Here is a 116,075-nt window from a genome sequence, read left to right as displayed (position 1 = left end):
CTTTTTCAGCTATTACTACATCGTTCTCAAAAGTTAATCCCCAAGAGAAAGGACCCTGGCTTTAAATTTCAGCAGAGGCTGGGGGACCCTCACGTGTGCTTCCCATCTCATCCTTAGTTTTTAACTTAGCAGTTTTGCTACTGGATCAACTTTCCATGATTGAGCTGGCTGGAAGATACTGCATTCAACACACTCCTAGCTCTCCTTAAGTGTTTGCTTAACATAAAATCACTTAATAACAGTCTTGACTGTCCTGGACAGTTCCTTTAAGTGGGTTAGTTTAGTAGTTTCTAGTAATATAGTACCTTTTAAAACTCCCAGACACTAGGAGTACCCACCGTGGCACAGCAGAAATGAATCCGACTAGGAACCATGAGGTTTTGGGTTCGATCCCTGGCCTCACTCAGTGGGTTAAGCGTTGCCATGAGCTGTGATGTAGACACAGACGCGGCTCGGATCTGGCGTTGCTGTGGCTGTGGTGTAGGCCGGCACCTGCTATTCGCCCCTAGCCTAGGAACTTCCGTATGCTGCGGGCACGGCCCTCAAAAAAAAAGGAAAAAAGACAACAACAACAAAAACTCCCGAACACTAAAGGGTAAGAGCATCAAAGCAAACCTTTAGCCTACTCTCCAAAAAGCAGCCAGAACCAGTAACTGTCTTTATTTCAGGGTCCTATCAGCTGCTTGGTCATGGGGCTGGGGCCGCCCCCTGCTGCTCCCGCTATCTGCTTCCCTGCAGCGTCCTTCTCACCCTCGAGAGAGCTGCTAGATAAGTCTTGAACTGGTCATTTTGCTTAGATGCACAGGATGTACATAAAAGCAGAAATAAATAAGAGGAAGTAGTAAAACCACGCAGAAAAGAAAAATCCATCAAAAAACTTGTAGCTATTAGCAGATCCTTGGCGTTTTATAGCCACATATCCTGAAAAATCTATTATCTACAGGCAGGTAGTCCACCACGTACCTGTGCTTGGGAGAAACCACTAAGATGTATTCTCAAGAGAAAGCACACCTGGGCAGGAGATCGTGAAGACAGTGAGATGATGTTGGGGAGAAAGGAGGGGCAGCTCGGGGACTGATGAGAAGCAGTTGGGGGAGGAGGAGAACAAGTCCGGGATGACCCTCTGCTACTTAGTCTGGGCACTGGGTAGGAAGTGGCGCCATGACCTAGATCAGAAATGCAGCAGAAGCAGAAATGGTGATGGGATGAAGGCTCAGCTTAGGCTGCCAACGGAGAAGTCCTGTGTGCAGCTAGGGATACTATGGACAGAAGATCGGGTTGGAGATTGAGATTTGAGAGTGTTTAATACCCAGAGACAGATAATGAGAACTTTGAATAACTATTAGGCACTTTCCATGTGCAGCTACTCTGCTAAGCACTTCATACAATTCATTTATTCATCAAAAAGCCCTAGGACTGGAAACTCTTATTATCCTTATTTTATAGATGTATTAACTGACCCCAAAGTACCTTTACTGAGGTTAACGTGCCCCGAATTAAAACACTAAGTGGCAAAGCCAAAGGTCAGATGGAAGTTTGACACCAAGGTCTGCATTCACAACAGCTGTCGTTTCCTTTTACCTCGACTGGATAGGGTGAGAGGCAGGGGACACCAACATCTCTGCTGAGTGGACTCTTAGACTAGCATCCAAGTTTAAGTCCAAAAAAGCCACACCATAATATAACTGAAGAAAACACTGTTCCCTTTCAGGAAGAGAGAAAAAAACAAAACCAGTAATTTTCCATACTTTTAGAGATGACAACATATGTCTCAATTTGCTCAATCCCGAAAACCGACACTAAAAATCCATCAGGTATATGACAGAGGTTAAAAAAAAATGACAGTTTTTATTGCTTTCTTATAAATAACCTCTCCTTCAGGATAGACAGCTGTCATGATTCATAAGAGGCCTATTTGTTCGCAGTTAACCTAGTAAGTAAATAAGGATTTGTCTTCAACCGGGGTCTCTCCAACACACACACCCCGACGCCAGAGGCCGTCGGAGAGGTTAGCACTGCCGTGAAGAGCGGGCAGCAGGTACTTACCCACCGGCTGTGGTGCTAGGCCTTGGTCTGGAGATTTCGAAAGTACACATTGTAGTTTTTTTCTTGATTACTGAATTTTTTCCTAGGGTCCACTGTCCCTAAAGGATGGAAATCAATTACTGGAAATGTGGGAGGATGGAGCGAGAACAGAGGATTGGAGAGAGGCGGCGCCATGTGGCAGAAGCAACCCCATACTTGACAAGAGTCAGGGGACATGGGTCTAGCTGTCCCTCCCTTGCCCACCCCTACCACTCACAAAGTGACTGGGATAATTGCCTATTCTCTAAAAATGGGGCCGATAACAGAAAATCCATCATAGGTATGGTGGGAGGATTAAGCGATATATTTCAGGCATTTAGTATATATAGTCTTTGATATACAATAAGTCCCCAGTAAGTAAAAGTTATTATTAGAAGAAAATTAAGGAGTCCCCCGTCGTGGCTCAGTGGTTGATGAATCCGACTAGAAACCATGAGGGTGCGGGTTCAATCCTTGGCCTTACTCAGTGAGTTAAGGATCCAATTAGACCCCTGGCCTGGGAACTTCCATATGCCATGGGTGCAGGACTAGAAAAGACAAAAAAGAAAAAAAGAAAAAAAAATTAAAAGAATCTCTACAGACTAATATCACTTAGAGTTGATCTTAGAAACTGAGTTGTTCTAAAAATTGTGAAGAATAACATAATCTGTTTTTAAAACTTATCTAGCTTTATCTAGAGAGACTCAATGGATTGGCTACCTGAGGCCACCAATTTTTTGCCATCCTGTACCAGTCGTCTTTAGCTTAGTGCTTTCAGGAAGTGGAAGCTTTCTCTGTGGATACAGGATACAGTCACTTCTATTTAGCAAAACCAACAAAATAAACAAGTGGTTCAGGTGAGCCTATCATCTATGGCAAGCCAGAGTGCTCGGAAAACCTCCTGATGACCTGCCAAAACCCACTGGTGGTAAAGCCTTTTTAGAAAAGGAAGGTCCAGTCCTGGTAGAGTGTATATAAAGAGCTCTTCCTCCTGAGGATGGAGGCCTAAATGGATACAATTTTCTGGAGAGCAATTGGGCAATGCACGTCAAAGATCTTAAAAGACATGCTTAGGAATTCCCACTGTGGCTCAGCAGTAATGAACCCAGCTAGTATCCATGAGGACGAGGGTTCAATCCCTGGCCCCTCTCAGTGGGTCGGGGATCAGGTGTTGCCATGAGCTGTGGTGCAGGTTGCAGAAGTGGCTCAGATCTGGTGTTACTGTGGCTGTGGTGTAGGCCAGCAGCTGCAGCTCCAGTTCAATCCCTAGCCTGGGAACTTCCATATGCTGCAGGTGTAGCCCTAAAAAGAAAAAGAAAAAAAAAAATGCTTACACCCTGACCCAGCAATTTGTCTTAAAAAAAGAACAAAAGCTTGGGTCCCCAAATTTAGCAATATATTCCTTGATAATTTATAATAAAAAACCCTGAAAATCAGAACCTAAAGGAATAACAATAGGACTATGAAAAAGAATTCATGATACATGCATATAAAGGTAGCTGTACAGCTGTTACAGAAGTAGTGCATAAATATGAAAAATTCAACATAATTTAAAACATTACAAGCCATTCTGTTAGTTAAAATTCTCTAGTAACATGAAAAACAAGTCAAGGGAAACAGGAGTTCCCTGATGGCCTTAGCAGTGAGGGATCTGGCATTATCACTCCTGCGGCGTGGGTTCAATTCCTGGCTTGTGAACGTCTGCATGCCACAGGTAAGGCCAAAAAAAAGTGATAGGAAACCAACTAAAGATAGCTCAGAGAGAAAACGGTAGAATATTAACTGGATAATGGAATGAAATATGGGTGCAGAGTCAGGCCTCATACAGGAAATAGAAAGCTATTAAGATCTTTTCTATTTTCTTCATCCTGCTTTTTTTTTGCACGTCTGCTTCATTCTTCATTTTCATTACAGATCAGCTTTCTTGGAACTCTTCCTCTTGGCAGAATATGGCTCTCTATATGTTCTGTTTCTGGTGCACTACAGTTCTAAACAAATCTACATTCAGAGTAAAAATTAGATGAGCCAAGCATGAGTTTGCAATGGCTGGATGACATCCAGGACCCATGTGGTCTTCAAGGCCCAAAGAAATGAGGCTTCTGAGAGCTTCACAGACATCCCTAAAAGATCTACTACAAGGATGTAAAGGGAAATCTTATTTCTTAATATTAGAAAAAACGTCTTCCTAGAAAAATAACAGAAAAACACAAACCAAATTTTAATGGTAATTATTTATGGGTATAAAATTATGAGCAGTTGTAGCTCCTTTGGCTATAAATTTTTTTGTAATTCATATGACATGTAATTTTGATTTTATACATTAATTTTGAAAGCTAAACTATCAGCCCATTATGATGTCATGCTAAGTAAGGGAAAACCAGGATACAAGCAATCCGCACTGTGTTTATCTCTTAACTATAAAATACATATACATAGAAAAAGGTGGGAAAAAAATAAAACATTAGCGGCAGTATTCCTAGATAGTAAAATTACATAATTTTTTTGTCATTTTCTGTACTTTTCAATAGTTTTACAACAGATGTATATTGTGTTCATACTAGAAAAAAATTAGTTGGAGGGCATGGTTTTTGTGTAGGAGACTAGAGTATTGCAGGAACCACTGTGACCATCAGATTAAAACAGTGATTTGGGGCATTTTTTTTTCTCAGCCCCAAACGCCCAAAGAATACTACAAATTACCAACAGTAACAACTATTTACAACCATGATTCATCTCAAGAATCACTGGTCCAGGAGTTCCGGTCGTGGCTCAGTGGCTAACGAATCCGACTAGGAACCATGAGGTAGCAGGTTCAATCTGGCTGTTGCTGTGGCCGTGGTGTAGGCCAGTGGCTACAGCTCCAATTGGACCCCTAGTCTGGGAACTTCCATATGCCATGGGTGCGGCCCTAGAAAAGACCAAAAAAAAAAAAAAAAAAAAAAAAAAGGAATCATTAGTTCACAAAATTTAGGATTATGGCTAAATGCTAAAAACTAAGAGTTAAAAGAAAAAAAAATTCATGCTATGAGTCTACCAATTCAACTATTTAAATGCAGGGAAAGGAATATTCAGAGTAATCTTATGCCAGAACATGAAACACTACCAAGCAGAAGAGGATTAACTACTTTCTATTCCCGTGAGAGAAAAGATAAAATGAGTTTTAGTGGCAGGAGGACTTTACACCATCAGCCATGCCAAGCCCAGAACATTGTGAGATGAAAAATAAATTAAGATTTGGATAAACTTAAAATTTAACATTCACTGAATTGCTACATGGTGGCTCCCATGTCCCAAGCCACTTTAAAACATGAACAATGCTCATGAAAATTCTCCAAGTTGAAAGCTTCGTCTCATCAAAACCACCAAGTTAAACTGTAAGTATGAAACCCACAGGAAGGTAAGAACACTCAGGGAGTGCCTTATCCTATATTCCCGGAACCTTCAAATTAAAGATAGCCAGCTATCTAGGATAGATTGGTGGCAATGCCTGGCTTAGAAATTCTCTGCAGATGCCTTTCTATCTTTCTAGAGACTGTGATAAAGCATTAAAATAAGGGTTAAAGATCCCCAGCCTTACCAAAAAAAAAAAAAGTATGCTGTTTTGTAAAATGGGCCCTCAAGGTCTAGCAGAAAGAGTTCATTTTCCAGAACATTTAACCACTGAGATAGAGTGTTTTCAGTAAACAAGGATCAAAAACAACTCCAATGTTTTTAAAGATATTATTCTACTCTAAGTAAACTTATACTGTGGGATTTGAAAATCTCTCAAAGTAAGGTATTTTTTATTTTTAACCATCCTCAATTATTTTTTACATTCACCACTTTTATTTCACCTCTAAAGTTCTTAATCATATGGAATCAACAAATTCTTCTAAACATTTACCTTAAAGAAAAAATGGAAGACGATACAGTGGAATGGTGACAGCCTCAGCAATTCTAACAAGGGAAAACTGCACAAAAATGTAACAGATTCTGTTTATAAAAAGTCTAAACATTGATTTTACCAATAAAGATATAAAATTAGATGCTATATGTCTATGTTTTCAGAAAAAAGATAAAGCAATAACTGTAAAAGCATTATGCTACCACCAATGATATACAGAAAACCTGAGAAACCTAATGTAACACCAACTCTCTCTAAAATGCAAATCATACATTATTATCTCGACACGACTGACAGAAGGACATAGAGCCAATGAAAACCCAAACTCACTTTTTTTTTAGGTAATACCTAGAAAACAGAAAATGCTGTTTCTATTTTAATTTAACATGTATTTCTCAAGATTTACCATGAACATTATTTCAGACTGTATTTTTACAGCCTCTTTAGATAACGAAGTGCGAATTCCAACAACACAGAAGTAGGTTCTTTCATCAGTACATAAAACAACAGTAGGTAGTGAGGTGAGGAAACAGAACACAAGTCCAAATCAGTACCATACCAGTACAGAGGCATCCTTGTTAAACCCACGAGGAAAAATCCGGGCCACAAAACAGGTTTCCATTTTGAATCTCAGGAACTTCTAGACAGTCCTTGTATTTTGACCTTAATGTGGTCAAAACACTGAATATGAGTGAACCTCATCATGTTCCACTGCCTACAAAGGTCTATGCCACAGAAAAACTGTCATCTTATGCTGCTGAGAGTTTTCAACTGTTTTTTGTATTATTTATTTTGCTTAGTAGCACAGGAGAGAATCACACACAGATCAGTTTTAAAATATCAGAATGTGGTATTTCTATATACATTAAGTCCTCAGCATCAATTCTGCCTCTGAAGTGCTAACACAGTATATAAAATTATACAAACGAACATCCAGTAAACAGCATTTTATTTTATGACACTCTGTGTGAATACAATAAATATACAAAACTTCCAAACCACTGAAAACATGCAACATCAGAGGGACAGATGAAGGGCATTTATATAGAACCATGACAGCTGCCAGAATGGCAGCGCAGTATTACTCATCGACAAAATATACAAACAGCCCTCGATAAATAATCCAAGTCTCAAATTATAAATCACTGAGCAATGATTTTCCAGTGTTCAAACTCTAGTTTGAAATAAAATAGCCAAAACTTAATAATACAAACGGAAACATGATGTGGATCCTTACAGAGGGAGGACCATTCCATGGCTGTGATGCTGGGCAATGCTAATGCCAAACACAAAACACCAACAAACGCCAATGGTTGCTGAGTGCAAATGTGACTATTTACTAATAATTATTAAGCGCGTAGAGAATATCAGAATTAAAAAACCCTCTACCTTATTCAACCATTAATTAAGCAGTGCCACCATTTTAATGCACATTTATGGTTCAAAAAAAATTTTCTCTTATAAGCTTGTATTAACCCAAAGAACTGGCATCGAAAACATTTTCCCCATTTGAACAAAAAAAGGTACTGTTAGTTGTATTATTCTTTGCTATTTAAACAATAGAGGATTTCTACAGAATCAAGAGAAGCATTCATAATTCTTGAAGGAAAGTAGCTCAGTATTTTCCAGAAGAGTCTATGATAAAGCTTTCATTTGTAGTTTAAAGAACAACAAAATGAACTTGGGAAAGAAACTGATGCCAGACATAGGTGCCCTCTGTTGTATTTTGTGGTTTATGTTTTGAATGTTTTTAAATTCCACACTCAAAGCACACTGATGAGACAGATTTTTAGTAAGATTATAGACTCTGAAAAACTTGAACTGGCCTATTTGGTTGCGAAAGTAGGTAGAGATTATCACTGACCAGAAATATTCATAAAAAGAGATTTAAGCTCATACTCTGAATCCTATTTTCATCAGAATAAAAGCACTATCTTCCAAGTGTATTACTTCAATAAAGTCCCAAATAAATCAAATGTAAACACCATCCAGACAGATCCGTGTTATCTAATATCCCGTAAACCTTCTTTCATAAATAGTGAAAACTCACCATCCCACCTCCAGCATGAAACTCATTTTAACTCCAGATTTTGGGGAGGGGGGGAGAATAAAAGTAATTTAACCATTTACGTCCAGCTGATTTTTCAGTCTCAAATAACATAACCCAACGGACTACACTTACTTATAATCAGGTTGAATAAATCACTGCTTATTATTCTGCCATCTTAGGTTAAGCTCATGACTTCCAAGATACAGCAGGGTGATGACTACAAATGCCTTTGAGTCATTTTAATCAGTATTAAAAACGATTCAAAAGTTTCAACCCAAGTATACTTAAGAGTGAATTCCTGTGCTGCATAGTAACCATTTTAATGTGATTATATTCATACTGAATGCAGTCAGCTGCATTTGTATGTTCTTGCTTGGTGCAAGTTATAAAGGTTTTGTTTTTTCTATTGCTGAAAATTCTTAATGTAGTCAGTCTGTCTCAAAAATTCAAAGACTGAGGTTCATTAGGGATCCAAGTATATGAGAAGTGCCAGCGTCTTTTTATTTTTAATGCCAACAAGACATGAGAAGCGGAAAGAAAAACTTCTTAAATACTGTTATGTTCTTGTTGCACGTGGAGTTCGGCTAGACTTTAACACCTCTGGTTAAAAGTTGCACACACATAATACCCCCCCAAAGAGAGCTGCCACACACAATCTCAGTTCAATTAAAAAGAGTAGCCACAAGAATATACCAAGGTTTCCATACAGTAATATTTTACTATGATCTGAATACTGAAAGTTAAAAACAAAAAGGTATTATCACCACTACATCCTAGTCCATCAATTATCTACTTTTTCTTTTGGATAATGCACTGTATATTATATCCTCATATTGCACTCCAATAAATTTTTATTTAAAAGAAACAATTACAGAAAATCATTTTTATGATTCTACAAACTCCCCAATCCTACAACCAGAAGCAGTGCATAACCCAAAATACTAATTTTTTTAGGAAACATGGTGCCCATGCAAGATCAGAGATTGATATCAAAATATCAATTACTCTAGAAAAAGAAAATAAAAAGATAAAATTTACATTATCTACTATGAAATGCACATAGGCTCTTCACTGGTGACTGAAACTGCTAAAAAGCAAGCCAATTTAAAAGTCCCTAAGTTTCTGATGTCCTATTTCTTTCAATACAAATAAAGAAAAGGAATGAAGCATTGCTTTACTGCTCCAGTGTGTAATCCTTATGTCTAAGACTCTTGAAAGAATGATTGCAGCAAGTACTAAGTGCATTTTTAATCCTAAATGCCATGTCGATTTCAGTGTGTCACCACCGAAAAAATTTGCTGAACATTCATCCCCCAAAAAATATGGAGAATATTTATTTAGCATGTAATTTTTTTTTCCTGCAAGGGGCACTGAAAGATTAAGAAACTGTCAGGTAAATAATAAGACAACGAAGTTTTTCTGGTTTTAGCCCATGCACAAGTGATTAGGAAATATACGTGCTGTGTGTACTGTGTGTTTTGAACAAAAAAATATTTATAGAATACAGTAACTGGAGAAAAAAGTACAGTCAAAAGGTAACAGTGTATTATTTGAAGACTCTCTAAATCTGGTTACCCTTGAAAGCATTCTGAGCCGCACTAGTTGCTGCAGTTGAAGCTGCGTTTGCAGCTGCCGTCTGGACAGTTTTGTTGGACATCACGCCTGTTGCAAACTCTTGCTGGGCCTTCTCAAAACTAGCACCTGTTGTGCGATACAGTCCATGGACCTACAGGCACAAAAAAGTGGGAGAAGGTAAGTGGTCATCTATACATTCATTATCAACAGCTCCTCAGTTCATCTCAATGTGACTCAGAGGTAAAAGGACTAGATTCCAGACCTGCTGCTCAGATCAAGAACATCAGCCACCACACGGGCACACAATATTGTAGTGAATATTTCCTTAAAACAGATTTTTCCCTTTTATCTCCAATGCAGGAGAGAGAGTTATGCCCATGCCAAAGCAAAAATAATATATAAAACAACTTCTTAGCCAGAGAAAGCTTCTGTTTTCTACTGTACCAAATTAAGATATTACAACCTTACAAAAGAATGGTTTAAACATAACAAGAGACATTCTGACTTTTATAGATTAATTTACAGAGTTCCCATCATGGCGCAGCAGGAACGCATCCTGACTAGGAACCTTGAGGTTGTGAGTTCGATCCCTGGCCTCGCTCAGTGGGTTAAGGATCCGGCATTGACGTGAGCTGTAGTGTAGGTCATAGACGTGGCTCAGATCTGGCGTTGCTGTGGCTGTGGTGTAGCCCGGCAGCTGTAGCTCCTATTGGACTCCTAGCCTGGGAATCTCCATATGCCACTGGTTTGTCCCTAAAAAGTAAAAAAAAAAAAATATATATATATATATATATATATATATGTATGTATATATGTATATACATATATATACATACACACACACACTACCCTAGACAAGTCAGAGAGAAAAAGACCTTACCTATTTCTATATTGGCTCATAGAACATACCACTGACCCTATTATATCATTTTATCATTTAATGCACCAAGCAATCTATACGTCCTTAAAAATACTTCTGCTATTCACTCAGTATACTATTTAGCTTTTCGTGTATAGTCAAGTTCTAAAGGATTCATGAAGCAACAAACACTTCTGAGAACTCTCTGTTCATACTGATTCATCACTTCAATCTCAGATTTTTGCGAGGAGGGTTTAAAAATACTCTTGATATTAGCATATGTTTTAAGATGTATCAACCAGGAAGCACATCAATATATAACATCATCCTCTCAATTTAATAAAAATATGAGAAAGGAAATAATAGAAAGGCAAATCAGAACAAATATTTACTTACTATATGCCTACAAACTTGGGGGGAGGGCAGAAGAGACAGAAAAGTGAACTTGTAATTACAGTGCATTGTGATTAGGTCTGAATTAGAAGCCCGACTGGAATGGCATCAAAACAAGTTTGCACGATGGGGCAGTGTGCCCATGTTAGCCCTTTTCTCAAACCCAGATGGGTAGGAACTGCTAGGTGTGGAGTTAGTGTGGAAGGAGGAAAAGCAGGAGTCAGATACTTTCAAGTTTAGATCCTGGGAAGTTGTTTCCAGACAGTAGAGAACAGAGAAGAGAGGTTGGCTTAGTGGTGGGCAGAGTAGACGCTAGGTTTTAACCATTCATACCCTGCACGAATGTTTACTGAATATCTACTCGAACCCGCCACAGCAGGCAGTGCACATTTGGTTCAGAACCTGAAAGGAATGAGCTAGAGACACGGACTTGAAAACCACTGGCACATAAGCGGGCGCTGCAGCTCTAAATGAACCTGTCCATGGGCGAACACATAAAGCAGAGAGAGAAGAAAGTCAAGCACTGAAGCCTGTCAAGAAACCACTATTTATGAGGAACCCACAAGAAGCAATGATTAAGAGAGGAAAGACAGAAACCAGGGACCGTTTCACAGATGCCAAGGGAAAAAAGCAGTTGAGGAATAAAGAGGTGCCCCAGGAAAATAAGGAGTAAAAGCCCCAGGTTCTGAGAGGGTGTCCAAAGCCAAGGCCATCTTACTGTGGATCCAAGTATTAAAGGGTCAGGGACAAAAAAGCAAGCACTGACCAGTATACACACTAGTGAAGCTAATAATTCTTTCTTTTAGTACTACAGTATACAACTATTTTTAATCCCTTTCCAAACCAAGTTTTTTAATTAAAAAAAATTAAAAATACAGATAATTACTCCTGTGTTCAAGACATTTATCTCTCAATGAGGACATATGATTAGATTTTAGAAAATGAACTGTATTACAGAAATCTAATCAGCCTTCTTTACTTACTAGATCTAGTCATAGTGCAAAGTAATTGCAGGTTAATTTGTCCATCTCTCCCCGTTTCCCCCCAAATGTGTGGGCATGGATAATTAACAAACTTTGTTCTAATTTGCTTTATTCCCTTTTTCAAATTTGTATTAAATTGCGTGGCTGCTGCTACGTATTTTAAGTGTCGTAGTTTAATTACTTAAAATATAATTCATAGCTCTACAGAGCAGAGGGAAAATAAAGGTAGAAATAGCACACATTTCTCAAGAGTCTCTATACAGACCCAGAGAGCCACCTAGAGGGAAAAGACTACATATGTATTCAGTGTACAGAGCTCAAATACTGCATTAAATCCATACTAATCCATGTGAAAGGGGTGATTCTTCATATCAGCCCAGCAAGATGATGAGCTACTTACAAGGATCAGCATCTCAGAAAGCTCACCATTTCCCTATTATGTTTCAGAGTGTTATCTCTTGACATCTACCGGAAACATACACCTTAAGAAATCAGGGAGAGGCGTTCCCATCCTGGCACAGCAGAAATAATCTGACTAGGAACCATGAAGTTGCGGGTTCAATCCCTGGCCTTGCTCAGTGGGTTAAGGACCCAGCGTTGCCATGAGCTGTGGTGTAGGTCGCAGAAACAGCTTGGATCCCATGTTGCTGTGGCTGTGCTGTAGGCTGGCAGCTGTAGCTCTGATTCGACCCCTAGCCTGGGAACCTCCATATGCTGCAAGTGAGGCCCTAAGAAGCAAAAAAAAAAAAAAAAAAAAAAAAAAAGATCAGGGAGAAAGTTTTAAAACATTGTAATTAAAAACCAAAAACTAAAATAACAATTATTTGATATCTCTTCTACTTATGAGAACTGCCCAAACCCATATGTTTCATCCCAGGAGTATCACAGAAAGGATACTAGATTTGGCGTCTACTTGGATTCCACTACTTTCTACCTGGCTGGACACACTCAAAACCTCAAGTTTAATTCCCATAAAACAAGAATACTTCTTGTCTTACTTGTCTGAGTTTTCCTGAGGATCAAATGAGAATTATGTAAATGTGTTAGACTAATAAAAATTAAAACTAGTTTCAAAATATCTGCAAAAGTGTCACACAACTCCAGCAAAGAATACTGCTTCCTTAAAGTATCTTCAAAAATATCTTAGTGTAGGAGTTCCCATCATGGTGCAGTGGAAATGAATCTGACTAGGAACCATGAGGTTGCAGGTTTGATCCCTGGCCTTGCTCAGTGGGTTAAGGATATGGCATTGCCGTATGTTGTCGTGTAGGTCACAGAGGTGGCTCAGATCTGATGTTGCTGTGGCTGTGGCATAGGCCGGGAGCTATAGCTCTGATTCGACCCCTAGCCTGGGAACCTCCATATGCTGTGGGTGTGGCCCTAAAAAAAAAAACAAACTTAGTGTACAATGTGGTTGAATGACACACAAAATATTATATATTATGGAAATGAAAACCCATGAAACAAAATCATCCAAACATATATTTCCACTAATGCTTCCAGCACCGTATCAAGAAATCATGCTTCTGGATGGCAGAGAAGGAAGACCCTGAGCTCACCTCCTCCCATGGGCACAGCAAACTTAGAACTACTTACAGAGCAACTATTGATGAGAAATACCTGAAGACTAGTGGAAAAGATAGGCTACAGCTAAAGATATAAAGAAGGAACTGCAAGAAGATGGGGAGGAAGAGCAGACATGTGGTACAGTCAAGGCCCAAATCCCTGGGTAGGCAACCCACAAACAGGAGGACAACTACTATCGCAGAGGTTCTCCGCAAGGAGTGAGGTGACCAAGCCCCACAATGGGCTCCTGCACTGGGATGATGAGCCCCCAGTACACTGGGCTTTGAAAGCCAGTGAGGCTTGCTTTCAGGAGAACCAGATGAATGTAGGAAACAGAGACCACACTCTCAAATGGCACACAAAAAATGTTACTAGCTCTGAGACCCAGGGCAGAATTTAAAAGGAGGCAACTGAAACTGGGGACACAGATGCTGGTGGCAGCTAATTTGGCGATTATCTTGCCACAATGAGGACACTGGTGATACGAAGAGTCATTCTGAAATCATCCCTCTTGCTTATCAGATTTGGAGCCTGGCCCCACTCATCAACTTATCACAACAGAACTGGGACACCTCAAGCCAAGCTCCTAACAGGGAGACACAGCCTGATGCACCAGGAGGCCAGGAGCTTTAGAATCCCCTGGGACTCCAACCAACCCAGTACCCAGCCCCACATACCACTGGCCAACACCAACCCCCCAAATCTCCAAAGCCATGCAGCCAGAGACTCTAGAACCTGGCTCCACCCACAAATGAGAGAGCATGAGCCCCAGGACCCCCCTATGTTCCCACCCTGCCCACAAATACGCTGATTCCAGCTTCAGGACACGTTGTTCTGCAGCAGAGACCCCAGTATCTGCCTTTATTCACAAGTGGGCCAGCATCAGCCCCAGGACTCAGCATCAACCACCACTGGGTAATCACCAGCCCTAGAACGCCCCTGGGCCCAAACTCTCACCCAAAAGAAGGCCAACACCAGCTTCAGAGCTGTATGGACCTGGCAGCCCATGTCAGAAACTGGACTGCCTACCAGTAGGCCAAAAGGAGATGTGGGACACCCAGTATACAAACCAGCCACCGAGAGACCCAGCTCCATCAAGCAGTGGACCAAAACTAGCCCTGGGACCCCCTGGGGCTCTGTAAGCAGTCAGCTTGTGGCCAGCAGCCTCCACAAAAGACAGGGCATAGCAACCAACCAGACTGGGGGACAATCATGCCTCCCAGACTGCCCAGAGAATCAGCACACCACAACAAAAGGACCCATGCAACCCATATAGGAGGCAATCCCAGATCATACAGCTCTGGTAATCAGAGGAAGCCCTGCTGGGACACACAGGAAGTTTCCTACATAAGGCCACTTCTCCAAGAGTAGGAGATATGACAAACCTACCAGATATAGGGAAATGAAAACAATGAATTAGCTAAAATGAGGTGACACAGGGATGTGTTCCAAACAAAGGAACAAAATTAAAACCCCCAAAGAACTAAGCCAAGTGGAAATAGGTAGCCTACCCAATAAAGAAGGTAATGGGAGTTCCCATTGTGGTTCAGCAGGTTAAGAACCTGACTAGTATCTTATGAGGATGCGGGTTTGATCACTGTCCTTGCTCAGTGGGTTAAGTATCTGGCATTGCTGGAGGTTGCAGTGTAAGTCGCAGATGCGGCTCAGATTTGGCATTGCTGTGGCTGTGGTATAGGCCAGAGGCTGAAACTCCAATTTAACCCCTAGCTTGGGAACTTTCATATGCCACAGGTGCATCTCTAAAAAGAAAAAGAAAAATTAAGATAATGATCATAAAGATGCTTAAAGAACTCAGGAGAAGATTGGTTGAACAGAGTTAGAAAATGAACAAAGAGCTGGAAAATATAAAGAAGAGTCAAACAAACCTGGAGAATACAATCAAATAAAAATACAACAGAAGGAATCAATAAATCAGATGATACAGAGGAGCAAATCAGATAATAGGAAGAGAAAGCAATGGAATCACTCAAACCAAATAGGAAAAAAAGAAAGAATAAAAAAAAAATGAGGACAGTTTAAGAGAACTTGAAAACATCATCAAGCATACCAACATTCACATTAGTTCGAGGTCCCAGAAGGAGAAGAGTGAAAGGGACTGAGAACATATTTGAAGACATAATAGCTTAATACTTCCCTAACTTGGGAAAGGAAACAGACATCCAGGGAAAGAAAATAGACATCCAGGTCAAAGAAGCACAGAGAGCCCCCAAAAGAATAAACCCAAAAAGGGCCATACCAATTACACTGTAATTAAAATAGCAAAAATTAAAGATAAAGAGAATATGAAAAGCATCAAGGGAAAAGAAATAAGTTATATACAAAGAAAGTCCTATAAAGCTATCTGCTGACTTTTCAGGAGAAACTCTTCAGGCCAGAAGGGAGTGGCATGATATACTTAAAGTGATGAAAGAGAAAAACCTACTACCAAGAAGACTCTACGCACCAAGGATATTCTTCAGATTTGAGGGAAAGATGAAAAGTTTTACTAAAACTAAAAATCTTTAGTTTTTGCTTGTCTGTAAGACCAAACCAGATTTACAAGAAATAGTAAAGGGACTTCTCTAAGCAGAAAAGATCACAACTAGAAATATAAAAATTATGAAAGGAAAAATCTCATTGGCAAAAGGCAAAGATACAGTAAAGGTAGTAAATTCACCACTTTTAAGCTAGTAGAAAGGTTAAAAGACAGTAAGTAGTAAAATTATCAGTATCTTATTAGCTACTAATAAGTAGCTAAAGGGTACACAAAACAAGATGTAAAATATTATGACAAAAACAGTAAATGTGGTAGGAGGTGGGGGAATAAAAATGCGGGGTTGTTAAAATGTGTTCCAACTTAAGAGATCAGCAACTTAAAATAATCACATAGATATATAGATTGCTATATACAAACCTCATGATAACAACAAACCAAAAACCTATAACTGATACACACACAAAAGAAAGGAATCCAAACATAACACTAAGGATAGTTACCATCACAAGGGAAGAAAGCAAAAGAGAAAGAAACAAAAAAGAATAACAAGAACAATCCCCAAAACAATTAACAAAAGGGCAATAAGTACATACTGAACAGTAACTTCTTTCAATGTAAAAGGACTAAATGATCCAATCAAAAGACAAGAATGTCTGAATGAATAAAAAAACAACCAAGAGATATGCCACCTACAGGTGACTAACTTCAGATCTAAAGACACACAGACTAAAAGTAAGAAGATGGAGGGAATTTCCCTCATGGCTCAGTGGTAATGAACTTGACTAGTGTTCATGCTCAGAGGGTAAAGGATCCAGCATTCCCATGAGCTGTGGTATAGGTTGCAGACACAGCTCCAGATCCTGTGTTAAAATGGCTGTTGCATAGGCAGGCAACTGCAGCTCCAATTCAACACCTAGCCTGGGAACTTCCATATGACGTGGGTGGGGTCCTAAGACAAAAAAAAAAAAAGTGAGAAAATGGAAAAAGGTATTCTGCGCAAACAGAAACAAAAAGAAAGTTGGAGTAACAATACTTAGAATAGATGTTAAAAAAAACAGTAACAAGAGACAAAGAGGTACATTACATAATGATTAAGGGATCAATCCAAGAAAATAATCTAACACATGTAAATATACATGCACCTAACACAGGAGCACCTAAATATATAAAGCACATATTAACATACATAAAGGGAGAAATCGACAGCAACCCAACAAGAGTTGTGAACTTTAACACCACTTACATAATGGACAGGTCATCCAGACAGAAAATATATAAGGTAACACTGGCCTTAAATGACAGAATAGACCAAATGAAATTAAGAGATGTGTAGAGAGCCTTATATCCAAAAGCAGCAGAATCACACTCCTTTCAAGTGTACTAGGAACATTCTCCAGGACACTTCACGTGCTAGGCCAAAAAACAAGTCAGAGAAAACTTAAGAAAACTGAACTCATATCAAGCGTTTTTGGGGCCATAATCCTGTGAGACTAGAAATCAACTACAAGAAAAAAACCCTGCAAAAAACACAAACACATGAAGACTAAATAATATGGTACTAAACGAACAATAGGTCATTAAAGAAATCAAAGAGGAAATTAAATATTTTAAGAAAAAGGGAAAAAAAAAAACGTTAAATGATCCAAATCTATGGGAAGCAGAAAAAGAAGTTTCTGAGAGGGAAGTTTATAGTGATACAAATAAACCCCCGGAAATGAAAAATCTCAAATAAACAACCTAACCTCATACTTCAAGGAACTAAAAAAAGAACAAACAAAACCCAAAGTTAATAGAAACCATAAAGAACTAAGTAGATATAAATGAAATAGAAACTTAAAAAAATAGCAACATTCAATGAAGTAAAGAGCTAGTTCTTTGAAAAGATAAACAAAATTGATAAGCCTTTTAGCCAGACTAACCAAGAAAAAAAGAGAGGGTCCAAAGCAATAAAACTGGAAATGAAAAAAGACAACTGATAGCACAGAAATATCATGGATCATAATAGATTAAATGCCAATAAAATGGACAACAGAAAAAAAATCAAAAAAATTCCTAGACATGAACAATCATGGAAGACCAAACCAGGAAGAAATAGACACTCGGAACAGATTAATTACCAAGAATGAAATTAAGTCAGTAATTGTTAAAAAATCTCAAAACAAACAAAAGTCTAGGACTGGATGGCTGCACAAGGGAATTCTACCAACATTTAAAGAAGAGTTAACACCAATCCTTTTCAGCTCTTCCAAAAAACTGTGGAGGAAAAAAAATTTCTGAACTCATTCTATGAGGCCAGAATTACTCTGATACCAAAACAAGATAGAGATATCACCAAAAAAAGAATATCACAGGCAGTATCATTGATAAACATAGATGCAAAAATCCTCAACAAAATGTGAGCAAACCAAATCCAATAATACATTACAAGAATCATACACCGGATTTATCCCAGAGATGCAAGTTTGGTTCAATATCTGCAAATCAACCAACATGACCACATTAAGAAACTGAAAGATAAAAATCATGATCATCTCAATAGATACAGAAAAAGCTTTTTATAAAATCAACATCCATTTATAAGAACATTCTCCAGAAAGTGGATACAAAGGAACATACCTCAACATAACAAAGACCACATATGACAAGCCTGCAAGTTCACATCATACTCAACACTGAAAAGTTGAAAGCATTTCCTGAAAGATCAGGAACAAGACAAAGACACCCACTCTCACCACTTTTACTCAACATAGTTTTGGAAGCAACACACAGAACAATCAAACAAAAAAATAAAAGAAATAAAAGGAATCCAAATTATAAAGAAGTAAAACTGTCACTGTTTGCAGATGACATGATACTATATGCAGTAAATCCTAAATCACCAAAAAAACTACTAGAATTCATCAATGAATTTAGTAAAGTTCCAGGATATAATATTAATATACAAAAATCTATTGTACTTCTTGCACTAACAAGGAACTATCAGAAAGAGAAATCAAGGAAACAATCCTATTTATAATCACATTAAAAAGAATAAAATACCTAGAAATAAACCTGCCTAAGGAAGTAAAATACTTGTTCTTGGAAAATTTTAAGACACTGATCAGAGAAAGGGAAAACAGCACAAGCGGATAGAAAGATATACTGTGTTCATGGATTGAAATAATTAATATTGTTGAGATTACCATATTACCCAAGGCAACCTACATGTTCACCGCAGCCCTATCAAAAGACCAATGCCATTTTCCACAGAACTAGAACAATTAATTAAAAAATTTGCATGGAAACACAAAAGGCCCCAAAGAGCCAAAACAGCTTTGGGAGAGAACATAAATGGAGGAATCATGTTCCCTGAGTTCAGACTACACTACAAATCTACTGTTATCACAACAGTATGGTACTGATGCCAAAACAGACACAGAAATCAAAGGAATAGAATACAGAGTCCAGAAATAAACCCGTGTACTTATGGTCAATCTATGATAAAAAAAAATGGCAAGACTATACAATGGATAAAAATATAGTCTCTGCAATAAGTAGTGCTGGGAAAACTGGACTGCTACCTGTAAAGAACGAAATCAGAACATTCTCTAACACCTACACAAAAAAACCCAAAATAAATTAAAGACATAAATTAAAGACATAAATATTAGACTAGAAATCATAAAACTCCTAGAAGAAAACAGCATAAGCAGTAAACTCTTTTTTTCTTTTCTTCTTTTTTTTTTTTTTTTGGCCAAGCCCATAGCATATGGAAGTTCTTAGATCAAGGACTGAACACATACCACAGCAGTGACCACACCAAACCCTTAACCCCTTAACCACACCAAACCCTTAAGCACAAGGGAGCTCCAGGCAGTACACTCTTTGACATCAATCGTAGCAATATTTTTTGAATATGCCTCCTCCAGCAAGGGAAACAAAAGCGAAAATAAAGAAATGGGATTACATCAAACTAAAAACCTTTGTACAGTGAAGGGAAACCATAAACAAAATAAAAGGGCACCATACTGTATGGGAGAAGATTATTTACAAATGAAATAGCTGACAAGGAGTTAATATGCAAACTATACAAATAACTCATACAACTCAAATAACAACAAAAAAACCAAACAACCTGATTAAAAAATGGGCAGGAGATGGGCTTAAGATGGCGGAATAGAAGGACTGGAGCTCAACTTCTCTCCTGAAAACAACAAAATTTACAACTAAATGCTGAGCAATCTTCAACCAAATGGACTGGAAACTTTCAAAAAGATATCCTACTCCAGAAGACAAAGAGGAGGCCACATCAAGAGGTAGGAGGGGCGATTAAGTGATATAAGCAACCCCATACCTCCCAGGTGGGAGGCCACATAGACTGGAAAGTAACTGTATCACAGAGACTCACCTACAGGAGTAAGAGTCCTGAGCCCCACATCAAACCCCCACACATGGGGATCTGGCACTGGGAGAAAGAGCCCCCAGAGCATCTGATTGAAGGCCAGTGGAGCTTGTGTGCAGGAGTTCCACGGGACTGGGGGAAGCAGAGACCCCATTCTTGGAAGGTGCACACAGACTCTCACATGCGCTGGGTCCCAGGGCAAAGCAGAGTCTCCGTGGGCATCTGGGTCATACCTGGCTGCAGTTCTTGGGGGACTTCCTAGGAAAAAGGGGGTGAATGTGGCACGCTATGGGAGAAGGACATTGGAAGCAAAGCTCAGGACTATTCAGCAGCATGCCTTTCTCTGGAGGTGGACATTTTGGGAAAAATCTGGCCCCACCCATCAGGTGGACATTTTGGGAAAATCTGGCCCCACCCATCAGTGCTGAGAAGCCCCAGGGCAAACAACAATCCAGGTGGGATCACAGCCTCACCCCTCAGTAAGCAGGCTGCCTAAAGACCCCCCAGGCACACAGCTGCCTCTAATCACACCCAGAGACAAAGACCTACCCACCAGAGGGATAGGAATCAGCTCCACCTACCAGTGGGCATGCATCAGCCCCTCCCATCAGGAAGCCTACTGCAAGCCCCCAGACCAATTTCATCCACAAGGGGGGCAGACACCAGAAGTAAGAGAAGCTACAACTCTATTATCTGTAAAAAGGTCACCACACCAAAAACCTATAAAAATTAAAAGACAGAGAACCATAACTCAGATGAGGGAGAAAGAAAAAACCCCAGAAAAACAACTAAGTGATCAGGAGATTCTCAGCCTCCAGGAAAAAGACTTTCAACTGTTGATGCTGAAGATAATGCAAGACATCAGAAATAAACTGGAGGCAAAGATGGATAATTTACAGGAAACACTGAGCAAAGAGATACAAGATATAAAACTTAAACAAGAAGAGATGCAAAATACAATAACTGAAATAAAAAATTCATTAGAAGCAGCCAACAGCAGAATACAGGAGGCATACGAACGAATAAGGGAGGTGGAGGATAGATTAGTGGAAATTATGGATGCAGAACAGAAAAGAGAAAAAAGATTGAAAACAAATGAAGAGAGTCTCAGAGAACTCTGGAACCACGTTAAATGCACCAACATCCGTATTATAGGGGTGCCAGAAGGAAAAGAGAGAGAGAAGGGGACAGAAAAAATATTCCAAGAGATAATAGCCGAAAACTTCCTTAACATGGGAAAGGAACCACTCACTCAAAACCAGAAAGCACAATGAGTACCATATAAAATAAATCCAAGGAGGAATACCCTAAGACACATATTAATCAAACTGTCCAAAATTAAAAACAAAGAGAAAATATTGAAAGCAGCTAGGGAAAAGAAACAAATAACACACAAGGGAACCCCAATAAGGTTATCAGCAGATTTTTCAGCAGAAACTCTGCAGGCCAGAAGGGAGTGGCATGAGATACTTAACATGATGAAAGGAAAAAAACCTCCAACCAAGATTACTTTACCCAGCAAGGCTCTCATTCAGATTTGAAGGAGAAATCAAAAGCTTCATAGATAAGCAAAAGCGAAGAGAATTCAGCAACACTAAACCAGCTTTACAACAAATACTAAAGGAACTTCCCTAGGCAGAAAAGGCCGCAACCAGAAACAAAAATACCACAAATGACAAGGCTCACCAATACAGTAAAGATACAAAATCATACACACACAATTATGCCATCACAATTAGAAATCATGAGAAGAGGAGGGTACAGATGCAGGACACTGGAGATGCATTTGCAATTAAGAGACCAACAACTTAAAACAATCATTCATATATATATATATATTCTTATATCAAAGCTTCAGAGTAACTGCAAACCAAAAATCTACAATTGATACACAAACAAATAAGAAAAATAAACTCAAATACAACACTAAAGATAGTCATGAAAACACAAGAGGATAGAACAAGAGAAGAAGGGAAGAAAAAAGAGCAACAAAAACAAATCCAAAGCAATTAATAAAATGAGAATAAGAACATACATATCAATAACTACCTTAAATGTTAAGGGACTAAACGCCCCAACCAAAAGACACAGACTGGCTGAATGGATACAAAAACAAGACCCATATATATGCTGTCTTCAAGAGACCCACTTCACTTCTAGGGACACAAACAAATTGAAAGTGAGAGGATGGAAGAAAATATGCCATGCAAATGGGAATCGAAAGAAAGCTGGAGTAGCCATACTCCTATCAGATAAAATAGACTTTAAAATGAAGAATATTTTAAAGAACAAGGAAGGTCACTACATAATGATCAAAGGATAAATCCAAGAAGAAGATATAACAATTTTAAATATCTATGCACCCAATATAGATTCACCACAATATATAAGGCAACTGCTAACAACCTTAAAAGGACAAATCAGCAATAACAATATCATAGTGGGGGACTTTATCACCCCACTTATAGCAATGGACAGATCATCCAGACAGAAAATCAGTAAGGAAACACAGGCCCTGAATGAAGCATTAGACCAGATAGACCTAAAAGATATTTATAGGACATTCCATCCAAAAGCAACAGAATACACATTCTTCTCAAGTGCACATGGTACATTCTCTAAGATTGATCACATCCTGGGCTACAAATCAAACCTCGGTAAATTTAAGAAAACTGAAATCATATCAAGCATCTTTTCCGACCACAATGCTATACAACTGGAAATCAACAACAAGGTAAAAACTGCAAAAAACGCAAACACATGGAGACTAAACAACATGCTACTAAACAACAAATGGATTCCTGAAGAAATTAAAGAGGAAATTTAAAAATATCTAGAAGCAAATGACACTTCAAAATCTATGGGATGCAGCAAAAGCCATTCTAAGAGGAAAGTTTAGAGCAATACAAGCCCACCTCAGGAAACAAGAAAAAGCTCAAACAAACAAGCTAACTTTACATCTAAAGCAGCTCGAGAGAGAAAGACAGACAAGACCTAAAGTTAACAGAAGGACAGAAATCATAAAGATCAGAGCAGAAATCAATGAAATAGAAAAGAAGAAAACCATAGAAAAGGTCAATGAAATGAAAAGCTGGTTCTTTGAAAAGATCAACAAAATTGATAAACCCTTAGCCAGATTTACCAGGAAAAAAATAGAGAAGACTCAAATCAATAAAATTAGAAATGAAAAAGGAGAAGTAACAACGGACATCACGGAAATACAAAGGATCATAAGAGACTACAACATGCAACTATATGCCAATAAAATGGAAAACCTAGAAGAAATGGACAAATTGTTAGAAAAGTACAATCTTCCAAGACTAAACCAAGATGAAATAGAAAAGGTGAATGGACCAATCACAAGTACTGAAATTGTGATTTAAAAACTTCCAACAAACAAAAGTCTAGGACCAGATGCCTTCATGTGAGAATTCTATCAAACATTTAGAGAAGAGCTAATACCTCTCCTGAAACTATTCCAAAAAACTGCAGAGGAAGGGACAGTCCCAAACTCATTCTATGAGGCCCCCATCACCCTGATACCAAAACCAGGCAAAGGTACCACAAAAAAAGAAAACTACAGGCCAATTTCACTGATGAACATAGATGCAAAAATCCTCAGCAAAATACTAGCAAACCACATCCAACAATACATTAAAAGGATTGTACATCGTGATCAAGTGGGATTTATCCCAGGGATGCAAGGATTCTTCAATATCCATAAATCAATCAGTGTGATTCACCATATTAACAAACTGAAGAAGAAAAACCATATGATTCTCTCAACAGATGCAGAAAAAGCCTTTGACAAAATCCAACACCCATTTCTGATAAAAACCCTTCAGAAAGTGGGCATAGAGGGAACCTACCTCAACATAATAAAGGCCATATATGACAAAGCCACAGCTAACATCATTCTCAACGGTGAAAAGTTGAAAGAATTCCTGCTGAGAAGAGGTACAAGACAAGGATGTCTGCTCTCGCCATTACTCTTCAACATAGTTTTGGAAGTCCTAGCCATAGCAATCAGAGAAGTAAAAGAGATAAAAGGAATCCAAATTGGAAAGGAAAAGGTAAAACTATCACTATTTGCAGATGACATGATACTGCACCTAGAGAATCCTAAAGACCTTACCAGAAAACTGATAGAGCTCATCCATGAATTTGGCAATGTCACAGGATACAAAATTAATCCACAGAAATCGATGGCATTTCTATATACTACCAATGAAAGATCAGAAAGAGAAATTAAGAAAGCAATCCCGTTTACCATCACATCCACAAGAATCAAATACCTAGGAGTAAACCTACCTAAAGAAACAAAAGATCTGTACTCTGAAAACTATAAGACACTGATGAAAGAAATCAAAGATGACACGGATGGAAAGACATACCATGCTCTTGGATTGGAAGAGTCAATATTATCGAAATGACTATACTACCCAAGGCAATCTACAGATTCAATGCAATTCCTATTAAATTACCCAAGGACATTTTTCATAGAACTTGAACAAAATATTTTAAGGAGTTCCCGTCATGGCACAGTGGTTAACGAACCCAACTAGGAACCATGAGGTTGCGGGTTCGGTCCCTGCTCTTGCTCAGTGGGTTAACAATTTGGCGTTGCCGTGAGCTGTGGTGTAGGTTGCAGACGCGGCTCAGATCCCGCGTTGCTGTGGCTCTGGCGTAGGCTGGCGGCTACAGCTCCGATTCAACCCCTAGCTTGGGAACCTCCATATGCCGTGGGAGCGGCCCAAAGAAATAGCAAAAAGACAAAAAAACAAAATTTAAAGTTTGTTTGGAAGTGCAAAAGACCCAGAATAGCCAAAGACATCCTGAGAAAGAAAAATGGAGCTGGAGGAATCAGGTTCCCGGACTTCAGACTATACAACAAAGCTACAGTCATCAAAACCATATGGTACTGGCACAAAGACAGAAATATAGATCAGTGGAACAGGATAGGAAGCCCAGAATTAAACCCACGCACCTACAGCCAACTCATCTATGACCAAGGAGGCAAAAATATACAATGGAAAAAAGACAGCCCCTTCACTAAGTGGTGCTGGGAAAACTGGACAGCCACATGTCAAAGAATGAAATTAGAACACTCCCTAACACCATACACAAAAATAAACTCAAAATGGATTAAAGACCTAATTATAAGACCAGGTACTATAACACTCTTAAAGGAAAACATAGGCCAAACACTGACATAAACCACAGCAACGTCTTCTCAGATCCACCTCTTAGAGTAATGACAATAAAAACAAAAATAAACACATGGGACCTAATCAAACTTAAAAGTTTCTGCACAACAAAGGAAAACCTAAACAAAACAAAAAGACAACCCACAGAATGGGAGAAAATCTTTGCAAATGAATCAACTGACAAGGGATTAATCTCTAAAATTTATAAACACCTTCTGCAGCTCCATACCAAAAAAACAAACAACCCCATCAAAAAATGGGCAGAAGACCTAAACAGACAATTCTCTAAAGAAGACATGCAGATGGCCAAAAAACACATGAACAGATGTTCAACATCACTCATTATTAGAGAAATGCAAATCAAAACCACTATGAGATACCACCTTATACCAGCCAGAATGGCCATCAACAAAAAATCTACAAACAATAAATGCTAGACAGGGTGTGGAGAAAAAGGAACCCTATCACAATGTTGGTGGAATTGTAAATTGGTGCAACCACTGTGGAAAACAGTATGGAGATTCCTCAGAAAAATAAACATAGAACTACCATTTGATCCAGCAATCCCACTCCTGGGCATCTATCCAGAGAAAACCATGACACGCAAAGACACATATACTCCAATGTTCATTGTAGCACAATTTTCAATAGCCAAGATATAGAAACGACCTAAATGTCCATCAACAGAGGAGTAGATCAAGAAGATGTGGTACATACACACGATGGAATATTACTCAGCCACTAAAAGGAACGAAATACTGGCATTTTTAGCAACACAGATGGACCTAGAAATTACCATGCTAAGTGAAGTCAGTCAGACAATGAGACACCAACATCAAATGCTTTCACTGACATGTGGAATCTGAAAAAAGGACACAATGAACTTCTTTGCAGAACAGATACTGACTCACAGACTTTGAAAAACTTATGGTTTCCAAAGGAGACAGTTTGGGGGGTGGGGGATGTGCTGGGTGTGTGGGGTGGAAAACCTATAAAATTGGATTGTGATGATCACTGTACAACTATAAATGTAATAAATTCATCTAGTAATAAAGAAAAAAGAAAAAAAATGGGCAGAGGACCTGAATAAGCATTTTTCAAAGAAAACATATAGATGGCCAACAGGCACATGAACAGATGCTCAGCATCACTCATCATCAGGGAAATGTAATTCAAAACCACAATGATGTATCACATCACACCTGTCAAAATGGCTATTACCAAAAAAGACAACAAATTACAAGTGCTAGCAAGGATATGGAGAAAAGAGAAAGTAAATTGGAACAGCCACTATTGAAGACAGAATGAAGGTTCCTCAAGAAATTAAGAAAACTGCCAAAAGAGCCAGCAATCCCACTCCCAGGTATTTATCTGAAGAAAATGAAAACACTAATTTGAAATGATACAAATTCACTGAAACCTTACTTACAATAGCCAAAATATGGAAGCAATCTAAGTGCACATCAATAGATGAACACATGCGCATGTGCACACACACACACAGACTACTACTTAGAAATAAAAAAAGAATGAAATCTTGCCATTCATGAAAACATGGATGGACCTAGAGGGTATTACACTAATTGAAATAAGACAGAGAAAGACAAATACTGTTGGATGTCACTTACACATGGCATCTAAAGGATAAAACAAATGAATAAATATAACTAAACAGGAACACAATCACAGATACAGAGAACAAACAGGTGGTTACTAGACAGGAGGGGGTATGGAAGGAGACTAATAGCTGAACAGATTAGAACCTTCTAGCTTCGAAATAAATGAGCCACAGATATGACATGTACAATGTGGGAATATAGTCAATAATTACATAATATCTTTGTATGTAACAGACGGTAATTAGACTTATTGTGGTGGTCCTTTTGAAATGTACAGAATAACAAATTACTATATTGTATAACAAAATTGAGTGTTAAACTTTAAAAAGAAACAAATTCATAGAAAAAGAGATCAGATTTGTGGTTAGGAGAGGCAGAGGGTGGAGGAAGGGGGCAGTTGGATGAAGGTAGTCAAAAAGCACAAACTTCCGGGTACAAGACAAATAAGTACTAGGGGTGTAACATACTACATGATAAATTAACAGTATGGTTTCTTATGTATGAAAGCTGTGTTGAGAGTAAATCCTGAAAGTTCTCATCACAAGGAGAAATATTTTGTTCTATTTCTTTCATTTCATATTTATATGAGATGATGGAGAGTCACTAAACTTAATGCAATCATTTCATGATGTATGTAAATCAAATCATTGTGCCAGACACCTTAATCTTACATCGTGCTATATGTCAATCATATCTCCATAAAACTGGAAGAAAAAAATCATGCTTTTAAGGTCCCTATCACACCAAAATGATTTCAAGTTTTCTAAAAACTGGGAAAATACTAACAGATGAGTTTTTGAAAAAATTTTGACTCTTGTTTTGAGGTTTTTTTTTTAAAAAAAATCTGGACCTCTAAACCTAACTTTTTCAAATATTTCCCAAACCATCTATGAAAGCTCCTGACCATAGAACTAGGTCAGATACCCTTTCTGTAGCCACTTAAATTACGACTCTATATTCACGCTATTGAAATTCATTCACACTCTTTTAAATATTGTTTTCCTCCTTCTGCCTGAACTTCTCCTTTCTGTCAGTACCTATAAGACATTTAGGGATTTATATGATTCTTCTTTTTCAGGGTTTATTTATATGTCTTATATCCCATATGTTTTTTAGTTCCTTGAGTGGAAATACTAATTTCCACTTATTGCTATGCCCCCAGAGTATACAGGAACTTGTGGTAGAAGCCACTGAACAATTATTTGTTCCCATATCAGCTAGATATTAAAACAAATGGCCCCAAATTATCCTCATTCTTTAAAAAAAAGTTTCCAAATTATCCTCGTTCTTTAAAAAAAAGTAAGTTCAATACTTCTTTAGCAGACTATACCTGTGTTATGAAGTAAAATGCTTAAGTTTGCAATCACCTCAGAGGTTGTTTTAAAAATGAATATTCTACTTCATACCTTCTAGCATAGCTATAATCAGAAAATGGAAAAGAAGTGTTGGTGAGGATATGGAAAAATCGGAACCCTTGCATATTGCTGGCAGGAACATAAAACAGTGTAGTCACTGCAGAAAATAGTTTCGTAGTTCCTCAAAAAGCTAAACATAGAATCACCATATGAACACCAAGCAATCCACTTCCAGGTATATACCCAGAAGAACTTAAAGCAGAGACTCAAAGTGATACTTGTGCACCAATATTCATAGTAGCACGGTTAACAAAAGAAAAAAAAGGTGGAAATTGACCCAAATGGCAAAAAAAAAAAATTATTCTGAAATGTAAAATATCACTATTGATAAGTATTTAATTAATGTGGACACAAAGTCTATGAACCATTTTTTAATTTCAGAGAAAAAAAAACAACCAAAAATAGGCCCCAAAGGAAATACAAATTATGAATTACCTATTTCTTCCTTACTAAGTTATTCTAGCTCTTATACCAATTAAAAGAAGGGGGAAATTTTGGCTGCCCCTGATCATCAACTATGCCTTATTAATTTGTTATATGACCCACTTATTATACCTCCCTCTTAGCCCAAAACTATTAATTTTTTTCTAATAGTTTACTATAAAAAGATGAGCCTGTAAAAAAAAAAAAATGCTATTTGGAAATAATCTAAAAGAAAATTTAAAAAAAAATCTATCTGCAAAAGGTAAGGACTAAACTATCCCCTTAACTAGGAAGAGGTACAAGAGACAGATATTCTTGCATTTCAAATACTTTAAATTTGGATTATAAGATGACACTATGGGGGAAACACAGACACCACAGTGCTCATACTGGGCACTTGAGACACCAATGGTTACTTAACTCCAAATCATAAAGACTTCAGAATGCCAAAAAAATTCTCAAAGTTCTATTTGCTGTAATTGAAATAACCACAGAGCACAGTTTTGCTGGTGCTGGAGACACAGCACAGACTAATAAAAAGCAACTACCCTAGAGCCAAAATAGCCAATAACTTTTAGAGGGCATTCACTGTTTATGAAAAGCCTGACCCCTAGTGGTTATAAACTAAGGCTACATACCCCCAGAGGACTTTTTTTTTTTTTTTTTTTTTTTTTTTTTAATGAACAGTAGTAAGGGATATAGTCAATAATAATAAAATATCTTTGAATGGTAACTACACTTATTGCGATGGTCATTTTGAAACGAATAGAAATATCAGGTCATTGGTGCTGTATACCAGGAACTAACATAGTTATACTTCAAAAACAAACTCAGAGGAAAAGAGATCAGATGTAGCTATGACAGGCGGGGCTATGGGGAGGGGTAAATGGATAAAAGTAGTCATAAGATATATAAGCACTAGAGACAGAATGTACAGCACTATAAATGTAATTAGCAGTGAAACTGGAAGGGAAGAAAAAACCAGCCAGTTTTGAGCAACTGTGGAAAAGAAAAGAGAAAGAAAAATCTGCTGTTTTCATTAGATTTCGATTTCTATCAAAAGAATAAGAGAAATCTCTCTCAATATAAATACAAAAACTGACTCAATTATATTTTGGCTTATATTATCTCCATTTATTGTACTTCATAAAATCAACTCATCTAAACTCCTTACTTCACAGATAAAGAATATGAGATTTGAACCAGGTCTCAAAAGAGGACTTGTAGGTCTTTAACTAGCAAGAGAAGACAAAACAACCAGAGGTTCAGAGGCATAGCGTGAACAAAAACTGAGACAAGGAATGTACATGATGTATTAAAAAAAACAAGGGAGTGCCCATTGTGGCTCAGTGGCCAACGAACCCGACCAGTATCCACGAGGATGCGGGTTCAATCCCTGGCCTTGCTCAGTGGGTTAAAAATCTGGAGTTGCCATGAGCTGTGGTGTAGGTCACAGATGTGGCTCAGATCCCCATTGCTGTGGCTGTGGTGTGGGCCTGCAGCTACAGCTCTGATTTGACCCCTAGCCTGAGAACCTCCATATGCCACAGATGCGGCCCTAAAAAGACAAAAGACAAAAAATAAATTAATAAATTAATTTAGAAACTTTAAAAATGAGTAGTATATTTTGACTAGAATAGAAAGTCTAGATCCAGGAGTTATAAAAGCCTGACTACCACAGCCGCCACAATTCCATTCCCCAACTCCAAATCAACTTCAAAAATCTTCACAGTGCTGGGTTTGTTTGTTTAATTTTATGGCTGCACCCAGGGCATTTGGAAGTTCTCAGGTCAGGGATCAAATTAAAGGCAAAGCTGCAACCTACACCACAGCTGGGGCAATGCCCGTGGCCCAGGGATTGAACCTGTGCCTCTGCAGCAACCCAAGCCAATGCAGTCAGATTCTTTTTTTTTTTAAGGGCCATACCCACAGCATATGGAGATTGCTAGGCTAGGGGTCAAATTGGAGCTGTGGCTGCTAGCCTAAGCCACAGCCACAGCAATGCAGGATCCAAGCTGAGTCTGCAACCTCCACCACAGGTTATAGCAAGGCCAGATCTGTAACCCCCTGAGCGAGGCCAGGGATCGAACCTGCCTCCTCATGGATGCTGGTCAGATTCGTTAACTGTTGAGCCATGATGGGAACTCCTGTAGTCAGATTCTTAATACACTGTACCACAGCAGGAACTCCTATTTGGGATTTTTTAGATTAATAGAGTAATTATACATAAAGTGGTCTGAAGGAAGTGGGAGTGGCAGGTATGTGACACAAAAAAATTTCTGGATTAACTGGGGTTGAGAATGGAAAAGAAGAGAAAGATGGAAGAAAGACACTAAGAAAATAACTAGGAAAGTGACCAAAAAAGTAATGGAAGCACTGACAATGTGTTGATATAAAGGCTAATGGAATCACAGGAGAAAGTACTTAGAATCACTTATTTGTAATAGGTACTAAATTTTCTTTTTTAAAAAACAGGTTTGTTGAGATAAACTTTGTATACTATATAACTCACCCTTTCAAAGAGTACAATTCAAAGATCTTTGGCATTTTCATAGTGTTGTGAAAATGTGTGTGTGTGTGTGTGTGTGTGTGTATATATACATATAAACTTAGGACATTTTTCTCTCTCCCCAAAAAGAAATTCCATAACCATTTGTAGTCACCCTTCACCCCACGCCCAGCTATAGGCAATAACTAATCTACTTTCTGTCTCTATAGATTTGCTTATTTTGGACCTTTCACATAAAGAGAAGCATACAGTATGTGCTATTAACAAATGTTTCTCGAGTATGAATCAGAACTGGAAGAAGTGCTAGTTCTGAGAAGAGATGGCATTTATGATGCTTTACTGTGAGATGATAGCACCAGTCAAATGGAGATGTAAACAGTCACCTGAAGATGCTTAACTAAACGTGTGTGTAAGCATTATGTCCTTCAACTCCAAGATTCTGGGCTGCACAAGCGGGGAGGAATCTAAAACAATGAGGAAGGTTGAAATTCCCAAGGCAAAAAATACTGTATAGCACAAAGAGCAGAGAGCTGACTGCTTTTAAGGAGACCTTACTGAGCCGAACAAAAAGATGAAGGAGAAAGACGAGCCTCAGAGGCAGGAGAATCAGAACACAGTTATAAAGGCTGAGAAGAGGGGCCGCTGATGGCAGAGAAAGCTGCAGAGTTCGAGGAGGAGGAAAATGAAAAAAAAGGCGATAGGATTTGGGAATGTTAGAAAGATGAGTTTCCATAGATATGTCTGTGTAGTTCAAAAAAGAAGCAAAAGCTTTTAAGAGGGAAAACAAAGAGGAAAATATGGACAGAAAGAATACAGCCTAGGTAGGTTTCACAGAATTTTGAGAAGGATTAGAAGCAAATGCACAAGAGAAATACTTCAAAGACCGCAATGTGTTCTTAAGTATAAGGTACAATTACTTCTACACAATCTCTGTACAAGTTCTCAAGTTACCAGACAATAAAAAATAAAGAAAAAAAAATGTTTCAAGGACTTCTTGCATGTGAGACCCACCAAAAAGTATCGTTTTAAAATATAGGTGTTATTCTCAGGGTGTCTACATCGTGTTGGAACACATGTAAGATATCAAAACAAACACACACAAAAAACAAAAAAACATAGCCAAGACACAAAATCTTTATGTAAACAAAGAAAAACTTCTTGCCTACTTTACGTAACGATGTTTTTTTAAGGCTGTGAAAACAGCCATGGGAATTCTACAGGAAGAGGCACAGTCACCCCTTAGTATCCATGGGGTATTGGTTCCATGACACCCCTCACCCCCACAGCCATGGATACCAAAATCTGAGGATGCTCAATTCCCTTATACAAAGTGGCACATAACCTATACACGTCCTCCCCTTATGGATCACTTCCTGAATAAACTACCTGCCCTCGTATCCTTATTGCCTGGAACAGGTGCAGGGCCCCTCAACATCTGTGGACAGAAGCAACCAAGGAAGTATGTGTGATAAAACACCATTATTGTCCAGTGGCTGCACTGCCCTGCACATCCACTTCTATGGAGGCTATTAGATGCAATAAGGATAAAGCAGCAAGTTCTCTCTAGATTACTTATAGTACCTAATACAATGTAAATGCTATGTAGATAGTTATAAAAACAATGTAAATACTACGTTAATAGTTGCCGGAATAGGGCAAATGGAAGTTTCGCCTTTTTGAACTTCCTGAAGGTTTTTTTTTCCCTAATGTTTTCAATTCACAGTTGCTCAAAATCAAGGATGTGGAACTTGCAGAAGTGGAGGGACGAGTACATAGCGAAGATAACTGTAGAGCTATACAAAACCAAATTCATGTCATAACCCAGCCTGAATCTGTTACATTCACGTTACACTCTTAGATAAGTAATTTAACGTCTTTAAATTTTACTACAAATAAAATGCACATACCACACAATAGTTTTACCTCTATTTATTAATCAGGCTACTACGCTTCATATTTAAAAAAAAAAAAAAAAGGAGTTCCCATTGCGGCACAGCGGAAACGAGTCTGACTAGTAACCATGAGGCCTAGCTCAGTGGGTTAAGGATTCAGCATTACCGTCATCTGTGGTGTAGATCTCAGAGGCAGCTCAGACCCAGCATTGCTGTGGCTTAGGTTGGGCAGCTGTTCCCCCCTAGCCTGGGAACTCCCATATGCTACAGGAATGGCCCTTAAAAAAAAAAAAAAAAAGACATCAGAATATGTAAAAAAAGACAACAAATATTAAAAATGAAGTTGACTCTTCAGTTGATAAGACTTCAGCTAATAGGATTTTAAAAATATTCCCTCCTTAGCAGAAGTTTAAAGTGTGATGCAATTTTCTAAAATTTATCTATGCCTAACTTTTAATTGTAAAAGGTAATCCTCAGAGAGCAGACTTGCATAAGAACAACAATAAAATGGCTTGAGGTCACACTACATTAAGAGCAAAATGGGAAAATGAGAACTGAACACCAGGTTCACTAAACACATTTACAGACATAAAATTTCACTTACCTTTTTAAACATAACTAGTGAGATGACTGCTGATGCTGTGAAAAGTGCTGCTATGATTATCATCATGATTCCAACAGGAATACTTTGGTTGAGACCAGTAAGGGATGAAATCCAACCACTAAGAGGTTAAAAAAAAAAAAAGAAAAGTAAAATTAGGCAAATAATTCGCACTTTTTAAAAGATAGCATACTAACACATATTCAGCTCTTAAAAGCCAGGCAACATTCAAGTTTTTTACATGCACTAACTCATTTAATTCTCACAACAGCTGCCTAAGATATATCCTGTTTTTCATCCCTATTCCATAGATGAGAAGCTGAGTCATTGAGATTATTCAGTAATTTGCCCAAGGTCACACAGCTAATAAAAACAGTATAGTCTGAATTCAAACCCAAACACCAAGATCCAGGGCCTTAAATGTGTACCACATTTTACATTTTTAAGCCTATGACTTCATTATTACTGTTTAAACTTCATTTTAAATTCTGCTTAATTATGTAAGAAAGTATTTGCAAACTACATATTCAGTGGAGAGCTAGCATCTCAAATACACACACAAATACACAAACTCTTCAAGGCGTAACAGTTTTTTACAGATTTTTATAGTTTTTTGGTTTTTTTTTTTTTTTTTTTTTGTCTTTTTGCCATTTCTTGGGCCACTCCCATGGCACATAGAGGTTCCCTGGCTAGGGGTCGAATCAGTGCCATAGCCACCAGCCTACGCCAGAGCCACAGCAACGTGAGATCCGAGCCGCGTCTGCGACCTACACTACAGCTCATGGCAAGCTGGATCCTTCACCCACTGAGCAAGGGCAGGGACCAAACCCACAACCTCATGGTTCCTAGTTGGATTCGTTAACCACTGCGACACGACGGGAACTCCTATAGTATTTTTTTTTCTTTTTTTTTTTTTGTCTCTTTGCCTTTTCTAGGGCCGCACCCACAGCACATGGAGGTTCCCAGGCTAGGGGTCTAATCCGAGCTGTAGCCACAGGCCTATGCCAGAGCCACAGCAACGCTGGATCCGAGCCGAAGTCCGCGACCTACACCACAGCTCACGGCAAGCTGGATCCTTAACCCACTGAAGGAGGCCAGGGATTGAACCCACAACCTCATGGTTCCTAATCGGATTCATTCCACTGTGCCATGACAGGAACTCCCAGATTTTTATAGATTTTTAACAGATTTTTTAAAATTAAAAAAATTCAATTAAAAAATGGGCAAAGACATGGAGACATTTCACCAAGAGGATATAAAGATGTCAGATAAGCACATGAAATCATATAAAACATTATGAGTCATTGGGAAAAAATATTAAAGTCACATTGAGATGTCACTAGACATCTATCAGAATGGCTCAAAAAAAAAAAAAATGACACACCAAATGAGTGGAGGCTGAAGTCACTCATGCTTTTGTTGGGAATGTAAAATGTTACAGTCATTCAGGAAAATACTGTCAGTTAAAACAAACAAACAAACAACTCAACATGCAACTTCTCTATGAACTAACCATTACACTTCTCTTGGGTATTTATCATAGAGAAATGAAAACACCAAAACTTGCTCATGAATGTTCACAGTGGAATAGAACAAAACTAGAAACAATCCAAGGGCCTTCAGCTGGTGAATGGTTCAACCTTGATCCATCCATACCAAGAATGCTGCTCAGGAATATAAAGGGATGAACTACTGACACAAAAGCCTGGATGAATCTCCAGACTGTTACGCTGAGTGAAAAAAGCTGAAGGTTATATACTGTATGGTTCCATTTCTATAACATTCTTGACATGACAAGCAGATTAGTGACCACTGGGGCTAAGAAGGGAAGTGCATGTGTCTATAAAAGGGTAGCATAAAGTCTCCTCCGTGGATGGAAATGTTCTGTATCCTCACTGTATCAATGTCAGGATCCTGTTTTCGATATCAGACCAGTTTTATAATACACAAGTTTAACAGTTTAGTTTGTAAAAATCTGCCCAATTCCATGAGGACTATCTTACAACAGGTCACCACGTGCGCGCCCTTCCTTGCAGACTCCTGCGCTACTGAGTCACCTCACATGCTGTTATGCTCAGTTTTAACATTTTTTTCTAAGTTTGTGAGAAAAAAGCAAAAAACAAAAAACAAAACCAAAAAACTTGGATTTCAGTAGAATTAATAAAGGGCTGTTAAAACACATAAGCAATGTATTTTTTAAACATTTAAAACATTTCCTTCCCATCAAATGCTAAAGACTCAATGCTTTTTAAAATGATAATGAATGCTACTCTTATTAAAAATACCTAAATAAATTCTCTGCATGTATGCATGCCCGTTAGATCTGCAAAGCTATCAGCAGTTGTCTGACTGCCAGTTACTACTCTAATGCAGTGGGAGCATACTAAATTTAAGGCTTCAAATACACACTCGACTGACACGATGACTATAGTCTATGGACACAGTATAACGAGGATGCCTCATATAAGCTTTTAAGCTTAGAAAAACTGAACTACATGCACAGTTATAAGAGAAAAGGAGAGAGGGAGGGATGACTTTATAGATATGTATTCTTCTACATACCATTTCATTCCAGGAATGTTTGATCCAGAATGTATGAAAAGAGATATAAATCATTTACCTTCTAGCCTGGGTCCCAATTGTCACATTTTCTTTTTCTTTTTTTTAAAGAGTAGGCTTTATTTTATTTTATTTTATTTTTTTGTCTTTTTGCTATTTCTTGGGCCACTCCCACGGTTCCCAGGCTAGGGGTCGATTCGGAGCTGTAGCCACCGGCCTACGCCAGAGCCACAGCAACGCGGGATCCGAGCCACGTCTGCAACCCACAACACAGCTCATGGCAATGCCAGATCCTTAACCCACTGAGCAAGGGCAGGGACGGAACCAGCAACCTCATGGTTCCTAGTCGGATTTGGGATTTGTTAACCACTGCGCCACGATGGGAACTCCCAATTGTCACATTTTCTAACGGTCCTCCATTGAGTCAGCATTTTGTCATGCTGAGAATGATTCTATTGTTTAAAAATATACCCAGGGAGTTCCCACCATGGCTCAGTGGTAACAAACCCAACTAATATCCATGAGGACATGGGTTTGATCCCTGGCCTCACTCCATGGGTTAAGAATCTGGTGTCGGTGTGAGCTATGGTGTAGGTAGCAGACGCAGCTTGGATCTGGCATTGCTGGTGCAGGTTGGCAGCTGCAGCTCCAATTTGACTCCTGGCCTGGGAACCTCCATATGCCACAGGTGAGGCCTAAAAAGACACACAAACACACACACACACACACACACACACACACACACACGTATATACATCTCCATATATGTGCATGCAGTGACTCTACTCTTCAAAGACGTGTATGTTTCTGTATGAATGCACGTGTGTGTATGAAAACACACATTTGTGTACCTAAAACAGTGCTTTACACATAACAGGTATCCTTTTCCTTAAATTCCTTCAAAGATTAGTCCTTAGAAAATTTTTAAATTGTGTTTTCACTATTTGTCTACTTTTGCTAATCTGACTTTTCTACGTTAAATTTTTTTAGGAAGCCAAAAATTATATTAAGATACTAGATGAACAGATTATAACTAGAGTAATTAAAGTAAATGACTTACCAGTTACCCCAATTATGAAATCCTGCCGCCTGGAGTACATGTACAGCAAACTGACAAATGTAGACGAAAAAGAATACAAAGAATCTGAATGAACTGTCACTCCTGTTTTTCAAAAGACAAAAGAAAGGGAGTGGGAGGGAAAAAAAGAGAAAAATATGATCTTTCTCAACGCCTTTACATTCACGTGTAGACTGACACTCAAACATGAAAAATATTTTTCTAAAATACCAGTGGCAACTACCCAAAACTTATAAGAAAATAACATAGTAATGTACATAAACTTTGTATCCAAATACCAGATGATGTTGTTACTATTATTCCAACATTGCTTTGTCCTTTTGATTTCCGACTGCACCACAAAACATACTGGCAAAAGAAAAATTATTTTTTTCCTTTTATTTTTATTAAATAGCTTCGCTGAACTAAAATTAAGACACAGTAACCTGCAAGTATTTACAATACACAATTTGGGAAGGAAGGACATAGGTATGTAATTGGAAACCTTCTCTGATAATAGAGAACAGATTCCCAAAGTTTTCTTATGTACCTCCCGCCTCACCCACTGCTTTCCTTCTGTCACCATGGTTTCATATTTTAAAGTTCTACTTAGATGGGATCATACAGTATACACTTTTTTCTTGTCTGCCTTCTTTCATTCAGTAGAGTTATTTTCAGATTCACTCATGTTGTTACATGTATCAAACGTCTACTCTGTTCCATTTTTCTATTTGTCCTATTTGTTCCCATTTATATCAGTATCACACTATTATGATTACTGAGGTTTTCTAATAAGTCTTTAAATTAGGTAGTCAATCTTACAATTTTTTTCCTTTTTCAAAGTTGTTTTGGCTACTAGGCTATTATATTGCTATATCTTTTAGAATTACCTTGTTCATTTCTATAAAACAACTTGGGATTTTTATTGGGATTGCAGTGCATCTATAGATATATTTTGAAAGAATTCACATAATAATGAGTATCCAATTCATTACCAAAGTATATCTCTCCATTTGTATTTTCTATATAGATGATCATGTAATCTGCGAATAAAGACAGTTTTACTTCTTTATTTCTAATCTGATGCCTTTTGTTTTGTTTTCTTGCCTGTTTTTTCTGGACAGAATTTCTTCTACGATGTTGAATAGAAATGGTGAAAACAAACATTCTTATTTTGTTCTCGATCTCAGGCAGAAAGCTTTCGGTCTTTCACCATTACGTATGATGTTCACTGTTATAGTTTTTCCTACATGGGCTTGATGAAGTTGAGAAAGTTACCTTTTATTCCAAGTTTACTGAGTACCTTTATCATGACAGTGAGCATTGGATTCTATCAGATGCTTTTGCTGCATCAAGTAAGATGATCATATGGTTTTTCTATTTTAGTTTGTAAAATGGTGAATTACAATAACTAATTTTCTAATGTTAAATCAATCTTGAATTCTTAGAATAAGCTCTATCCACTTGATCATGACATAGTATCTTTAAACATACTACTGAATTTGTTTGGCAAGATTTTCAGCTGTCCTAGGTTTCCTCCATTTCTGTTTATCACGGCAACCATTTCAACTCTAAAACACATTTTTTTCAAGGTTCTTGACACTTCAACTTACTCCATCACCACATAAAATTGTTTCCTCCGTCAGAAAGCAAAAGAGAAGCCACAGTAATAAGCCTCCTCAGTTTCCTGCTCTCTACAATGACTTTCCGTGTTTATATAGACCACCAACTTTCCTCACTGATTATCTGTGAGAAGCAAGAGTCTCCCCTCTCAAAACTCACATTTGCATAAGAAACAGTCCCTCATCATTCCAGTTCCCCACTCACTTATCCCTCCTCTAACACATCGTCACCTCTTCCACTGGGTTCTTCCCTTCACTGTACAAACACAAACACATCTTTCTCATCTTCCAACAGTCTCCCCTTTAACCCTGGCCCCCCAGCCAAACTTCCACCTCCCCGAATGCCCTCCTTCCCAACAACAGCAGCAGTCTCGAAGGAGTGTTCTGCCAAAGAGTTATTTCCTCTACCTTGCCCTTCTCATTCACTTCTCAATCCACTGCAACTCGGCTTATCCTCACAAAGTCCTCCAGACTTACCTCAAAGTCATGAGCAATCCATGTATTTCCAAACCAAGTTTATCAGGCATCTCTTTCTTTTTTTAATGACATTTGACACTGAATATCCTTCTTAAATTCTCTGATCTTGGTATCTGCACTATTCCTCACTTTTATTTTTGTCACTTCTCTATAGACTGCTTTTCAGTCTCTTATTCCAAAATCCACTTCCTGTACATCATATTATAAAACATTTTTTTTATAGGGGAGCTGCCTAGGAGATTCTTGTATCTTCTAATATTTGAAACCACTGATCACGAGATGAAGTCTAAATAATGTAACCCAGCATATATATTTCTTTGTTACACATATGACCTCAGTTCCAGCTGCTCTAAACTGGAAGAACATGTTTTGCTATCTCAATGCCTTTATTTCTACTCTGTCTAGAATGCCCAACACTGTCCTCTGTCAGCCTGGCAAACATGTAGTCAGCTTTTAAGATGAGTCACTAGGTCCACCCCACTGTCAGGACAGTCAAGCTCCACCTCTTAGAAGGAAAAGAATATACAATTATTTGGAAGTCTTTTGTAGGGAATATTTGTGCCTCTGCTTCATTTATTTATATCAGTATAGACTCATGGATATTTATTTTATTCTTGAAGTTAAAATTAAACATTACAATTACTTATTTTGTTTCTCCAATTGTTTCAGCTTTAGCCTTTTAGAATCTGTTTGCCTAAGCACTTGATCTTCATTCATCCTGTATTTTCCCCACTCCAGCCCTAGAATCAGCCATTTTTGCAAAAGAGAAGGCTTCAATAGTCAAGGATAATGTTTTCTAATGCAATCAGATTTAAAGCAAACGGTTCTACCTTTTATAGTAATTCTATCGGTAATATATTATGCCAAAATTAGTGATTACTTAATCACAAAACTTTGAAAAATTACCAACCATCCCAAAAAAGCAATGACAAAGTCCACAATATAAACACTTTTGAAATTAATATCAAACAGAAACCTCATGTATGCTTCATCTGTCCAGGCCCACCAGATAAACATCACTTTTTTTGGCAGGGGGCACACCCGTGGCATATGGAAGTTCCCAGGCTAGGGGTCACATGAGAGCTGTAGCTGCTGGCCTACACCACAGCCATAGCAATGCCAGATCCGAGCCGTGTCTGCAACTTACACCACAACTCACAGCAATGCCAGATCCTTAACCCACTAAGAAAGATCAGGGATCAAACCCTCATCTTCATGGATACTAGTCGGGTTTGTTACCACCGAGCCACAAACAGGAACTCCTAAACATCACCTTTTTTTTTTTTTTTTTTTTTGTCTTTTCAAGGCCACACCGTAGCACATGGAAGTTCCCAGGCTGGGGGTCAGATCAGAGCTGTAGCTGCTGGCCTACACCGCGACCAGCCATCCCAGATCCCAGCCAAGTCTGCAACCAACACCACAACTCTCAGCAACTCCGGTTCCTTAACCCACTGAGCAAGGCCAGGGATTGAACCCACATCCTCATGGATCTTAGCCACAGTGGGAACTCCATAAACATCACTTTTAATAATAATTTTTTTCTGTTTTGAAGTATATACTTCTAAAATGTATTTCCATTTCCCCATTCCTGTGATAGAGGATGAAGATTATAACTTAGTATTTTCTTTTTTCCTTTTAAAGTTTTTGCTTTATTATCTATGTACCAAGAAACCAGAAGATCAGAGTGGCTAAAATTATTTATGTAGGGAGTTCCCATCATGGCACAGTGGTTAATGAATCCGACTAGGAACCATGAGGTTGTGGGTTTGATCCCTGGCCTTGCTCGGAAGATTGAGGATCTGGCGTTGCCGTGAGCTGTGGTGTAGGTCGCAGAGGCGGCTTGGATCCCGCGTCACGGTGGCTGTGGTGTAGGCTGGCGGCTACAGCTCTGATTTGACCCCTAGCATGGGAACTTCCAGATGCCACAGGAGTGGCCTTAGAAAAGGCAAAAAAAAAAAAAAAAAAAGACCAAAAAAATTATATATGTATTATATACTTTGAATAAGAGCTTCATAAATAGAATAGCGTCTAAAGGCTTCATAACAGCTATTTTAGTTACCTAAGATGGATCTCTCTACGTATTTTCAAAATCTCAGATATATTGTAGAGACTAAAACTGCCTAATAACAGCCTCTAAAAAATATACTGGAGGGTACAGAATATGTTTTAAAAAATAAGTGGTCCTACTAAAAAGAAAGCATTTCTAAGATATTGCTTTCAAATACAAACAGAAGTAAGTAAAAATTGGTCCACATTTCTCCTTTATATGGACAGCTAGTACATATGAATGCATAGTTAGTATACTAAATTGATGAAATGGAAATGTCCAAGTCTTTGAAAGTAATTTTTTCTTTTACTCTTTAAGGAAGCTAAATATCTTTTTCAAGAGACTTTCCTATTTCTGGACAAGGAGACAGTAAGATTAATTTCACTGTACACTCACCATGCTAATATAAATGACTATGTTTAAACACTTCAGATTTCTCTGAGATATAAGTTACTTATCTATCTGGACTCTTACTGCCAAGAGTGCACAAATCTTCCTCCATCTAATCTGTCCAAACTCTTATAAACATAGAATCAAACTCAAAAAATTAAAAGAAAGAATAGGACTATAGTTAGAAAAACACTATCAAGTGATTTAAGCTAAGTAATTTTAAATCGTCATCTGCCTCAGTTTGCAATCAAGTATTTGTGGTATTGTCCACAATTATTTGGAATAAACTCAAACTAAATAATCTTTCATCATCAGAATAACTAAATAATAAAAGCCTCCTACTGCTTGCCATCCTAACTCTTATAGATCAAAGCCTATTGGAACACTGAATCACAAATAAGCCAGCTGTTTTTGGTTTAATGACTCCAAATAACATACTGCCAAGTTATAGTGCACCTTTATTAAAAAGTTCTTCCCTAGGGAGTTCCCACTGTGGCTCAGCAGGTTGAGGACCTGACACAGTCTCAGTGAAGATGCAGGTTCGATCCCCGGCCTCACTCAGTTGGGTTAAGGACACAGCGTCGTCACAAGCTACAGTGTAGGTCACAGATGTGGCTTTGTTGCCATGGTTGTGGTGCAGATCACAGCTGCACCGATTTGACCCCTGGTCTGGGAACTTTAACATGCCACAGGTGTGGCCATCGAAAGAAAAAGAAAAAAGTTCTTCCCTATATTATTAAAAATCTCAAAATATAGATTTAAATGATATTTATAAAGTTTATTTCACATTACATATCAATATCAGAGATAACAATTACAACTACGGTTTGGGGGAAATAGGGAAGATAAGCTATTTCATTATTTCAAAAGGGCAAAGAGAAATTTTACATTTAACAATGATAAATGGGTACAACTTAACTAAAGTACTAAACTTTTTACCTTTGGTAACTCAGCATGGTAGTTAACAGCATGTAGCCTTATAAAAAGACTTGGATTTGAACCTAGACTCTCCCAGTTAAAGTTGTGTAACTTCAAGGAAAATGTAGGCTTAATCTTAGATGTTCTATTTGCAAAATGGGAGCAACAGTGGAATCTACTTTTAAATGGATGAAATAATCATGTAAGGTACTTAGTGGGGAACATACATGTACACAGGTAACAATCAATAAATGTTATTTGCTCTGCAATATAGTTTGGCTACAATACTGCACTGCAAATGGTTTGGCTCACCAAAGTAGTATTCTGCTTATATAAGTGACATCTGGCTTAGGATAAGCTCTTAAAAATTTTTGGAACATGGTTAAAAACTTTATTACTATCAGAATCAAGTAATATATGAAGTCCCTGATGAAGATGATATAAATGCATTACAATAAAGAGGAACCTAGGAAATACAGCTTCTTTTCTTGCCTTAGTTACTTTGAGATGTAAGACTATCTAAACTAGGCCCATTTTCCCCCTAACAACTTCATGCCAAAATCAATTCATTTTCTAAGAACAGGATTTCCATAGATATGGTTTTAAAGGCAGCAAGAGGAACGTGCCCAAATTGTGCATAAAATTTTGCATGTATTTTTTTTTAGAAAGAGGACTCATAGATTTTAGATTCATAATGGAGACTATGACATAAAATTTTTTAAGACACTCACCAGCCTAAATGAAAAAGCATAGGTCTGGGATGGAAGAGACCCTAGACTTTGTGTTTTGCTAAAAGCAGAGGGGAATAATAAAAAGTTCATATGTAATGAAATTTTAAACTTGAACAATTTTAAACCTAGTCCACATACTGGGTTCAAGCTCTGGATCTATTTCCACACTTAACTAATTTCCTGTTTCATAATAATCAGCTAACATTTCTTCAACGTTATGTGCCAGGAACCATGGCAAACACATGCATTACTCTTTTAATGATTTCATTAACCCCATCAGGTAGGCACTAATATTGACTCCATTTTACTGACGAAAAAACAGATTTAGAGAGGGTAAGTGATCCAAACACAGAGCTGGTAACAGAAATGCTTTGACTTATCGGTATATCTGTAAAGCTAATATTTTTTGTTGTTGTTTGTCTTTTTAGGGCCATACCCACGGCATATGGAGGTTCCCAGGCTACGGATCAAATTGGAGCTGCAGCTGCTGGCCTACATCACAGGCATAGCAATACCAGATCTGAGCTGCATCTGTGACCTACACCATAACTCATGGCAACACTGGATCCTTAACCCACTGAGCGAGGCTAGGGGTCGAACCTGCATCCTCATGGATATTAGTCAGATTCATTACTGCTGAGCCATGAAGGGAACTCCGTAACCATGTGATAAAACAATCTCTAGGAAATTATTTCAATTCCATCTTGTCCAAGAAAGCTAATTATCAATCAATAGAATACCACTACCTAAATAATTCCAAATGCTCAATGTAGTCTTTCTTATATTAGAAGATTATTTATTTTCTTTCTATTTGTAATAATTTATGTTCTTTAAAATACTCTCTTAAGAGTCAGGGGGGATATACAATAGACAAAATAGTATTTTGTAGCTAAGAGGAAAATAAAAACTAAAATTTTTACTTGATCAAAGATTTTTTTGAGTGACAACTAAAATCTCATAATCAAGTTAACCATTCAATTTAGAAAGCATTGAACAGCTAAAGCCAGCTAGTACTCAACCATTTTCAAAGTACCTTTGAATAAGAAGACAAATTAAAAAATATGTAAATCAACACTGGTTAGACCCTAGGTCACAAACTGTTTTCATCACATTATACAAGACTATGCTCTTATCAAACAGAAAAAATAAGAACCTATTTTTTTCCTCCAAATTTGCCTCTAAGACAAGTTTGTCAACAGAGAATACAGAACAATACTTTGAGTTTTGACGCAGCTAGAATATTTTTCATCATTAAGTTAGATAGAAAAGAAAGATAAATAAAGATAAATAGATAAAAAGAATGTATATATATGTATAACTGGGCCACTTTGCTGTACAGCAGAAATTGACACAACATTGTAAATCAACTATAATAAAAAAATTTTTTAAAAAGTCAATATGATTTTGAAAATGGGCAATAAACTTCAACAGACATTTTCCCAAAGAATATACACATATAGCTAATAAGTGAAAATATACACACATAGCTAAAAAGGTGATCAGCATCATTAGTAACTAAGAATATGCAAATTAAAGCTACAATAAAATACTACTATACACCCATGAAAATGGCTATAATAAAAAACACAAATAATAAGAAGTGTTAGTCAGGATGACAAGAAATTGGAACACCCAAACAACACTGCTGGTGAGAATGTAAAATGCTACAAACACTTTGGAAAAAAGTTTGGTAGTTTCTCAAAATTTAAGCCTGCTAAAGAAAAAAAAGTTGTAACTTGGGAATAACGCTAAGAATCAATCCAACAAAAATAGAAACATATCCACACAAAGACTTGCCACAAATGTTCATAAAAACATTATTCATGAAGCCAAAAACTGAAGAGCCAAATGATGAACGGATATATAAAATGTGGTATAGTTATACAACGGATTACTATTTGGCAGTTTTAAAAAAATCACACATATTACAACCTGGATCAACCTCAAAAACATTATACTAAGTAATAAAATAAGCAAAAGACTACTTATTCTATGATTCCATTTCCACGAATTGTCCAGGAAAAGGAAATTTTAGAGACAGACAACAGGGCAGCAGTCAGTAGAAAGGGAGACTGACTGCAAATAGTATCCAGGAAATTTTGGGGGTGACGAAAAAGTTCCAAAACTGACTGTGGTGATAGTTTCACAACTCCATAAATTTACTTAAAAAAAAAAAATCACTCACTGTGTTGTACCCACTGACTGGGTTAATTTTATCATATGTAAAATACATCTTAGTAAAGCAGTAAAACATTTCCAAGAAACTATAGTATATGATTGTTATTTTTAAATATGGAAGTAAACACCAAAAATGTAAGTCGGGAGCTATAACTACTTGCAGAAAGAGAGGTAGCGGGATTTTTGTTTGAGTAAAATTATCTAATTTAAGCCTAATGGTTACCTGTGGAGTAGGGAAAGGGGGTCAAGACAGAGCTTCAACAGCACAGCTAATGTTCTATCTCCTAAACTGAATAAATAGCAGGTTCACAGTCACAGTATTTCATTATTATGTCTTATAACTTATGTTTCTGATATTCTTTGGTATATATCAAATACATCATTTAAAAACAGTGGAGTTCCCATTGCGATGCAGTATAAACGAATTTGACTAGTATCCACGAGGATGTGGGTTCGATCCCTGGCCTTGATCAATGGCTTAAGGATGTGTGTTGCCATGAGTTGTGGTGTAGGTTGCAGACTCGGCTTGGATCTCATGTTGCTGTGGCTGTGGTGTAGGCCTCGCAGCTGTAGCTCCAATTTGACCCCTAGTCTGGGAACATATGCCGCAGGTACGGTGCTAAAAAGCAAAAAAAAAAAAAGTAAAATAAAATGGGGGGAGGGGGGGCTTTTTCAAAAATTGTCTTCAAAATTAAAAACAAATAATGGCTCTTCTTCCATTGTGTGAGAATTAAAAATAAAATAAAATAAAATAAAATAGTTTTATTTTTAGGATTCAGAGTATGACAGAAAACTACTGTCAAATATATCCTGACCAAGAGCAGCTAGAATAGTAGGATATAACGGGGGGTGGGGGGGAATCTGCTTAAATCCACTGCTGAAGCATCCAGGAACAGAGAGACTATGATTCTGGAGGGAAGAGAACTGCAGAGATGTAAGCTGACTTTCTACATCCATATTTTCCCTGAACACAAGATAATGAGCTGAAGACTTAGATTCTGCCTGCACAGAGTGCGGCTGCCAGGGAACAGACAAACCAAGAGAAGCTGTGGCAGATTCACAGGACTGGCAACACAAAACTAAGGATGCACTATAATGAAATACTATGAGAAATGAGAAGTGAGAAGAAGCACGTTGTGGCCCAAACATGCTGCCAACTTTCCTCTCAAAGCACGTACCAAATACAGAAGCTAAAAAGATAAGCAGAGCCTCTGAAAGCAGAGTAGACTAGAACAGCAATTCTCAAACTTTTGGTCTCAGGACCTCTTTATTATTGACCATCACAAGGAACTTTTGATTAGGCAGGTTATAGCTCTTACTTTACTAGATTAGAAGCTAAAATTGATAAATATTGAAAGCATTTAGTTTTTATTTTTTTAAAAGCCCTCTATGAGAAGTAATATTTTTGAGAGCTTTGTTTCCATCTACTGAAAATGCACTTATTTATTTTGTCTTCTTAGGGCCACACCTGTGGCACATGGAGGTTCCCAGGCTAGGGGTTGAATCAGAGCCGTAGCTGCTGGCCTACATCACAGCCACAGCAACGCCAGATCTGAGCCACATCTGCGATCTACACCACAGCTCACAGCAATGTCGGATCCTTAACTCACTGAGTGAGGCCAGGGATTGAACCAACCACCTCATGGTTTCTAGTTGGATTCGTTTCTGCTGCACCATAACGGGAACTCCAAAAGCATTTAATTTTTAGATAGCAAATTTCTTACGATAACATTGTCATGAAATTATCTTTCCCTCAAAAAAAAAAAAAAAGAAGCAAAAATAGTGGCATTACTTTGTATTTTTGCAAACCTATAGCTCCATTCTCTTTTCTGCTTCTACACTGAAACTCTTCGCAAATCATGAAAGCCTCTGGGAAATGCCACTGTATACTTGTAAGAGAACTTATCAATGCTATTATGAAATAGTTTTCATGTCATGGACCCTCAAAAAGAATGTCTTCCCCTCTACCTTCTCCCCTCTAGGGATCACAGGACTACCTCTATGAGGTCAGGGCATACTGAAGGAGAAGCCTAGTGAATATATCACGTTATCAATTAAAAACACAGAGGGTTAACCTCTATGAATGGGAGAGAACCAGACGGAGACAGAAATTAAACAAAAGTGCAACTCAGCCTTAACTCAGCTCTTCCCTTGACTTACATTCTAGCTGACAGGCAGGGCAAAGATGAACATTCTCTGAAACAAGTAAACATCACCAGAAGCCTCCACAATTCTTTATTCACCACATCCAGATTCAATCAAGTCTTTGTTAAGTATGCTAAGAGATGCACCATATGATTAAAAACTAAGAGAAAAATGTGGACAATCAAAACAGACTCACAAAACAATCTAGATACTGAAGTGTGCACACAAGGACATTAACAAAATTTCATTAGAGAAAACAATTTTTAAAAATTTTCAGGTACATATGGCAAAACTGAAAGAAACAGCTGAAATTAAGCATTTAATATATGGGTGTTCCTATTGTGGCTCAGTGGAAACAAACCCAACTAGTATCCATGATGATGGAAGTTCAATCCCTGGCCTTGCTCAGTGTGTTGAGGATCCACCGTTTCTGTGAGCTGTGGTGTAGGTCACAGACGAGCCTCAGATCCCACATTACTGGGGTTGGGGCACAGGCTGGCAGTGGCAGCTCTGATTCAACCTCTGGCCTGGGAACTTCCATATACCAGAGGTGAGGCCCTAAAAAGCAAATAATAATAATAATAATATATGAGAGTTTATACTTGGATAAATTCCTAGAAAACACAAATTGCCAATTCTTACTCATGAGGAAATAGAAAATCTGAACAGGGAGTTCCTGTTGCATCTCAGTGGAATGAGAATCTGACTAGTATCCATCAGGAGGTAGGTTCTATCCCTGGACTCACTCAGTAAGTTAAAGAATCCGATGTTGCCATGAGCTGTGGTGTAGGTCTCAGACACGGCTCAAATCTGATGTTGCTATGGCTGTGGTGTAGGCCAGTAGCTGCAGCTCCAATATGACCCCTAGCCTTGGAACTTCCATCTGTTGCAGGTGTGGCCCTAAAAAGGCAAAAAAAAAAAAAAAAAAAAAAAGAAAAAAGAAAATCTGAACAGACCAATTATTAGTAAAGAGATTAAATCAGTAATAAAAAAAAAACCTCTAAACAAACAAAACTCCAGAGTTCCTGTTGTGGCCCAGTGGAAACGAATCTTACTAGGAACCATGAGGTTGTGGGTTCAATCCCTGGCCTCACTCAGTGGGTTAAGGATCCAGTGTTGCTGTGAGCTGTGGTGCAGGTCGCAGACATGGCTCGGATCTGGCATTGCTGTGGCCTGGCGCAGGCTGGCAGGTACAGGTCTGATTAGACCCCTAGCCTGGGAACCTCCACATGCTGCAGGTGTGGCCCTAAAAGGAGAAAAAGACAAAAGCAAAACAAACAAAAGTCCAAAGCTACATGGCTTCACTGGTGAATTCTACCAAATTTTTTTATAAGTGTTAATCTTTCTCAAACTCTTTCAAAACACAGAAGGGGAGAAAACAATTCTAAACTCATTTTATGAGGCCACCATTACTTTGATACCAAAACTAGACAAGTACACCACAAAAAAGAAAATTACAAGCCATTATTCCTAATAAACATAGAGGCAAAAACCTTCAACAAAGTATTAGCAAATCAAATTCAACAATACATGAGAAGGATCATAAACCACAATTATGTGGGATTTATTCCAGGCATGCAAGGGTGGTTCCACATCCACAAATCAATCAATGTCACACTAACAAGATCAAGGATAAATATCATATGATTGCCTCAATAGATTCAGAAAAAGAATCTGCAAAAATCCAACATCCATTTATGATAAAAATGCTCAACAAAGTGGATATACAGGGAACATACCTCAACATAATAAAGATCATATATGACAAGCCCACAGCCAACATCATACTCAATGGTAAACAGATAACTGCTTTTTCTCTAAGATCATGAATCCAACAAGAATGCCCACTCTCACCACTTTTATTCAACACAGTATTGGAAATCTTACCAAGAGCAATTAGGCAAGAAAAAAAAAAGCATCCAAATCAGAAAGGAAGAAGTAATATCATCACTATTTGCAGATGACATGATTTTATATTTATGTGTGTGTGTGTATACACATATATAAAACCCTGTATATGTGTACACACACACACATATATAAAATATACACACATATATAAAACCCTAAATATCCCAGCAAAAAACCTGTTAGAACCAATAAACAAATTCAGTAAAGTTAGAGGGCACAAGATCGATACATAAATATCTGTTGTATTTCTACACACAAAAAATGAACAGAAAAAGCAATTAAGAAAAAAATCCCATTTACAATTGTATCCAAAAAAATTAAAATGCTTAGGAATAAACTTAACCTAGGAGGTAAAAGACATAGACTCTGAAAACTATAAGATACTGATAAAACAAACTGAAGACAACATAAATAAATGGAAAGATATTCCACACTCATGGATTGAAAGAATTACTATTGTAAAATGACCATCTACCCAAAACAACCTGCTTACTCAATGCAATTCCTAACAAAATTGCATTTTCCAGATTCACAGAAATACAACAGACAATTATAAAATGTGTATGAAACTGCAAAAGAGCCTGAATAGGCAAAGCAATCCTGAGAAAGAAAAACAAAGCTGGAGGCATCATGCTTCCTGACTTCAAACAATATCACAAAGCTATAGTAATGAAAACAGTATGGTACTAGCACAAAGACACATGCATTTTTCAAGAGAATAGAGAGCCCATAAATAAACTCACACGTATATGGTCAATTAACACTCTGCAGAGGAGCCAAGAAAATGTAATGGTGGAAAGGACAATTTCTTCCATAAAAGATATTGGGAAAACTGGACAGCCACATGCAAAAGAATGAAACTGGATCATGGTTTTAAACCATACACAAAAGTTAACTTTAAATGGATTAAAAGCATAAACATCAGACCTGAAACTATAACACTCTTAGAAGAAAATACAGGTGGTAAACTCCTCAACGTCAGTCTTAGCAATGATTTTTTTGGATTGGACATCAAAAGCAAAACTCAACAAGTAGAACTACATCAAATAAAAAAGCTTCTGTACAGCAAAGTAAGTCATCAGCAAAGTGAAAAAGAAATCTACCAAGTAGGAGAAAATATTTGCAAATCATATATATGATAAGGTATTAATATCCAAAATATGTAAAGAACTCATACAACTCAATACCAACTAAACCCTAATAATCTGATTTTTAAAACTGGCAGAAGATTTGAACAGGTATTTCTCAAAAGAAGACATACAGATGGGAGTTCCTGTCATGGTGCAGTGGTTAACGAATCTGACTAGGAACCATGAGGTTGAGGGTTTGATCCCTGGCCTTGCTCAGTGGGTTAAGGATCTGGTGTTGCCGTGAGCTGTGGTGAAGGTTGAAGACACAACTCGGATTCCGTGTTGCTGTGGCTCTGGCATAGGCCAGCGACTATGGCTCTGATTTGACCCCTAGCCTGGGAACCTCCATATGCTGCAGGAGCGGCCCAAGAAATGGCAAAAAAAAAAAAAAAAAAAAAAAAAGACATACAGAAGGACAACAATATACAAAAAGATGCTTAACATCAGTAATCATCAGGTTAATGCAAATCAAAATAATAATGAGCTATTACCTCATGCCTTTCAGAATTGCTATTATGAAAAAGACAAGAAATAACAAGTTTTGGTGAGGAAGTGGCAAAAGGGGAACCCCTGGGCACTGCCAAAGGAAGATGGTGCAGACACTGTAAAAAAGAGTATGGAGGTTCTTCAAAAAGTTAAAAATATAACTATGTTCCTGGGACAGACCCCTCCCCCCATATCCTCTGCTGTAGCTTCTCTCTGAAGTACCTGGATAACAGTGTCTGATGCACACTTTCAGAGTTGTTTTACAGACACTAAAATCACCACCAAATGGAAGTAATTAACTACCTGATGATCATGAACTTATAGCCCACAGACCTAGTGATACCTAAGGCTTGATAATGCTAACCCTTGTGACGTTACCTGTTACCTCACCATCAACCAATCAGTGCTTGGCTAAGACCCTCTGGGGAGTTGGGGAGTTTTGTGCATGAGCCACCCATTCTCCCTACATAGCGCCTTTATAATAAATGCTGCACTTTTCCTCACTACAACCTGGTGTCAGTAGATTGTCTTTACTGTGCATGGGTGAGTAGACCCAAGTTTCATTCAGTTATACTAAGAGAGTCATATTCATATATAACAGTGTCATATACGCTTTAAAAATCATTTTCATGAACATTCTGATATTTTGATGATTTCAATAAAAACAGTTTTTTCTGACTTCAGAGAAAAATATTTATGAAAAATTGAAATGCTCAAAAAGATAATTCAGGAAGACTAACTTGAAAATAAATAATCTTCTGTTAATAGATATATCACAGGTATGATATCAATATTAAATTACTTTGTAATTCAAATTTTTGGGGTGTTTAGATATTATCCTGTTTTTATATATGAATCCTACTAGTCAAAATTTCATAAATGCCTACTTTTATTTATTTATTTATTTTATTTATTTATTTTTTGTCTTCTTGCCATTTCTTGAGCCGCTCCTGTGGCATATGGAGGTTCCCAGGCTAGGGGTAGAATCAGAGCTGTAGTTGCTGGCCTACACCACAGCCACAGCAACGTGGGATCTGAGCTGCATCTGTGACCTACACCACAGTTCACAGCAATGCTGGATTCTTCACCCACTGAGCAAGGCCAGAGATCGAACCCACAACCTTACGGTTCCTAGTTGGATTCGTTAACCACTGAGTCACAATGGGAACTTGGGAAATGCCTACTTTTAAAATCATTTATATATCATACATTTCTACAGGGCAAGTACCATATCTTTTTTGTATCTCCAGCCTAGTATATACTGTGTTCAATGAGTGATTAATATAAACGTAGGGTACTTCATATTTTTTAAATTCTCTGCAATCGTAAGTTATTTATCTTAATTTGCCATCTGCCTAAGAGGATCAAATGAATCCAATAATGAACTTGCAAATGAAATATTAAAACAAAAACTCAGTTGACACTGGAAAACCAACTTTTTATGCACAATAACTAATTTAAAATGATTATTTCTAAATAGAATCTACCTTTATCACATTTTTACATCATTATATATAATTATCAGCATGATTTATTATACGAGATGATTATTATTATAATCACTTAAATGTAGTTTTAAATTTTTCAATGAGCTTTAAAGGCTATTAACAAAAACTTTAATCCAATCTAAAGGCATTTTATAATTCAGTTAAAACAATTATATTTTTCTTCCCAGGGTTGAGTGGACTTTGCAAAAAAGGTTAACTCATCCATATTATTATTAAGCGAATCACAACAAATTCTTGATAATAAGGTTAACTGTTAACCTTTAAAAAGGATTTTCTTGATAAATCATATTTATTTACCTTTAGACTATGAGTCAATAGGGAGGCAAAAAAGGAGATAAACTATATATGGCAATTAAAAATGGAACTTCAACTAAGGGACAACAAACAAAGAACTGATCATTCTACAATAAAGACTTCCTAAAATGTCTTCTAGTTATTTTTAGCACTCCACCACAAGCTAACAGCCACTCTAGAAACTTAGAATTATAACTCATTTACAAAGAAGAAACCCCACAATTTACTGGGCAACTTAAAAAAAAAAAAAATCTGATCACATTCTCAAAACTAACATCCCCTCTAACCTGTATGTTTGCAATGACTAGTTTACTCTAAAATCGATTCCTGCCATGGTTTTCTTATTGCTTACTATTCTTTTCTTCACTTGTAGGGAAACTGGAAGAAATACGATTCACAGTAGATATTTAAATAATTTTATGACAACAGAGGCAAATATATCATTAGCCAGAGGAGAGTAAAACTTGAAAAACTTTTAAAAAGCACTTTAGTGTCACTCTAGAGCCTGATTAACAAAAACTAAATGCTTTCAATAACAACTTCTTTGGACAAACATGTGAATCTGGCCTAAAAGATTTTAGTTACCCACTTTCTACTGGCTTATGTAATATGCGCAGATGCTTCTGTTTCGTTTCTTAGTCATCAGTCTTGAAACAGAATGTGAAACACTTGCATATCCTCTGACTCTGCCCTTTCTCAAAAGGCAGTAAACTCTGTCAAAACTCATACCTAATAAAGCACTTATGTGAACACAGTCTATTTAAAACTCTGTATTTAATATAATCATAATTCAATGTATCTGGTTTAAGATATTAAAGGGAGAAATCTGTCATCAATAAATGTTTAACAAACTTTACTAGATACTTTAGAAGAGACTTAGATCCAGAAAGGCTTGGCAATTTGGATGATACAAATCCCAAAGTTATACACTGAGACGGTGTATTAATGATTTAAAATACTTTCAACTTTCCCCATAAAAAATTATTCCTCTCAGTTCTGCTCCAAACAGTGAAACCCAGATAATGAACATATTTGTGATACACTGTGAAGGGCTGACACGCAGTTAAGAATTAGCCCAGGAATTAATAATACCGAAAGTAAAAATGTTCCACAAAGTTGTTTTTTTTTTTTTTTGTTTTTGTTTTTTTAACTAGTAAAGAAAAGGAATAAAGGAGTTCCCTTGGGGCAGAGCAGATTACGGATCCAGCATTGTCACTGCGGTGGCTCTGGTCACTGCTGTGGCATGAGTTTGATGCCTGGCCAGCAAACTTTTGCATGCCATGGGCACAGCAAAAAAAAAAAAAAAAGAGAGAGAGAGAGAGTAAAAGAAACCAAATGACTTCAAGTAATAAACGGCAAAACCTGTCACTTTTAAAGTCTCAAAGACACTCCCATTCCCACCCATAAGCACTGTCACAGACACACTGGTAACATGACGCTGGTAGGCAAGCAAAGGCCACAAGCCAAAACACTAAACATTAAAAAAAAACTTTGTGAGCTAGACTTAGACAATAAGGAAAAGAGCCAAAGTAACTCTCCTCCTGTTCAAGCAGGCAGTATACAGGTCCTTTTTTTTAATTTTCCAATCTACATCTACAGGGGTGCCTCTCCCCATTCCCTCACAACCAGTCTCCCATTTATTCCAACAGACCCAAAGGCTCTTTCCTCCCTTTCCCTCCTCCCATCTATTTTCTCCACCTTCATTCCATTTCTAACCAATTTAGTTTCCTGCCAAAGGATACCTTTTTTTCTCCAAATTTCCTCATCTTCTCCATTTTCCTTCCTTCTCTTTTTCTATTCAGTACCTTTAAAACCCATGTTCCTCATTCCATTTGGCTGGCATGGGGGGGATGGGGAATGACACATACTCTATATAATCAAAGAAACTTTTTGTTGCAATTGGGGGAGAAAAGTTCAACCATTGACTGTGGCCCACTAATTTCCCTAATACATCATAAATAAGTTGCTATCACAATAGGTTGATAAACAATTGAATATATGGACTCATACAGGGCTACCATCTAAATCAGCATTCCCCAACATTTATTTCCTAAAGCAACAGTCCAACAAGGTACAACACACACTTGCACAAACAATGGTTTCACGGTCATATCACAAAAGACTCTTTTAAAATAGTCTGAGAAATTCCAAAACGAAGAAACTTATTTTATTATCCTGCTGTTGCCAAACTTAAGGTAAAGAACATCTAGGAATACCCCACACACCTAGTACTAACCCACAAAGTATGCATTCAGGAAATGTTAATCCTAACTTAAAATATACCATGCAAAGTAGTATACTAAATCTTATAGTCTAGATAGTTTTTCAACGTTGCTGCCTTTTGAAAAGCCAAACATGAATTTACGCAGAAAATGATAACCAAGTTGCTACGTAAAAAGTGACTCACTTTAAATATCACACAGATATTTACCAAACCTAGGTTACCTGGGTTCATTTAACAATTAGGCTGTAAGCATTACTTTTGATTTTTTTTTTTTTGAAAGGGGTAATAAAGAAAAAAATTCTCTTTCAAGTCAACTGTATCATATGAAATGGAATCTTTTACAAATATTAAGACCTAAGAAGTCTTATTTTTCCCTCATTCATTTTCATGGTTCATCTTTTTCTCAAGAGGGAGAAAAGAATTGGATATTATTGGTTACAAAGTCTTATTAACACAAGCATACTATAACGGACTTAATACACAGAGGTGTTATATATGGACTTTACTGAAGGTATACTAGACATTTTTTTAATGAAAATATGTCAATAGTCCCTTTAAGGTATACTACAAATTTTCTACTTCACAGGTTTGAAAGAGCATATTTTACAGTACACACATTTTACCTGAAAGCTCCGTAAAGTGGTCTGTACCAACAGACAAATGAACAAGGAGTAAAAAGCAAGAACCACAGGATACTCAATCCAAAATCAACCCCTCTTGAAGGATCAACACAAAACCAAGCCAAGCATCCGAAGATATTTAGAAACAGTGTTACAGCATGGACTGTGGGATCAAAAAACAAAATAGAAAAGAAATGTTTACATTCAATGTATGTGTTCATTCAACAAAAATTATAAATGAAAAAATACTTCCTAAGAGCAAACGTACTCTACCCCATGTTTCCATTTAGTATTTAAACACTGCTGTTTCTTACATTTGATTTCAAAATTGATTTCAAAACAGAGTATTATTCATAGGAAGAGGGGTCCTAACACATGTACTATTTGGCAAAAATTCTTTTGGCCCTCTCCTAAACGGCAATAACACAGCTAAACTAGAGAAGCACAACCTTAAGGGCTCCTTCCCTGAGAAGGAAACATATGATGTGGCTCTTGATCCAAGGCCCACGTAGGAAAGTAGTGGCTGCCAGGAAAAGAACCAGGACTTGAGAGGAAAAAGATCCTACGCTCAGAACTATGTTTTAATAGAATGGGGCCGCAGACTCCTCCCAGAGCAGACTACACAAGAGAAAACTGGACAAAGGCCCTGTGCAATCTCATTGTAACATTTTAAGCAATAAAATTAATTAGAATCATGGGACTGAAAATACTAATACAAAAATTTCTAGTGACTACATAGTCAATCTATGAGGATTATTAATTCATCTTCACAGAGCTATCAAAGTCCTGGTATAAAAACAGTGCTTTGGTAGAGGATTAAACTTATTTGAAGGAAAAAAAAAAAAGAAGTACACTATAAAGCATTGTAACTGCTGTGGCAGACCTTTCTTTTGGTTAAAACAAATCGATCTTGGCAAACTCCTCCTACGGTTGTTAGGAATTACTTTCCCTGACAGACCAAAACCAAAAGATCTGAGTAACATCTAAGTATACTACAATCCTAAAGAACACTATTTACCCATTATAAGTAATAACTTATAAGGCTGAATTTATTACAAGAAATTTGAAGTTTAAATAAAGTTTAATATAAATTATCAATTAAAATATACCAACAAACTACTACTTTAATTAAAAACTATCAAATGGAAAATCTAGTGAATCTAAATTTACAAAATCAGCACATATTAAAAAAAGCTTTTAATCTCTAAGGGATTAATCAAAATTTATAATTAATGAAACAGGATAAAAACATATTCTAGGATGCCTCCAAGTTTGCTCTCATCTAACAACTAGATAAACACACAAACTCTAGGGAAGGAGAAAGAGCCCCAGAGGCAGACTGCTCACACCTGGGTTACAGTGATATAACACTGAGCTAACCAAGCTCTGTGCAATTCAATTTTTCAACTAGAGAAATGCTGGAGCTCTTCCACGTTTAAAATTCCATCCCATTCTACTGCACAGTTAAGACTCTTTCTTAGTCCCATTAGGATTTCGGGAAGCTGGTTACTAACAAATTTACTCAAAATCCTTTGCCGCAAAATAAAAGCAGCGCTGGTAAAAACAGAATTCAAGATATTGTGAGACATTATTCTGCAATATTAAATGGCATTCAATTGCCTAAAAAATGCTTTACAGGTTCAGAACATTCTAACTCAAATTTCAACCTTCAGAGAAGTAAATTTTATATTTTCTTTTTTGGCTTTTTTTTTTTTTTAGCTGAACGTCCACGGCATATGGACGTTCCCAGGCTAGGGGGAGAATTGGAGCTGTAGCTGCTGGCCTAGGGCACAACCACAGCAACGCCAGATTCAAGCCACATTTTCAACCTACGCCACAGCTCATGCCAACACAGGATCCTTAACCCACTGAGCAAGGTCAGAGATCAAACCTGCATCCTCATGGATACTAGTCAGATTCATTACCACTGAGGCACAATGGGAACTCCCAGAGAAGTAAATTTTAAAGGTTTATATCCTAATCCACTTAAGGAAAAAAGACAGAATAAATGGCTATGTGTAAAGTCCACAAAAACTCTTCCAGGTATAAATAAGAACACAAATTAAATTTTGTATAATCTATTAAAGTTTTTTCTACATGTTTTCATAATAACCAACAACCATTATCAATAACTCATTTACTTGTTATTATACTGCTACCTCAATGAAGAGTAAAACTTCTAGGCCTACCTGCTAAACAATCAGCCCACTTATACAGAGATCAAAATACACATAGAAAATGATATGCATGATTCTATGTGTCTAATTTCAATCACTTGGTTGATTCTTCTTTTTTTTTTTTTTTTTTTTTTTTTTTTTTTATCTTTTTAGGGCCACACTCATGGCATATGGAGATTCCCAGGCTAGGGGTTGAATCGGAGATGTAGCCACTGGCCTACACAACAGCCATGTCTGCAACCCACACCACAGGTCATGCCAACGCCAGAGTGTTAACCCACTGAGCAAGGCCAGGGATCCAACCTGTGTCCTCATGGATGCTAGTCAGATTTGATTCCGCTGAGCCATGATGGGAACTCTCACTTGGATGACTGTTAAGTGTAGGTATAACATTAAGGAAAACTTTAAATAAAACGATTTCCAAACTGAATGACCCTCCTTCATATAAAATTTCAATTTGCTTTATTAAGCACTCAAATTTGCTATTAGTGGACCTAAATTTGCAACTATCACTAGAATACTCCTCTTGCTAAGTTCTGCATTACAATACAGACACCTAAAATGAACAACTTTGTAACAGTATATTCTTCACTAAATGGTCTTTAATGCAGCTGGTTTCTTTTTATTTTTTTTTCTTTCTTCTTTAAATTCAAGAGTACACTCAAAGAGATTAAGATTTATTTCATAGTGGTATTTCTAATTCCTTCAGTTCCTTTATAGAGTAAATTTATCTGCTTCGAGTAAGGTACATTTGAAAGCATACCTTTATAATAATTGAGTTTAAAATGTAAATTACTAAATTACTAAAATTTATTTTAGTAATGTGTAGGTAGTATAACATGGAAATCTGGACTCTGGGATGTAGAGTCAGGCTACCCAACTCCAACTCTACTTACTATGTAATCTTGGATAAGTTATTTCAAATTCTCTAAGCTTTAGTTTCCCAAATTATAAAACTAAATAATATAGTACTTGGTTCACAGTGTTGTTAAGATTTAATAATATAATGTATATAAAGTGATTAGCACAGTACCTGGCACAAAGTAAATCCTCAATGAATGCTATCTTCTATTATAATTATTACAGTGTGAAAACATCAGTCCACTCCAAAATTGCCAACAAGTCGACACTTTTTGAAAATAATTTATGAAAATTCTCTGAAATTTAGAGACATTGCGGAGCACTACACCTTACTTTGTTCCAGGTAATGCTTCTTCAAATCAGAACCTTAACTGGATGGAATCCTGAGCCCTCTTTGAATACAGCTGACAGATCTGACAACTGAACAGGATTAGGAAAAACGAAAATCAACTATATTACTTCTAAGACCCTCAGAAGGTTATATATTTCTATGACAAAACAGACCTATTTTGAAATAATCAGCATTTGGTGATGTTAACCCGTCAGTTAAAATTAATCATCCTCCCCATTCAATCTCTATTTACTGAATTCCTTATAGAAGTTTCTTCCAATTACCATCTGCATCAAAAATGTTTTTCACTAAAGTCAAAGAACCTCCATTTAAAATGCTTCGCCAATTTCTACCTGTTAAAAGAACACACAAGGAGTTCCTGTCTTGGCTCAGTGGAAAATGAAGCTGACTAGCATCCATGAGGACAAAGGTTCTATTCCTGGACTCGCTCAGTGGGTTAAGGATCTGGCGTTGCCATGAGCTGATGCGGCTCGCATCTTGCATTGCTGTAGCTCTGGCATGGGCCAGTGGCTACAGCTCCAATTCACCCCCTCACCTGGGAACCTCCATGTGCAGTGGGTTAGGCCACCAAAAAAAAAGGAGTACACAAATCTCCTTCGGTAAAACGGTACCCTACAAAGAGTCCATTAACTAAGCAGCTGTGCAGATGAGAGGTCATGACAGCTACCTCCCCTATGGACACAATGATGTTAAACAGGGCTGAGACTGCTGTTGGGATAAAAATGAAACAGGGTACGTGGGAATTCTGCATACATACAAAAAACTGGTGGAGTTCCTGTTGTGGCTCAACAGTAACAAACCCGACTATATCCATGAGGATATGGGTTTGATCCCTGGCCTCGCTCAGTGGGTTAAGGATCCATCATTACGATGAGCTGTGGTATAGATGACAGATGAGGCTAGGATCCCACGTTGCTGTGGCTGTGGCTGTGGTGTAGGCCTACAGCTGCAGTTCCTCCGTGACCCCTAGCCTAGGAACTTCCATATGCTCCAAGGGCAGCACTAAATAGCAAAAAAAAAAAGGCAAAAAACTGGTAACAGCCTGACATTTAGTTTTAATATTCCAAGTGTTATAATTATATTCAAAGAAATGTAAGCATCACGGCCTAAAATGTATGTCCTAACATTCTATTAAATGGAATACGCTATATTAATCAGGGACTCTCAATGGTAAAAATTTTAATTACAATTTAAAAATGCAAAGTAATTTGTGCTTGAAGCTCTAAGAAAAATCAGTTTATATATTCAATATTTTATGCCCTTTCAAAAGAATAGTTATAATGCATTTATAGAAAAATAGTATGAATATGAATAATTTTTTCAAAGCCAGTATTGCCTAGATAACATTTTTTCAGGAAAAAAACGGGTCACTGAAAAATTCTACAATATGACAAGTAAGTCCTTTCCTCAAAAGCATGCTAGTTCTCAGTATATAGGTCTTCCTCAGCTAAGAACTTAGATTGTCACACAGCGTATGATTTTGAAGTACCTAAACATTTCCCTCAAAATTGAAAGTTCTATAGGAAAAGACCAATTCATGACACTATCCTTAATATATGAGGAGTTTTTTAAAAAGTGGATTTTGACAATAAAATATAAACTCTGTCAAACAAATACATAATTTATTCTATACTCACACATCCATAAATAGTACATAATCTTCACTGTCTTTTGAAATTCTACAGGAATGTCTACAGAAAAATCCTGATAGAAACAAGGTCCCACAGGAAAATTGCCAGGAAGAGGTGGCCAGTTATTTTTTCTGCCTGCAAACAAAGAAAAAGGAAATTATTTAGAGAAAGACAAATATGTGCTATTCTTTCTGCATATAATTATTTGTTTCATAATAAAGAATATTTTCTATTCTTTTAATAGGTGTTTCCAAAATATAACACTGTTATCACATACGGATGGCCAAAAAACACATGAAAAGATGTTCAACATTGCTAAATAGTTAGAGAAGTGCAAATCAAAACCACTATGAGGTACCACCTTACACCAGCCAGAATGGCCATCAACAAAAAATCTACCAACAATAAATGCTGGAGAGGGTGTGGAGAAAAAGGGAACCCTATTACACTGTTGGTGGGAATGTAAATTGGTGCAACCACTGTGAAAAACAATATGGAGATTCCTCAGAAAACTAAAAATAGAATTACCATATGATCCAGCAATCCCACTCCAGGGCATCTATCCAGAAAAAACCATGACTTGAAAAGATACATGTACTCCAATGTTCACTGCAGCACTCTATACAATAGCCAAGACATGGAAACAACTGAAATGTCCATTAGCAGAGGGGTGGATCAAGAAGATGTGGTACATATACACAATGGAATATTACTCAGCCATCAAACGGAATGAAATAACACCATTTGCAGCAACATGGATGGACCTAGGAATTATCATTCTAAGTCAAGTCAGTCAGACAATGAGACACCAACACCAAATGCTATCACTTACATGTGGAATCTAAAAAAAGGACACAATGAACTTCCTTGCAGAAAAGATACTGACTCACAGACTTTGCAAAACTTATGCTTTCCAAATAAGACAGGTTAGGGGGTGCAGGGGATATGCTGTGGGTTTGGGATGGAATGCTATAAAACTGGGTTGTGATGATCACTGTACAACCATAAATGTAATAAAATTCATTGAGTAATTTAAAAAAAAGATTAATTAGAGTCCTGAAAATATGGACAAACCTGTCAATATATACCCAGAAAGTGGCAGAACAGAGGCTAAAGTACAAATTTTCAAACTATCAAAAAATACATATATATATAACACTGTTATCACATACGGATGGCCAAAAAACACATGAAAAGATGTTCAACATCGCTAAAATTGTTAGAGAAGTGCAAATCAAAAAAAAAAAATATATATATATATATATATAAAACATTGTAACTCTACAGTCCTACAACTCTGAAAATCAAGCTTTTTATTTTAAAATTTTTTCCCAAAAAATCAATTTAGAACTCATTAGATGGAAAAATAATTTTCCAGTGTCATACCACTTATGTAATTTGAAACAAGAAAAGCAAACAGAGCACAGGGCATACCCTGTGCCTCTGCCCTAAAAAGAGATTTACTTCAAGAGTCCCAAGAGTCTGGCTCTCATATGAAGGCCGTGCAGTTTTTAAATCTCAACACTTTCCTTCTCAGGGTCTCCAACCTTGAAATATAAGTCCTAACCCATGTGGAAAGAAAAGACAAGCTTCTGAATCTTGTTAACTCCATCAAGAAACACAAGAGAGTCAATACCAAAGAATCAAATGTGGAAATCTCCACATCTAGAAAAAATAATGTTCAAAAGACACATGTGAGAAAAGCATCAAACTCTGCGAAAACATGAAACAGCCATGAAAAAGAAGCTGAGGAATTACAGCACCTTCAGAAACCTAGAGAAAAAACAAATTCAAACGGTAAGGAAAGAAAACATATCTATTGGAAGAAATAAGACTGAAAAATAGGGGTTGGGGAGTAGTGGGGGAATAAAAATCAAAATTTAAACAAGTTAAAACATTAAAAATAGAGGGTAAAAATCAGCACCAAAAGGCCATTTTCTCGTTTTAGATATTATATCCCTTACTTTCAAAGTTACATTTTACATACTGTTTCAAAGACCAGGAAGTTTTTCATAGTGGGGGAAAAAAGGACCATCTATTGCTGATTCTTCCCAACATGTTTCCACTGTTTCAACCTTCTTCTCAAATGTCATATAGTTCATGCACTTCCCATGTGAGTCTCATACTTCTTGAGAAGCAGAGAATAGTAGTAAAGAACAAAGACTCTAAAACCAGAAGCAACTAGACACTTACTGGCTGAGGCCTTGGGCAACTACTCAGAACCCTGAAGACTTTGTTTCTACAACTCACCACCCTTCCCAGAACCGTACTGGGGATGAAATGAGTTAACAGGTGAAAAGTACTTAAATGTGTAACATACTGCACGTCTCCTTGTTTCTAACACTTCATTACTACTTCATTTACTAAAACATCTCATAGAAGTAATTTGTATTAGTCAAAGCTAAGGGAACAGGACATATTTTTGTTACATGCATTTCAGAAACGCTGATTTCAATTAAGCCTTTAGTTTCTCCTTTCACCAATGCTGTCTCTGATGTTGCAAGCAAAAAAAAAAAAAGGCCCAGGATAAATGTGTTCTCACAAGGGCCTAGACTTACACACTCTAAGATAAATAAGAAATAGTTCAATATATTGTCATGTCCTAACCTTGTCATCACTGGCCAGACATACTAACAAGGACCTCTCTAGCTCTCTTAACTCCTTCCTATCCAGAGACTTGCTAGCTAAGATACTCCCTTGAAATGACCTTTGCCTATCACAGCCTGATTAGATTTCATAGCAAATATTCAATTCACCACCTACTTATTTCTCTGGCATCATCAAAATACCCTAGGCTTCCTAGAGTCATCACGGGTGTATTTTTTAACACGGTTTAACATAAGGATATACTTTTGAGAAGAAGGAATAGATTAATTTTAACTGGTCTGAATAAACTAGAGGTTACATTAAACTCAATCAAACTTAAGTTGTGCTCCCATGTGCTCATAAAGCTTCAAAAGACCCCATTGAGGAAGTTCCTGTGTGGCACAGCGAGTTAAGGATTCAGTGTTGCCACAGTTGTGGTGTAGGTTGCAAATATGGCACGAGTTCGATCCCTGGCCCAAGAACTTCCACATGCTGTGGGTGCAGCCAACAAACAAACAAACAAAAGATCCAAGTGAAGGCCCAAGTGCAGAATCAAAGGCTCCTGACCTTACAACAAACCAAAATCACATTTCCATTCACGTGTAAAGAGGCTAACACTGTTTTTATCTATCAAACAAACAAGACCAGAGAGCTATGAAATAAGAAAACTGCCAAGACTGGACTCCTTGCTAGAATAAAAGGGCAGAGTTTTATCCCCAAAACAAATGACTTAAAGCATTTAGAAGTTATTTTTATTGCAAACTTCGCTGGATACTACCATGTTGACTGAGGTTTTGCATTTCTCGTTCTCGACGATCTAATTCTGCTGCTTTTCTTTCTAGTTCTTCCTGGCGCTTAAGAAGTTCAGCTTGGGCCAAGGCATGTTCCTGAACAAACAAACAAACAGAAAATAAGTGAGTAGGTTGTCAGAAGTATAAAATAGAGTAACATTCATACTTCCACTTTAATCCTACTTCTCTATTCTGCTAGAAGCCTAATGCAAATGCTCTTCCACAATATAGGAATTCACTAAAGACTATAGTTGCAGAAAATATTTTGGAAATATTTGGCCCATTTTGGCCTTCTGGTTATGAAACTCCTCAGTGGAAATGTTGGGCCCATTGGGATTAGAAAAAACTCAGTCAGAGCACTCAAAATCCTAAAGTATTTGGGAAAATGAAGTTAAGGTGACTTTCGTGCCTAAATGAGAGTAAGGGACAAGGACAAAAAGACCAGTTGAGGAAAACAGACTAATGGAGAAGAGGGCAACTGAACCGGCTCTTATGGATTGGATTAAATGGTACATAAGGTTCTCAGTGCAAGAATATTATAGAATATATTTTATAAGGTAATGAAATGAAAGGAGGATATGGTTAAGAAATTCTGGTTTGTAACTCCACCTGCCTTTATGTAATACCAGGCATCCTATTCATCTCTTTTTTCCCTGGTATTTTGCCACCTTCTACTTCCTACCACTGTGCTTTGCTTAACCATCAGAACTCTCTTCCAATGGTATCTACTAATCTACCACTGTTATTTTAATGGAATTGTGCATTAAAAAGTGAGACCAAAAGCAATAAAAATTTCACTACACAAATTGTACACCAAGATGATATATGAATTCAATAACTTCTAGTACTGAAATAAAGCAAATAATTATAAGGTGACAAGAGATAGGAGTATTAAAGGATTGAGAGGGTGCCTAACCCAGACTCAAAAGTGAGTTAAGAAATAAATGAGGAACTCACTAATACAAAGAATTCTTTTTCTCTCAAAGCAAATGTAATCAATATTGGAATTTCCAATATGAATTTACACATGTAATATCAACTAACCTTTGCAATCTGTGTATAAGCTGGATGTTCTTCTGTTGGTTTCATTATTGCTGGTTGTGTACTGGGTACATTAGGCATTTTCACATTGCCTGGGGGAGGCTAGAAAGATTAAGAAAAAGACAAATTTCAGAACATAGAAATCCAACTTCAACTTCTTTCAAAAAGTGTAACACCAATAAAACCCAAAATGCTAAGAACTGCCTCACATGCTCCCCTAATCTCATAGATCAAGCATCTGGCAAGGAGCTGCTCAAGCTCTTCATTTTCCTTTTCTCAAACTCACCCATTTCTTAACTCTTCGATATTGCTGCTCTATCTAAGAGTGCACCATGAGCATGCTCCTCCAGAACACTATATATTAAAAACAAAAAAAAACCTTAAGTATTTCTTTTTAGCAAAAGCTAGATAGCACCAAACTGAAGACTTTACACCAAGGTTTAACCACCAACTAGGTTTACTGTCAACTCTTCTCACCTAACAAAGCTATGTGCCAGTGCCCTTAAAAAGTAAACAGGAGAAGAGCTCTTGGCATAACCCTGCTAACACTCCTAGAAAAGAATAAGAGGGAAGGCATTAGGGAGATGGAAAATCAACCACACAATCTCTCCTTTGCCAGGGAAGATCAATACTATTTAAAAGTAGCTTCAAGTTCAAAAGTAGGTAGCTATCTATAAGTCCATCAAAGGAGAACTGACTAAATTAATGTAGATACATACAGTACAGTCATTAGATGTAGATACATACAGTACAGTCATTAGAAGGCATGAATGCTATCGAAGAATGCCTTTTTAAATCTAATTAAAATAAAGCCAACTACAGAACAGTATGCGTATGGCCAACTTTTTTTTTAATAAACACACACATGTATACATGTCCAGAAAAATATGTGGAAGGTCTCGGCAAATTGCTATCAAAGGGACTTGCACCTTTTGCTTTATATGCTTCTCTATTATTTGCCTTCTCCCCCTGTTACGCTACTTTTATTAAAGTAAAAATATCTTGGGAATTCCTGTTGTGGCTCAGCAGGTTAAGAATCCAGCTAGTATCCATGAGGATGTGGGTTCGATCCCTGGCCTCGCTCAGGGGGTTAAAGGCATTGCCATGAGGAGTGATGTAGGTCACTGATACGGCTCGGATCCTGTGTTGCTGTGGCTGTGGTGAAGGTGGGCAGCTGCAGCTCTGATTCAACCCCTAGCCTGGAAACCTCCATATGCTGTCAGTGAGACCCTAAAAAAAATTTAAGTATTCTTTAAAATGGCCATGAGAAAAATACAAAAAAGAAAGAAAAGAAAAAGAGAAAACACACAGCAAGCAGGTACAAAGGGAAGTTCAAAGATCAGAAAAACTATTAAAGTCAGAAAACACTACCTATGCAGCTTGATTTTACCCTGACACAGCAAAGAACATCCCCAAAAAGGAAGCCAGACACAACTAAAGATATAAATGGAGTACAGCTGATTCTAAAACTTACATGGAAATGCCACGATATAAGAATAACTCAATTTTAAAGGAGAATAACATAGGCAGACCTACAATATCAAGACTTAAAACAGTAATAAAGAGTATGGTACATATGCCAAAGATATAGAAATATACCAAGAAAGAGTAGAGAGAAACAAACTCCCGAAAACTTGATACCCAACAGAGGTCAAACCACAAAACAGTGAAATAATGTATTAGTCAACAAACGGTGCTAGCAGTAAAGGAAACCAGAAACAAAACAAAAGACAACCTACAGAATGGGAGAAAATATTTGCAAATGACGTGACCTACAAGGGCTTAATTTCCAAAATACGCAAACAGCTCATACAACTCAACAACAAACAACAAACAACCCAATTGAAAAATGGTCAAAAGACATGAGTTGTGGTGTAGGTCACAGACATGGTTCAGATTCAGTGTTGCTGTGGCTGTGGCATAGGCCCGAAGATGTAGCTCTGATTGGACCCCTAGCCTGGGAACCTCCATGTGCCACAGGTGTGGCCCTAAAATGCAAAAAAAAAAAAAAAAAAAAAAAAAAAAGAAAAGAAAAGAAAAATGGGCAAAAGACCTAACTAGATATTTCTCTGAAGAAGACACAAAAAATGGCCAACAGGCACATGAAAAGATGCTCAACATTGCTAATTATTAGAGAAATGCATGTCAAAACTACAATGAGATACCACCTCACATTAGTCAGAATGGCCATCATTAGTAAGTTCGTAAATAGGAGTTCCCATCATGGCTCAGTGGTTAACGAATCCGACTAGGAACCATGAGGTTGGGGGTTTGATCCCTGGCCTCACTCAGTGGGTTAAGGATCCAGTGTTGCTGTGAACTGTGGTGTAGGCCAGCAGCTATAGCTCCAATTAGACCCATAGCCTGGGAACCTCCATATGCCATGGGTGCAGCCCTAGAAAAAGATTAAAAAAAAAAAAAAAAAGTCTGTCAATAACAAATGCTGGAGAGAGTATGGAGAAAAGAGAACCCTCCTTCACTACTGATGGGAATGTAAGTCGGTGCAGCCACTATGGAGAATAGTATGGAGGTTCCTCAGAAAACAGACTTGTGGTTGCCAAGGGAGAGGGAGGAGGGGAGAGGGGAGAGGGGAAGGATGGACTGGGAATTTAGGGTTAGTAGATGCAAACTATTATATACAGAATGGATAAAGAACAAGATCCTCCTATATAGCATAAGAAACTATATTCAACATCCTGAGATAAACCATAATGGAAAAAAATTTAAAAACAGAGTGTCTGTGTGTGTGTGTGTGTGTGTGAGAAACTGAATCACTGCTTACAGAAGGAATTAACACATTATAAATCAACTATGCTTTGATATAAATAAATCATGCTAGGATAACTGGTTAACCAGATGCAACAATTAAACTAGATTTCCTACTTGACATCACATACAAAAATAAATCGCAGGTGGATTCATGACTTTAAACACTTTTAGAAAAAATATACATGAATATTTTTATGAACTTGGTACATAAGAGCTTCTCAAAAATCAAATGCAGAAACCTTTGTGTATCCTATCTATAATGTATCCCAAGTGCCTACAACAGTGCCTGAAACAGTAAATGATCAGTAAATATCATTAAAAATAAGATTAGCAAGCACATAAACCATAAATTTAAGACAAACTCAACTACACTTAAATTTAATAATAAAGTGAAAAGTCATATCACAGAATGGTTATAACAGATACAACAAAAAAATGCTACTCAGAATACAGGAATAACTGTTACAAATTCACAACAATACAAACTACTAACAGAAAAATGGGAAAAACATATGAACAAGCAATACAAAGAAGAGAAGACAGGAATGGCTAATAAAAATATGAACTAATGGTTCAACATCACTAGTAATCAAAAAATACAAAAAGTAACATATCATTCCACAGCCATGACACAGGATAATATGAAGTCTGAAATACCAAGCTCTGTAATTACAGTATACATACAATGATGGTGTATATAAAAATTAAAGCATATGACCAAGGTAGTCGCTTACAACAGTGGGCAAAAAAAAAAGATTATCAATAAATAGTGCTGGGACAATTATTTAAACGTTTGGGGAAAAAAAAAATCAGAAAACTGTATCTTGTCAGAATTCCAAATGGATTAAAGTCCAATGTAAAAAGAAAAAAAATGCAACTAGTATAAAGATACTAGAAATAGCATAGCACATAGAATACAGATGACTACCTCATCTTGAGGAAAACAGCCATGGGGTAAAAGAGGAGAAATCATAATGAAAAGGGAACATATCTGACTACATAAAAATTGAGAACTCTGATGATATAAAGCATTTTATAACCAAGATTAAAAGGAAAATCTAAGTAACAAGCAACATATAGACAGTTAATAGATTTCATTATGTACAAATCAATAAGAAATAGAGGACCACGTTATATGAGAAAAATTCATTTTAAGAAACCCGTAACAGCCTGCTTCTAAAAGAAATACAAAAGGAAAATAAACATTCAAAATGTTAACCTCATGAGTAATCAAAGAAATGCAAATTTCACCTATTTTTTTAAAATGATCATTACCATAAGACTACTACCACATTTTGGAAAAGGCCTGGTAAAATGGATACTTCTGACACACAGCAACTGGGAATATAAACTAGTTCATACAATAATCCTGGAGTGCAATTTGACATTATGCGTAAGAGTCACTGAAGTATTTATACCCTACAACCCTACTCTTAAAAAATATAGTATAGAAATAATCCAAGATATGCACAAATGTGTGCATGCCAAGATGCTCCCCACAGCATTATTTACAAAAGCAAAAAAGAAATACCCTAAATGTCTAACAAAAGACAAAATATGGATAAATTGATAAATTATGATCCATCCATAGGAGATCCCCTATATTATCCAGCTATTTAAAAGTTTTAAAAGAATAATGAAATGGGGAAAGTTTGTACCAATTGTAAGTTATAAAACAAAACTGTATATACAGTATAATCCCCATTTTTAATTTTAAAAGATATCAGTAAGTTAACATTGATATTATTTCTGAATAGTTGGATTAAAAGCTTTTTCTTTTCTCTTCTGTATTTCTAGGGCCGCATCCATGACATATGGAAGTTCCCAGACTAGGGGTCTAATCGTACCTACAGCTGCTGGCCTACACCTCAGCCACAGCCACAGAAGACCCATGCTGCATCTTCGGTCTACACCATAGCTCATGGCAACATCGGATCCTATCCCACCGAGCGAGGTCAGGGACTGAACCTCCATCTTCATGGATACTAGTCAGATTCCTTTCCACTGAGCCATGACAGGAAATCATTTTCTTGTATTTTTTATCTCCACTATAATATTTATTCCCAAAAGAATGATAAATTCTCTATTCCAACTACCTGTTCCCCTACTCTAACATTTCATATTACCAGGAAGAAAAACTGAAGTTGGTCAATCTTAACTCTTCTCCAACTAGAAAATCATGGTCCTAAAGTATCACTCTCTCAGCTTAATAAGTAGCAGCAACAGGAGTGCCTGCTGTGGAGCAGTGGGTTAATGATCCATCTTGTCTCTGGTGTTGCCGAATGATCTTTCAGCCCGGTGCAGCGGGTTAATGATCTGGCATTGCCACAGCTATGGTGTAGGTCACAGATGCAGCTCGGATTCAATCCTTGACTCAGGAACTACCATATGCCGTGGGTGTGGCCAAAAACGGAAGAAAAAAAAAGTAGCAATAACAAAACAGTGACCAAATAAGATGCCTGACAAAATCAGTTTGACAGCATACTTCAGAAAAAGCACACAAAAAATTACTCAAGCATTCCTCCAGTTGAAACCGCGTTCTAAATGCTCTAAATAAGAAATGAAAAAGTACACTGAATTAGTAAATAAAAATGAAGGCTAGGTTACAGCTAGTATTTGATATATTGAAGGTAAGGGATGCCTGTGGACTAGCAAGCATGAGGGATGCTGGAGAAGCACAAATCTCTAATCCACTGATCGCAACCTGATAGCTAGTTTCTTCAAATTTGTTGATGCTAGCTCTCTCAAGCCAAGCACAGTTCTTGTCATAATTATTAAAGACCTGTTCTGACGATGGCTCCAAATTCTCTTCCAACTTTTCATTTCTGCACCTATCAATAAAAAGAAAATTAAAAGAATCCGCTCAACACTCCCATTTATGGCAACACTGCAGACTACACATCTGGAGAGGCACCCCGGCTAATGGTACCTAAAAATGCTGAATCAAATTTCATTTAAATAATATTAAAAATACATGACTAAGCTGATGAGAAATCCCAGGTGGCCAGAAAGTAGGAAAACCTGCAAATCCAAACAAAGAAGAGCCCTGATGCCATGCCATTAACAAAATCACTGGGGTTTAATAAGCTGGAGATAAAACTTAGGAGCTGGTAGAAGACAAAAATCAGTTTGTCATTTCTGCATTAAGCCAGGACTTCCTAAAAAGTGACATTCTCAGTAGATAAGCAAAAAAGCAGCTTCAGACAGAACACTGTAAACCAGCTATGATGGAAAAAACAAAAATCATTTAAAAAAAAAAAAAGTGGCTTCACAGAAAGAAACTATGAATACTTGCCTATCTTGCTTTTGACTCTGGATACAAAAGGAAAAAAAAAATCTTCCCTGAGAACTCCTAACCTTGCAGGCTTGGGGCCAGAATTCACTCTGATTGATATAGATAAAATATTCATCGAAGTTGAAATTTTCATTTCAAAGTATCCCTAATTTGTAGTGACCTCAAGTACCTAGCAAAAGCAGAGGAACACACTTTAAAACCAGGTTTCAAAGAATTTTCACCACTCAAGTTCTAAGTAATTTTGGCTCATGATTTAAACACAGAAGGAAGCAAACCACCATAAGCAAGGGTCCACAGACAAATAAACTACAAAATAAGACCAAAGACATTGGAATTATTGGATACAAAATATATAAAACAGATATGCTTATTAACCAAGAAATAAAAGATGGTGGAGTTCCCATTTTGGCACAGTGGAAACGAATCCGATTAGGAACCATGGGGTTGTTGGTGTGATCCCTGGCCTCGCTCAGGGGTTAAGGATCCGGTGTTGCTGTGAGCCATGGTGTATGTCGCAGACACGACTCCGATCCTGTGTTGCTGTGGCTGTGGTGTAGGCTGGCAGCAAGAGTCCAATTAGATCCCTAGCCTGGGAACCTCCATATGCCGTGGGAGCGGCCCTAAAAAGACAAAAGACAAAAAAAAAAGAAAAGAAGTTAATGAAAGTATGACTAAGCAAAAAGAGACTTTAAGAATTGACTAAATATCTTTTTAAGATACAAATGGAACTTCTAGAAAAGAAAACTATAATAATTGGAATTATAAAGTTAATAGACAAGTAAAACAATAGACTACATAAAGATGGAGAGATAATTAAGGAAATAGAAATGGGTCTAAACAAACTGCACAGAATGTAGCAGAAAGACAAAAAAAAAAAAACTGGCAATTGGGAGAGGTTAAGAGAAATGAGGATAGACTGAGAAGGTATAACTGAGCTCTAGAGGAACAAGGGAAAGTCAATGTTCTAAGGGAATGTGAGGACACTAATTTTCAGACTCAAAACTCCAAAATCCAACCCAGGAAGTTCCCATTATGGCTCAGCAGTAACGAACCTGACTAGTATCCATGAGGATGCAGGTTCAATTCCTGGCCTCAATCAGTGGGTTAAGGATCTGGCATTGCTATGAGCTGTGGTGAGGTTACAGACAGGAGTTGGATCCTGCATTGCTGTGGCTGTGGTGTAGGCTTGGCAGTTGTAGCTCCAATTAGACCCCTAGTCTGAGATCTTCCATGTGCCATGGGTGCAGCCCTAAAAAGAAAAAAAAAACAAAAAAACAACAAAAAAAGGAGATCCCATGGTGGCACAGTGGTTAACAAATCCGACTAGGAACCATGAGGTTGCGGGTTCAATCCCTGGCCTTGCTCAGTGGGTTAAGGATCTGGCATTGCCACAAGCTGTGGTGTAGGTCGCAGATGTGGCTTGGATCCTGCGTTGCTGTGGCTCTGCCGTAGGCCCGTGACTACAGCTCGGATTCGACCCCTAGCCTGGGAACCTCCATATGCTATGGGAAGCGGCCCTCGAAAAGGCAAAAAGACAAGACAAGACAAGAAAAAAGAAAAGAATCCCAAAAATCCAACCCAGACTTTAAAAAACTTAAGACCAAGACACACTATAGTGAAAGAGCAAACCCTAAGAACAAGAGATCTTAAAACCATCAAGAGAAAGGGGGTGTGACCAAGATGGGGGAGGACGAAGACCACGAGCTCACCTCCTCCCATCAGCACACCAAAATTACAACTACTGACAAAGCGACTGTTGACGGGAACAACCTGAAGACTAGCAGAGACGACCTGCAACTAAGCGATAAAGAAAGAAGCACACCAAGACGGTAGGAAGGGCGGAGCTGATGGATAGTTAAGGCTCACACCCATGGGTAGGCAACCCACAAACGAGAGGATAATCACAACCACAGAAGCTCTCCCCAAGGAGAGAGGTGTTTGAGCCCCACAGCGGACTCCCCACTTGGGATCCTGACTGGAAGGACGAGCCCCACAAACATTTGACTTCGAAGGCCAGTGGCATTGATTTGGGGAGAGCAGGAGGAATGGCAGGAAACAGAGACTCCACTCTCAAGGGGTGCACACAAATTGTCACCTCCTCTGAGACCCCAGGCAGAAGCAGTCATCTGAAAGGAGCCTGGGGTAGACCCACCTGCTAATCTTGGAGAGCCTCGCACATAGGCAGCAGGCAAGTGGGATTCACCTGGGGATACAGGTGCTGGTGGCAGCCATTTGGAGGAGCTCATTCTACTACGAGGAACTGGTGCTGGTAAGCACCATTTTGGAATCTTCCCTCTAGCTTATCAGTGCCAGGATCCAGACCTGCCCATCAGCAGGCCAGTAGCCCTGGGACACAGCCCAGTCCACCGCAAGGTCCAGAACCATCAAGAAATGAATGGATGAAGAAGATGTGGCATATACACAATGGAATACTACTTACATAAAAAAGAATGAAATCTTGCCATTTGTGACAACATGGATGGACCTAGAGGGTATCACGTCTAGTGAAATAACTCAATGAAAGACAAATAGTGCATGAGTTTCCTTATATGTGGAATCTAAAGGAAAAAAACAAACATAACAAAATAGGAACAGACTCATAAATACAGAGAACAAACGGCTTCCTGCCAGAGGGCAGGGGGATAGAGGGAACAGAGAAACAGGTGAGGGAGATTAAGAGGCACAAACTTCGAGTTACAAAATAAATGAACTAGGGGTATGAAATGTACAGTCTGGGGGGTAGAGTCAATAATTATGTAATACCTTTGTACCGTGACAGGTGATAACTAGACTTATTGTGATGATCATTTAATATCAAATCACTACGCTGTATATAACAGGAACTCAATTACTGCTGTAAGTCAATTATACTCCAAAAGCAAACAAACTCATAGAAAAAGAGATCAGAGTTGTGATTACCAGAGGTTGGGGGATGGGGAGGGAATTGGATGAAGGTAGCTGAAAGGTACAAACTTCCAGTTATAGGATAAATAAGTATTAGGGATGTTCTGCACAACACGGTAAGTATAATTAATACTTCTACATATTACATACAAAAGAGAGTAAAATCCTCAGAGTTCTCATCACAAGGAAACCTTGATTTTCTACTTCTTTCATTCTGTATCTATATGAGATGATGCATATTCACTAAACTTTGTGGTAATCATTTCATGTAAGTCAAACCATTATGCGGGACATCTTAAACTTATACAGTGCCATATGTCAATTATATCTCAATACAACTAGAAGAAGAAGAAAGAAAGAAAAAAACAAGGCACAATATGTACACAAAGGAATGCCAGTAAGAACAAGAGCTGTTTTCTTAACGGCAACATTAGAAGCCCAAGTAGAAGGCTCCAAACTGATGAGAGAAAGTAATTACCAATGTTGACGTCTAAATCCAGGGAGATTAGCTACTGAGAACCAAGGGGAAATAACAAATAAATACCTATTTATAAGTATTAAAAGAGTTGGGAGTTCCCGTCGTGGCTCAGTGGTTAACAAATCTAACTAGGAACCATGAAAGAATATTTGAGATGCAATAAGTAGTATCTTTCCACCTCATTGGACACTGAGTATATCTCCTTCATTTACACTCATCAAAATTGCAGATACAGAAGGAAAGTCAACCCATCTGTAGAAAAATGGACTAGTGCAGCTGGATATACGAGAGTAAGATGAGCTCTTCTCCTCCTGCCCATCCTGAAACAGTGTCTATCACTGCTGTGACAGCCCCTGGGAAAAGCCTCAAGAATTGAGAAAAGAGCAGAAGGTACAAAGATGGAGACAGAGAAAAAAATAAATCTAGACAAGGAAGGAGAATTGGAGAATGACCTCAGGGGCAGAGCTCTGGCCACAGCAAGGGTGTATATCCTTCTTCCATGGTGGATGAAATTTCACCAGTTAGGCATAGATTGTATTTTTAAAATCTACATGAAAGTTCTCTCTTTTTTTTTTTTAGGGCCACACCCGCAGCATATGGAGGTTCTCAGGCTAGGGGTCACATCGGAGCTACAGCTGCCAGCCTACCTCAGAGCCACAGAGATGCCAGATCCAAGCCGTGTCTATGACCTACCCCACAGCTCACAGCAACGCCAGATCCTTAACCCACTGAGCAAGGCCAGGGATCAAACCTGCAAGTACCTAGTCAGATTCATTTCCACTGCGCCACGACAGGAACTCCAAAAGTTCTAATTCTTTTATACTTTATGTAGTTATTATTTTATATTTTAACACCATTTACATTACTATGTTTGCCTATTTTGTGTGGCTCTGGAGAACTCAAGTAGGACCAATGGTTGTAAGTTATAGGAAGATGTATTTTCACTCAGTGAAATTAAGAACATTGTAACGATGATAGAAATATAATAGTGGATGGATTTTTCTGTCACAGATGAGCTCTCAGCAGTGCAAGTTCCAAAGATGTTTCATTATTAAATAAGATCCTTTCATGGTACAGGAGGTCCACAAGAATGAAACAATGAATCAAATCAAATATGTTCTCCGTCTTGGTTTTCTTCCATATTCGAAACAGCTATTCAAGAAAATCTCTCCTTGCTATTTCTGACTCTTTCTCGTCTATCTGTGAACCAGTAACATTTCTAAGAATACTCAGGTCTAAAGCAACGTTTCTTAATGTGTTCATCGATTTCATGCATCAGAAAGCCCTGGTGCTTAATGAAAACGCAAACTCTAAGCTTCACTGTGGATATACAGGTTCAAAAACTCAGAAACTGAAGAGAAGGGGTTTGCATTTTTAACAAGGTTACATTTTCAGTAAGCTCCTCAGGGTGACCCTTATATCCCTTAAAATTTGAGAACTCCCCTCGGAGGCAACAAAGTTTACAGCTCTATAAACCACTGTTGTGTTCTTTCACCTAATAGAGGGCCTGCCAAAGAAACGTAAAACGAAAACATAGGAAAACGTTTTGCAGCTTCCAGTGACCTTATCAGTCTCTGATTGAGCAGACAAGAACTGACGGTGGCTATGCCTAACACAGATTCCCTTGTTATTCGGGGTGGTGAAAATTAAACATACTACTGTCAGAATCAGGACAAATTGAAGTAATTTCATCAGAATAGATAACTCTTTTTTAAAAAAGCTCTTAGGAGCTCCCTCACAGCTCAGTGGGTTAAGGATCCAGTGTTGACACTGCTGTGGCTCTGGTTACAGCAGCGGCATGGGTTGGATCCCTGACCCAGGAACTTCTGTATGCTCTGGGCCTGGCCAAAAAATAAAATAAAATAAAATGAGACTTTTAATGATGAGAATAACTGGAGGGGGTGGTATGCAATAGGAAGAAAGAAAGGAGGGATATACGAGAGTGGGGGTTTCCACGTAGAGAAAGCCACATAATGGAAGAGAGGTGTGGCCAGATGTTTATTCATACGCTTATCAAACAGTCATTGATCAACAACTATGTGCCACAAACCATTACTGACACTTGGGAAACATTAAGGAGCAAAACAGGTAAACATCCCTACCCTTGTAGGGAACTCATAGTCTAGCAATAAAAGATCAACAACACCTACAATAAATACTTTACAGAGAATCTTAGAAGGCAGTAACATGTTATGGAATAACAAAAATTGAACAGGGTAAAGGAGTCATGAGAACAGGTTGAGTAGAAATAACTTGGCCAAGGTGGCTAAGGAAGCCAAAGTGAAGAAGTCAACGCAGCAGCTACCTGGAAGAAGACTATTTCAGGCAGAAGGAATGACCAAGGCAAAGTTAGGAGAATGGCTGGCCTAAGAAGACGAGGATGCTGGAAAAGAACACACAACGGAAAGAGTGAGGAGATAAGAGTGAGAGATATCAGGGACCAGATTGTACACCCCTTTAAGGGCGCTGGGTTTTACTCTGAAGAAAAACAAAAGCTAGTGAAGAGTTCTAAGCAGGAGACTGAACTGCTCAACTTTTTTTTTTTTTCAAGGGATCACTCTGGCTACTGAATTGAAAATAGTAAAGCTGGAAGGAGGAAGAGAGTAGTCAGAAAACCACCACTGCGGGTATCCAGGCAAGGGATAATGTCAACTCAAGCCATGAGGTGGTGGCTAAGGCATCAGATCTGTATGATTTGTGAGGGAGAGCCAATGGGATTTCCTGACAGAAGTGTGATGGGTAAAGAAATGGAAATAGTGAAATATCACCAAGGTTTTGGCCTAAGCAAGTAACAGGATAGAAATGAAAACGACTTAAAATGAGCAGGTTTACAAGGAGGGGGCTCAGTTCAGTACTCAACATGTTGAATTTGCAATGTCTAAGATATCCAGGTAGCCGTGTCTACTAAGCAGGGGAATGTATGAATCCAATCTTGTGCTAGAGACTTAGATGTGGCAGTCATCCGCATAAAGAGGGTATTTAAAGCTTTTAGACTGGGTGAAATAACTATTTGAGTGACCATGGATAGAGACGTAAAGGCTAACTCTTGGTACACCTCAATTTTAGGAGGGAAAAGAGAGAAGTCAGCAAAGGACATCAAGAAGGAAAACCTTAAGTGCTCTGAAAGCCACGTGAAGAAAATGAGGTAGTGATCAAGTGTCAGTGCTGTGTGTAGATGGAGTAAGGGTAAGATTGGCATTTTACCACTAGATTTAGTGACATGGAAGTCACTGGCTACCTTGACAGGTGTGTTTTGGTGGAGTATTGGGAGGATAAGCCTTTTTGAAGTAACTTTTAAGAGAAAGGACTGAGAAAAAAAAAAAAGTAGACCGCGCTTTAGAGGAGTTCTGCAGCATCTGGAGCAGAGGCAGTTTTTTAGGGATGGAGATGTGAGAATCCGACTGGAAAGGGAAATGAAGGTTAAGGTAAAGTTTTGTTACAAAGTTACAATAATCAAGATGGTATGGAACTGGCATATGGATAAAGATCAACAGAATAGAATTTAGAGTTCAAAAATAAACCCTGATATTAACCATCAATTGATTTTCATCAAGAGTGCCAAAACAATCCAATGAAGAAAGAACAGTCTTCTCGATGGATGGTGTTGGAACGAGTGGATACCCACATGCAAAAGAAAAAAGTTAGATACCTATCTCATACCATTCATGAAAATTAAGTCAAAATGATCATAAACTTAAAAGTAGACACTAAAACTTTACAACTCTTAGAAGAAAACTGAGGAGTAAATCTTTATGACTTTGAATTAGGTAATGCCTTCTTAGATAAGACACCAAAAACAGAAGGAACCAAAGAAAAAATAGACAAATTTTACATCAAAATTTAAAACTTTTGTATATTAAACAACAGCTATCAAGAAAATGAAAAGATAACACACAGAATAGGAGAAAATATTTGAACAATGCAGGGGGCATTAGGGGTGCTGACCCCCCCACACAGATGAAAATTCACATATAACCATAGTGGAGGGTCTGCACTGGGAGTTCAACCAAACTCAGATTGCAGAGTACTGTACTTAGTACATATTTAGTGAAAGAAATTCATGTGTATGTGCACTCACATAGTTCAAACCTGTGTTGTTCAAGGCTGAACTCTATTTGCAAATCACTTACTGATAAGAAAGCTGTATCCAGAAAATGTAACAAACTCTTACAACTCAGTATCAAAAAGAAAATCCAATTTTCTTTTTTTGGCCATACCTATGGCATGCAATAGTTCCCAGACATGAGAGCCTGAGCCATAGCAGTGACCGTGCCAGACCCTTAACCCACTAGGCTACAAGGGGAACCCTGAAAATCCTAATTTCAAAATGAGCAAAGAATCTTGACACTTCTCCAAAGACGACATACAAATGGCCAATAAGCACATCAAAAAAATGTTCAATATCATTATCCATCAGGGAAATGAAATCAAAACCACAAGGATATATCACTCACATCTGCTAGGATGGCTACAGGCAAAAAGTCAGACAGTAACAAGTCTGTGAAGGATGCATGTGAAGAAAGTGGAACCCTTTGACACTACTGATTCGAATATAAAGTGGTGCAGCCATTTTTTTAAACAGTCTGGTAGCTCATCAAATGTTAAACATATTATTACCATATGACCCTACAATTCCATTCCTATGTATATATCCAAGACAAATGAAAACATATGTCCACACAAAAACTAGTACACAAATGTTTAAAGCAGCCCCAATTGGAAACAGACTTAATGCCCATAAACTGAGGAATGGATAAATAAAATGTGGTATAAAGCAATAAGAAGTAATGAAGTACTGATCCATGCCACGACATCTCTGAATCTTGAAAATGTTATGCTAACTAAAAGAAACCAGTTGCGCAAGACCAAATATTTAATGGTTCCATTTATTTATTTATTTTTATTATTATTATTTTTTTAGGGCCGCACTCTCGCAGCATATGGAAGTTCCCAGGCTAGGGGGTGAATTGGAGCTGCAGATGTGAGCCTATGCCACAGCCGCAGCAATGCAGGATCCAAGCCGTATCTGCAACCTACACCATAGGTTACGGCAGTGCTGGATCCTTAACCCACTGAGCGAGGCCAGGGATCAAGCCTGTGTTCTCCTGGATGCTAGTCAGATTTGTTAACCACTGAGCCATGGCGGGAACTCCTAATGATCCCATTTACATAAAATGTTCAGAACAGGCAAATCTATAGAAAGTAAATCAGTACTGGACTATGGCTGGAGAGCGACAGGGAGTATGAGGTAACTGATAAGGGATGCGAGGTATCTTTTTTGTGGGGGGGAGACAAAAATATTCTGAAGTTGGAATTGGTAATGGTTATACAAATCTATTGCTACACTAAAATCAATTAAATGACACTTTAAATGGGTATATGGTATATTAATTGTATCTAATAAAGCTGTTACATTAATATTAAATTTTTCTGATTTTTTTTCCCAACATAGAAGAAAACACATGCTTTTATGATGGCATGAATGATCCAGTAGAAAGTGAAAAAGCTAGTCATGTAATAGAGAAGTAATTCAGCAAGGTTCTTAAGTGAAAGAACATGGGACCTACTACACACATATAGCAGATGGCTTTAGATAGAAGCACAGGTAGTTCATCTCTGAGTAAAAGGCAGGAGAGCAGAACATAAGAGTATCAATGCTGGTAGGTAGGTAGGTAGGTGTGATGGTGAAAGGCAGTGGATGTCCCCTACTGGTTGTTTCAGTTTTCTCAGTGAAATCAGAAGCAGTCATCAGCTGAGTGAGGATGGGGAGAGAGATTTTAATGATAGGGAGAGAGAAGAAGAGATTAGACACATAACTAGGACATTCAGTACAATTTAGAACGAAGCATGAACGAAAAGTGAGACCATCCAGTATGGTTCTGTGCGTGTCTCCATATTTAGCTACAAGGGAAAGGGCAGAGAGTAGACAGAGTTGTTTAACCAGTGCTTGGCTTTTAGCCAAGAGATGAAGTCAAGGAAGGAGGAGAGGGGAAGGCAAAGGAGTTGAGACTGCATGCAAGAGAGTGATTTTAACGACTCAATGTGGAATTTAAGCTGAGAGGCGAGAGTAAGATGTGCATAAAGGGCAGTGATGTAGTAGGATCAACAAACCAGAGGTCTTGGTAGAGCTGAAAGACGTGTTGAAACTGAGAAATCAAGAGAGCAACTAAAAGAACACAAGAGATGGGAGTGTGTGACTTCAGATGACATGGAAGACAAAAATCAATGCAAGAGATGAGGTCCAGGCACTGAAAGGCAGGATGCCGGCAAGATCAACCCAAAGAACTCAAAAAAGGGATAGTGTTATTAACAGTAATAGCGAACCAAGAGCTAAAATTAAGAAATGAAAAAAAGAGAGAAATTAAACAAGTAATTCAGGGATCAGTAGATGACAGTCACAATGAGTTGCGGTACCCAATTATAATCTGATAACGAGACTCAAATGATGGCATGGGATTTTTCAGACAGGAAGGAGAAAGAATAGGTCTAGAAGCAGCAACTAGAAATAAGGATGATATCTACCTCAATTTTATGCCCAGGTGCCTGAGATCTGTGAGAGAAAAAGCAACTAGCTGTGGGGAAAGTTATAGGGGAGACAGTGTCCTCATAAAAAGGACAGTTTCCAGAGAACAAAGGACAAAACAATTAGAGAAAAAGATAAAGATACAGGGGACTTTGATGAAACTGTACGCTGACTTCCAGAGAGCAGAATGGAAAGTTTCAGGAGTTACGGAAACAGAAGGGCGCAGAAGAAGTAATATGCAGAGCATCAAGCAGATTCAAATCTAAGAATAAGAAGGAGTCTGGGGCTTCTATTACAGAATGGCATAAACGGGAATCCAGGGCATAATGAAATGAGTACCAATACGCTTAAGGCAGTCAAGAGTTGAGGGCAGGGAGGGATAGGTGTCCTGGGGGCTCCACTTCAATCCTTTTATACAGGCATGAAGAGATATGAAGTAATACAATCTTAATCCTAATGTGCCATCTTATTCCCAGTGTGGTGCACAGGCCCTCAGTGAACCTCAACACTTCTCCCCTCTGGTGTTCCTGTCCTGTAATAATTTCCTCTTCTTGAGTGCACGTAGGACTGCAGCATGCTTCTTATCAACAGAACATGGTAAAAGTGCTGTAGCATAGGTTACATTATGTAAAACTCCATCTTAGAAGACCATCTATGAGAGACTCTCTGCAAAGTCTCTGAAATAAGTGTCCATGACAGGGAAGCCCACGTGGCAAGAAGCCATGCAGCCTCTAGGAACTGTGGACAGCACCAATGACCTAAGGGCAGTCTCCAGCTGATAGCAGCTAGAAGGATATGAACTCTACCAACCACCTGAACAAGCTTGCAAGCAGATTCTTCCCCAATCAACCTTCGGATGATAACACGTTGATCACAGCCTTGTGCAACCCTGAATGAATGACTCAGTTAAGCTGTGCACAAACTCCTAACCTACAGAAATGGTGAAATAATAATGTGCTTTCTCAAGCTGCTTCGTTTGTGCTTATTTATGACACAGCAATATTAAAGTGAATATACCTAGCATGGGAGGTTCATCTTGACCCACTGAAGAAGGTGAGATAACCTAGGGAAGCCAGGCATTAGGACCACACACAGTCTCTCCTTACTCCATTCAGTGACCAATAAAAGGCCTAGGGGAGGTGGTCACAGTCGGGGTGGGTGCTGGAAAGTAGATGATTCGGCTGGAGCAAATGGCATATCAGAGAGGGTAAGACTAAAAAGACAGTCTAGGAGAAAAGTCTAAGAAGACTTTCTACTTAATTTTTCTGTAAACATAACTGCTGTAAAAATAAAGTCTATTGACAAAATTAAAATAAAATAGTCTGAGGCCAAATCATGGAGGGCCCCACATGGCACACTATTAAGTAGGCAATACATAATCAATGTACATATTTCTTTCTTTTTCTTTTTTTTTGTCTCTTTGCCTTTTCTAGGGCCACTCCCACAGCATATGGAGGTTCCCAGGCTAGGGGTCTAATCAGAGCTGTAGCCACTGGCCTATGCCAGAGCCACAGCAATGTGGGATCTGAGCCATGTCTACAACCTACACCACAGCTCACGGCAACGCCGGATTCTTAACCCACTGAGCAAGGCCAGGGATCAAACCCACAACCTCATGGTTCCTAGTCGGATTCGTTAACTATTGTGCCACGATGGGAACTCCAATGTACACATTTCTAAGGAGAGAAGACCTAATCTGAACTCTGCCTTAAAACATAATTCTAAAAAAAATGATTTGAAGAAGAGAAACCGGAGACAGGGAAGTAGATAGGCCACTGTGTTATCTCACATGAGTACCTGAATTGGGACAGTTTAGTAGGAATGAAAAGGACAGTCCAGTAATATCTGCTGGAGGTGTAAGTGACAGGATGTGGCCACTGATTAGATGTGGGAAAGGAAGCTGTTTGAGTCAAAGAGGACTCAAGCACTTCCAGCCAATAACACTGGAAGGACAGAAGGCAATAGTTACCATTAAATGAGACTAGAAACAAAGAAGATTGGTTCCAGGAGGGACAGACAAGACAGTGAGACACAAAGGAGAAAGGAAAAGGTTAAAAAGAAAAAGAAAAAAGAGGAGAGTTCCCATCGTGGTGCAGTGGTTAACGAATGCGACTAGGAACCATGAGGTTGCGGGTTTGATCCCTGCCCTTGCTCAGTGGGTTGACGATCCGGCGTTGCCGTGAGCTGTGGTGTAGGTCGAAGACTCGGCTTGGATCCAGCGTTGCTGTGGCTCTGGTGTAGGCCAGTGGCTACAGCTCCGATTAGACCCCTAGCCTGGGAACCTCCATATGCCATGGGAGCAGCCCTAGAAAATGCAAAAAAAAAAAGAAAAGAAAAAGAAAAAAGAAATGCATTTCAAGAAAAAATAGACAGGTATGACAATACAGAAATTGCATTTGTGGTATAAAGTTAGGTAAACTACTGTGTACAATTACTTCCAGTCAGTGCCTGGAGCTAAGAGCTTTCTCCATTTTCAAAAGCGACAGTGATATTAGAAATTATTTAACTCAACATCTTCCTCTCTGCCTTCACTACTACTCATTAAAAATGCCCAAAGAGGTTTGTCCAAAGGCACCAACTCATTAGTGGCGGGGCCTAGATTAGAATCCAGGTCTTAGGATCTCAATCTACTCCATGTCCTGAATCGACTTAGAGGAGTTCTTACTTACATACATCAACTACCTATGTCCTTTATGGTCAGAAACCACCACCTGAGCACGCCCATACTTGGGATTTTCTTCTCTGGCTGCTTCTGCAGATCTTGCTGCTTTATGTGACAACAGAAAGCATATGTGTCAACAACTAGCAGAACAGAAAAGGAATCAAGCAGCCTATTCCTGAAGAAATAATATGACAGTAAACCCGGTCCTGAGAAATGTGACTATGGATGTTACTGACAGCACCACACTTCTCCCACACACGTGGGTCTCCCTGTCCCTTCACCCCAAACCACCACCCCCACCCCAGAAGAAATCCTGCCTGAAGCTCTGAATGCCATCACTGGTGGCTCAAACTGGTGAGAATCAAGCTGCAGGAGGCAGTTTAAACGGTTGCCTAACTGAAAAGGAAAACATTCCCCAGAAATGCATACCATTGCTCAAGGGTGAGGTAATTCTTCTAGTAATTTATGCTTTCGGTTTTAGAGAGCAGGCCAGGGAACGTACCCAGGGTGCTCAACATAACTCCGGTAGTAAAAGGCATTTTGAGTTCAAACAAACAGCAATTATTTCATAATCAAAGACCACCCTCCATTTTATAGCACATCTCAATTGAGACCCCGTTTTAAGTGCTGAAGAGGCTCCATTCTACTGCCAACCGACTTAGTCTATACTAGATGGCGTTTTATGAAGACTCCTTCCTCTGAATTTATAATACCAAATGAATTAATATGTAAATTAATAAAATTATTTAAATACTCACTGGTTGCCTTCCTTAAAGGTTCCATTCAAACAGAAAACTAAGTATAAAAGGAAACCTAATATAAAAATAAAAACAGGAGTTCCCATGGTGGCTCAGTGGTTAGTGAACCTGACTAGTTAGTATCCACAAGTTTTCAGGTTTGACCATGGCCTTGTTCAGTGGGTTAAGGGTCTGGTGTTGCCGTGAGCTGTGGTGTAGGTCACAGACGCAACTTGGATCCCATGTTGCTGTGGCCATAGTGTAGGCTGGCAGCCACAGCTTCAAATCAGCCCCTAGCCTGGGGACCTCCATGTGCCATAGGTGCAGCCCTCAAAAGACAAAAACAAAAAAATAAAAAATAAAAACATAGCAACACAGGATCTTGGTTACACACTCATTCTGCTGAAGGATCTTCCTATTTGACCTCAAGTAGGTCACCACACCCTTATGCAACAATGCAGAAGCTTCATTTTCATAAATATTTTTCTAAGACAAATATGGATACCAACAATCAACTAAAACGGTATTTTGGACCAAGTTCTAACATAGCACTTAAATCAATTACCCAAGTACATCTGCGCTGTTTTGGAAAACAGGCACAGCTGCAAAAAAAGCGGGGGCGGGGGGGGGACAAATTTCTGAAATCATACATATAGCAAACAAAAGAATTTTGAATTTTAAAATTATCTCATGTGTATTTTCCACCATGTAAAAACTTCAGTGGAAAATGCATAAATGCTCTCAAAACAATCATTTTCCCAGTTCTGACACTGTATCACTGCTCACTGAAATCTAAGAGAAATACCCCATTGTCAATTGGCTTGTCAGCATCCCCTAGCTACTCTCTTTCAAAAAAACCTTTCTTTGACTATAAAGTTTCAATACTTAGAGCCACATATTTACATTTTTGTTTTATTTTTCCTGGATATATCTTCTTTGCATAAGTTTTTAAAATCCAAAATAGGTGAGAAATTTTCCACAGACCAGGACTACATCTTCTATTTCTTAGGCATCTCTCTCTCAAGACAGCACTACCAAAGTGGAAAAGGCAAAAGCTTTATTAAAAACAGGTGAGTTACGTAAACCAGTTCTGCCACTTACTCAACTAGCTAACCTGTCTCAGATTCTTTGCCAGTCAAATGGAAACAAAAACATCCCTCTTCTTTTGGCTGCAACCACAGCATTACGGAAGTTCCCAGGCCAGGGATCAAATCTGAGCCACAGCTGTGCTAGCTGGATCCTTAACTCACTGCACAGGCCTGGGGATCAAATCTGCTGCTGCAGAGACAATGCCAGATCCTTAACCACAAGAGAACTCTCTCCATTTTGAATGATGTTATATGAATTTGATAAGATTGAGTTCCCCTCGTGGCTTAGCAGAAACGAATCTTGACTAGTATCCATGAGGACACAGGTTTGATCCCTGGCCTCGCTCAGTGGGTTAAAGATCCAGCGTTGCCACTAGCTGTGGTGTAGGTTGCAGATGTGGCTCAGATCCGGCGAGACTGTGGCGTAGGCCAGCGGCTGCAGCTCCAATTCAACCTCGAGCCTGAGAACCTCACATGCCACAAGTGCAGCCCTAAAAAAACCAAAAAAAAAAAAAAAAAAAAAAAGAATTTGATAAGTAAAGCACATGGCACAAAGCAGACATCTTGTTGAGAGACACACCTCCTACTAAAAAGAATCATCTAAAGCTGCTACTGTAGAAAAGGTTAAATATTTTTTTGCTGGTAAAATCTTCCAAAAAGTTGTAAAAACCTCTTTTTAATCTTTACCAGCAAACTTTAACAAGTCTTGTTCCCATCTCCAGTCCCCAGAAATCATGTTAGAAAAACTACACGTAGTAGAGTAAAATACACCAGGCTCTTCTTCTCCCTTTCGGCTCCTCCCAAATTGCAATCTCATACATTTCACGCTTTATTCTAAGGTTGGGCCATATGACACTGCCATTTATACATGTCAAACCTGGTCCACTTATTGGCCATTTCACAGGGTTAAATCTGAAATTTACACATTCAATGAACACGTAATGATTCTAGCCTGGGTGGTTGCAGTTGCTCCACAGAAACTGAGGCTGCTAAATGAGGGCTTTGACGTAAAGTGAAATTTAAAAGTTCACTCTTATTTCAGTGCATTTACTTTATACAAAGCTCTTCCTCAAGCTAAAAAAAAAAAAATTAATATATCTTGAAGAAATTTTCTAGGCTATGAAAAACACACATTAGGATGAGACAATCAAGTATAAAGATCATTGTACTGACATGTAAATCCGAGCATATAACTGAAGAACCCCACTATCTTTAAGGGCATGACTAACATTTCAAGAGCCAGTAATATTTAAAATTAGGGGCCTCATAAGTGTGATATTTAAGCCAAAGACTCAAATATAGGAGACAAAATTATTTCACAGGAATTTGAGGGGGGAATTCTCAACAGAACCTATGCTCAGTAATCCTCAAAACTGCGCACAATAAAATCATCACAAGGACTAAAGCAAAACCAAAAACTGACCTGTGAGAGATCAGGACTTTAGTAGGTACTCCCAGGTACTTCTAATATGCACTTAGGGCACAAAACCTTGTTCAATGAAGTTGTTGTTGTTTTCAGACCCTTTCATTTTACAAATCAAGGCTAAAATTTAAGAATATGCTCCTTGGCCAAGTCAAGTTCCAGGGGTTCTAGGCTACGAGGTTAAGGCTGGTCCTATTCAGAATCACTGAACTGAAATGACAATCACACAAATACTCTTGGTACAGTTCCATACCTAGGTCTCCCTTTGTTAGAAAACATCACCCCTTATTACCATGAAAACAACATATGTACCAAAAACCACTTCCCTCTCCTGTTAAATAGAACTGTGGCATTATTAACACATTGGAAGGGTTTATTAGCAATTTAATTTGTAGAACCATCATGGTAATTGTCAACATATTCCTTCCTGTTTCAAAAAATGAACTTGCTAAATTCTAAATAAAACACTAACAGCCTGTTTTATATAAATTTAACCCATCAACTAAAAAGAAACCGTAATTGAAATATAAATCCAATTTAATTTCTATGTTAATATTTAAAAGTAGTCCAATTAAGGAGAGTCTTACTGTTCTGGAATCCGAGAATGGATTGTACTCATCAAGTCCTGGTGGGACATTTCTGGTCACTTGTGTAACTGATGGGTCCTGGAATAAAATTTGAAGGCAAAAAGAAGATTATTTATCTTTTAAGAAACAATTTTGATATTTACAAAGCAATTGCTTTATCTGTACTTTTGGTCACCCAGCAAAGCTAAGAGAGGAAAACAGAGAAGATTATCAGATTTACTTGGTCCCATTTCCACCAAGTTGAAATTTAAACCCAGAGTCCTCACATCCTCAAAGAAAAACAAATGAAAACTGGGTTAGATGCAAATCAGCTGCTAGCTATTATTTAAAGAATGGAAATAGATCACCTCTTAATAGCTGTGTGGAACCAACTGCACAGGGCGTCATAGCAAACCTTCAGTAAACCCATCCTCTTCTTTGGGCTCCACAAAGAGTTTGCACCTCCCCTCATTTTTGAAATAATATCTTCAGTTTTCCCTACTGCAGATTTAGCTACCACATTACAAATCAATGTCATGTACAGGCAACATCTAGAGCATTCAAGATGAAATACCTCTTACTTATTTTATTCAGCAATAGTATTTTCCCTTGTCTATAGTTTGTTGTTCCACAGGATCCTGGACTGCTTCCCTCTTCCAAGTATAATATATTACCACATTATCCCACCTTCTCAAATCTTAGTATGAGGCGTTCATATAAAGAACTAAATAACAAAATCCAAGTTATTCTATTCCTCTTGATTGTGAATGTAAGACACAAATACAATGGACATCCCAACAAGATCAGCTACATAAGTAATGTGAAAGGCATTTACAAACCATATGTACAGCCCAACCAACCTTCACATCCCTAGTTACAAACTTTGGCATTCACGAGAATCAAATAAAACGCAGAGTGCCACACCCTGCTCCCACGGTTTGGAGTGAGGGCTGAGAATCTGTATTTCTCACACAGGTGATGCTGCTGGTCTGAGGACCACTGTTCTCATGTCTACACTGACTAATCTTGTTACTCGCCTCCTCCAATCCCTCTCTTCTGTCCTTCATCCATTTCAGAATTTTAGAGACTCTCAACTATAAAATAAAAATTCCTCAAAATGAGATACCAGGCATCTATCTAGCCCAGCCCCTGCCTACCTTTCCAGCCTTATCAACTCTCTCGTAACCATCTCACCTTGCCAGATCCTTCTCCCTCAACCAAATGAAACAAGCTGCTACTTAAGAAGCCTAGAGCTTAGCAAGAAGCAAGTGCTAAGAATAAATTAAAAGTACAGCACTAATGAAAAAGAAAGACTTTAGGCTTGCTCAACAACAAAATGGGAAGGAGGGAATGAAATCACTTCACTTCCCAATGTTACCCTCCCAAATTTATTCAAAAATGTGAGGAGTAGGAAAATTATCAAGGGGGGAATATATGCTTCGGGGTTGGGGAGGGTAGAATTAAGAGAATATAAACGTGGCTATTTTAGTCAAAATTTTCAAGTTGACATTATTGCACTTATATTTAGAAGAGGGTTCAGGGTCAAGAGGTGCAAGCTTTGCAAATTCAGATGGTCCAGCTTCAGTATCAACACCCAGTCCACCACTACCCACAAAAGCAGGTTCCCTGTGAATCCTAAAACATCATATGCTCCCTTGGCATTGCTTCCTCTGGCAGTTCTACTCTCCCAGGCAGGGTGGGCATGGCAAGCTCCGCCTCTTCCTTAAAGATTCAATCCAAAGACTATCTCATATGCTAACCAATAATCTTCCTGATACACATCTCACTCCATGCCAATCTCAGTGCTCCCACAGAACTTGGTATTTATCTCTATTCACGTTTATTTCACTGGACCAGGATGACCTTCATGCAAGTCTTGTTTCCCAAATTAGACTGTGACATCTTCGAATACAAGATAGAGGTAAATAGGTCTTTTTTATTTAATCATACATGTGAGGTAACACTCTTATTTCTTGAATAATTATTATTACCACCTCTAGGAGAAAAAGTCCAGAATCATTATCCAAGATAGCAGCTGCAGTGATAACCAAAAAATACTTTCTAAAAATAAATCAGTATAAATGTAAAGTTAATTCAAAAAATGTAACTGAAAAGATGTTTAATCTCACTCACAAGAAGAAAACACTCATTGAAACTACAGATGGCCCTTCAACAATGCAGGGGTTAGAAGCACCAATCCTTGGTCCAGTCAAAAACCCCTGTATAACTTATGGTTGTCACTCCCTATATTCTGTACCCATGATTCTGCACCCACAGATTCAAGCAACCACAAATTGTATAGTACGATAATACTTACTACTGAAAAAAATCCACAGGTAAGTGAAACCACAAAGTTCAAACCTATGTTGTTCAGAGTCAACTGCACGATGATGTCACCATTTCTCACCTACTAGGTGAGCAAAACTCCCAAAGTCTGACATACTCTATAAGGAAATAAGGATTCTCATACATTACTAATAGGAACAGAAATTGTTACAACCTCTTTGGAGAGAAAGTTGGCAAATGCTAGCAAAATTAAGTATGTTGCAGGTCTGGGGAGGACTCTTCATGTCTACACTGATTAATCTTGTTACTCGCCTCCTCCAATCCCTCTCTTCTGTCCCTCACCCATTTCAGATTTTTAGAGACTCTCAACTAGAAAAGAAAAATTCCTCAAAATGAAATGCTAGGCATTTGACTATCTAGCCCAGACCCTGCCTACCCTTCCAGCCTTAGCAACTCTCTTGTAACCATCTCACCTGGCCAGATCCTTCTCCCACCTGTAGGGGGGGGAAATGGCATGAGGAGATCTACACATTGCTATGGAATGAGTGAAAAAGTAAGGCGCATAACAGTGTAAATCTATGTGGCCTTTTATCCACAAAGGAAGTTCAACATGAATGTGTGTGCTTATTTTTATTTAAAAAAAGAATAAACCAAAAACAAAACCAAAACATGATTGCCTATAGGGAGAGGAAGAGAACAGTGAGCAGAAGCAGAATCTTGGAAGCTAGACTTCTCAGAATGTACCCTGTTTTATAGTTTTTTCTTTGGAACCATGAAAATGTTTTTTCATAATTACAGAAGAAAACTAACCCAAAAAGAAAAAGGGGGGAGGCAAAATACTAGGTCAGAAAGATGAATTCTGCTTAGCCAACATTCGTGCCATCAATGTTATTCTTTTGATGGCACTTAAGTGCAATGAGTCCCAACTCTCATCCTACAACTATCCATATAACAAGTGTCCTGAAACTCAAATTCACATTAAATTCTTTTTTTAATCCTACGTAAGGTATAACTCTTACGTATAACAATGAAATCATTCTTCCAATTTTCTACTTTTGACTACAATAGCTAAAATGACCTTGTTTCCTTCTAGATTCTAGAAAAGTTTAATCCAGGCTAAAAGTGAACTGGCATGTTTGTCAAAATCATTGTCTCAAGCGAACTGAGTTCACTTCTGGTCCGTCTGCAGTTTCTCCTAATGCAGTACGAGGTGACCAAGTAGTAGAGGATGTTCAGGATATGTAAGAATGATTTCAGAAAATAAAGACCTGGTATCTCTGAATTATCACATAATTAACATTTCAAATTAGTCTTAAATGGAAACAGTGTTGAGGAAGTCTCTAAAATGGGAGAAAAACAACAAAGCAAAATGAACGATTTTTCAATGCCTATTAAGAATCAAGCACTTATTGACATTATTTCCAATCCTTGCCATGACCCTCCCTGGTGGTTGATATTGTACTAAAATTACCAGCAGCAGCAGCTGACAGTAGTCACAGAAAAAGACAAATAGAAGCTAAGTCATAGGGAGACCATAAAAGGGGGTACAGAGGCTTATTTTCAGAGCTTGACATAACAAAGCCTGGAAGACCCCAAAAGAAGTGACTTTATATTGGGTAATAACTAATCAAACCAATTAGAGCCTATTTCTGGAGGCCCCTAAATGTGAGGCATAAAAATTGTACTGTAATTCCTAGCAGCAGCAGAAGCTAACTCTAGTCATGGTAAAAAGATAAACAGAAGCTAAGTCACAAGAAGACCAGAAAAGGGGGCAGTAGGTTCAGCACCTGAGAACAGCATTTACTAGCGTTGTCACTGAGTCACCAGAGCAAAACAGGGTCAAGAGCTGCTGCTGTTCTAGCTGATGAGGAATGACATGGTGTTGGAGGCGTTTTTAATATATTCCTACAGATTCTCAGAAGGGCCTGGGGATGAGGGGGGAAGGAGAAGTGTAAGAGGGGCCCAAGAGGGAAAAGAGGGTGGCAGAGATCAGCCCCCTAACCTTCGCTTGAACCAGTGGGAATCTCAACTGGTGTATGCTTTATCAATACTCATTTTGCTTGAAAATGACTTCCACTGGCTGCCAGGAAGGAGGTCAAGGGCAGGGAGCGTGGACTGAGGAAACACCTTGTAGCTTTCAGAGACCGGTTCATCAAATTGCAGGCACTGACTCTGTTGGGCTTCCTTCCCTCCCCAAGAATGCAAACAAGAAACCTCCAGCAGCTGAGATAACCTGAGCATGTCTTAAAACCAGAGCAGGTGGAACCAATACTCTTTGCCACTATGTATCCCATTAAAACTACACGTAAAAACAGTTTACTGCCCTTGACTACAGTCAAACAAAATCTTCTGCGTGAGAAAGATTTTAACAAGTATGAATACTTACTGATGCCTAGTGTACAGACTGATCCCAAACATACATACTGATCCAAAACTGCTGCTCAATCACTGCTTCATTTCACCTTCTCCTCTCTTCCATTTTAAAAAATAAGAGGGAGGAGATTACAAATAAAAGTCACGTCTTAATTGATCCTTTAATTTTTCTTAGTGATAGGTATTTCTCCACCGTTGGAAAGTGTAAGCCAACTAGACAAAACTTATTTTTTAAACAACCTCTATATGTTTCATCTCTTCCTATCTTTTCTCAGGATTACCCTATTAGTTATCCTTTTCCCTGGTATGTTCATCTGTCTGCTTCCTCTCAACAGGATGCCTCACAGCTACATTTCAAATCTCAGGCATCTTTAAAATGCAACAAAGAAAAACAAAAACATTCCTTCAATCACAGATCACCTTCAAGCTACCATCAGCCCCCTCTTTCTGTCCACTTCTCCATCTCCCGGCCCACACTCCCTCGCATCCGGCTGCCAAGATTGCTCACATGTGAGCTGCAATAGCCTTCTTACTGTTCCCCCTCCTATGCTATGACCCCTTCCTCAATCTCTTCTTCACAATGAACCTGAATGAGCTTCTCAAAATACAGACTTGCTAGTGTCACACCTACGTATTTTTGTTTTCTTTTTGTCTTTTGTCTATTTAGGGCTGCACCCATGGCATATGGAGATTCCCAGGCTAGGGACTGAATAGGAGCTGTAGCCCCCGGCCTACGATGCCACAGTCACAGCAACGCCAGGTCCAAGCCGCGTCTGTGACCTACTCCACAGCTCATGGCAACGCCAGATCCTTAACCCACTGAGTAAGGCCAGGGATCAAACCTGCAACCTCGTGGTTCCTAGTCAGATTCTTTCCACTGCGCCATGATGGGAACTCCACACCTACAGATTTGATTAATGAAGAGAACAAATGTATATTAAGTTTGGTTTATGCTCTCAAAAATCAAAGAGCATATTTCAGGCCTATAAAATTTATAAAACACTTTGGAAATGAACAATGAATAACTGATGAAATTTATGAGACAGAGATTGAAATGATGGGTAAATTCTCACCAACCACATTAAGAGACTGCTAAGGAATTAAGACAGATTTTAAACCAGCAATAAACACTGACGTTCTTTTATCATATACAGCTAAAGCTTACTACTGTTGTAATATGTTTTTTTCACCCAGACCTGTGCTATATAATGTAGTGGACACCAGCCACATGTAGCTCTTGAAATTTAACTAGTCCAAACTGAAATAAGCTGAAAGTATAAAGCACACACAATGTTTCTGATTTCAAAGCACAAAACAATGTATAGTATCATTAGTAATTGTTACATTGATTATGTGTTGAAAGATATTTTGTATATATGGGGTTAAATAAAATACTTTATTAAAATTAATTTCACCTGATTTTTTTCCATATGGCTACTACAAAATTTTAAATTACTTCTGTGGCCCAAATTATACAGCCATTGAACAGTGCTGCTCTAGTCATTATAATTTATTCAAGACTGGCTAATAATTTTGCTTTCATTCATTTGAGCAAATTCACTTACATTAGCAAAAAGGAAAACAACTCGAGACTTTAAATTTCCTCAAAGTTTTTCAAAATTACAAAAGACGACCAGAGGCCTGATGAGAAGCTTCCCAAGTTAATGTTTTTATATAACAGTAGCAAACTTTTGCCATGCTTTTTCACTTTCTTCACTGCTTCACATGAGACACTAGAAAACAATATTTTGAATATTTAAAAAATATTTAGAAAAAAATGCATATTTACAGCTCTATCAAGGAAACCCATGGGAAACTGAAGGAGGCAGAAAGCAAAGATAGATTGAAGGAGAGAGAATTCATCTAGTTCAGCACAAAGACTAGACTCTTTAATCATCTCATGTAATCCTCAGAACACCCCTATGACTTAGGTTCTACATCCTTTCTTTCACTGCTGAGAATATGAGCTCAGAGCTCAGAGATATTTACGTAATTTGCCCCAAGTCATATAGCTAACAAGTGACATCATATGGATTCAATTTCAAATCAGACTCCAAAGACCAAGTCTTTAGAAGGAAAATCTAATAAAGAGTACAAAGTTATGTTTCAAACAATATTTCCTCAAAAGAAAAAAGCTGAATTGAACACTGCATTGCTCCATAAAACTTAATTAAAATACTCTTTGGCAGTTCTGCTTAATCCAATCAATATTATACACTAGACTAGGCAACTTGATTAAACAAGAAAAGGCCCAAGCTAGGGGCCCTATCTTCAGAGAGTTAATTTTTTTTTTCTACCATACACTCTCAGAGCTATTATTATCATATGACTTTAAAAGTCACTGAAAATTTCAGGGAAGGGGGCCTACAAGAAGCCAGTAAAAATTTCAGCAAGATTGTAAAACAACATTTAGCAAAATGTTTATAACTTATTATAAGTGCTTAATAATCACTATGAATTTTTCAATCAATCATGATTTTAAAAAATTAAGACTCATTTTCACTGCAAGTCATGACAGTCTTAAACCTGAAAGAGACCCAAAACTAACTTTTATGGACCCAAGTCAACTCCTTAGTAAATTAAAAACAACTGAAGCAACCTAAAAGTTAACAAGCCACACCTTAAGTTACACCATCTGTCTCTTTTTCAATACCAGCATTAAGTATCAAGAAAATAATTATTTCATTATCTAGCCTCTCTTCATTCTAAAGAAAGAATCCTTTGGAAACAAAACAATTACCGAACATAACATAACTTGGTGAAAATTTCATTCAGATAATTAATCATCTATGTAAGTGATTTAAATAATATAGAAAGCAAGAAACTTGAGTTTCTTAGCCCATAGTCAAAATGAAATTCAGAGATCTGGTCCTTTCTTTGCTCCACTTTATACTGCCAACAGCACTTTGAACAGCTGCTGTAAGACATCCTCTCCCATTTTCCTTAATAAAGCCATTCATGGAATTGCTTTAGTCCAGGTTCTATAATTCCTGAGTAAATTTGGAACTATTAACCTCTGGGTCTGAATTTCCCCATCTACCAAATCAAGGAGGCAAACTATAACAGCACATAAGCCTTCTGCCTCAGACTCTGCATTCAGGGGAACTGCGGTTACAATACTGACCAATTCCTCTTTTTCCTTCAGGACAGCTCAGCTCTCACCTCATGAACTTTTTCTCCTGCAATCTGAAAAATGTTGTATTCCTGTCTCTCAGCATCAAAGCAAATAAATCACGCAGTATGTCTCCCAACTAAAGTGTGGATTCTTTGACATCAAGGACTTCTTTTCTTCATCTTTGTATTCCTCATGACTATCACAGTGCCTGATTTCACTTTCAGCGCTTCATATATGTTTGACTAATGGTAACAATCTCTTGAAGACAACTGAATTTGAAACTCTCATCTCTAATACAGTCATAGCAATCACACCAAAATTTTAAGTAACTATAAAGATCTTTTCAAACTGGCAAACAGTTTAAATATAATGGTTGATAAGGACAAAGAATTTGCTTTACTTGTTTTTCAAATTATGCCACTGGATTCACTCAGTCACATCAACCATCTAACCAAAACAAGAGAAAATACTCCATTGGCAAAGGAATTAGGAGATCCACTGTCAAATGCTATGATAGATCACTAAAGTAAAGAGGTCCTACTATTCCAAACTGCATATTTATTACATGGCATTATTTTTGCACCACATGAGCTACACAAAAGCAGTCAAAAAAAAAAAAAGATAATATATCTAAAGATAAAGCAGTGGTGGGAGTGCCCGTCGTGGCGCAGTGGTTAACAAATCCGACTAGGAACCATGAGGTTGCAGGTTCGATCCCTGGCCTCGCTCAATGGGTTAAGGATCCGGTGCTGCCGTGAGCTGTGGTGTAGGTTGCAGACGGGGCTCTAATCCCGCGCTGCTGTGGCTCGCTGCTGTGGCTCTGGCGTAGGCCAGCAGCTCCAATTCAACCCCTAGCCTGGGAACCTCTACATGCTGAGGGAGCGGCCCAAGAAATGGCAAAAAAAAAAAAAGTAAAGCAGTGGCAAGAAACCAAACAAATGACGTCTTAAACCAATCAACATTTACGTAGTATTTAGACAGTATCAATATTTATACTATTGAAATGTCTTACATCTACAATAAATGCTCAAGAAAGATTCAAAAAGTAACTTTAAAAAGACAATAATTACCTCTAATCACATACAAAAATTAAATCGAAATGAATCAAAGCCCTAAATGTATGCATTAAAAATTTAAAACTCTTAGAAGAAACACAGGAATAAACCTTCGGGACCTTGAATTAGGCTATGAATGGCCTCTTAGATATGATACCAAAAGCACGAGCAAAGAAAGAAAAAGATAATTGGACTTGATCAAAATTAAAAATTTTCCTCAGATTAATTGACTATAGGTGTCTGGGTTTATTTCTGAGTTCTCCATTCTGCTCCATTGGTCTGTATGTCTGTTTTGGTACCAGTATCACACTGTCTTGATGACTGTGGCTTTGTAATATTGTCTGAAGTCTGAGAGAGTTATGCCTCCTGCTTGGTTTTTGTTCCTCAGGACTGCTTTGGCAATTCTGGGTCTTTTATGGTTCTATGTAAATTTTTGGATTCTTTGCTCTAGTTCTGTTGAAAAATGCTGGGGGGGAGGACTGATAGTTAGGGATTAGTAGATGCAAACTATTGATTTGGAGTGGATAAGCAATGTGATCCTGCTGTACAGCACAGGGAACTGTATCTAATCACTTGTGATGGAACATGATGGAGGATAATGTGAGAAAAAGAATATATGTATGTGTGTAAAGGGGTCACTTTGCTGTACAGCAGAAATTGACATTGTCAATCAACTACAATAAAAAATCTGTTAAATTTTTTTCCTGCTGGAAATATATTTTATTAAATATAAATAAAAGTATTTCCAGAAAATAAAGAGAACCTACACAATTAGAGAAAATTTTTACACATAGACTTGTATCTAGAATACATAAAAAACTCTACATAATGAAAAGACAACAATTTTTAATTGGGCAAAGATTTGAACATACATTTCTCTAAAGAAAACATACAAATGGCCAATGAGTACATCAAAAGATATTCAGTATCATTAGCTATCAGGCAAATGCAAATCAAAACCATAGTGAGATACCACTTCATACTACTAGAATGTCTGCAATCAAAAAAGATAAAGTATTGGCAAGGATTTCAAAAAACTAGAATCTTCATACTACTGGTAGGAACATAAAGTGGTACAGTTGTCTTGGAAAACAGTTTGGCAATGTGATCAAACAGGTTACCATGTGATCTAACAATTCCACTCCTAGGTGTATATCCATATGTCCACATAAAAACTTGTACACGAGTATTCATAGCAACATTATTCCTAACAGCCAAAAGTTGGAAACAACCCAAATATATGTAAACTGACAAATGCACAAATAAAATGTAGTATATACCCATGCAAAGGAGTTATAATTTGGCAATAAAAATAAACGGACTCCATGGAGTTCCCGTCATGGTGCAGTGGTTAACGAATCCGACTAGGAACCATGAGGTTGCGGGTTCGATCCCTGGCCTTGCTCAGTGGGTTAACGATCCGGCGTTGCCGTGAGCTGTGGTGTAGGTTGCAGACGCGGCTCGGATCCTGCGTTGCTGTGGCTCTGGCATAGGCCGGTGGCTACAGCTTTGATTCAACCCCTAGCCTGGGAACCTCCATATGCCGCGGAAGCGGCCCAAGAGATAGCTAAAAAAAAAAAAAAAAAAAAAAAAAAGACAAAAAAATAAAATAAAATAAAATAAAAAATAAAAATAATAAAAAAATAAACGGACTCCGGATACATGCTACAATATGGATGCTACAATATGGATGAACTTTAAATACATGATACTACATGAAAGCTGCTAGTCATAAAAGACTACATACTGTCCATCTATATGAAATGTTCAGAAAGCATGTTAGTGGCTGCCTGGTGCTGGAGAAGTTGGGAGGGAAATGAGCAATGGCTATAAAGGGTCTGGGGTTTCTATGTGGGGTGTTGAAACGGTTCAAAAATTGACACAAGTGATGACTGCACAACTGAATATACTAAAATCATTAAATCATACCCTTTAAATGGGTGAACTACATGATATATTATATCTCAAAGTTGTGTTTAAAATAAGATAATCAGATGTAACATTTCCTGGAAGAAATGCTGCCAACCAGCTATAAATCCGTATGTCTTCAAAATCTAAACACCAAATCACTCACTGTAGTCGTAAAATAAAGGCATGTTCACTGGGAAATAAGTAAAAAGGGATAGAGGAGGGGGATGGGCACACAGAGACCATGCTGACACCAGGGTTTGAATACTTACAAACTGGGTAAATTATTTTAGAATCCTATTATATGGAATCATGAAACTTTCTTCTGAAATGTGAGAAACTGGGTACCTAAAGAGCTAGGTGCCCCAATATTAATGTACTAAAGTCTACAGACATAAAAGGGAGGATCACAAAGAACAGGAAAATATTTGGTCATATGTCTGTTCAGCTGACTGGTGAGTTCGAATGACCACAAATGAATGGGCCACTGAACGGAAAACCTAAGGATGGGAGGATGACACTTATTTTCAGTACACTCCTGAGAGATCTTTGTAACCAAAAAAGTTTATTTTATCATACACAGTAGTTTTTCCCCAAGATTAATGAGTTTTCTGTCATTCCCCATTAACTCTTAAATACTGACATAGCAAAACAATTACCACTAAATGTGGCAAGCAAAGCCCTGTGAACAAATTTTATAAGGTCTCAGTATTTTTGTCCTATTCTAGGCAGCCAACTTTTGGGTGTTTTTTAATGGTCGCACTCGCGGCATATGGAAGTTCTCAGGCCAAGGACGGAATCTGAGCTGCAGCTGTGACCTCTGACACAAATGCAGTGACACTGAATCCTGTAATCCACTGCCTTGGATCAGGGATCGAATCCACGCCTCTGCAGTGACTCCAGCTGCTGCAGTCAGGTTCTTAACCCACTGTGTCACAGTGGGAACTCTGGCAGCCAAATTTTTTAAAATGCAGTTTTTCCACCCTCAGATTTAATGTACGTTTTATAGAACATTTTCTTATGGAACAAATGCTGGTGAAATAAATAACCTACTCTTGTTAACTTGGTGATTAGCTCTTCAGACCTGTTCTTAAAATCCTACCACCAAACCCAAGCATTTTCTATAACAATATATCCATGGGAAGAAAATGTTCAGAGTTCCAACAGTGACACCAGGGACTCATCTACTAGTTTTGCATGATTTCAAAAAGTAATCATAATCATAACTCTAAAAACTACTAGACACAAATAAAAAGAACACCAGATGTCCTTTTCAAAAATCACCCCCATTAAACAACGCAGTGTACAACTTTCCAACATTGAAACAAACTTTCTATCACAAGGTGATTTGTCATAAACATAAAATGAGCTCTCCTTATGATTACCCTCAGTTCAAGCTGTGATATATAACAGCTTCTAAAATCCCCACACTGGTCGTCAGACAACCAGTAATTTCTGTTTTGTTTTTGTTGCTATTTCGGTTAATACCAAAAGTTTAAAAGTTAATAAAAATTAGAGTCTGCCTTAGAAAATACAGGCAATTCAGGGATAAAATAAAAGAGAAGAATAAATAATCACATGTTGCAACCAAAGATAATCTTGCACCATTATTTATTTCCTTTATCTGTTATTTTAAGAGCTTCCCATCTTCAACTTAATTCAAAAGCTCAACTCCTGGAACTGTGAGAAAAGTAAAAACAAACAACAGCAATTAAATACTGAAGGCAGAAAAATTAAGCAAAATTGCCTAAGGTCACCGAACTAGGAAGTGGACAAGCAAATCTAGGCCGCCTGGTTCCAAAGCCACTCTTTCACCTACTCCCCTCAACAAATGGAAGGCATAAACCTCATTAACGCCTTCCTCCAGCATCAGGCTAAGAACCCAGAAATGTGTGTCTGCAACCTACAGATTACAGAACATTTTCTTAGGAACTCAACTCTAAAAAAAAGTGGCTAAGTTCCCCCGAGAATCAAATATAAACATTTCCATAAAATTTTAATCAAGTAGAAAACATGTACCACTCTTTGAGGCTTAAGAAATACATTAATTTCCATTTTTATAATATTCCACTTACTTGTAAGCAATTCACTAAAATTTATGGCTATTTGAGATGCCAAAAATTAGGCATGCTAGGCCATAAATAAAACCACAAGACTGGCTAAATCAACCTCAAATAAGCATCGACGGCTCAAGGAAAATTGCTAAATGGTAGTAAAATTACACTAGAACACAGCCCCTGCTGCAGCCGGCCCAGATTCTTGACACTCTTTTCCTGTCACTATCACCTTCCACAGATATTCCACATCACTATATGAAAATTCTAACCCCTATTAGAGGATTCCTGGATAAAATGACCATCAGTAGCATGTGTGCAACTCTGCCTCTGCAAGATGAACAAAGTGGAAACTTCCAGTATTTGTAGTATATATATATATATTGTTTCTATGATATGCATTGTTTTGGCTGTATCTGATAAGAAAAATCTTTAATAGCTACATACACTAAATCATTTGCATTCAAATGTCTGATTTACCTTTCTATGAACAATCAAGTTAAAATGATCAGTGTCTTCCTATCACAAATCCTTTCTTCCTAAATTGATCTCGCCAATACTCAATGTTTGAGGGCACCAGTATTCAAATTGCACACTTTATAGGATACATTTATTTCCTGCTTTATGCTTTTAAGAGGTTCCAACAGCTTTACTAATATACCAAAAAAATTCATTAATTCACATGTATTCTGTAAAATAAATGGAAGTGTTTCTTTTAAAGAAAAAGTATCCAGTTGGTAGCATAGCTGTATTTATAATTACACTCTAAAAACAAGTACAAAACCCATTATTACACTTTTGTTAAAGTACTGGAACAAGCAGAGATTAGAAGCAGTTGCAACACTAACTCTGGCAATTTGAGAATCTGGGCACGCTAATCTATACACTCTAGGGGCATCCAGCAGGTATCTGGGAGCCATTTTGCATGAAATATGAAGGCTCTTAATTAAAAAATTTCATTTATTTTGCAAGAACATAGATTAAGAGGAAAGAGTCTTCAATGAGGGTGCCAAGATCACTTAAAGGAGAAAGAACAGTCTGTTCAACAAACGGTGTTGGAACAAATGGCTATCCACATCACAAGAAAGAAGTTCAGCCTTCACACCCTATACAAAAATTAATTCAAGTTAAATCATAAAGCTAAAAGGAAGAGCTAAAATTATAACACTCTTAGAGGAAAACACAGGGATAAATCTTCATTACCTCAGATGTGGCAAAGAATTCTTAGATACAATATTAAAACACAAAATACAGACAACTTAGACAATCAGAATTTAGAACTTTTGTACATCCATGGACATTAACAAGAAAGTAAAAAAAAAAATGGACAAAATTGGAGAAAATATCTGTCAATCACATAGCTGGATAAAGAACGTATAAAAATCTCTTAAAACTCAATAATAAAAAGATGACCCAATTTTAAAACAGGCAAAGGATCTGCATAAACATTTTTTCAAAGATGACATACGAATGGCCCATAAGCACATAAAAATATGTTCAACATCATGCAATCACTGGGAGAAGGCAAATAAAAACCAACATGAGATACTTCACACCCACTAGGATAGCTAGAATTTAACAGGTAACAGTAAGTGTTGACTTGGATATAGAAAAAGCAGACCCCTCTTACACTACTGCCTGGGATATGAAACGGTACAGCTACTTTGCAAAACTGTCAGTTCCTTAAATGATTCAACAGTTACCACAAGACCCAAAGACCCTAAGTACATACCCAAGGGAGATTAAAACAAGTGTTCAAACAAAAACTTGTACATGTATGTATATATCAGCACTATTCAGAATAGTCAAAAGGCAAAAACAACCCAAAGGGTTCATCAACTGATGAAGTGACATAACTAATGCTTACAAGCATTCAAAGCCAAATGCCAGGGAGATGAGTACTAGATACATGTTTCTAAGGACTTCTTGTGGCATTTCTTCCACAGGGAAAGGGAACAGGGGCTCCAACCCTGGCCTACAATGTCAAGGCAGAAGCTTCAGGCTTCAGTAATAAAAAGTGAAATAAAATGAAAGCAGTAAGGGGACTTGGTGCAAATTCAAATCCACCCCACCTCCACGTGGCCTTTTTCATCCCAAACCTATTAAAGGTTGGGAGACTTCCTTCTTGTGATTCAAAAACATCTCACAGTGTTTTGTTTTTCACTACAACCAAAAACTAAGTACAGTTTTTTTGGGTCTGGTTGCCCTTTTTTGGCCATGCCCACACCATGAGGAAGTTCCCAAGCCAGGACTTGTTAGAATCCGAGCCACAGCAGTGACCATACCAAATCCTTGACCGCTGGGCCACCAGAGAACTCCAGTATAGTTTTAATCATTTCATGTACATCTGTATTCTATCATTTATGTCTGTATTCGGTCTAAATACAGGTTTAAGTCTATCCTGAGTTTGACAAGAAGATGTTACTTTGTTTCTTCCAACCAGAACTGTTTCAAGGTAATGCAGACTCAAATCACCACAAATGCTAGAAGAAGGGAGGGTTTTTTAAAGATGCACACAGAGGGATGCCAGGTGTCACACAGGCTGCAGTCTTCAAAACGTGACATTACGTCTTCCTGGAGCTCTAGAGCAGCTCTAATAAAGGTCTAGAATTCTAGAAAATGATTCCTGCTCCAGTGCTTCGTCATTGAGAGAACTCAGCCCTTTCCTCATGCCTTTCCACTGGTACTCTCACTACAACTACCTGCTTTTCTGTGCTCTTAGTTCACGCTGCTGAAAAAGAGAGCTCAGTCAACTATCACTGTTCTTGCTGCAGCATAATTTTTGGACCAAGCAATCGTACCTGCTTCTGCTTGGCGCTGGGCCAGGTACTTTGGATGAGTCTGCTAAGGCCAGCATGGCAAGCACCACATAAGAAAGGGCATGATCACCTACATTTAAGCAATCACTTGGGGCCGCTCCCTCAGTAGATGTTGAGGCTCAGAGCACAGCATCCTAGAACATACACCCCTTTCCTTGCCCTCAAAGCAGGGTCCCCTGACTGATGAGCCTGGCTAGATTTCAGACTTGCTATTTGTAGGAGCAGCTGCTACACACACACACAGACACACCCACTGCCCTGCCCCCGCCCCATTCCTCCTATTACTTGAATGGGAGTTTTATTGAGGTTATCTTGTACCTGTCTTACTACTTCAGACTGGTTTTATCTTTTCAGTTCCTAGGTTTGCATTAAACAGTCCCTTTTATCAAGATGTGAAGTCTAATCCTCCCCACTCCTTTTTTGAATCTGGGCTGGTTCTGTGGCTCGTTTTGACTAACAGAATGTGGCAAAAGTGAATATGACTCAAGAAGCATTATGGGGGAGTTCCCGTCATGGCGCAGTGGTTAACGAATCCGACTAGGAACCATGAGGTTGCGGGTTCGATCCCTGCCCCTTGCTCAATGGGTTAACGATCCGGCGTTGCCATGAGCTGTGGTGTAGGTTGCAGACGTGGCTCGGATCCTGCGTTGCTGTGTCTCTGGCATAGGCTGGCAGCTACGGCTCCAATTCGACCCCTAGCCTGGGAACCTCCATATGCCACGGGAGTGGCCCAAGAAATGGCAAAAAGACAAAAAAAAAAAAAAAAAAAAAAAGGAAGCATTGTGGCTCCCACTTTTGTTCTCTTGGAACACTACTGCCACCAGGTAAAAAGCATAGGCTATTGCTAGGAGAGGCCACATGAAAGAGAACCAATTGCTGCCGCCACTGACAGCCCCGGGTAATCATCAGATACTTGAGTGAGGACCTCTTAAACCACCCAGGCCTAGTTAAGGTGCCAGATGATTGAAGCCACATGAGTTACTCTAGACAGTAACATTTAAAAACAAACTGCCCAGAACATGGTGAACCAACTATAATAGAAAAAAATAAAAATCTTTAAAAAAAAAGAAAAAAAGAAAAACTCGAAAGTACAGAATATAAAATAACATTCACCCATGTACCCACTGCTCTTTTTAAATATGTTTACCGTTCGGAAAAAAACTACCCAGCTAAATCTAAGTCAAATAACAAAATACTGAGCAAGTAAGTGTTATTTTAAGCCCCTACATTTTGGGATTACGGTCAATCATCCTTTGGTATAAGCAGGGGAATTGGTTACAGGAGCCCCGTTGGATGTCAAGATTTGCAGATGCTCAAGCCCCTTATTTTTTGTTGTGTTTTGCTTTGTTTTTCGGTTTGGGTTCTTTTTTTAATGGCAGCACCTGCGGCACATGGAAGTTCCAGGCTAGGGGTCGAATGGGAGCTGCAACTGCAGCAACACGGGATCTGAGCGGCATCTGTGACCTATGCCGCAGCTTGAAGCAACAGCAAATCCTTAACCCACTGAGTGAGGCCAGGGATCGAACTCAAATATCACAGACACTATGTCAGGTTCTTAACCTGCTGAGCCACAGTGGGAACTCCTCAAGTCCTTTATATAAAACTAGTGTAGTGCAATCAGCCCTACATAGATGATCTTTCATGTATTTGCTATACAGCAACATGTAACAAAGACCAAATTAAATAAAATAATGATGCCTCTTAATTTGATGAAATATAATCAGCAGCTCAATGGACACTTTTTTAAAAATTTTATGGCCACACATGTGACATATGGAAGTTCCCGGGCCAGGGACTGAATCCAGGCTATGTGGCAATGCTGGATCCTTTAAGCCACTGTGTCAGGCCAGGCATTGAACCTCTACAGCGAGCTGAGCAGCTACCGTCAGATTATTAACTTGGCTGTGGCACAGTAGGAATACCTCAGTGGAGACTTTTAAAAAATATCAAGCTGAGGAAAAGACAGTGGGAACTCATGCAATTGACATGAACATAAAATACCATAGACCATAAATTACTACCACTGAGTTCCAGATTAATGCCGAAAGATGAAGTTTGCCAAGTTAGACTATCACAGAAAAATTCACAAAATCCTTTCCCAGCACCATCCAATCTCCAGTCTTAAATTCTGAATGGATAAAGGAGGACTGACATCCACTATTATAAATGAAAACAGAATGGGTAATACCTTTGAATTATGGGGTCTCTTTTTAATGACAAGGTTTTCGATTTTCCACTTCAACTAAATTCTTAGGCTACCACTGCTATTACTGCAACTAAAAAGATAACATAAATAAGAACACTGAACTGTATGCCATTTTAAAGAGATTATTTCAATACAGTAGAATCAACTTTTGAAGCCAAAATAAAATGGACAGTGTACTCAATTTTAACATACATTTTTTTTACTAGGGAGGGAACGTGTATAGTGGCAAAGGGACTAGAATTCAGACAACCTGGGTCTAGTTTAGTAGAGTGACCTAAAGCAAATCAATTATTTTGGGCCTTGATTCCTCAGCCAGGACCTGCCAAACTACTAGAACTCTAGAAGATTCAAAGGGAACATGAACTTCACTAAATTATAAGCTAAGAGTAATATGGTTAACTATAATTAAATCCAGTTTCTTGAATTACTAACAATACTATTTATTATCTAATTAAAGCCACCATGCACTGAACACTTACAATATATGAAATGTATGTTCACCTAATACCATCAACAATTCTATGGAGAAGGTACTATTATTCCATTCTACAAAATAGTAAACTAATAGTATAGAGAGGCTAAGTAACTTTCAAGATTTCATAGCTGGTCAATGACAAGGCCAGGATCAAAGGCAGGTTTTTTTTGTTTTTTTTTTTTAAACTCCTCAGCCAAAACTTTAAAATACTACACGAGAGCCTCAAGTCCAAGCTCCAAATGCAAAACAAGAATTCTGGTATCTGAAATGTAAACAGGGAGCATATACAGTGCCATCAGCAATAAACCAGGAATCAGATGATCTAAATTCTAATGCCAATTCTGCACTACCTACACCTAGATCTAAGACAATGGACGAGTCAGCAATGGAAATCAAACAGCTTTTCATCAGGAAGAAATGAGGATGGCTGCCAAATGTGATATAAATATTTTGAAAATATGAACTTTATTTTTGAATACTGAAATATTTCAGATATTGAAAAGAAGAACATATTTAAAAGAAAGATAACACAAAGATGAACCTAGACACTTTTTATATTTAAGTAGAGAGGACCAGAAATGCCATTTTAAAAAATCACATTTATATAGAAGGAAACCAAGAGTAGAAAGAAGAAAGAATATGCCATAAATGTAAAGCTTTACTTAAGAAAAGAGGAAGGAGGAGTTTCCGCTGTGGCACAGCAGTTTAAGGATCCGGTCTTATCTCTGTGGTAGCTCAGGTAACTGCTGTGGTTCAAATACAATCCCTGGCCTGGGAACTTCCATATGCCACCGGCAAGGCCAAAAAAAAGAGAGAAGAGGAAGGGCAGTTGAACTTACATGGAAAGTTAAAAGGTCAGATACACAGTGTGGTGACAATCACCAAAAATAGGGAAAGATTATAAACAGGAGCATGTGTACAACCAAATCTTCTTCAGGCCTTATCATTCTTTGAAGCATTTTATGAACCTGAATAATCATTGTCCACTAAGTGTATCCAATTATAAAAAACAAAAAGATTTATAAGTTTACGCCACAATAAATAAATATTTAAAGTTACTTTGGGGAGTTCCCATGTGGCTCAGTGAGTTGAGGACCTGATATTGCTCTCTGTGAGGATGCAGGTTCAATCCCTGGCCTTCTACAGCAGGTTAAGTATCCAGCATTGCGGCAAACTGCAGGTCAGAGATGAAGCTTCAATTGGCCCGGGAACATGTATATGCTGCAGGTGAGGCCATAAAAAATAATTAAATAAAGCTACTTTGGAGGTTAGAATTACTAAAGCAATCCTACCTATGGCAGAAGAGGAAAGTGCCATGGCAACATCAGATGTCACAGAAGAGCAATCTGGGCTAAGAAGACAACAATGTATTGCCCTAACAAGAAAACTAGCTACATAAAAATGAGCCAGGAAATGGAATGACTAAATAGAAAACAGCCAAACTGTCAGATGCTGAATAGATAGCATCAATGAATTATCCGAATTAGGAAAAGCTAACAGGTTCTTAATGGTATACCTTCAAAACATTCGAAAATAACACCATCTGGCAAGTTACGTCTCTTTTAAAACGCCTATGATTTAAGAATAATCCGATTTTCCACGCGGGATGACGAAATACTAAATACTAAACTTCTGGGTGGGGTGGGGATTCTGCTCCAAGTACAACCATATCATCTTTAAAACCTCAAAGTTTCAGGCCAGTTGTATGGTATTTTCTCAAGTGATATTAGAGGCAAAGGAAGAGGTGACAGAGTCGATTCTGCTTTTCTTCGGAGTGAATCAAGTCACCAGTAATAACCAGAATCATTTAATTAAGATAATCCTCTATGAAATTATCAAGCTAACAATCAGAAAAAGGGATGTTTTCCTCTTCCAAGATTCTTAAGAGATCAAACCAGGAGTAAAAAGACGTAAAATCAAGCTGGAAGGGACCACAAATTAAAGTTACTATTGTACACATCCAGAGGAAGTGAACCAAACTCAACCAGTAGTTGGAAACACATTACACGTGCTATGCAACTGCACTCATTAAGAAACCTGGAGCGGTACTTTAAAAAGATAGTTATTTAGATGTTGCATTAATTTAAACACAGATAATGAACATCTTAACCACTTTCCTCTGCCTCTTTCTATACCAAGCTCTTCTATAGCTGGGGTTGATAAAGGTAGACTCAGAAAGAAAGCAGCTCACGTGGAAATGGTATCCTCCACACAGTGCAGCAAACAGCTGACGCACCAGGAGCTTGGAAAATATCCCGTCGTTTACCTCACTAAGAACAGTTAGGTAGGAAGACGATTGTCCACGTGCACTATTGTTTCCAGGTGCTTTTATTTATATTTAACTTATGCTTTGATATCAGGACCTTCAACCTCAGGCAAATGGTGGGGAGGAGGGATGGCAGCGCCGCTGGTGGTATCTGGGCGCAACACAAGTTTAAAAAATAAAAACAAAACCCCCTTTTTTTTTTCTTTTCTTTTTTTTTTTAAACTGCAATGTACTCGATGCCCTCACCTCTCCTCCACGCCGCCCTTCGCCGCCGCCGCCTGGGATCCCCATGACAACCCCTCCCGAGAGTGAGCCCCCCTCCGACACGTCCTGGCCCCCGCCCCGGTCCGGCCAGTCACACTTGCCTGACAGATGACAACTCCACCTGTTCTGGGTTCTCACCCTCCTTGCTCCCGAAAGGCAAACCAGGAAGCCTAAGCCACGGGAATCCCGACTCCCGGGCCAGGGCACGACCCTCTCCAGTCGGGGACGTGGGGAGGGCCGGCCGGATAGGGAGCTTAGCAGGTTCCACTCCGACCCCAAACGAGTGACGCGGGGGCCAAAGCACGACCCCCCAAAGGGGTGCGATGGCCCGGAACCCCTGTCCAAGCGGCTGAGGGGGGCCGAGTGGCAGGCGCAGTGGGCACCAAAGAACTTGTCGGTTTAAACAAACAACCACGCATCGCGGCGGCGGGAGATGCTGGGGACGACGCTCACCTTGAAGGGGTTGTTGAGATCCGGGTCGGCAAACGGGTTACTGTCAAAATCCGACATCTCGCGCTCGGCGTCACCCACCCGACCCAGGCGCAAAGAAGAGAGACGAGGCGAGGCCGCCGCCCCCCTGCGCGCTCACGTCGCCGCCGCCGTCGCCGAGCAGATCCGGGTGCAGCTCGCGAGGCCACCCAGCCGGCCGTGCCACTGAGCATGCCCGGTGCGGCGGGCTCCCGGCCGCCGGCGCAGCTCCTGGTTCGCCGTCCCGTTCTTCCCGGCTGGAATCCAGCGTTCCGGGCTTTAGCTACGACCGGATAGGAACTAGGGGCGGAGGGACCCGAGAGCAGAGGCGGTTTGTGCTCAGCGCCCAACATTGATTCCGCCTCTGGAGGAGCCGAGCGTCTGGCTGGACTCGGTTGTATTATGAATTAAAAATCGGCCCCTGTGCCGAGCGCGACTTAGGAAAAAGGTGGTACTTTTGAGCAAGAAAGACGTACGCTGACCTTACTTCCCAAGGTTGGGAAGGTAGCCCGGGACGTAGACGCCACACCTGGGGAAGGTGTGGCTTTTTAACCGGGGCAGAGAGGCGCAAGGAACTGGAAAATCTCCGCCTCAGTCTCCAAAGATAACGCCCCTTGGGGTCCGGTCTTGGCACACCCCTGACCCCCACCTGGGAATCCCAGCCTCCCGTCTTCCGGTTTTTCCATACTCTAGGTTGTTGCTAAATCACGGAAACCTGTCTTGGCGCTATCGATCCAGACTAGCTCCGCGGAGGTTTGGGAAAGAGAAATTAGGTACCAGGGTCCAGTTCTTGCTACCGTGCTCCGGAGTCTGCAAAATGGCACCTTCGCCGGAAATGACTGTGGGGTAGCACAGGTCCAGAAATCAAGGCCCTCAAGTTAATGTTAATGAATGACAAAAGGATGCCCTTTGTGTTTTCTTTGAAGCCCTCGGGCTCAAAATAATATGCCTCTGATTTTTTCCTGTTCGCTACCCAACACCAGAAAACACCGAAAAATGTATATGTGTAAGGAATTTATTTGTATCATTCATTTGGCCCACCCCTGAACTTGAGAAGACATCGCTTTTGCATCCTCTCATCTTTTTGCACTAACAGCAAAACAGCAGATAAAGCTACAAAAAGCCAGAATTATTTTCACTTGGTAGGGGCCTAAGACTTGGAAGGAACTAGAGTTAGTCTTCTTGGCTTTCCTGCACTTTGCGAAGTCACCTGGGAAATAGTCTCTCCCCACTGTGAAAACACTAGTTGGAGGTGATAGGCAAAAACCACATTTGCTATCAACTCTCTTTGGCGGGATTCGGGTTGGGATATATGACAAGCTGGTCCTAGGCAGCCTACTAGGAGGAGTGTCAGCTAATGAGTAACAGCAGACCAGACTGATGATGGCAGGGCTGCAAGATTGTGGATATGAAAAAAGAGCAAACAATCTATTGTCGTTGCTGTCCTATCCTCAGCAGCTGCCGGGAGTATAGTTTATAGCAGAGTGCTCAAAACATGTGTTTGGTGCAAATCCCAATTCTGATACTACATGTGCTACCCACTTCCTGAGCTTGACCTTGCCCAGCTGATTGGTTTCTCGCCCCACTTCAGCCCTCATGCCCTCCACTTGTCCTCCAAGTGACTCAAATAATCTGCAGCTATTTATTATGCATCTACTAGGTTCCAAGACAATGACGACCAGCTGAGCTTACATTGCCGCCTGGGTATCTCCATCTATGGTTCATTTACAGCTAATGATATTAGCATGTAACCCAAAGATTTACAGACGGTATTGTTAGAGTCACTTAGCATATTTGTTAATGATGCAGACACCCACTTCTCCATATCTCCTATCCCTGAGATTTGGCTTTACAGGATCTAAGGTAGGAGCCCTGGATCTGCATTTTTAATTTTATTTTAGAATGCCTTTATATATAAATATATTCCTTTACCAAAAATGCATAAATGGATTCATAGCATACATACTAATGTTTTCACCTTTTCAAATTTTTTTATTTTTTACTATTAGAAAACAAGGATCATTTTTCTTTTTCTGCAACGTATTTTTCTCACTCAGTAGCAGATAAGCAAGATGTGCACTGGCAAAGAGATAGTTTAAGGTTTCTTACACTAGTACACCACATAAATATTATCACTTTTTATGTGTACTGTAACTATAAAGGTGAAAGGGGTTGGGAAGCATAGCCTAATGGAAATCCCTCCAAATCAACAACTATGCATCTAATTTATTCTTTTCAACAATTACAAGATCAGCAGATTTAAAGGACTCCCAGTTGATGCACTGAGAGTTCAGGGTTCATAGATGCAAACTGTTACATTTAGAATGGATAGACAATGAGGTCCTGCTGTATAGCACAGGGAACTATGTCCAATCACTTGCGACAGAACATGATGAAAGATAGTATGAGAGAATGTGTATAGATGTATGACTGGGTCACTTTGCTGCACGGCAGAAATTGACAGAATAATGTAAATCAACTATTAAAAAAAATTTTTTTAAAATAAAGGATCCAAGGTGATTCTGATAGAGGTGATAGGCTGACTGCACTTCAGGAACACTAACATAGCAGTTCCCTGGTGGTTCAGCAGGTTAAGGATCTGGGGTTGTCATTGTCATAGCAGAAGTGTGATCCCTGGTCTGGGAACTTCTGCATGCTATGGGCATAGCCAAAAAAAAAAAAAAGAAGAAGAAGACGACTGATATAAGACTGATATGAGGATATTCAGACCTACAGTCCACAAGTGACCTTTCTTATTAGTAGCTTTCATGAACTTTAGAATCACGAGACATGAAAGGCCCTTTAGCCACTCTCATGACCGAAGAAGAAACTAAGTTTGAATACGTTAAGTCATTTGCCTCAGTTACAAAGGAAGTGAATAAAGGAACTAGGAACAGAACTCAGGTCTCTTGATTCACATTTCAGACATTAAATTGATAGACTGGGTTGATAGACTTCTATATACTTCATATAAGAAGAAGAAATACTATGTGCAAGGCAGAAAGAAAAGCATAGAGGAGACTTCATTTGCTGGAGCAGTTCATTTTCTAGGAGTGGCCACCTCAGTTTGATAGAACAAAGAATGAGAAATCAAAACTTGTTCCTATACCCATCTCCAACATAAACCAGCTGTGTGACCTTGATCATATCAATTCACCTCTCTGACCTGAGATTACATACCAGTCAGTCAACAAGTATTTACTGAGCACCTACTTAGTGGTGCACAATATTTGAGATGTTGGGAATAAAGCAGTGAATGAGCTGTAAGGGAGGGTCTCTTCCCAAGAAACTTCCTAGAAGGCCCAGCACAAGACTAAGTGATATCTCAGATCTTTTGAACAGCTTTAACATTCCATTAATCTGTGCCAGTGGCTCACTGCTCCCTACCTCATTCTTTTTTTAGGAGATACTTCGCACCATCATCATGCTGGCTCTCCCTCAATCAGACAACTTGAATTTGTGTATCCTTTGGGCAGGGGCTATAGTCTGAATTCCATGTTTTCTATATTAGCTAGCGGATAGCGGGTGAATGTAGAGAAAATGTCAAGGTAGGAATTTGCATTCCTTGCCTCAAAAGTTTCATGGGACTCTGGGTTCATTAATGGGTTAAAATTGAAATCCATCATCTTCTGCATGGCCTCAGTCTCCAGCTGTGCTGCTCTGACTGCAGCTACTGATACACACCACATACTAACAGGAGCAAATATAGCCCTCTGTTCTGCCACTGGCTGCACTTTGAGGAGACCTCAGAGGAAATGCAGGTACTGTATAGTAGGCCTAATAATGGTCCCCAAAGATGCGGACACTCTAATCCCTGGAACCTGTGACTCTGTCACCTTACATGGCAAGAGGAAACTTACAGATATGCTTATGGTTAAGGACTTTGAGATGGGGAGATTATCCACATTGGCCCAAAGGAATTACATGAGTCCTTAGAAGTGGAAGAGGAAAGCGGCAGTGTTGCTGGTTTTGATGATGGAGGAAGGGGTTCGTGAACCCAAACATGTATGTGGCCTTTGGAAGGAGGAAATGGTCTTCAGCTGACAGCCAACAAAGAAATAAAAACATGAGTCCTAAAACCGTGAGGATAAATTCTGCCAACAATATAAATGAGCAAAAAAACACTTCTCCTTGAGAGTGTCCAAAAAAGAACCCAACCAACCCTGTTGACACCTTGATTATAGCCTCATGAGACCCATAGATACATTCAGATCATCACCCATTATCCAGTTCCCTGCCTCCCAGTCTCACTACCAAGATAAACCCCACCCAACCAGCTATCTCTAAAGTATACACAATTCCCACGTGATTATATGCTGTTCAAGAGGCTCTATGGTCTGAGTATCCTTCAGAAAATTATATCATAGTGCCATTCTTTTATGATTCATTGACTAAAATTACTGTGTACTATGGAAATACAATAAACTCAACAAAAATAAGTGGATTGTTGTTGTTGTTTTGCTTTTTAGGTCTGCACATGTGGCATTTGGAAGTTCCCAGGCTAGGGGTCCAATCAGAGCTATAGCTGCCAGCCTACACCAGAGCCACAGCAATGCAGGATCTGAGCCACATCTGTGACCTACATCACAGCTCTGGCACCTTGGCCCACTGAGTGGGGCCAGGGATCGAACCTGCATCCTCATGGATACTGGTTGGATTCATTTCCACTGCACCACAACGGGAACTCCAATAAATGTAGGTTTTGAGTCTCAGTTTACCTGTGATTATATATGCACACAGAGTCCCTCCTACCAAGAATGTCCACTTGTCAAAGTCCAATCAATCCTTCATGGCCAGTTTCAAATAACATTCCCTGAGTAATTCCTTACTGGCTATCCCTAATCCAAACTTGTCTGCCCTTTCCCACAGTATCTAAACAATTCTGTATCTATGTTATGGAACTCATAATATACCATCTCTTATGGGTATAAAATTGTTAGTACATGCCCAGCACAAATGGTAGCTCTCAATATTTGGAATGAATGAATGCACCTATCTCACTCCATGATGTGAGCTTCTGAAGGCAGGGAGAAATTCCATCTTTACAGTATTTACAGACCCTAGCACAGCATCTTGCTCAAAGGTACTCAAGAGATAATTGTGTTTACTGTTAAAATGTCTGAGCTTATAAAAGAAATTGCCACTTAACATCTTTGGTCAGAGTAAGTCCAAATATAAAATTAAGAGTAAGCATTTTAGTAGTCAATACAAACATAATTATGCAGCTCCTATGAGAAAGTTTTCTGGCCTGGAAATCTGAATTCTAAACGGTGACTTCATAGAAAGACCATGGAAACATCTCAAATGGTATGAGCCAATGAGATGCAAGAACTAACTGTAGCGCTCATTTCATTACCTAGAATAATCTGCATAAGAACATCATGGTGACTTATATGCGGAATCTAAAATATGACACAAATGAACTTATCTGTGAAACAGAAACAGACTCACAGATATAGAGAACAGATTTATGGTTGCCAAGGGGATGGGGGAGTAACAGAGTGGAGGTTTGGGATTAGGAGATGCAAACTATTATATATAGAGTGGATAAATAACAAGGCTTACTGTATAGTACAGGGAAATATATTCAATATCCTGAGATAAACCATAATGGAAAAGAATTTAAAAATGTGTGTATATGTATGTATGCAAAACCGAATCACTTTGCTGTGCAGCAGAAACTAACACAACTTTGTACATCAACCATACTTCAATTTTTAAAAAAAGAATGTTATGAAATTATCCTCATTTTACGAGACAGCCAGTACTGCGCGTGTATATACATTATGTACACACATGACACATACATGTATACTTAAATATTAAGGAGGCATTTACCAGTAACCATATTTAAAATACTATTTTTATTTTGTCTTTTTTTTAGGGCCGCACCCACAGCTTATGGAGGCTCCCTGGCTAGGGGTCGAATCAGAGCTATAGCTGCCAGCCTATGCCAGATCCAAGCCATGTCTGTGACCTACACCACAGCTCAGGGCAACACCAGATCCTAAACCCATTGAGTAAGGCCAGGGATCGAACCTGTGTCCTAATGGATGCTAGTCAGATTTGTTTCCACTGAGCCACAATGGGAACTCCTAAAATACTATTTTCAAAAGCAAAATAGTGTTATAATGAACTATATAAGTACAGAAAATTATATGATATATGATATGTCATAAATTATATAGTAGTGATAAAATATATAGGTACAGCTATATATAATTATAGTTATATATATAGTAACATATAAACATAGCAAAATGGTAAAAGAAGAATTAAAGTCGTGTGACTACTTTGGATATTCAATTTGTTCCTGTGTGAACAGACAGAAAGACTACTGTTATTTTTTTCTAGGTACTTTTTCAGAAAACTGATTTGGTTTTGTCATGAACCATGAATTATATAATCAGACTTGATATCACCTAATGTATACACAATTTCATAAAAATCTTCTAAGTAAGGACAGTTTATAAGTCTTAGATTGCAAATTAGGCATATATTTTCAGGGGACTCTTGTAAGACAAGAAATAATCACAGCAATCTAACCCATTTTCTGATCTCCCAAAAGAAATACCTCAAATCTGATTATCAGGCCTTTAAGGTTGTTTCAGGTTCTCCCACTACTTTAATGCTGAGAATTTGAAGAAAGAAATCAGATTGAGATTGATTTAAAGTGGCTATTCTCTTC

The 116,075-nt window shown here is 38.4% G+C and overlaps 1 protein-coding gene across 1 annotated transcript; it reads right to left on the bottom strand.

Annotated features, from left to right (window-relative positions):
- On the bottom strand, positions 6,880-109,561 carry SCAMP1 (secretory carrier membrane protein 1). The gene is given in 9 exon segments (NM_214245.1): positions 6,880-9,723; positions 33,921-34,038; positions 37,537-37,638; positions 56,218-56,377; positions 61,242-61,370; positions 64,600-64,708; positions 65,657-65,755; positions 88,120-88,197; positions 109,373-109,561. Coding segments are annotated over 9 exon segments (1,017 nt in total). The 5' UTR covers positions 109,430-109,561; the 3' UTR covers positions 6,880-9,558.

Source organism: Sus scrofa, chromosome 2, assembly GCF_000003025.6.
Source record: "Sus scrofa isolate TJ Tabasco breed Duroc chromosome 2, Sscrofa11.1, whole genome shotgun sequence".
In the NCBI taxonomy this organism is placed as follows: domain Eukaryota; kingdom Metazoa; phylum Chordata; class Mammalia; order Artiodactyla; family Suidae; genus Sus; species Sus scrofa.
The sequence above is the reverse complement of the archived record's forward strand: the minus strand, read 5'-3'. Positions and strand labels throughout refer to the sequence as shown.